This window comes from Lepisma saccharinum, chromosome 7 (assembly GCF_977018435.1).
Source record: "Lepisma saccharinum chromosome 7, izLepSacc3.1, whole genome shotgun sequence".
NCBI lineage: Eukaryota > Metazoa > Arthropoda > Insecta > Zygentoma > Lepismatidae > Lepisma > Lepisma saccharinum.
The window spans coordinates 96,549,073-96,654,534 of record NC_139235.1 but is presented as its reverse complement, the minus strand read 5'-3'; the positions used below and the strand labels follow the sequence as shown (position 1 = coordinate 96,654,534).

The following is a 105,462-nucleotide window of genomic DNA, read 5'->3' as shown; positions in this document are numbered from 1 at the left end:
GTAGGTATGCAAGTTCCTTTAGGGGATGAAAATCTAGGAATTGGGTTTAATATATGGCTACTGTCGCTGGTTGTGCAATTTATAAGCTGTACTTTTACCACCGCTTGTTCTCTAGGGTTTAGTTTTACTTCCTCCTGTGTTGTGTAGGTGGGTTGGATACACTGTTCTAAATGTTCCGTGGCGATTTTTGATAATTTGTGTACTTGTTCCTGAGCATTCTTTTCTCTTTGCAATTTCCAGGAGCCAAAACGAGTAATTTGCAAGGTTCGTCTACTTGTGTCTATGACGGCTCTATGTGCCGTTAGAAAATCATTTCCCAAAATGTTGAGGTTTCCTGACCCTTCATACAGAAGTGCCGTGTGCAGAAAAGGTTGATCGGCCAATTTGAAGTGTAAGTCGGTTTCGTTTGTTAGTGAAAATTTTGAATTGTTAAAAGCACTTAAGACATGAAATTTCTGTTTTACCTTGATATTTCGAGGTAAGTCTTGCCTGTTCATGACAGTTGTGGTACTACCTGAATCTAAAAGCATTGGTATTTGCTTGTTTCCTACAGTTATGTCAACGAAGAAAAGGTTGTTGATTTTTGTTAGAGGAAGTGTGATTTTCTGAAATTTTTCTGAAATTCCAGAGTTACCTTCCTCTGCACTGGCAAGTGAAGTAACAAGATTACGATTTTGCTTCTGTTTAGGTTTCTCCTTTCTCGCATGTCGTCCTTTCATTTCATCTGTACATTCGGAAAACGAAAACAGCTGTTTGAATTCGCCTTCAAATATCTCTTTGTCAGAATTTGCATGAGTACAAAACGTAATACAGTCTATTTCATCAGGATGTTCTTCTAAAAATTGCTTCGCACATGAAAGGGCTATATTGGCTGCGGCTGCTGAGTCGAACCCGAAAGCACCTGTGGCTAGGTGTGGGAAAGCAATGGATCTTTGGCCTAAAGCTAATAGTAAATTTAGGCAATTAACATAGCATTTTCGCAAAATTTCAGGGTCCTTGTTGTTTGGAGTGACGGAATAAAAAATATAATTAGCAGACAGATTGTACGCTGGGGTAACTCTGACGTCGCCAGGCTGTGTTTTGTTGAAGATTTTAAGTTCATCGTCCAGTTGCTGTCCGCATGCTCTAGAAAAAGCTAAAGCTACTCCGCCGATAGGTAGAAAATCAGGGTTGCAAGCTGAAACCAAAACATTTGCATCTGCTTTTGTGATATCAGCTGTTATGATGTTAATCTTGTTCGTGTGCGACGACAACCTGTGTTGTACTTTGCTCTCGGTTTCAGCGGGAGCCGTATCGCTCGAACTCTGTTCGGTCGTCTGTGAGGACTGAGGTTCGTGCTGACGAGAGAAAAATTTCTCGACTTCTTTAAGTAATTGAGAGCGCTGAGCGGCATATCCGATGAATTGAACGCCCTTTGCTTGCGAGCTGGAAAGTGCTGACTGCCGCCTAGAGTTCAATTCCCTACGTACCTGATTTCTAAGATCGTCGTGATCTTTACGGAGAGCAAGAGTCATGGAGACTAAATTCTGTAAGACACATACGTTACCCTGTAATGCATCAAAAATGCCTTGTTGATTTTTAGAGAGCTGGTTGTGAACAATTTGTGATTCGGATATATGTGACGTCAAAGCAGGGTCTCTTAGCACTGTGTTAGGCATAGCTCTAACTTGCAAGAACGGATTGTTTGCACTAAATGTATCGAGGCCGGTGAAATTGTTTCTCGCCTGCGAATCCCTGAGAACTTCTTCCGCGGCTTTAATGAACTCCTCGTTGGGAAATTTTGTGACTTCAGAAAACATAGTCATTGTTCCAATTGACGTGATTATTTTAATTTACTTATTGAAGGGGGGGACCGGTAGCTATTTTGCCTATACTACGACAAAACCGGCGCACTAACCACCATGTTACATTTAGGCCGTTCGCCGGCGTAAACTGCTTGGCTGCAAGAGGTTGTGTGTATGAAGAATGGAATAAATTACTCTCATTGCTCTTTACCAATATTTAATAGAATCGCACAAGTGAGAGGGGGGGGAGATCACGCACGAGCCAGCAAGATATCTAAACACTGACAATAATAAACCCAAAGTGTCACCACTGTACCTGATTTCCTTCGAGGTTCCTCGGTTGAGTCACGACGTGGCGCTCTATCGGTCCATTGAAGGTGTCCTCAGTGGGTTCGCCCAAACCTTTTAAATGGACCGACTTAACACTGTCACTCGCAACACACTTCGCGCTTCGCTCCCTCGACCAAGACTCCCTCGGCGACCTCTCGTCACCCGGGGACTGCTGGCGTTTTTGATTACACAGCATTTTATTTCCGGCTCGTGACAAATATGAAATGCTCGCGATGACTGCAGTGCAGATATCATTGCTTTGAGGTCGTCCAGATCTCTTGACTTTTCCGCGTACACTTCCGCCTTGACATATCCCCACGGCCAAAAGTCACACGGAGCCAGGTGCAGCAACTTTTCTCCACAGATGACCGACATAGAGTATAAGTCCATTTCAAAAGCAACGTTCCGAAGACTTATTGTCACTTCATTTGATTTACTAATGTTGAATAGCATGATGTGTAAAAAAAATATATAATTGATATTCTTGTGATATATTCCCAGCTCCAATATTTTGCATCGCAGGTGAACACCAGAAGGACAGAACTCACAGCCTGTGGACTGTTCCCGTTGGATTTATCGCTTTTGTATTCTGTAAGTAAGTGACCATCAGGGTGTTGAGACAAAGGACTGTTCCAAACATATGTTTGTGTCAGTGGCGTATACTGGTTTAAGAACCTGGGCTATCTCACCATATCATAGTGTTCGAAAGGACAAACATTTGCTGATGGGGGTGTTTTTTTTTTAACTCATTTGGGGTGGTTGGTTGAAGTGATGTGACTCTGTGATTAAAAATATATATAACTCATAAATAAAACATGGAAATGCACACTGTCAGTAAGGAAAGGATTTCAAGAATTTCATTCTTATTTGCATAAATCAGAGGCCCATATTGTGAAATATTATGTAGGCCTACGTACGAGAATAAAAATAAAATTTCAACCTACCTATTTTCACGATTTTAAGTTCGGGTACTCCTTGTTGGCGCAGTGGTAACGTCGTTGCCTTGAAACTAAGGGGTCCCGGGTTCGATACATGGTGGTTTAGATACCACTTTAACTGTAGGTCCGATCCCCATTAGCTTATCTGTTCATAAAGTGGACATACAAGAAAATTCCACAACGATTTGGAGCTTATCGTAATTCGTAAGCCGAAAAGACAGCTTGTTAATTATGTCACTCATTTCAGTTCACTACACAACACAGCACATATCATTCACAAAAATACAATCCACTCAATACTGTATTCACACGCTGCCTCTAAATAAATTCCACGCACCAAGACCACTCCATGCGATCTAGACTAGAACTGCTCCTTGTCATTTCAGTAATTTTTAGATGCACTCATAAAGCATTCCCGCTCGGCCAACAATTTTCTACTCCCCAGTGTATCTCTAGTTGCTTGAAGATCAACGACATCTTTTTCAACTCCTCTGCAGGCGTTGCAATGATGTTCTTGTCCCTGCCATGTGACACACTTTCCGCTTACCTGCGATATTTTGGCTTCAAAATTCCCCATTCCTTGGAAAATTGCATGCTGGGAAAAATTGGTTTGCAACATTGGCCCAGATTGTTGAGGAAGTTCAGAGGGTTTTTCCCCTGCCATATGCAACTCTGGTCTCTCTCTCCTGTAACAGTTTGGCTCCACAATTTCCCGATCCTGGGGAAATAACATGCTGGGAAAAATTGGTTTGCAACATTGATCGGATGATCTTTGTGGTAGCCCTGTCACGCTTGCCCATTAGCCCCGTAGAGTTGCCCGCCGACGGGTCAGCCGTCTCGCGAATTAAAAAAAAAGCGAGCAATGTTTCCAACTCCTCTAAGAAATCAGGTTAATCTTCTTATTGAAATGAACAATTTTATGCACATTTTCTGACAGATATTTTTTTCTGTATTTTATACACTGAGTCTGGGCTTCACCGATAGCCTAGGTAGCCCCGGATATACGCCTCTGGAACTTTGTGTGGTGTTTCTGTTCCAAAGAGAACATTATCCGCACAAAAACACAAGATTTTAACTCGGCAAGCCATAACATCAGGGTTCAAAATCCTGGGGGAACAGGGGGATTTCCCCCCACCAACAATCTTGGCCTCAAAAATCCCCCCACCAGAAATTTCCGGGGGGAGAGTTTTTGTTACAACAAACAAAGGATAAGCAATTACCGGTACTTTTAATTTCAAACTAAGAATAATATCGGAAACATACACAAATTAGTGTAGTTGTGAGTATTCAATGCTTTTTCTCTCTTTCAAGAGATCATTAACCAATCTACATCAATACGCACAATAAAAGTAAATCAAGAATGCAAGACAATAATAACTATGAAATCTAATTCATTTAGCCTATATTATCATAAAACAAAAACTAAATAAAAACTTACACAAAACCACTTCAACTATTTCATAATTTATTTACGTCTTTAACCAGTTAGTAAAGGAAGTAGTTTGCTACTTTATAATATCTGATATACATAAAAGTAACAACATTATTTCTTTGTGTGTAATTAATAATAATACTATTTTTAATTACTAATTTAGTAATTTATTTTTACTTTTAATAACATTATAAATATGTATATCGTATAATGTATATGTATGTTTGTGGGGAGGGGGGGGGGTTGTAGATTAAGATCTTTCTCTCTCCACGCAGTGGCGAAGCGTGCTGTCTCTGGAAGGGTAGGCACAGGACGGAGCAGGGATTGGGGGGGATATGAAGATGTGATTTTTTTAAACAGTAGTATGTTAAAATATAGCCCGTAGAAAATAAAATATAACATATTGCCTGAATCTCGTCTACTACTGTTCGAAAAAGTCGGGATAGTGATTGTAAAGGATAATGTAGTGATTAACGCTCTCGGCTTATAATCAAGAAGTAGAAGGTTCGATTCCCCTTGGAGGCATTGGTTCAGATTCTACTTTAATCTAGTCTCGATTAGATATCTGAGAATAAAGGCGCTTCTGTCTCGAAGTTCAGAAAACAATGACAATGGGACTCGATGTTCTGACCACGCGTCACCCAATGAAAAAGCCGTTCTGTCAGGCCCTAGCCATCTTACATTTGTTAGATTAAAATTGCTCGTAAAAATTATTTGCTACTTCAATAACAGTATTGTAAATGTTTCTCATTACAGAAATGGTTGGTTCACTTGATTGTCACTTAGCGTTTATTTCTTTTTAATGCTGACCTCCGCGGCGGATTGGTTATAACAGAATGCTACGACAAGGGCCTCAGGTTCGAATTCCCACCTGGGCATAGGTGTTCTTCGTGAGTCTCCCTTCGTCAATGTCATCATATTATCGCTTATTCTCATCTTCCCAATTAGCCAAATATGGCAGAAAGCCAAGAAAAATAAACTAAATCAATCAATCAATTAATTATTTCTTTTTAACTCTTTTATGCATATAATTCTTCTTCAACACGCGACTTTTTTTTAAAAAAATTTAATATGATTTAGAAAATGATGAAATGCTAAATGAGAACACGGACACCTTTCTGTGTAACACACCGACCAGAAAATTTCAGTAACATGGATTTTCTCTATACGTTTGCATTGTACATACTTTGCCCCATTTTAAAAATACCGCGTTTTCAGTTATGTCACTAATCATGAAAGGAAATTTCGCCTCAATATCCCTTTCCTCAAGAAATAAAATACTTTCCCTCTCTGAATCGAGATTGGTGTGGGACACATCCAGCAGCTAACACTTCGCAAAAAGCGGTTCCTCAAAAGAGCTGAAAGCACCAAAGTTAACACTGGTAACCAACTTGATGCAGTATTTGCAGTTAGAATTCTAATAATGCCTACTTTGATAGGTTAGGAGGCCAGGCTTAGAGGTGTTAGCAACACATTTTCGCTACATGTTAGCTGCTGGATGTGCTCCGTTCCCGGCACAGCTCTGAATCTTCCATGGAAACGCTGCTTCTCAACAAGCTCTGTACGTCCACTACCTGCTTCGTCACGCGCTCGTACACGATCGGCACTCTTCGGAAGTCAGGGAGAGAGGGTGAGAGAGAGAAAAAGAGGCCGGCCTCTCAGGTTACATTACAGGCGAACGCACCCCTGAAATTATGCTTTCCCGCACGATTCACTTTGGTTGTTATGGGACCAGCTGAGGCACTCTCAGGCGGGCCTCGCTGAATGCGCAGATACGGTTCCAGGCAGGGTTGCAAACTTGCGGTAATTATCGGAAGACCTAGAATTTCAGTTTTCTTTTATTAAGCGTCGTTTAATGAAATTTATAAGTAATAAAATAATCCGTTATAGATAAATATATTAGGGTAGGCCCGGCCTCCGGGCCTCATAGGACGCTTCGCCTACATTGACGCCATCTTGGAATCACGTGATCGCGTGATCACCTGCACACGCGTCATTCAGCAGTGTGGGCAGAACAAAATTTTAAATGTTCCTGTGTGTAAATGAACTATGTTTCGTTGTAATACACCTATTACTTCAAAGTTATACCTTTCTAGACACTGAACACTGAAGTAGTAGGAATTACAGCGAAATAAAGATCAAGTACTTTGCGTTATGTTTCTCAACCGCAGGGCAGCGGCATCAATTATACCGCGGTAAGTTCCCCTGAAATTTGTCATTTGTTTCGCAGCAATTTTCATTAATAAATATTTATATTTGTTAACAAGTATGCACAGAAGTAGTAGGGTTCAACTTACGCCAGACCGGGCAGTATAACTTTAAGAGCTATAATGTGTTATTATACATTTATTGTTATTAATAATTCAATTTAAATTATACAACAATCTTTTATCTAAAAAAATTCGATGTAAATGTACGTTAATTGTATTAACCTTAATAATATTATTTTTAGTACAGTACACTTTCTTGAAAACACCTACTTGAAATGAACATGTAGCTATAGATCAAAACATTTTCATATGTTTATTTGATTACACAATTAGTGCAGAATTATTACTAAACCAATGGTAAGGGTTTGGATCCATAAAACTCCCCCCATGTATTCAGTCGTCATGTTAACAAGACATAGTCTATGATTATGTCATAATTTATTTATGAATACCTATTACCCCAAAGGGTCCCGGGTTGGTTCACTTTTGAGGCATGTTGCACAGAGGTTGTGATGCAAACTGTACGTCCAGTTCCGATTAGATTATCATGAGCAAAAAGTGGGCTTAAATCAAACTTTAAAAAATATTAATATGTATTAGGCATAAAAATATATTAAAGAAACTAGCAGTTCGGAGGGGCGATCACCCCCATCGCCCCCCCATGGGTAAGCGCCTGTGTGTTACTGTGTTATCTAAATGGTAGTAGATTTGTTACAGCTGCAATACTAAGGATTTGTTAATATTTTTTTGTGTTAGGTGTTGAAGTTCTTGGAGCTCCAAATAAGGTGCGTTGCAAAATGATAAGAACGAATCAAAAAGTAAGTGTGACACGTTTACTAAGTTACAGATACAGGCACACAGCACATTACAATGCTCACCTAATGTACAGAAAGAGAAAACGTGTTGACCAGAAGTCATGAGCAAGCAAGGAGAAGGTACAAAGCAACGAACCTTAAAAGTGACCATGTTTACTGTTGCAAAATGATAAGAACGGCATCCCAGACCTGCTTTAATAGCCAATACACGAACCATGGCAGTACACCATTTTGAAGACCCGATCACACATGCTGTCCACCAGCGTTTTCAATAGATTAGCATTAAGGGCATCCCACACAGCAACGATAGCATTCCTCAGGCCATGAACGTTGTTGTACTGCGTTCCATTGACGTACACTGAACGGCACAGAAGACCCCACAGGTTTTCCATGGGGTTAATGTCAGGGGAAATCGCAGACCAATCAATGACATGCACATTCCTGTCCACAAACCAGAAGATAGTGGACTCAGCAGTGTGTATAGTGACGTTGTCTTGCTGAAAACGCCACTGATCGCCACCAATGCCATTGGTAAATGGCAATGGATGGTCCGTTAGTACGTTTTGATATCCGAGCTCATTCATACAGCCTATGGGAAAGGCGAGATTCGTTTTCCCATGAAAACCAAACCCACCCCACAACATTACAGACTGTCCTTGTTGTCTTTCGGAGATGATCTTTTCCTCTTTGCCGAGATCATGCCAATAGTATCTCCAGCCATCGGGACCATACAAATTGAATTTCTTTTCATCACTGAAAATTTCCCGCCGCCATTCCTCCTTCCACGCCATGTGCATCTTGGTGACACGCGACGCTCCTTGTGTTGTGCTGCGAGTCGTGGCTGTCGTTTGGCCTTGCGATATCGGAGACGATTGCTGCGTTTCACAGCCCGTGATAGCGTTGATTGATGCGCATGAATATGAGGATCACGAGCCAACTGTCTGAGGGATGTTTCACCAGCAGCCAGCTTCCTCAGGACGTCAATTTCCGCGGCCTTCCCGGTGCTTTCTTCATCCCATACATGTCTTCAAGTTTTAGGAAATTGTTCACCACGCAGGCGCTGCGACAAATTCGGCGTGCAATCGCATTCGAAGACACTCCCTCTTCCTTATATGCCAATGTCGTGCCCCTTTTCACGTTCCGACAATCCTGCTCGACGGTCTATTCTGCACCTTCATCAATGCTGTCGTACTCCTCAACAGTGCATGAATACCTCGCGATCTGCACGCTAGCTGCAACAGCACCCTCTGAAGCCACTGGCAACGACATCTACTGGGGTAACCGCACTCCGATCTTATCATTTTGCAACGCTCTTTTGACTTCGACCTTGTCTGCTGTTACACATACACGCCTCCGTGAACAGTACCACGTTTCTCATAACATGCTTTCCTCTCTCTGTCAGTTTGCATCACTTTCGTTTCCTGTTTCCTTTTCGATCCCACGATATGTTCAAATTCCATACCGTTCTTATCATTTTGCAACGCACCTTAAGATGTAAAACATCTCTACAGAAGTAAGATCTAAGGTCCACAGAAATAGTCATTAAAGTGAAGCACAAAACATTAGCACTTCCGAAAGTAAATATTTAGTACGCTACTGTTCCACATATACGTAAATGCACATACTCTTAATACGTAAATTATCTCGATTCCGAATATCACTCAGCAGACTAAAATTAATGTATCTTCCCATTTCAGATTGCAAGTGCAACTGCCACGTATATAGTCATTATAATTCAGTTCCAGACGTACAATCCTGGCGAGGGAGACAATGGGGACAATTGGCTTGGAAACTCCACAACAGCCAATGTCCACACAGCTTCAGAAGAACGAAAATTTTTAAGTTAACTTTTATGAACCAACTGAATTTGTGTGATCATGATGGATATGAATGGAATCATTTACTTTAGAAACCCCTATCGACCACTTCTGGCGAAAGCGATACCAGTACACTTTCTTATAATCCTTGCCAAGACCTACGGTCGATTTCTGCATCCAACGATGTGTCTTGGCCAGGGCCACATGAAACTGTTCAAATATTTTTTTGGCAGAAGTGGTCAATAGGGAGTTTCTAAAATAAACGATTCAATTCGTAATGTTTGACTTAACAGATACAAGTTGCATAAACATTTACAACTGGCATCAAGTTTATTGTAGGATATGGTTACATATATGTTTTAAGAACGTTCAAAGAAGCAAATATAAGAAACAAATCAGCTTTTTGTGTGTCTTAATAAATGCCAAGCAGGGTTTCACATTTTGGTAGTTCATGTATGTTGATATTTTCATGTGTTACATGCAACTATATGTACTAAAATATCGCCACATTTGCCAGTAATTCAATTGTAAATCAATGTTAATAACCTGTTTCTATAACTATTTCTCTTAAAAGTGGTTTGGTAAATTTCTCATATCGGACAAACAGCTGAAATTTCATACTTCTTTTCATTTCAATATTCGTACTTACGTATTCTGCATTGACAAACATTGCTGAAGGTGACATTTCGCTAATTTCACCGAAAATAGCTATATTTGCGACATATCGAGTAAGTTTTCTTGGTTGCTTCTTCCCTTCCGTAACACGGGAAATGGCCGTCACAGTTTCACCACCGTAGTCCATATGCAATGTTTCAACCCCACCACGCGTAGAAAGTGCAAGATAAGCGAAATTGAGTGATCCGCGATTGGCACAATTGCTCATTATTTACCGGTGAGGAGGAATGTCGGAAATGTGTTCGGGAATGTAGTTTTGATCCATTTTAATGCGAATGCATGTGGTTTTCTACGAAAATCTATTTCCGACGAGCTATTGCTGCTGCCGCTATTTGCTTTCTGCACGAGAGCACAATACACGCTATTGCTGCTGCTAGAAGCCGATGTTGTCCGAATGTGGGAAACGTGTTCGGGAATGAAGTTTTGATCCATTTTAATGGGAATGCATGTGGTTTTCTACGAAAATCTATTTCCGACGAGCTATTGCTGCTGCCGCCATTTGCTTTCTGCACAAGAGCACAATACACGCTATTGCTGCTGCTAGAAGCCGACGTTGTCCGTATATGCTAAATTGGACGAAAGGAGTGCTAATGGAACCTAACCTAACAGGCCTAACCTAACCTAGTAGGCATACCTCGTCCCCGTGATGGTCCTTGGGGCTATCGTGAGTTTTTAGGCTAACGTCAATGGTTTTTGGGGCTACCCGTGGATGGTTTGTGGGAAATAAGGAACAACAGTAAGTACTCGTTAATGTAAGAAATATACATTATTTTCGTTACAAATTCATTATTTCACCTAAAGAAATGTTCCGCAATGCAGAATGTTACGTTAACTACATTAACGAGTACTTACTGTTGTTCCTTATTTCCCACAAACCATCCACGGGTAGCCCCAAAAACCATTGACGTTAGCCCAAAAATTCACGATAGCCCCAAGGACCATCACGGGGACGAGGTATGCCTACTAGGTTAGGTTAGGCCTGTTAGGTTCGGTTCCATTAGCACTCCTTTCGTTCAATTTAGCATCAGCGCATCCTGCACACGTCATTTTCAAAACGTTGATCACGTTCAACCGATCATTCGTATTTAAACGTGTGACCAGTTACATAAACGTATGTTTGGAAACACTGGCCCGGATTACGTCATCACGCACAGGCTACATCCACCTGGAAGTAAATGGATGCAAGAGCTCTCGTGCAACGGTCACACATTTATATCGAAAAAAAGATGATTAACCGGCAAAATTGAATGAACGATGCGAGAAAACACTTCCCCGAAATTCCACAACTATAAAGAAACTGCATTCGGTAAGTAATTTCTCCTGTAAATTTGACGAAATCCGTTTGTCCGATACGAGAAATTTACCAGTGGTTTTTCTAAGTAAGTCAAAATAAGGATAGTAGTTTCTGTCATACTGGCCTGGAAAGAAGTGCCTCGAAACAGTGTCCTATTAATTAGATCGAGACTAGTTCATGTGGAAATACCAGGGCCTGATGAGAGGTGGTGGTGAAGGTTGAAACCCCTCTGAAATAGTAATGAGATAGTTTGAGAAAATGGTTCTTTTCTTTAAGTAACAAAACTGTAGTTTTCTCAACAGCCTACACAGTTAAAGGTAGATGTATAAAATTTCGTTAACTAGCCGAACCTATCGACTATCCATAGTCCTTGAACTATTGCTGTCGTAAAAATAGAGGCGAGATCAATACTTGTCTCGTAACAGTATATTTACATTCTCTTCATCCTTTGAGTAACAATTTTGCAGAGATTAAAAGAAAAAAAGGGCTCAAAGTTAAGTAAAAGTTGAACTATTGTATTCTAAAAAAAATACAGCTATGACGCCACAACACCTAATTGAAGGTGGCCTCTGTAACATGACGTGGTTCAAACAATGTTCTAAGTAGACACCAATGATGGTGTTGCACGTGCAACGCCAAGGGATGATATTCAATTTGACGTCAACACGGTGTGTACTTTGGAATGAAACAGCATGAATTCCAGCAAACACCTTTGCATGTGTTAAGAAAGGAGTACGAGCAGCCTTCTTACAGTAAGAAGTTTGCGATATTTTCATACGTACACATTCCTCATATGATCATGATAATCATACCTTGAATCACTTCGTCACAATTCTTACACTGCATGTTTTCATCGCAGGAACTGATCTGTTTTCCCGAAATATGGCGGCGGAGCGTAATTTCGCGCAATGAATTATGGGAGAAGTTATTCGCTGAATGTCATCCGTTCCACACCACGCTTTATTAACAAAATTTGTTGTTATTTTACACCAACTTTATAGTATGTAAAATGCATCCCATACTTGAAGTGTTTGACTCTCAAATTACGAACCGGTCCAGCAGTAATTTTTCTCCTCCAATACCTCCTCCAAGTTTTTCACCAAGGCCAAATTTATGGTCATTTCGGCTCTAAATTTACCATTACAACCCCGCTTAAAACGACCTAACACCACCAAGATGGAAAATACTGGGTAAGTTAAATCAACGTTGTGAGTAACAGGTAGGCTAACTAACCACATCCGACCGTGACGTGTTCTCCGGATGTGCTGGAACCTAATGCAAAATAACTCATTCTGAAAACCCATTCATAGTTTTCACCCGAGAAGCAGGAAACGTGAATATACAGAAACATTTTACTGTCTCTGTGGTTGGGGAAAGAAGCTAAGTATTTAGGCATTAATCACTGCAGCTTCACAATATACTGGATACAACAATTGTGATGGGCCTACGAACATGGGCGTCCGGAAGGAGGGGCAGAGGGGGAAGGCAGCCCCTGGAAAATTGAACTCAATAAAAATATTATATACGTATTTCACACATATGATTTCATTTCAGCCACAATAATATATGTTATTTATTGCATGAACATGATAACATCAAATTGAAGCAATGCTTTTTTTGAGGGAACAACACTATTGTGGAGGAAAATGTGACTTTTTTGCCCCCAACCCGGAGAAAATAACTTGCTTGCTCCTCCCTGGAAAAAAATCCTACGGACGTTCATGCCTACGAGCCGTGTAGAGGTAAAAGAGGTTCCACATCACCTTAAAATTTATTGCTATCGTTTTGCCCTTGAATAGTATGGCACAAACATTTCCACTTATTTCGGCCGCCAAATGAATACTCTGCATTTGCTACAATATACACGTAAGAACGTAGTAATAAAATGCATACGCTTTAAAAAAATGTGTATTATTTTAATTCTGCACATCTTTAGAACTATAATTTCTTACTTATGTCACTTTTCTGCCTCTTTAAACTAATCGCGACTATGAGGACGAATGATAAGGAGATGAAATTGGAGGGACATAAAAGAAAAATGTGGCCCAGGCCGAGACTCGAACCTGGAACCCTGGATAGCAAGATCGTGAGCAGTGGCGGTGATTGGGTTCCAAATCTGGGGGGGCAAGGTGTCAAAACTGAGGGCGCAAGGACAGTTACTTTGGCTTTATACATAAGGTTTAGCATAGTGCGGGGGAAAAAGTAGCAAAAAGTGGGGGCAACTGCCTCTCTCGCTCCTCTAATCGCCGCCAAAGTCTACCACTTAACGAGCTTTTTCATATTTATTTTTAAAATTATGAGTAGTAACACTCGTCGACAAGGCCACGGAGGAGATTATTTTTTTCCCATGAGATGCAACTGCATATTTACATTTATTGCGTATTTGTAAAAAATAGTGGATAAAATTTTTATGTAACATTCTCAAAATGGAGTAGATTACAATTTTCGAAAGTAGAGTGGAATTGAAATTCAAAAATATTGAGTAAAATCGCTAGCGCCATGTTCTTTCAGTTTGCCATTTTCACAATATGCCAATGTTGGAGCATATCTGGGCTCCAAATGTTTACTACAGTGGACAGTAGCGGCGATTGGGTGCCAAAAGTGGGGCTGCAAGGAGAGTTTACTTTTTCTTGGTAGGCAAGGCTTAGGATTGAGAGGCCATAGTGCAGAGGCAAAAAGTGGCAAAATGTCGGGGGGCATTTGCAACCCACGCCCCCCTAATCGTCGACACTGATGGAGGAAATTAATCGTTGACTTATTGTAGTTGAGGAGCGGACTTTACCTCTTTAGAATATACTTAAACAAAAATTTTCTTTCGGAATAAACACTCAAATCCATCTTGCATCACGAAATTTTATCGTAGTCAGTTCAGGAAATAATTGTGTAAGTAAAAGATGCAGTCTCATCAATCATCATGTAAAACTGGTGGCGTTCATTTCACGTCGACTATTGACTAATATCTGCCGCATTTCTCTCATATTAGGAAAAGGTTGCAAGAAAGGAAACTAACGTAAAACAAAGGGGGAATAAAATAAACGGATTTCCTAAGATAGGATCCGCCGGAAGGCTCTACCCAGCTGACGCACATTGTGCATAAGTTTAACTTCAGAACGGAATTTTATCACTTCTTGTGTCGGTTTGTTTCAGAATCCTTAACAATATTTGGTACAAAGGCAGGAAGCAGAAACGTAATATTCACTAATATCATTCAGAAGTTTCGAAAGAACTAGCCGTGCAATATGGAACTTATAAGGAATGCCTATATTATTCATCCAGTAGCCAGTCTCTTTCTTCAGTGAAACTTCGAATTGGGAATACCACAGTTTACTCTTTCTTCACTTTCTTTTTTTTTAACGTAGAATATATTTAATGAATTAATCTTTGCCCTTGCACAACAGTCGTAAGTGAAACCTTACCACGTGCAGTTAATCTGGTATCTAGACGTGTATTCTTTAATTTTTTAAGCTAGACACTTATGTCGAAGAAAGTAATTTACAGATTGAACTACAGCGCCAGTTAGAAGTGAGTACTGGCAACACTGAGAAGCTGCAGCAGACGATATTCGGTCATACTTGAACTTGAGGGTAAAAACGAAAAAAACATTCTGTTCTAACGCATGGTGCAAAACAGATCGTAAAAATTTCTGAGCAAGTTTAGCACAGGAGTAGTTATTATAGATTTGTGCACGGGGATTAACCAGGTGCCTTCTAGGTATTAGTAATAGTGGTGGCAATAAAATCAAGACACATATTGCGGTGCAAGAACTGACAGTTAAAATATACATTGCGGACAGTTAAGGTGAATTTGTGACGGGATAATGCAGGATTTTTTTGTCATTGTGATATTCGTATTAGATGTTATTCTTCAGTCAACATGTGTTCCCATTCGTTCATCGACGTCGGCCTCTATACTTCCAGTGGACAGCAGCACTCCGGCATCGGCTCCTGTGAAAGCGGTAAGTGCTAAGTGGTTGCATGCTTCAGATGTCTGTTTCCGTCATTACGCCTTGTCAAGCTCGTTAGCCGACACCATTTGCAAGACCTAACGCATTGCTACAAAACATCTTGACCTCGATATCACAGAAAAAGAACACAGATGAGCATTTGATGTATGCAAATTTTGGGTCAAGGAGCGCAATGCAGTGTTTCTTCCGGTGCGTATACCCGAGTATGTTGTATGTGGGAAATTACTAAGATGGGAAGCCAGGGTGCGAAATCACTGCAGATTTGTGGGGGGAAAGGAGCAGACAGACAGACAGGGACCACCCCCCCCACACAAACACTATAAATATACATACATCATACATATATAATGTAAATTATTGAATAATTAAATGGTATTATAAAATATATAATATACGGACTGTCCTTCATTCTCGATTGCACATGGAATATTTAATATACCTACTAATGAATGCTATGAACAGTGATTCGCGTGACTAGAGAGAGGGGCAAAAGTTAAGACATTTAGAAGATAATAGTTTCCTATATAAAATTCACATCTAAATGGTATTACGTGTTTTATTTATATATTTATATACTTCACGGTAGCTGACGAAAGGCGATGAGGAATGGAGAAGAAATAACAAGTCGAACCAATTTCTGTGTTCTGGGGATTGCTGGGTCAGAGGCTCTTTGTTGTTCGTTCTTTGTGTGTGTTTTCAATCTTGTTCCAGTAAAGTATATTCGACGTCAAAACTGTTTAGCTATGGTGTTAGAACAAAAACTCCACCCCCCAAGAAAAGTTTGGTAGGCGGAAATTTTAGGACAAGATCGTTGGTGGGGGGATTCTCCCCTGCCCACGGGATTTCGGACCCTGATTGGACCACTAGGTTAAGGTACGTAAGTTTTCTTTTTCGGAGGGAGCTGCAATTTGAAAGGTGGATATTGCATATACAGTGCGCTCTCTTTAATTCGAACTTGGATAATTCGAACAAAAGCACATTCCCCTTGAAACCCCTATCTAAAACAATGCTAAAAATGACTACTTAATTCGAATTTTGAAGGTTAAATTTGGATAAGTCAGGTTTCCAATAATTTAACATAAATCTTTACAAGAAAGACCAAAGTGGTTTCTACATAAGAGATTCCAACAGATAACTCGTCCCCTTTTTGTTCTTGAAAAGGTTGTTTTTATGGTTAACATTTGTGCCGACGCATGGACGTCCGCAGGATTTTTTGCAGGGAGGGGCAGGGAAGGTATTTTTTTCTAGGGGGGCAAACAAGGCACATTTTCCACAAAAAATAGTGTTGTTCCCTAAAGAAAACATTGGTTAAATTTAAATTTATGATGTTCATGCAATAATTAACACATATTATTGTGGCTAAAATAAAATTATATGTGTGAAATACATAATTTTTGGTTGACTTTCATTTTCCTTGGATAAGCCACGGCCCCCCCTTTCCCCCCTTCCGGACGCCCATGTGCCGACGGCAGATAAGAGAGGGCAGCGGGAATCGCCAGAGCTTTTGTTTGTATGAATGTGACCTTCACCCTCTCAGAAACAAGTTGAGAGGGTAGTGGATAGCCGGACAGAAGGGGTCATTTGTCTGTGTGTTTTAGTGGAGTCACAATGTCGAAATGTGGTGCGTACAGTAGCTTAACATTAGATAAGAAAGTTGAAGTGCTTAGAGAGGTAGAAAGAGCAATGGAAAAGAATGAAAAACAATCACGTGATGTGAATATTCCAATAAGTGTACTGTTCCTGGATGGAGATATGGATAAAACATAGCAGTTGTAAGGGAAGGTGTACTGTTTGCGTATTAATGCAGTTTTATGTTTAATACAGTGTGTTATTTCATTGGTGTTATTTTATTATATTCTGGTTAATTCGAATTTTTTTCGTAGCCCCTTGGAGTTAGAATTAAAAAGAGTCTACTGTATCTGCATTCTATGGGGAGGCAGATACACAATGAAATGTTTTGTAATTACAATTTTTAACTTTCGTTTTAGAAGTTGTTTAAGGACAAAAAATAATCGGGGATTATTTTAAGGAGTTTGCATTTACCAGTTCAGTTTTACCTGAGTTATTGTTGCTTTCATTTGAAAATTTTGATTCCCTCAAAATTTCGGCCTCATCAACCATTGGTTCGTATCTCGGTTGGATATAATGCCCTTTCTTATGTATCGGGCATATTATTCCTACTGTCCAGTCTCTGGGCATTTCTTCTTTTATCCAAACGTCTTCTATCACTTCATGGCATAGAAGATGGCATAGAATCGGAGCTGTTGAAATATGGTGGAGAAGGAGTGAAGAAGGCCATAATAATCATTAGACCTCGGATTTTTAGGTTCTAAAAAGTGTGCTTTTAGGTTCCTAAAATAGGTTCTAAAAATCCTAAAAATCTTAAGTTAGGCTCGAAAATTGAAGTAGTTCAAAAAAATTTAAAATAGTTCAAAATTCCTGAAAAATGCTGATTAGTATAGTCACCGACAATGAAAATGTGACACCTATATCCTGAAATACGCACTATCTTGCATAACGTTATGTGTGTTGCCTAACCCTACGGTGATGGCAGAACTTACCATTGGAAATTTGCTATTAAAATCCACTCTTCGCCGTATAGTTAGGTAATAGCCTAATCTTTTTTCATGTTATCCACAGTCAATCTCCTCAATTTTGTCTGTGAGGATCATCTTACATGCTGAAAATAATCTTTCAACAAAACCATAGTCAGTGGTTCAAACTTCAATGCTGAAATGTTAGTTTGCAAGGCGTGAATGCCACAAAACACCAAAGTGACGCGAAAGTGCGCAAGACCACACAGATTAGACCACTTTGAATTGTACAGGTAACAGCAAATGCCTCTGTGTGACATAAAAATTCTGTAAAACCTTTAAAAATATATAAAAACCTAAAAGTAGGCTTCATTTAGGCACATCAACCTAAAATAGGTTCTACCAAGCAAAATAGTTTTTTTAGGCACTATAAAATGTCATCAGTTGTTGCCTTTTTTAAGCAAACGCTGACATAACATATTATTTCTTATTTACCTTTAAAGGTAAAATAGGTTAAAAACCTAAAATCCGAGGTCTAGTTACCAGGTAGGCACCGGAATATAAGCGCATACCCTCGAATGCATGTGGGTGGAGCCGACCCACGTGGCTGAGTGGTTAGCACATCGCGCTACGACGCCAGGAGTCTCGGCTTCGATTCCCCGCCTGGGCATGGATGTTTGTGAGTGACCATTCATCAATTTCATCATATCATCACTCATCCCCATCTTCGCAAATTAGCCAAAAGTGGCAGAAAAAGCGAAGTAAAATAATACCGGAAGTTCCCTCCTTTTCTTTTTTTATATCAGGTAATCTTGACTTAAACTTGTGGCAGTTAGCATCCTTCCCCCTGGCGGCAATGGCATATGATATCTTGTCATATGCCTTCTCGGTATTTTGATGGAAAATAATACAGTAGAATAGACTGTTTAACACGATACTTGAAATCTTGAAAGACGCGATATTCAGAACTAGAGGGTAAGAATATAAAACATTATATCAAATTACGCCAACTTCAAAACTTGTGAAGAAAGAAAACGCGCGCACAAGATATATTGGTGACTTGAAGGAATTATAATTATGCCATCTGACTCATGCTCTATCCGGTGGGAGAAGTCTTTCATTCCACGTGTTCTTGGAATTCCCCAGTCGGAATGTTTCTTTGCTTAGCGTGGGTCAACATTAAACCTTTGGAGAATCGTTTCACAGCTGTAGTTGGAAGAATTGCGTACATAGATAAGGTAAAGGTAAAGTTCCCCGTGCCATGAAGGCACATTTAGGGGATGTGGGGGCAGGGCCCCACAGATTCTTGATCTAGGCCATTTTCGAGGGGATGTGAGCAGCACCACGCTCCTATCGCCTTTACCCTCCCACCACAGGGTTACCCCCACGTACCCATTGATTTGAGGCTGGGTGAGCCCCAGAGCCGCTTTATGCGGGGCCAAGAGCGGAAAAATTCCGACCTTAGATCAGCCACCCAGGGCATCGAACCCGGGTCTCCTGCTTAAAGGTAAAGATACACACTGCACATTGAAACATGCCGTGAAAGCATATGAGTGGTGTGGAAGCAGGGTGCGAAATCCTGGGGGGAACGGGGGGATTTCCCTCAACCAAAAAATTCAGGAGGGGGAGAGTTTTTGTTACAACGAACAAAAGATAAGCAATTACTTTTAATTTCAAATATACTGTTCTAAGAATAATATCAAAAACATACACAAATTAGTGTAGTTGTGAGTTTTCAATGCCTTTTCTCTCTCAAGAGATTGTTAACAAATCTACATCAATACGCACAATAAAAGTAAAACAATAATAACTATGAAATATTATTGATTTATATTAACATAAAGCAAAATCTAAATAAAAACTTACACATAATAAAACCACATCAACTATTTCATAATTTGTTAACATCTCCCTTAGTACGCCGCGCGGTCTGACGAAAGTAAGCCTAGTGTCGCCGAGGCCTTGAGCGGGAAATTTGAATTCGTATACATAATGGAGAAAAATCGTAATAACTCTGGCACTATGGGACCAATCTACTTCAAATAACTTTTGTTTTGCAGGTAATACATCGGTGCATGCAACCATGTAAAATTTGGATGCCCCAACCGCGGGGGGCTTACGGGCAGGGGCTACATCCCCCGAATTTCAATGAAAGAAACATAAAAATGTGGAGTTTACCCCCTCTTCTCCAGCTACTTTGGGGAGAAAACCGGAACTTTTGCTTCTTGTTCAAAGAATGGACCTTCCGCAACAGAATGAAACTTGATTCATGTTCGTGGGTGCAATACAATTTGAATAATAAGGCAAAACGTAAAACTCTAGCGAATTTTAGCCAATTTGCATATTATTCATAAAATTGTTATATAACTGACACTATGGGAACAATCTACTTCGGATAACTTTTGTTTGCAGGTAGAACATCAGTGCATGCAACCATGTAAAATTTGGATGCCCCAACCGTGGGGGGGGGGGTTACGGGCGGGGGCTGCATCCCCCGAATTTCAATGAAAAAAAAACATAAAAATGTGGAGTTTGCCCCCTCTTCTCCAGCTACTTTGGGGAGAATACCCGAACTTTTGCTTTTTTCGTTCGCACTTGCATCTTGTGTAGCTACTGTGAATCTATTTCTTCCCTGTTGATTCGGCTCTTCGTGGAAATATGTCCGGAAGGAAACGATTGTGCCTTAGGGAAATCGATGAGCTGTTATATGATACGAACTGTTTATGGTGAGGCCTTTCCTAACAGAGGAGGGAAGGGAGCCTTTGCAATAGTTTGTTTTGTCTCTACTTCTGGATAGACTCACGCATCTGGCGCCTCTGGCTATCGTCAAGCTTCATTGCATTTATAACATAGAGGCGACAGAAAGCTGACACCGCCAAACCTCATCCAATCCCCTCTCTCCTTGCCTCCTCCCCCCGCCATTACTTCAGCTGGATCACCAGGTCTAAACACAAAGAAAAATGTGTGCCTTATCAGTACTAAATCACAGCGTTGGAAGCTTGGAGGAAAACGGCATCGTAAATACCAAGCATTTATTGTGTCTGTCAACTGACGAGAGCCAACACGTGAGCCCAAGCCCAAACACGTGACATATTCCGAGAAAGGAGGGAGGGGGAGAGTTGGAATTTTTGTAAACACGATTGCAAAACATGTTCCCGAACGAACTGTCAGTGTTTCAACCTCAATATACAAATATAAGTGTGGCAAACCCTCGATAATTGTATCTAAAGCTGTTTGTAACATATGTGTTACAGCGGCTACAAGGGACATACTTTTTTGTAACATATGTGTTACGGCGGCAGTTGGTAAAAAGGAAGTAGTTTGTTACTTTATAATATCTGATCTATATAAAAGTAACAAATGTATTTATTGTTTTGTAATTAATAATAATAATAATATATTTTTAATTTAGTAATTTATTTTTACTTTTAATAACATTATAAATATGTACAAGGTGGTTATAATTAAAGTGACGGTGTTCAGAGTGGTACAGCACGGGCTGTAATGAGAGTAGCAGTCTGAAACTTCGTAGATATGCTAATGAAACAATGCGCTCGCGAATTATGCAAAAAAATAAAATAGTTCCAATTCTCGCCACCAGGGTAAAAAATGGCGCTGTAAGCAGTCAAAACGTGGTATAGTTACAGGAAAAACACTATAAATCGCAGAAAACAATGCTCTTTGTAATAAAATATCGCTACAATTTCACTATTCGAATTACATGAACATTACTAAAGGAAAAAGCAACAAGCGTCACCAATGACAACCAGGGAGCTCACACAATGGTTAGGCAATGTCACCGACTTTGACGTCAGAGTTACGGAAAATTCCACGTTTCGACTGCTTACAGCGCCATTTTTTACCCTGGTGGCGAGAATTGGAACTTTTTTTTTTTTTTTTTCATAATTCGCGAGCGCATTGCTTCATTAGCATATCTACGAAGTTTCAGACTGCTACTCTCATTACAGCCCGTGCTGTACCACTCTGAACACCGTCACTTTAATTATAACCACCTGGTATATCGTATAATTAATATGTATGTTTGTTGGGGAGGGAGTTTGTAGATTAAGATCTTTCTCCCCCCACCAGTCTTAAATGATTTCGAACTCTGTGTGGAAATAGGGCCCCACACATCCACAACTTCGGTCATTTGTGGAAGTGATATGATAAGCACCACTCTCCGGATGCTTCCTCCAGGCAGGCATGTATCCAGGGGGAGGGTGCTACAAATATCGAATACAAGTAGTGTATACTGGTAAACAGTAGCGGCGATTAGGTGTCAAAACTGTGGGGGTGGGGGGCAACGACAGTTTAAACGAAGCTTAGCACTAAGAGGCCATAGTACGGGTGCAAAAGTGGAGGCGCATCCCGAACAAATCAATCGTTTACAGTTTATTTGATTTCTGTAAATGATCATCGTTCTATCACCAGTTTCCACGAGGCCAGAGGATCATAAATTAAGAGCATTTGAAAATAAAACCCTTAGAAAAATATTTGTACCTAAAAGGGATGAAAGAGTGCACGAAAGAGCCAGGTCTGGCTCCAAAAGCGCTAAGTTGCAGTTGGCAACAGTGCTGCCCAGCTGCCGCAGAGAGAAGGGCCTCGGGCAAGTTGTCCTTAAGGACCTATGAAAGTTTGTGCACTGACGCGATGCATATATCCTATAAATTTACGGACTAGAGATGTGGGTGTTTATAAATCGAGACGAGACAGACAGATCACGTGGCAAACGGACCGTATTTTTGTCTCCAGGTCCGTAATTTCTTAGAGAAATATTAGGGATAAAACAGCAAGTGCAAATTTTGATAAGCCGTGCATTTATCGTACGTCCGAACATACCATGAAATGTCCGTACATGTACAGTCAGGACCGTATGGTTGGCAACGTTGCGCTTTCACCACTCGATTTCCCTCCTCCTCTGCCACTATGCGCGGCCCTGCTCTACAGTTAGCTGGGACAGGGTATAGATGACCAGGAGCGTATATTCTGGGCTAGCTAGACTATCTGCGAAGCCTGAAGTCTAGAGAATAAAATACAGGAGAAAAATTGATCAGAAATTGTAAATAATATTATTCATATCAGTGAGATGATGATGCTGATTCTGGAGTTGGCAACCTGTTTTCTTATGAGTTGGCAACCTGATTTCTTATGAGTTGGCAACCTGATTTCCTATGAGTTGGCAACCTGATTTCCTATGAGTTGGCAACCTGATTTCCTATGAGTTGGCAACCTGATTTCTTATGAGTTGGCAACCTGATTTCTTATGAGTTGGCAACCTGATTTCCTATGTGTTGGCAACCTGATTTCCTATGTGTTGGCAACCTGATTTCTTATGACTTGGCAACCTGATTTCTTATGAGTTGGTAAATGTATTTCTATTCATAGCCTAGGATCACGTGACATAGTGAGATAGCCCAGATGTTGGACTCAGTGTACGCCACTGTAGATGACGTTTCGTGTGAGGAAACAATGTTCACAGAGAGCAAATTTTGGGCCACCTAACAAAATTCACAATCCTCGCAATTGAGTCATTTTGAAATATCAGTATCTAGCGTGTTAACGCGTATCCAAAAGGTAAAAAAGGTAAAGTGCTCCCCTGTGCTTAGCACCACGCCATGAAGGCGTATAGGGGTGTGGGGGTAACGCCCCACACTTTCTTCATCCGGTCGTGAGTGGGGGTGATGTGATCAGCATCAAGCCCCTGACCGCCTTCACCCCCCCCCCCAGGGTTTTCTCCAGGTACCCTTGTCATTCGACGCTGGGTGGGCGCCGGGGCCGCTTCCAACGTTCCCGGATTTGAACCAGCCGGGGATCGAACCCAGGACCTTGTGCATGGTAGCCAGGTAATGTTAATTATAATACGTGTAGACGACGACGACACGTAGCTGATTTAGACGCAGCCCAGAGGAACAAAGAACCTTGACTTGGAAAAGACTACGACAAAGTATACCCTGTCCAAGTCATCTCTGAAGCGAGGCAGCGCATAGCGGCACAGAAGGAAGAAAATCGAGTGGGCACAGCGAAGCAGTACACGCTGCTCGAATGCTGGTAACTGCAGTTACTTTCCCCTTCTCCACGCAATCTCATTCCCTCTCACGTGTTCATTGGTGGAACCGTTTCGCGTCACTTGTTTTCGTTCGCTTGCTCCAGAGACTGGGACAGAGTATAATTGACGCTTATGTTCTTAGAGTTTTTTTTAAAACGATTTTACTTGTTAAATATGTTCTTAGTTACCTTCTGAGAATTGCACATCTCAACCTTCAACCACTTTTGTTGTCGCCTTTTAGCTTTGAGGCAGGTCCCAGCCCGCCTACAAGCCATAATGAATCGGAACGAAACCTTCTCTCTTAAGAGGAAACTGCCGGAGGCCTTTCCCGAATGATTCTTTAAAGATGATTCAAGGGTAATGGCATCAGGGGAAAACCCGAACGTGAACAAAGAGTCTCTCAGTCAAATAGAATAGATGGTCGATGCCCCACTGCAAAGAGCGCACATAAGGATTTTTTCTCAGGGGGCAAAGTAAGATTTCACATCTTACCCCTCATACGTATATAGAACTTGTATTTTACTATTATTATTACATATTATTATTTTACAAATCATAAAATTGGAACCGAGTGAAAATACCTTGGCACCCCAAGTAACCAAAAGTTGTTCTGAAAATGGTTGGCCAACGGTTGGCCCAACGCAAAAACACACCGTTGGCCAACGGTAATTTTGGCCGTGGTGCCAACGTTGGGCCAACGTGTGGTTTTTACATTGGCCCAACGTACTGAAAACTAAAGAATGGATAGGTTTGTGCCTATACGTAATTTATTGTGAGGCAAATTCCGACTTGAGTCCACTTTTTAAATAGATACTGGATTCGCCTTGCTTCATTTCCATAAACTTCTAACACTTTGGTGATGAACACTTTTTTTTATATTTTTCTACCTTGACACGATGCATGGATATCAAACGAAGACAACTTAATCACCATCGTGGCCAATGATCCATGTTTTTACGTGTCAAAGGCTACTGTATAGCCTATATATATAAAGTAAATAATTCAAAACAACGGCACGTGAAATCGAACTCGGCAGATGCTGGGTTTGAGAAATAATTTCAGACTTTTCGAAATCCCGAACAGACGAGAAATACCAAAGGAGCGAATTGGGAAGTGGATAATTATAGTTTTTCTTTTCTTTTTGCGCGCGCTAAGGGTAAAAATGTCTTGAAATTAACTGTTTTTATTCCAGAAGTGCAAAAAATTCAAGATTTTCTCCATGTCCATAAATTTCGAAAGTTTCAGTCCCGAAATTGGTCCGGAAATGGCGAATTTTTTCAGTCACGAACGACGGAATTATAAAAACTTCCCTTCCCAATTCCGTCTGGATCAAAAATTTTCGTCCTGCGTAGTCATCGCAAGACTTGCCAAACGTCAGGGTCAATCTTTCAACCGTGGAGGGGGAGGGGATTTCTACATTGATAATGATAACAGTGTTCGTACAGACGTGTGAAGTAGAGATGACCAAATTCATTTTCTTCTACGTTGTATATGATCGTAAAATAAGGAAGACTAAACTGTCTTAAATTCTACCCGAAAAATGGAAAAATTGTTAAACGTCTCTCTCCGAAATCCGGGTAGTAAAATTTCCGAATAGAGATTTTAAATATTCCGGAATCCTGAGGTTGTTGACCATCCCTGGTGTGAAAGTAAGATATGTTAGGGAAAAGGTCCTCTCTAAGTATGTCTGGCACCTCGAGAACAAAAATCTTGATCAGTCTTGTCATTCGTAAGCATAGTAAACACAAAACAACATTGCAGTACTTCGTGTTTTGTAAAGTAAGAACATTATTTCCAGAAAACGATACTTGAACCGCAGGATCAAAAGAAAGAAAAAAATTGAAAAGGAGAAATACTGTGAAGGAAATACAATTGATCCAGAACTGCTTCCCCCCCCCCCCCCCCAGCTCTTTCTAGCACTAACCGTGGGGAAATTTATTATGCTTTTGCTTAACGTATGGTGAAAAAATATTGCACAAAGTTTGCAACCCTGCGGAACTGGCAATATTGAACACTGACACACCATTTGAGCTGTGTTGGATTGTACGTCTACCAGTTATGTAGTGTGAAGAGCAAGAGAAGGTAGGTGTAAAAACAAGTCAGTATGGAGCTGAAAGAAGACGACCGTCGGAAAATGATCGTGCAATATTGGACAGAGAATCGTGATGTTCGAAAGTCCGAGCTTGTGATACATTTTCAACGTGTAGGATTTTCCCGTCGTACGGTTTATAATATTGTGTCACAATTGGAGAATGGAATCAATGTGGAAAGAAAGCCGGGCAGTGGACGGAAGTCGAAGTTAAATGAACCCAGAGTGTTGCAACATCTGCGACGTGTTACTGCAGGTAAGGTGGCAAAATCCTACCGTGAGCTTGGTAGAAGGTTTCAGGGTGATAAAAACACAGTGAAGAAAGCATTACAGAAGATGGGGATACGGAGATATAAACGAAAAGCTATGCCAAAAGTGACGGAGCAACAAGTTGTTGTCCAGAAACAACGTTTACGAACCCTTGCGACAAAAACGTTCACTGCAACAAATGACGTGATTTGTATCATGGACGATGAGACTTATTTCACCCTAGATGGCAACGAGTGGCAGCCGAAAACCTACTATGATCCTGGAACTGCTGCCGTGCCCGATCCAGTGCGTTTTGCTGCCAAAACCAAATTCCCACAGAAGGTGTTGCTATGGCTTGCCATGAGTGAGAAAGGACTGTCGAAACCTCAGTTTTTCAAGGCTGGCCTTGCACTCAACGCCGACCGGTATGTAAAGTTCTGTTTGCCTAAAGTGAAGCAGTTTATCAATGAATACCATCGTGGGGACAATGATGTTTTTTGGCCAGATTTAGCCAGCTGTCATTACGCTGCACAAAGTCTTGCGGCCATGGAGCACTTAGGTATCCCTTACATATCCAAAGAACAGAATCCCCCTAATGTTCCCCAACTGCGGCCCATTGAGATTTCTGGGCAAATTTAAAGCGGATGGTGTATGCCAATAATTTCAACCACGAACCGTTGCAACCCTCATCCAACGGATCCGCAGATGCTTGCGCGATGTTGATCCATCAACATTTGCTCCATGTATGCAGAAAGTACCCCAAAATTGTCGCAAGACCAGCAGACTCGGTGTGAATGTGTTTGTTCATTGATGTTCAGATACCACCCTTGTATACCAACCAGCACACGAAATACATCTGTGCGTTTTTGCCCTTGACCACAGCATTTTCTTTTTGTGCAAATTTTTTTCACCATACGTTACTTATGACGTCACTGAAAGCCTGCCGTGTTTGTATACAAGTGGGCTGAAAAAAGGCCTCCTATGACCAAACCTTCAAGAGCGGAGGAAAAGTGGTCGAAGAACCTTGCATTCGCAGACCTGCTGCGAGGAGTTGGCCCGCCTGACACCATTGCACTCAACAGGAAACGTAGCGGGACGGCTGGGCACGGGGGGGGGGGGGGTAGAACTGGGCTCTCCTTTCGATTCGCTAAACTTAGCGAATCTCTTGCATATTTCTAGCCTTTTCATGGCGTCGAGTGACTAATTTCGCTCAAATATGCGAGTATTCTGACTTATTTTTTACTTCTTCTCAAAAATATTTAAAAAGCATTTTTTTGTATTATTTTGCTTTGTCATCGCCGCATCTCCCGATGACCTGATGCTTCGCCTTTGCTGCACACCTCTAGTTACGGCAGTCAAAATTGATTCTATGCCTCTTGTGAGCTATATTTCACCTAAAATTGAGTTAGAACTGACTTTCAAGGAACTAGATTTAGGAAAGCTGGATAAAGTGCCTCCTAGGGTAACGTTATTTGTCAAAGGGGTGGGGCCGCTGCTATGACCGTTAACTCTAAATTGATGACAATTTATTCTTAGTTTTTAACATCTAGATCCGGCGTCATCACCCATCTCAATAATCCACCGATGGTCGTATGAAATCGAAAATAAAGGATTCCCTGACAACAATATTATGTCAATTTCACGTCAAACAGGGCGCTATAAAGAAGTAGCTGGGGAGATAAGAGGGAGTGAGGCGATTCAACCAATACAACACGTCACGTGCAAAATGTACAATTATGGCAAAAGTTTGTCTATTTGGGCCGGAACCAGTGATGGCATCATAGTGGGGCACGGGAGCTGGCACCCCAGTTCACAGCCAAAAGAGTGGACGAAAAAACCAGATGTGGCTCCAAGAGAGCTAAGTTGGCAAACTGCCACGGAGGGAAGAGCCCCGTGAAAACTGTTCCATATGGCCCTTAAGCGTCAAAGTTGCTACAGTCCAAACACCACTTGAACCTTCGAAGGTTATTGGTCTTATATGCAGCTGCTCTGCCTGAATATGCGAGGTGGTGGGCCTCTGTTCGCAATGCTCCAATGGAAACGGACCCCCCCCCCCCCCGTTGCTGCCTCAACTTCTTGCCTGGTTGTAGACATCAGCTGTGTCCGGTGAGGAGATGTTGGGAATAACTATGGGAAATGGTCCTCTGAGGTAACAAAGAGGCAATGAGACAGGTGGAGGCAATGATTTGAATAAATTTTCCTAACTGTGAGCTGTGCATGACCAGGATTTTCAAAAGGGGGAGAGGAGTTGTCTTTTTTTTTTTTAGTACGTTGCCCTATATTTTGCATATTTCCCAGAACTTAGTTATTTCTTTTAGACATGCTAGGACAAGGGGGGAGGGGGTGTTATAACACTCACCAATCTCCATTGAGCACAACACTGACTGTGAGATATCATTCATTCCTGCCCTCTTCGATCACTATGCAGACATGCAAAAAATGAGCAAAGGATGTCATAATTACACCAACAGAACTAATGATCACACATATAAGCACATTGAAATTTCAAATGCTTCCTTCTTTTATACTTTTGAAACCATTTTGTGCACAATTGTAGCTCAAATATCCACGCTAATTAGACAATCTTCTTACTTGTAGTTTCCTCACACTGGGTAACATACATGTTTGGTTCTTCATAGCAACAGGCCCGTAGATCTGGGGGGGGGCTCATGGGTTATCAGGGAGGCTTTGTAAACCAATTCCATTTTTAAAAAAATTAACAGTATTAAATGAAGGTAAATTAAGTGTGTAGGAGGGGTCATTACGTTACATAAAATTTATAAATATCACACAAATACTACATTTTTCTACATATCTTTTAAAACATTTCTTGAAGTGTTAATTGACTGATACTCAAATCATCCCTTACACACTCCATGCTACTTTAGATGACACAGATATTTATATCACAAAAATGCACAATATTTAATCACAGTGCTTACAGTATATTCCACCCCAGGCATGAAACTCCCCTTCGTTCCCAAAACTTGGGAGCTGTTGACCTTTGATGGAGATGCGAAGGAAATTTGCATGATGACATCAAAGCCACAGATTTCTGTGTAAACGAGAGTTCACAACAGGTACAGTGAAGGTACAGATAGAGAAGCTCCCCTGTGAAAGAACTTACAAAGTCTAGATAATCTTCTAAATACTTAAGACTTCAGCTCCTAAACAAGATGAGCGAATGTAATAGCTGCTGTTCATGTTCTGTGGATTTATCCTTAAAGTTGCTCAGCCCCCTGGCCCCTGCCTGGCTACGGGCCTGCAGAGCAACTAACTCCATGCGAGTTCTTGTTTCGTGAGTTTGAGCAGCTCTTGCTCATATCCTGTATGTTAACATTCCTATAAAATGTGTGTGTGATAGAGAAAATGCACTAGGTTAATTCGAAGAAATTTCAACATGAGAAAAGTGTTGTAAATGTTATTCCATTTTGTTTCCAGTTGAAGTTCATGCAGACTTTTGGCTATTTGGAAAAGGGGACCTCAGATTCAGAAGCACTTTTCAGCGAGGATGCAGTTAGGGAGGCTGTGAAGACAATGCAACACTTTGGAGCAATACCACAAACTGGAGTTATTGATAATGCTACTCTTAAGGTATATATCAACACTTTTCTTTAATGTATAAATTTTTATACAATGTAGAAGCGTGCATCAAAATATTCTTAAATGAAACTACTAACTAACTAACTACCTCCCTAGCCTTCTTAAACACGAAGGTTCATGGCTGCAGCAACACAGTCCTTCCATCTTTCCCTATCTTGAGCAACTTCTATATACTCTTTTCCATCCCTACCGATTTCCCTTAGGTCCATCTCAACGTTGTCCCTCCATCTTCGTCTTGGCCTTCCTACAGGTCTCTTACCATCAGGTTTATTCTTAAATGAAAATAAAATATAATTTTTCAAATATATACTTTTTATATTCAAATCATGAAAAAAAAGGAAAAAGAAAGAAAGAAACAAATTTCCATTTTATAAGTAATTTTTTAGCTTCAAATTTAATTGATTTCCAAATTTCCAATTTCCAAAATGAAATTGAAACAATTTTAACGTGCTTTCCTTAAACATTGTTAATTGAAACAATAATGAATTAAGAAATTGTAACTTGTAGTAAGTTGTAAGTAAGTCTGTAAGTATTCTTTCTAATAGTCTGGAGGGAGTAATGTTTGTGTATATATAATGCCTTTTTGTGTATCTTGTTACTTTTGTACTTGATACAGAGTCTGATGAAGGCCTTGCTAGAAGGTTGAAACATTACATTTAGTTTGTTTTTAATAAAATAAATTACTGCCTTGGTCAACATAGTTAGTTTTTCTTAAGCAGAGTGTTACAGCACAGTTGTTTATTTTTGAACCGCTGTAGAAAGTTTCTTTTAAGTGGCTTGGAGGCATTTTTTTTTAATGGTATTCAGAAACTTTCAAACACACTATTTTATTTTCTAGATAAATATTGTTTATAACATTTGAAGTTATTCAGTAAGGTCAATGAAGTATCAAATTTTTCACTCTTAATCAGATTATTAATTTTCCTCATTTCTTAGCTAATGGAAAGTCCACGTTGTGGTGTTCCTGATGTGCTACGTCACACAGAGAAACAACGAGTGAAGAGATTTGTGATTGGAGGAGGTGGTTGGAAGAAACGTCATATTTCATATTTGTAAGTTTTATTTCTTCAACAGGAATAACAATTATTTGAAATATACTTGAGCACAGTAGAAGTTCATCGGAACAAAAATGGATTAATTCCTTCTTTCCAATACATGCTAGCTCATGTTGAGTCATTAATAATCTGTATGAATTTTATAAAAATAAAAGTCATGGGAAATTTAGTGTTATTTTGTTATAACGTGAGAGGACAATTGAAGTTTACTATGGAGCAACAGACACATTGCCAGAATTATAATTTATCCAAAATTTGCCTCAAATTTTAGATTGCATGACAATGGGAATCATATTTTTCTAATCATTTGGATAAATAAATGTTTTGAAACCTTGCTAATACAGAGTGGTTACAAAGTTTTGAGTACATTTCAATGAAAAAAGAACCAAGGAATGCATTAAACCTTACACGAATATGTTTTATGCCACAATGCAGCTTAGACTTCTTTTCACATATCCATGAATTTTTAAAACAATTGACAACAAAATCACACACTGAAGCACAGACATCTTAAACATTACAGACTAGTATATTTCTTTCTCTGTTTCAGTGTTGCCAACTGGTCCCCTAAGGTAGGGCAGGAAACAGTAGGACGAGAGATGCAGAGAGCATTGGATGCATGGGGCCGCTATTCCAGACTGACATTCCATCCTATTCACGACCCAAATGCAGATATTATTGTAGCTTTTGGCAGAGGTCCTCATGGAGATGGGTAAGGTTTTCACTAGCAGTAAATCTTGGTAAGGATAATTACATTATACATGTGAAACGTTATTAGGCCGATATACTTCATATTTTTCTATTAATAAGTTGTTTCAGTTTAAAATTCAGAAATAACCATGAATAATAGCATATTATTCAATGGTAATTGAATACAATTATAACATAAGCACAGACAGCTGTCTATTTTCATTACATTTTATTAAATGTAGTGATTTGCCCAGAGGTTTATTTTTACAACTCGAAGCAATTTAGGATCCGAGTACAGTGGAACTTTGATAACTCGAACCTCAACAACTCGAATAAAACCTTGATAAGACGAATTTTTGTAGTTTATGGGATGCCGTTCGAACTCAATAACTCAAAGGTAGACTATGGAAAACCTCTATGAGTCGAAGTTAAATTCTAATCACCTCTATACCTCGAAGTTTTAGTCCCATGGACCTCAATAAGTCGAAGTGTATTAACCTTTAGACCTTTATAACTTGAAATCGGCGATTTTGTCCCTCCATAACTCAAATCTTGGTAAGTCGAAATCCTTGATAACTTGAATGTTTTTTCCCCCTCAAGGATTTATCAAGGTTCCACTGTATTAACAAATTGAGCAAGACATTTCCATCTCACTTTAATGCTCGTATATGCAGTATAAACTATACCATAGTAACAAATATTAATTGATACCATCTTTAGAACATGGCAAATACAGTAACATGAAATTATAATTGAAGAGATCGTAATCATTTTCAGATATCCATTTGATGGTCCAGGAAACATTCTGGCTCATGCATACTTTCCTTATGAAATGGGAAGCTACGGAGGGGATATCCACTTTGACGATGACGAAGACTGGAAAGTTCGCCCAGGAGAATATGAAGATGGTAATACTCGTGAGAATGAATAGGTGCTTAATTAATTGATTTTGTGTTTTAAGTCCACTTTATGAACAGTAAGGCTAATTAGGATGGACCTACAGTTTAAAGTGGGAACCGAAGCACCGTGCAATGTACCTCCACCTGGCCGAATCCAGAATCCCTTTATTAAAAAGCGATGACATTACCAATAAGGCGAGACCCGAATACGTGCTTAAGTTCTCTTTAGTCTTTATAAATGTATTAGTACAGTAAAACCTCGTTACTCCGGACTAATAAAGGGGGATAAGTTGACCGGTTTAACGAAAGTCCGGATTTACTGAAATAACCTAAAGGAACAGTAGAAAGTGCATTAAAACTCCGTTTATAGCAACAAAACACGTTTATTATGGTGTATTTAAAGGGCATAGGCCCAAATACACTATACAGTACAGTACAAAGTCTGCGGGAAACAGAATTTCATCAGTGGTTGACTGCCTTTTCTTTGGGAAGTTCTCTTGTTGACGTCTAGCCACATTTAAAACCTTGCATTCTTTTTTTTTTCCTTTAGCCTGTCCAGATTAAGCAAGGTCCGGCTTATCGGGGTCTGGATTAACGAGGTTTTACTGTACTCTGGAACTTCTATAGTCCACCCATGGCGGAGTGTTGAGCATATCACACTATGACGCCAGAGGACCTGGGTTTGAATTCCAGCCTGGGCATGGATATTTGTGAGTGTCCATTCATCATATCATCCATCACTCATCCCCTTCTTCGCAAATTAGCCAAAAGTGGCACAAAAAGGTAAGTAAAATAAATCAAATCAATCAATAGTACACCCAATGAAAGCAATGTGCTACAAGAGACTACTGTGAAGGTAGCACATTTTGGTCGTGTGATTTAAGAAATTTCCACAGGGCATGTCATGCTACACTTTACAAAAGCAAAGCTGTCGTTCTTCATTTGTAGGAAATCAGATTTTGACCTGCAGAATAAAGTTTCAATTTCTGAATTTAGCAACCAAATACAAGTAAAGGAATGAAAAGTGACGAAAGTTATCTTTAAAAAGTTATGTGCTACTGTTACAATTTCTTAAATAATTTTCTGCCAAAGTGCATTGATTGGTCAACTCACAATCTATCAGGAGTTCCAGGTTTGACTCCTGATCTGGTTACTGGCATTCACCTGTGAGTGTCTCTACATAAATTTCATGTATAACCATTAGCCAAAAGTGGGAGAAAAGTAATACACTATAACGTAAGAAACATACAATCATTACACAATTATATAATACACAAACATCAATATTAATTTAATTTATATGATTCCAAAATATATGACACAGGAAGATGTGATGAAATTCCAGGGTAATAATTTTTCAAATACAAAATCTCTATATTTCAGGTGGAAACAATTCTTGAAAAGGCTTTTGTTACTGAAACAATTAACATTGCAGTTTGCTGATGGATTAATCTTCTTTCTTTCATAAAACAACATTACAAATACCATTGTTCATTCACGTAGTCAGGGGGGAGGGAGGGCTCAGGGGGCTGAAGACCCTTCCGAAATCATACAAATATCTAATTTAAATAGTTTATAGAGGTAATTAATTTTACTTCTGTAGCGGGATTAAACATCTTTCATAATAAGTCGTAGTATACTGAAAACTTCATCTTCAGGGCTTCGACCCCTCATTTTTCACCTTTAAATGGTGGCTACTGATAAGGGATGAGCTACTCACGAAATGAAATTATGGTTACGGGACTGCCTTTCTTATAAATGTATATTATTTCCTTTGCAGGAGTGGATTTCTTTACAGTAGCAGTCCATGAACTTGGCCATAGCCTTGGGCTGGCTCACTCGCCTGTCTCGGAATCCATCATGTTTCCATACTACAAGGGCCACCAACCAAACTTCCAACTTGGCTATGATGATATCCTTGCCATGTATGACCTTTACAGTATGTATCTGTCCAGATTTCTATCATTACTCCAGTAGACTGTATGTATAGAAAATATAAACAACAAATAAAAGTGACATAGATGTCCACAGTATTTTTTCGGGGGGGGAGGTATTTTTTCCAGGGGAGGGGGCAAAGAAGGCACATTTCCCCCATAGTAGTGTTGTCCCCTCAAAAAAACATTGCTTCAATTTGAAGTTATCATGTTCATGCAATAATTAACACATATTGTTCTGGCAGAGATGAAATTACGTGGGTTGTAAATAAAGTAGTGGCAACACTGTCAGGAAAAGGTGATAACACCGTGCATGTACTATCAGGCAGTGAACAATGTCAGTTTGGGGCCATGTCGATGTGTGGAGTGCCAAAAGTGGACGGTACAGCGAGTGCTGTGGTGTATGTAGGAGGTTGAAATGAACACCATTTTCTGTACTGCTCTAAAACATGTTTACAAAGGTAGAACATTGATTGTGGATCAAAATCCAGGTTGCCTGTGGGAAAAAATGCACGACAATATCAGCAAGACTTGAATGAAGCCTGTGGCATCAATACCTAGCCGTATCTGATGGCCGCATAATGGGTAAATTCATTTCTTTAGGAGGTTGTGATGCATCTGTGAGAATAACCTCAACATGAGGAAAATTGCATCATGCTGGGTTCCCGATATTGTCACCATTGTGCAAGCATCAGGTAAGGCTAGTTATTGTTGCTTCAGGCTTCATGTAGGGCCTCCGCGATGGCGCAGTGGTAGCATCGCCGCCTTGAAATAAAGGGGTCCCGGGTTCAATACCCGGTGTAGGCACATAGTGGTTCGGATCCCACTTTCAACTGTAGGTTCAGTCCCGATTAGCCTCACTGTGCATAAAGTGGACTTAAAAAACCAATTCAATCAAGCAATCATATAAACATTCTTGTGCATTTTTGCCATGATCAAACCTGGATTTTGATCCACAATCACTGTTCTACCTTTGTAAACATGTTTTAGAGCAGTACAGAAAATGGTGTTCATTTCAACCTCCTACGTACACAACAGCACTCGCTCCACCAACCACTTTTGGCACTCCACACATCAGCATGGCTTCAAACTGACATTGTTCACTGCCTGATAGCACATGCACGGTGTCATTACCTTTTTCTGACAGTATTGCCACTACTTTATTTACAACCCACATATATGTGTGAAATATATAATTTTTGATTCCCCCCACCCCTAACTTCCAGATGTCCATGAAAAGTGATACTACAAATATCTCCTAAGCATGAGTGTTGTGAGCAGAAGAGGGCAAAAGGCTGGCAAACTTCCTCTGGAAATTGACACTGTTTATTTGATTGCTGAAAGAAGCTTATTGAGTCAGTCTAATCGGTCCGCTACTGGCATTGTCCAATATATTGGTGTACTGGTGTATCAGTACAATTGTGCATAATTTTTCATATCCAGTATATCTACCACTATAATTTAGTGCAAATTCTGTCATTTTTTATTATTTTGATGGACATACGCATATCATTCATAGACTCTAGTTTTGTAATGTAAATGTCTAAATATGCAGTTTCTTCTACAAAGTAAAATGTAGTGCAGTGACCAGGATAAGGATACTAATAAACTTGTATTCTTTCATGTATTCTTCAAAGAACAATTTTATATCCAAATCAGTTATTGGTGTTGGTAAATTTTATGTTGGTACTTTATTGGTATGCACCAAAAATCCATATCTGTTCATCAGTGGCGTGCCCAGGGGGGGGGGGTTGGTGGGGGTTAAAACCCCCCCCATTGGTTTCGTCATTTAAAAAAATTCAAAGCAGAAATACATTTTATTTCATAAATCGCCAATATTGTAAAATGTTTACATTTGGCAATGAGAAATGTATTTGCTTCTTCAATTACTTTTGATAATATTGGAGTTGAGTTACAGCAATGCACAAGCATTCATTCATTCCTTAGTCACTGAAAAGGAAGTAGAATTTCCTTCTCAGTATGGTCAAGAAAAGAGCCGCAACCCTTGGAATGCGAACTGAAGGAATCCCTCCTCCCCTTTCTTTCACCCACGATGACCCTCTTAGGAGAATGACCCTCCCTTTCCTGTTACGACAGTGCTGCTAACTTCCCTTTTCTTTCTTTCCCCTTCTTATACTATTTATGCCAGCAGAGCAAAGTTCTGTGAGATTTGAATCACTACAATTAGTAGGCAAAGTAAGTCAAAATCTTATTTCGCACCTGGATGCATATTTATTTCAAAATATCAATAATTATAATAATAATAATAATTGTTGCAGGCAGTAGCGAGGCATGGTTTTACGAAGGAGGCAAGCGATGTTTTGTACAATAGCATGCCGGGAGGGAGGGAGGGATGCGTTATATAGCGCAACTGGCCCAGTCAGTTTCATAAACAAAATAAAAGCAATTAATATGCCAAAATATTATACGTTTTACTCTTGTGCTCTTTACAAATTAGATATTTTTTTCTCAACCAATTTCCAGCCTTCAGTTTATTGAATTTTCTTGTAACATGTGTGAAAGATCTCACTTGAATTTGTGCGTAAATAATTTAGCAGTTGCCAACACTACTGACACTGACACTACTGGTTGCTGTCAACACTGGTGACGTAATTTGAGCTGGACCAAGTTGGATGCATGTTTCAGACATTCGACCGCCCGGTATCTTTGTCCCAAGTCTTGGTGTTCTCTGGGGTTGTAGCGAGTTGCAGTCTGCAAGGTAGCAAGTTGAAGTGGTTGTGTTGTGTGTTACGTTTCTGCGTGTGTAATAGATTTTTGACGTGGAACTAAAGATGGATAGAGAAAAGAGGAGAAATACGTATTAGATTATTTCCAAAAGAAACAAAAAATGGAAGTTGAAGCTTCACCTTCCACAAATAGAACGTCAGAAAAGGTCGATTTAAGTTCAGAGGAATTCCATCCGAATTGCGAGAGTGAAACGTGCGAACTTTCAGACTCTTGATATTCAACAAGAAGGCATTGCAAACCTTGTTGCAACATTATGTCAAGGAACTGTCGAGGTAAGTGACGTTCATTATTTGATAGCAGATATATCCATAGACGGATTTAGAATTGTTTTTCTGGGAGGGCACAGCATGTGCTCTAAGCATACAATCGTGTGTGTGCAGGGGAGGGGGGTGCCCGCGTGTGTATGTCTGGAAGACGTGTGTAGGATGTCACCCTATATCACCAATTAACTTTCGCAGGGCGAGAGAACATGAAGATGAACAAGTTCCCTCAATGATTTCAGGGGCCTCACCGATGGTGGTGTAATCAAAGAGGTCCTGGGTTTGATCCCCTGTGAAGGTGCATTGCACAGTGGTACGTATCCCGATTTAAGTATCTGAATATAAAATGGACTTTACAATCATTTACTTTTTGTTTTGTTCACGAACCCTCGAAAAACGATATTACCTATCTTATAGATCCACCAAGGTATTTGAAACCCTGGCGTCGGGGCAGTGGCACTAATGTCGCTAGTGTATATGTATGCAACCACATTATAAAATCACGGTTGGCATGGACAGTTTTATTATTTTGTAGGAAAGGGATAAAGTTTGTATTACGACACGGGATAGACTAGATAGGCATCCTATTAACTGTAAATATTCCTTACAAATCTTCTGAATATTTCTCTTATACAAACGCAACAAATACAATAAGTAATATGTGTGTGCAGTAATAAATTCATTTTCTGAAAGCATCTTTTCTGGCATCAGTGGTCGAAGTAGGTGATGCTGCCTCCAGTTAAGAAAGTTTCACAAATCATACCCCCAATTAGAATAATTTTCATATTGAGCATCCTCCACCTACTGTATTGTCTCCATGTTGATCCATACAAGGATGTACCCCATCGTATTTCCAAAATCGATCAAATATTCCCTCCCTTTTCGGCTACGAATTTCTATTTCGAGCACTGTCTGGCAAGATTTTGTCGGGCTCAGTGACAGATCCTGTGGTGCGGTACTGGGCTTCGGAGGGGAAGGGGGGAGTGGCCCCTTCAACAGTTGGTTTCGCAGTTCCATAACGTTAACATTATACACAATTCCTCTCCATAGACCTAATATGAAAATGAATATGACACATTAATGACACTGTAGTAGAAAATGTTAATTACTGAAGGGGTTCGTATTTGTTTATCGACTGTCAAACAAATGTTTTGACCAATAATATAATAATACAATGCCAAAAATGTACACAATATTTAGCAAATCCATCTCCACAACAAGTACAATGTTGATTGAATTGATGTTTTAAATCCACTTTATGCACAGTAAGGCTAATAGGGACTGGGCCTAAAGTTTAAAGTGAGATCCGAACCACTATTAGCCTCCACCGGGTGGGTATTGAACCTGGAACACCTTGATTACAAGGCGACGACGCTCACACTGAAATGAAACTGTGGTATCGTCATCTTGCAGCAATGCAAAGACGTCCAGTAAATGCTCTTGAAGCAATTGATATATGCATTGAAGTAATATTTCCCTGGGTAAACACACGTTTGCGCATATTATGTACAATCCCGGTAACAACAACATCAAATGATAAATCATTCTCAACTTTGAGACGTTGAAGACCTATCTTCGAAATACCATTTGCGAAGAAAGATTAAATGGGTTAGCTGCTCTGAACATTCACTGGGATATAAAAGTTACTTGTGACGACATATTGTCAGAACTCGCACAGAAACCTCGATGCCTAAATTTCAGAATTTAAATTGTTGAACTGTGGTACCTTATTTATTACTGTCTTTAAGACATCAAGTAGTCTTAATCTCTTTAATGTTGTTACAATGTTGAGTGTACATTTTTTGTTTAAAAATTATATTTGAGCAATTAAATATAAAATATTAATAATTTGGAAATATTCAAGCAGGTGCTTTTATATGATGCAATAAAAACATGAAGCATCCATAGCAAATACATTGATTGCGTTCATTGGGGTAAAATCCAAGTATATTAATTATCTAATTTATTACAAGAAATTTGACCTGTGAACTGGAAAATGTATTGGATTCATAACCCCCCCCTTACGAAAATCCTGGGCACGCGCCTGCTGTTCATTACTTGATAAAGGACATGAGTTTCAGTTAAGTCCAATTCCTGCAGAATAACTTATGGTAAAAAATTAGATATTCCAGAAAAAAATAAATATTTCCATAAACTTTGAGGATAAAATTTCCTCCTAACTGTCAAATGAATACAGAGGTTGATTCATTTATATTGAGCCGAATTCGAATGTGCCACCTACCTAGGAAATGCAGTGTTTCCACCACCGGTTGTGTTCGATCTGCAGGTCACCACTATTGACTATTGTCCGGTATCAGAGTTTCCATTGCATTAGACTGCGTTGCAGCTGGACCATGGGTATTGCATTCCACTCCTCGTTACAGGCTTTCCACAGGCCGGAGATGGTGCGGACTCGACGATGGGACAGGCGCCGCTTGAGGAGTCCGAAAGCACAATAGTCCATTGGACTGGCATCTGGACTCTTGACAGGGATGTCAGAGAAGGGAATTGCAGACATTCCAGTTTCCTGTTCCACTTGCACCGATCACCCGCTAGATGACGTCCATACAGCCTCCTGCAGTTCCTTTTTCGCTCAGCCACATGACACGGTTTCAGGGCGTGCACACTGCTCTTGTGGATGACCTTGAGGCGTAAATACCTGTGAATGGCGCGGTTGATTGTCGCCTGCGATGTGCGGCATTTGCTGGCCATTGCACGCTGTGTGGGGGGATTTTTGGAGGTCGCCATACGCCGAACAACATGCAATAGCGGCAGGGTCCTCTTCACGGGAGGCCGGTTTCTAGCTGCTCGCGTAGGTGTGGCGGCCCAGGACTCTGTGTCGCATATTTCCATATAATACGAATCACAGTGGCATGACCTACACGGAAATTATGCACTTTACACATTTCTACGATGCGAGATGCCGTGAACTTAACGTCAGAAAGGGCAACGATGTACCCCTCCCAGAATCTGTTCAGTTTCGGTGGCATCAGACTACGCTCGACCACACTGCTCTACTGAGGGACTAACGAGATACTGTTGCTTGCCTCAGGGCAATCTCACGGCCATGTGTTGCGCATGCATGGTACAGTGGCACATTGAATTCGGCTCAATATAAATGAATCAGCCTCTGTATTCTGAACTAACTTTTTTGTTTGATAATGATATTAAAGAGTGTGGAAATTGTGTATTGCATTTGTATTTTTGGCATCATATTTTGCCACTTTCTGCTAATCACGACAATAAGGATGAATGATGATTAGCTGAAGTATATGAAAAGACACTCACAGAGAATACCCATGTCTCGGCTAGGAGTTGAACCCTGGAACTCCGGTGGTGGGATCGAAATACGACCATTTAATGCAGTCAGCCTCCAAGTGTTGATATTGGTAGCATAGAAATTGATCAGACGTGTTTCACGGATGATACAATGTTCATAAAGTTTCCCACTAAATGTCAAAGATTATTTTTAATTAATCTGGGATAAAATTATAACAAAATAAGAGAATAATTCTTCTTTGTAGCTAATCAGTGCTGATTTATTCATTCTAGTTTCTGGACTTTTAACCACTGTTATTTTTTAAAGAGATTTATTTACCTATGTTTCAGAGGCTGAATCTGCCTCCGAAACGTAGGTAAATCTCTTTAAAAAATAACAGTGTTTAAAAGTCCAAAAACTAGAATGAAGAGAATAATTATATATTCCAATGCATTATTGATTTGAAAAAATAGTAGCAGATTTCAGTCTAGAAAGTCAGAGATAACAGGAGCGATGGGCGAAATGTATTGATGCTATGCTTGGCCTCAAAGGGCATTTGTGTCACAGAGTTTAACTAGTTTAACTAACAAGAAGCATTTCCATTCTGTAGCATCCTCTTAATAATTTCATTTCACAGTTTCCAGACAGCTGGAAGAAGATTACGGTCAGTATAACAGTACAGCTGGAAGCTGGGATGATCAACCAGATACTAGAACTGACGAACATGAAGTAGATGAAAGACATGAAGACGATGACAGACACAATCCTGATGATGAAAATGACAGAGAAGACGATGATGAAGAGAGCAATGATATACCTCCACATCATGATGATGAAATAGAAGTGAACGATGACACAACCCACGTCCCGAGTTATGAAGGTGATTATGAAACAGTGGACGAGCATTTAGACCACGAAAGGAAACATGGCATTCCTCGAACAACTCCCTACGGCCCCACAAGGACAACCGTTCCACCTGCTGCAGATATATGTGAAGGAAATTATGATGCAATATCCATGATAAGAGGAGAACTTTTTGTTTTCAAGAGAGAGGTAAAGTTTTTAATAATCTTTATTTTTAAATGTGTGTTTGGAGTGGCACCACGAATTTCATTCTAAAAGTAAAGTAAAAAGAAAAAGTAAAGTGCTCCCCTGTGCTTTGCACCATGCCATGAAGGCATATAGGGGGTGTGGAGTTAGGGCCCCACACTTTCTTCATCTCGGCCGAAGGTGGGGATGACGTGATCAGCACCATGCCCCTGGCCACTTTACCCCCCAGAGATTCCTCCAGGGTGCCGAAGCCACTTGAACAGGTGGAAAAAATCACGGTTCTCCCTTCCGGGGATCGAACCTGGGTCTCTCGCATGGTAGTCAGACACCCTAATGACTGAGCTACCGTGGCTCATTAAATTAAAGTATAATCGCGAAATATACAAATAATATTTTAAAAAATCCAAGATGATTTGAATAACTTCTGCTAAAGATAAAGAATAAATTGCCATGGGAGAACTTTCAGGTATCAAATATTTAATTGCATATCTTGTGCACAAATTTTTGTTTGCATTTAGATGTACCATTTTAAAGTAATCTTATAAAACAGTAGCAGTTATAAATGCTATTCTAGTTTTATTATTCATTATTGAGGAAAATAAAAATTGAAATCTTCCAATGTCATAAACACGTAAACCAATTTCATTCTAGTGGGTACAAATATGGACAATGGATGTGAATTTTGGTTCGGTGGACGTGGCCTTCTAAGTGTGTTTCGAACCACTCATTCTTGTCACAAATGTTGCATTTTCTATTAGGATATCTTTCACATGACTCATGATTGGCTTAAATCAGTTACTGAAATTAAAACCTTAACATGTTGTCTTGAAATGTAAATTTTGCATGCTAATGATATTGAAGAATTTGGATTTGAATTTTTGTTATTTTCTGCCACTACTGGCTAATTGTGATGACAAGGATGAGTGACGATTAGATGAAATTGATGAAGAGATACTCGCAATGGACACCCATGTCTAGGCAGAGACACGAACCAGTGTTCTTTGATGCCAAGATCAAAAGACGGATCATTTAATGCGGTTGTTCACCCAACTGGCGATATGTAGAAAATGATCAAATGTGTTTCACAGATATTACTTGTACAATGTACCATGTAACATCCATGAGCAGAGAACGGATTTATATGTAGTAAAAATGTGCTAAACATGTAAATACATATTTAGTTGTTTTCACCAAAATATGGAGCTAAATATGGACTTAAAATTGTAAAAAATACCTTTCTAATACATGGGCCACAAAGTCATTGCTTCTGCCACTGCTGTCGGGCAAGGGTGGGGTTAGAATGGGCTGCTCAACTTGTTGACTCTGTTCCAACATTACCAAAATAACGTTTGTAACAACCAGGAGTCGATGCTTGAGTTCTCATTCTCTATTGCTGACAATTAATTGTATATGAACAGAAATTTCAAGTTATTTACAATTGCAAAAACAAACTGTTTTTTAGGTGTAAAATTGAAAAGATATATATATTGTTCGGATGACAGAAAACTTGTAATTAATGCAATTGGAGGGTATAAAAAAGGTTGTAAACTTTTGTTTGTTTAACATCGCCTCGGATTTTGTCATTATTCGCAATAAATTCACCCAATTCTTTTGTTGCATGGAGACATGTAGTTATTGTGCAAATATGGAGTGTATGTTGAGAAATGTTCTGAAATATGGAAATAACTAACTATCTAAATAACTCTCTAGCCTTCTTAAACCTGAAGGTTCATGGTTGCAGCATATCAGGCCTTCCATCTGTCCCTATCCTGAAAAGATGTCTCTTTTCCATCCTTACCGGTTTCCTTTAGGTCCATCTCCAACATTATCCCTCCATCTTCGTCTTGGCCTTCCTACAGGTCTCTTACCATCAGGTTTCCCAACAAGAATCCTGTAAACTCTTCTTCCCTCTCCCATTTGTGCCACATGACCTGCCTACCTAAGTCTTCTTGATTTAATCATTCTAATAATATCTGCACATGAATACAAATTATGTAACATTTTCCTAAGGATCTTATTTTCAAATACTCTCAATTTATGTTCTTCTTTCAATGTAAGGGACCAAGTTTCACATCCATATAATATTACAGGCAAAATTACTGTTTTGTATATTTTAACTTTTAGTTTCTTAGATATTAAACGAGAAGACAAAAGTTTATGAAGACAAAAGTAACATGCATTTCCTGAATTAAGCCTACTTTTTATTTCCTCTTTAATATAATTTTCATTTGTTAGTATTATATGGAAATAATATGTATAAATAACTAGAATATGTAAAATATGAACCAAAACCTAATATACAAATGTATAATGTACAAATAAAAACAGAATTTTTTGTTTCAACATGCCATGATGTGCAAAGATAATACGAAATATAACTGATTTCAGCTTCACACATAAATATGCATTTACATATAAATCCGTTCCCTGTCCATGAGCCATGACAAACAAAAATTGTATCATGAAATGGGGAACTAGATCAAAGGAAGACATGATGAGGTTATAATTACAGTAATTGGTTCAAGAAAAACATGTCCTTGAAAAGAGTGAAATGAAGCATCGATGACAAGCTGGAATGACTACAACCTTTCTAAAGTTGTTAAAATTAGGTCTGTATCAATATCAATTTTCACTGACAGCAGTACACATTCTTGAATATTGTGACACTCTGTTCAGAAAGTTTATAAATATTAATACATAAATATTCCATTATAATCAAATCAATCTACCAAAGTTTAAATTGTCACTTATCTACCACAGGGGCATTTGAAAATTTCTCAAACTGGTTTATATCTGTCGAAGTGGCAACCTGATTTTTTACCTGTGAATATTAGAAAGTTTGTTTTGTGTCTCTCCACCTATAATACTCAGTGATGGTTTATTTTTTTTTTTAAAAAAAGCAACTCCCCCCACAAAAAAATAAATGGTGCTTATGCCTGTATGTCAAATAAGTTATGCTATAATCACAATTTAAAATGTCTTGTCGTTGAAGAACAAAAAATGACTTGTTTCACTCAGTACTATCACAGAATATTTAAGCTTGATTGATTTGGAGTTTTAAGTCCGCTTTATGCACAGTAAGGTGAATTGGGACTGGACCTACAGTTTAAAGTGGGATCCGAACCACTGTGTGCCTCCACCGGGTATCAAACCCGGGACCCCTTGATTACAAGGTGATGACGCTACCACTGTGCCATCAGGGAGGCCCTTGAGGATATTGTTGAAGGGCATTTCATTGGCCGTATGCAATAGCTACATTGCAGAAAATTATATACGCATATTGATTATTAAAATGAAACTAATACATACACCGGTAACGTTCAGTGTGAACCTTTCTTAATTTTATCAAATTTTTAGAACATTTTTTTTTCTATTTATTTTATTAGGAAGATAACAATTACTGATTAAAATGGGAAGAATGTTTTATTTGAAGAATGATAAACTATTATGCATATCATTAAGAATTTTCTTAAAAATGATCTTGAACCTTAAAGAAGTTTCAAAATGCAATATTTTTTTCTTTCAGTACCTTTGGAGGCTTTCCAAACGTGGACAAATTGGACAAGGCTATCCTGTTCGATTTACACGATTGTTCACACTTCTGCCTGAATCAATTCACAAGATAGATGCTGTCTATGAAAGAGGCACAGATTCCAGCATTGTCTTTTTAACAGGTATAGTACTACTTATTCTTATTTACCTGTCTTATGTGAATCTCTCTCTCTCGCATACGTACATACATACATAGCCTGTTACTCAGTTTCTTTTAATTACACATTTTACAGAATTTGATGAGAAATAATGATGATTAAATGGGAGTAGTTTCAGTGATCATTTCTCAGAACTATTATTTATATCCAAAGCAGATGCAGTTTCGAAAAGTATCGCTCCAAAAAATAAAAATCATTACGGTGATTAAACCATCAAGTGAACACTTTTCTAATACTGTATTTCATAATCGTTCCACCCTGTTTTTTCATTTCCATAATTGGTTTATCACCTTTCATCACATAGTTGTCATGTTAGATAACTAGACGTCGGATTTTAGGTTTTTAACATATTTTTTCCTTTATAGGTATGTAAGAAATAATAACTTATGTCAGCGTTCCGTTAAAGAATGCAACAACTGATGGAAGTTTTATAGTGCCTATAAAAACCTATTTTGCTTGTTAGAACCTATTTTAGGTTTGTGCACGTAAATCAAGCCTTTTCTAGGTTTTTATATGTTTTTAAAGGTTTTTACAGGATTTTTATGTCACACGGAGGCATTTGCTTTGTTTGGTCAGGAAAAAGTTCAGTGACGAACGTGTTTGAAACATACTCTCTGTCGATTTCCCTTCCTCCAAGTACATGGTGGTTTTTAAAGCTCTGAACAAAGAAAAATGTCTGGTGCCAATGTTACCTGTACAATCCAAAGTGGTCTGATCTGTGTGGTCTTGCTCACTTTCGCGTCACTTCGGTGCTTTGTGGCATTCACGCCTTGCAAACTAACATTTCAGCATTGAAGTTTGCTCCACTGACTTTGTTTTGGTTGAAAGATTATTTTCAGCATGTAAGATGATCCTCACAGAGAAAATTGCGGAGTTTGACTGTGGAGAACATGAAAAAAGATTGTTGCCTAATTATACGGCGAAGAGTGGATTTTAATAGCAAATTTAAAATGTTAAGTTCTGCCATTGCCTTAGGGTTAGGAAACACACATGACGTTATGCAAGTTAGTGCATATTATTTTAAGTTTTTTTGAACCTACTTCAGGATTTTTCGAGACTATTTAGGATCTATTTTAGGATTTTTAGAACGTATTTTGTTTTTTTTTAACCTATTTTAGAAACCTAAAAGCACACTTTTTAGAACTTAAAAATCCGAGGTCTATAGAAAACCAAACCAATGATGGTGGCGCAAGATCTTTGAACATAGGAGATTAAACTTTGTAAGTCAGTAATTCACAACACTACAAAAATCTATTAAGTATAATATTTCAACTATAACGCACAAATCAATAAGAATAAATGTTTGCTAAACTGTCACTAAGGAATGATGTGCATCGATTTAGACTATTCAATTTTAATGTATATTGACAAGTATTCAGTGCATCCTTATCTTGCGCCGAAGATAGTTTACTAATATTAATTATTTTTAAGTGTTGGTAATACCGAAACAATTTCTTTATTCTTTAAAAAAAGCTTCACATTTTCGCAAAAAAGTTTGGCATAAAATCTGTGATGGTAATTCTCAAGCATTAACACTTTAACTGCCATGTGTATCAAACTCATACACAGGATGTATCCTATTACAAGCCGTGTGTATCTAATTGATACACAGCCTGCAGGCATTGTGTATAATTCTTATACACAACTCCATTAAAATCCAATGTGTAGGAATTTCCTTAGCCTCGTGGAGAGGTGGTGCAGTCTTGGTTTCCTCATAGACGGGTGTGGAAGTTAAGTTTTGAAAGAAACTAAAGAATGTATCATACAGGATGTATCCTTTTTGTTTTTATATTTTGTGTTTGTCCTTTTATAAATAAACCAAACTGGAGAACCTAGGTCATGACAAGATTTGCGATTTAAATTTTAAATTTTCAAAATAGATTTTTTTTTCCACGGCGGTAGAACGTATTAATCCATAAAATTGTATATTATTTAAACCTTCTCTGGAAGCTTCATATTGACCAGGGCATTCACTTGTTTACACCAGTCGTCTACCCTCTGTGGTATTTCAATATTGCACAGTTAAGCGTTAAGCAAACTTCCTGATGTGTTGAGGCCACAGGAGTTTCATCAGGAAAATAGGTGGTGAGCTGTTTGCAATAAACAGGTGGAAAACTCACGATTCAGCATGGAGGAAGAGCTCCATGGCCTGGTTTTTTAGAGGGTAGACAGGCTGGGAGAGGACTGATTTTTGATTTGGATAGGACAGAGAGAGGAGGTCGAGAGAGAGGACTTGAGAGGAGAGGTCAGAGTGTCGCTGGTCAACAAGCAACGAAGTCCAACGAGAGTTTAGATAAATTGTATTCTACGACATTTTAAATTCGTCATTATCATTCTTCAGATAGACAGGTATTTATCCAACCAACATGCATGATTCAGGTTTGAAGGTTCAAAAAAAAAATCACGTAATGCACTCTGAGTACGTGGGATCGAACCAAGAACCTTAACCTTTCAGGTGGGTGACGTAGCTCACTTAATCATTCATCCTCTTCATTTGAGCAGTCGCTCTTCATGATAACCCTAATGGAAATGAGCAAGAGGTACTAACTACACACTTGGAAATGGCAAAACACAAGCTTCTGGATTTATACCTTCAAGTCTAGATCAACATGATTGGAAACAACAATACTTGTCTGTCTCTGATGATACAATTCCCCGCTGATAGCTGTTCATATCGAAACATGTTTGATCGCTCAATCTCCTCAGTTCCTCACACCACACGTTGCTCTCTGTTTTGTTCTCTTTCCTCCTTCCCTGGTCGTTGCCCTGAAATACCAGCTGATCAGCACCTTAACTCCAATAGACCAGGAAGGATTTGTAAATTACTGATGCGACATTCTTTGAATGCCTGAGAGAGCAACGGCTGGCGACAGGGGTTATGAATTCAGGCTAGCTATAAATCTCAATTTAGAGAAGATTGATACGGTATGCATAATAATTACACACACAATCAAAATAGCTCCGGTCTTCCACAAGAAAATGCAAAATTCAGTCTGGCAGTTTAAGTGTTAAAACACTGTATATTCTACTTTTAAAGCAAAACTTCTAACTGTACATTTCAGCTGACAATATGTATTTACTTCCACTTAGGTAAGGAGTACTGGGCATTTGATGGGCACAAATTGACTGACAACAGCCCTCGGCCACTCACAGAACTGGGACTTCCGTCCAGCCTTCAGAACGTAGATGCTGCTTTTGTATGGGCAAAGAACGGAAAGACATATTTCTTAAGGTAAGTTCAATTTATTTTTCTAGCTCTTGGGTTAATTGCAATAATGAACAGATGATAGGACAGACACAATGACACATTGATGCCTCACCCAGGATGATTGGCTTAGTAGCATTGAATTGAATTGTTGTTTTATGTCCATTTTATGCACAGATAGGCTAATCGGGACTGGACCTACAATTTAAAGTGTGATATGAACCATTGCAATGTGCTTCCACTGGGTATTGAGCCCAAGACCCCTTGATTACACGGTGATGACTAGGGAACGGAACTTTGTGCTAAAAAACTCAGAAATATTTATTTTTTATGTCATAAATGTTGAAAATATGTGATAAAAACAGGAAAATATGTGACAAAAATAAAAAACATTTGGTAACAAAAACAAAATATGACATGCATTTTAAACACCTGAAATCACTTTCTAAGTTCTTACCTCTTAGTGAGCTATTGTTGGAAGAGTTGCAGTGGATTACCATAGTTTTTCCAAATTCTCCATTGTAAATCTGTGACAATTATCTCTAAAAAGCATCTTATATTGCGAGAAAGATTGCTCCACATCACAAGAAATAATTCTTGCATATTTGAAGCACGAATGCCACTAACGCTGAAGTTTTCCAAAGTTCCTCTTCCTCTAGTTCACCTTCCAAAACACGTGCAATTTGTCACAAAGTTTGAAAATATTTGTTTTCCCCAAAAATTTCTGTACATTTAGACATTAGCATTTGTGCGTTAGATCCAGTGGGGGTAATATTTTCCCCCAATAGGATCGTAGGCGGAGGCACCAGAAGTCTGCCAGCGAGCGTGTTCAAAGACAAAACAAACCTAACACTCTCGACATGAAAGAGGTGCGGAGAATAAACATGTTTCCTTCGAGGATTTGGATGCAGCTGAAGTAAATGAGCGATTTTACGTATTTAAAATGAAAATTCGAAAAATATGTATTTACATACGGAAAACTGGACAATATGTGTTTTTATGTAAAATAAAATTTGCTGTGTTGACATATAAGGCTATGATCAGAATTTTGGCAAAACGAGGGTCTCTATCTTATCGCAGAAAAAACATTTCTTTACCTAAACTTCAGTTCCCTAGTGATGACATTGCCACTACGCCATCAGGGAGGGCTTCGGCTTAGTAGGATGTTGCGCTAAACACTGGTGTAGAGGCTGGTTTTGTCTTAAACTGAGAATGGTCACATTACCTGGCATCACACGAGTGGTCATGTGTATAGATTTAATCATACGTGACACTTTCTAATGCATTGTTTTGGGTCCTTTTTTCATATTTTAATTGCTTGAGGAATGTTTTTTCTTCCCCTTCACAGCTTTTTAACACTTTCAGTGTGTATGCACAGAAATTGTATTATTGCAAGTAACGTACCATTCTTGTCACTTTTCTGAAAAATTAATTACCTTTTTACTATGTACTCTACATACTTTTAAATTATACATCCAAAGCTGTACGTAATTTTCTTCAACCATTACTTTCATTCATTGATTTGGGTTATTTTACACAATTAGATATTTGCAGCACTTGAAGCAGGTGGAGAAGGGGGCTGTTTCAGCTGGGGGAAGAGGGGGGTGCTATTTAACAGTGTGACAATGAGGCAACTGGGTGGATGCTTTGTGAAAATTTTGGTAGCTCGGGTGATACTGCCCCCTCACTTTTGAACACTATACCCTGTCCCAGCTAACTGTAGAGCAAGGCCACGCATAGCGTCAGAGAAGCGAGGGATATCTATTGGCCAGAGCGAAGCAGTAGATGCTGATGTGCAGGCTGGTAACTTCAGTCGCTTTCCCCCACTCCACGCAATTCCGTTCCTCTCACGTGTTCATTGGTGGAGCCATCTCACATCACTACTTGCGCAGAGACTTGCTTTCGTTTGCCTGAACCCCCTTACCCAGAAAAAGTCTTCACTCGGTGCACAGTGTACTGACTGATTTTAATTTGCTTTTCTGCCACTTTTGAATACACTAAAGTCGCTGACCAAGGTCCAAGGCAGTTTATTAAAAATTAAAAGCACTTTACACATTACATTTCTACCCTATATCAGGTTCTTCCTCAGACGGATGGCTAAACTAAAATGATAGAAGGTGCAGGGTGTTTACACACACAAAAATGCACCATGTTGACAGTCCTTATCGTGGACGATTTCTCTGAAGGAATTTACAAGCATGTTGTCACTTGACTTTTCTCTCTAGACACCCTGCTATAGTCATCCGTATGAGGAAGACCCTGATACAGGGTGAAAACATAACGTGTAAAGTGCTTTTAATGTTTGATAAACTGCCTTGGTCAGCAACTTTAGTGTATTTCATATGGAAACAAGGCTTAACCCTTAGACGACGGAGCGTGTTTTGTTGGTAAACTCGCCAACGACGGTGGAGTTTGCAGCGTGAATTTTAAACTTCCGCATGTTTTTAAATAAAATGTTATATTTCTGCAACTAAGAATGTTAGAGTTACAATATACCTCGTTTTGTTCAGTATACATATGGCTATCAGGCTTTTCTATAAAAACCAAATTTTCAGTTATCAGGTACAAGGAGAAGAAAGAAGAAAAACTTGTTTTTTTACGAAATTTTAAATTCGTCAGATGCCCACCCTAGCAACACTGGGACGAAAAGATACAAAACGGTACCTACATATTGTCTGATATGTTTTTCATTATCGTGGAAAAAATTGCACACGTATTGCAGATACTTTCCGAAAAATATTTTCAAATGTAAAGCAAGAAAAAATCGAATGTGATTTTCAGAGGGCTGCCCCCCCCCCCTCCAAAATATAACAAAAATGAAATTAATTAAACCTTACTAATTGCTAGTTACATACCTCTAAACTCATCCAGAACTCAAAACATGTATATTCGAACATTAGGCGAGACAGAGTATGTCCAAAAAGTCACATACTACGAGAAAAAGCTCCTTGTGACGTATGTCACAACCTGGCATTTAAGGGTTAATTGTGTTTTTGCTAATCATATGACAAAATTGATAGACAGTCAGAAAGAAGACCCACATCCATGATGGGATTTCGTGGAATCATGGTGCACTGCACTAACCAATCTGTCCTGGAGGTTATCTCAGTGTCCAAAGTTGAATAAGCATTGGCTTTCCTATAGCTTCACATCTGACAGGCAACATGTCTTACTAACTGCAAGAATTGAAGTAAAAATTCACACTTTCATAGATACCCATGTTGCCAGAATAACAACACTAGAACAGGTTCTAGATTCATGCAGCATCATTGCATCTTTCAGTGGCAGTCAATACTGGAGATACAACGAAACTACAAGAAGAATGGATGAAGGCTATCCTCAAGATCTGTCTCGCTGGAGAGGAGTTCCACATGATCCAGATGCTGCAATGACCTGGGAAGATGGTACGTATTGATATCTCTCTCATTTATGGCACTTATCACTAAAAATAAAGCACCCATAGGCTATTGTCACATCTCCCCACGTCAATTATCAATAATGTGAAATCAATTATCCCTGGAGGTACATATTCTTACCATATGAAAAAAAAAACACCATTGAAATCCCAGAAATTAGTGTGCCTAAAAATATAGAAGTTTGCTAAATAATAAGATCAGAGGTAGACAAAAATAAATTCAGGCACCAGTTCCTATTTGTAAGGACTAAGAAAGCCATGGATCCAACTACACTGCTCCACAAAACTTAAGGAACACCAAAGGAACAGAAGGAAACAAACACAAAAACCGGGTTCACCCTGTATACCATTCTGCAATGTTGCTGGTCATTTTCATTGCATATTGTATCTGTACCTTATTGGTGTTCATAAGCCCTGATCAAGAGCATCCCAAACATGCTTGATAGGATTGAGGTCCGGTGAGCATTCAGGCCACTCAATACGGGTGATCATGTCTTCTGTTTCCAGGAATTCCGACACAATACGTGTGCGGTGCGGGCGAGCATTGTCATCCATAAACAGGAAATCTGGACCAAATGCTCCACTGAAATTGGGAACTTACAAATGCAAAATGCTGATTCTCCCAATTTTGGATTGGGCCAAAGCCTCATCAACCCATCTCTGCATACGCCAGTGTAGCGTGACAAAGCTTAAATAAACTTGGGATGATGATGCGCAAAAGAGATATTTTATTAAAAGGTTATTGTCAAGATTTACAATATTTCCTAGTACTCAACTTGCTCTCATAATCCCTTGGTGTTCCTTAAGTTTTGTGGAGCAGTGTAAGATAAAGCTACACATTTTGAAATGTCACCTTAAAACATTTAATTTATTAATTAATACAAGATGGATTTAAAGTATTTAATTCTTGCTCTGGAGTGGCCTTCCTGAGGAGGGCTCCATTGGTAACACCACAAATAACTATATACACAACTAACTCTACTTTGATGGGTGCAAAATGGCCACACATCCTGATGCACCCAAAAATTTTAACTTGTTCATTCATTCACATTCTGAGTTCAAATCATGCAAAAATATAAATACATTGTGAAGGTACAGCATTTTGTAGGTTTGGTGCGTATTACTCACTATTCCAGAATATAAAGGACATTAAAAACTGTACTTACGTATGCGAGTATGTTGTTCCTATTTTCCTTTCTTTAGAACTATGTTTCAGAGACTAACTATCCCCTTCTTCAGGTTCATATGAAAAAACTAGGTACTCAACATAGTACCACGTAGAAATGTAATAAAAGGATTGTGGACAAGGGTTGGTGGATACATTTAAGATATTATATCCCCGCCCCAGACGTATTTAAAAAACTTGTCATACACTAAAAACTTGCACAATCTCATGTTAAAAACTAAAAAAAAACTGCGTGTATCACTATATACAACTTGCAGGTATGGCCTTTCCTGCTCAACTGTGCTTCCTTACCTATATGAAGGTCACTCCTCCACGAACGCTTTCCTCCCATTTCTTTTCTTATTTCCCCCTATTGATTCACAAATCCAATGTAAATTCTCGTTCTTCTCGAGCAGCTTGAATAACATACAAAACATGAAGTAGGTGCCATGCCATTCAGTTATCATGGAGCAGTGGAGTGGCGCACAGCTTGCATACGCTGTGAAAGCATATTATAAGAATAACGACCTATAAGGGCCCATGATGCCAGACGATGACACTGCACTCCATACAATCACTTCGTTGCTGTGTAACGGCACTTCATTCAGTATACGCAGGTTTTCGGAAATTTTGCTTATTGACGAAGCCATTGAGATGGAAATGGGCCTCGTCTGACATACACAAACAATCAATTGCAGCATTAAGACAGTTGTTTGGCCAAACGGTAGCCATCTTCCTGTTGTCATCTTCAAAACATGAATGCCATCTTGTGAATAAATAACATGTTTACAATTAATTGCATACCCTGTACTATTCATCTCCATGAATACACTTGCTTCGAAGTTCATCTTCTTCTTTTATTTTCCATTTCAAAATGTCCCATTTTTTAAGACACCCTTTACTCCAGTTACAACTCAACAAGTTCATTACAACTACAGTTGAACCTGAGTTATACGTATGCCAAGGTGAAGAGAATATAATATGTATAACTGAGAATTACTTACAAAACAACCATGTCACACCTACCATTATTAAAATACTGTATTATATCTAGAGTACCTATGCGCTCAACTCGCAATACAAGATTATTTTATACAGAAAAACCTAGACTCGAAATTGAAAAAACATCTATCTTTTACAGACTTGCCACACAATACAATGATCTATCATCAGGAATAGATATATTTTCCTCAGAGTTTGCCTTTCGGTCATCTATTAGAAGAAATGTTTGTAAATAATATCAAATAGTGCCATCTTTTACTTATTTTTTGTTAATTTGCTACTCACTTTTGTGTTATTGTGTTACTTGTATTATTTTTAAAATATGTTTTGCTTATAATTATTATTATTATCATCTTTACATTTTCATTGTAAAATGGCCAACTGTGCTGTCTGAATTTTCTCAATAAATAAAAAAAAAAAAAAAATATTGAGGAACAAGATATACTTAATACAGGATATTTGTTATAAAGTGGTAAATTAACGAATATAAAGTTTGATTCTTAAGTTTTATGTGGATTAGGATCCACTTCTCATATAAATTTTACTTTCTGGTCAAGCATGTGACTTTTCCTCTTTGTGTTCTCCATGGCCTAACAGTAGCAACGGAAAACGTTCCCTGAAGGAACTGCTGTTCTGCTTTTATTATGGACCATGGCAAACGTCAGCTATCAGCGATCTTTTTAACAAGTGTACTTTCGTATCACGATTACGTACCAAAGAAAATGCATCTCATGTTCTGAATAACTGTGGCAAATTTTTCTCCTCTGATTTCATGCCACCTATCCTTGCCACCGCTGCGCCGCATTAGTCTTTCTCGCAACTCGAGTCTGACCGCCGCGATGCCCGCCTATCCTGTTTCGTATTTGAAACTCGCCTTGTGTTTTTGTAACGACAAGAAATGTATACTCCACATTGTTGTAGCTTGGTTACGTACAAATCAACCGTATTTCATGAAAATTAGTATGTATAACACCAAATTACGTACAAATAAGGTTTAATTAACATCTTTTTAAATTATATTTTGCCAGGACGTACAGTAATTTACATATAAAAGAGAATTACGCAGAGCTGAGTTACGTATAAGGCAGTCTCAACTATACTACTTTATTATTTTTATTTTTACAGGGATGACTTACTTCTTTAAAGGGTCCTTGTTTTGGAGATTTGATAACACGTACATTAAAACTGAGGACAAATATCCACTTCCTGCTCCTGACCACTGGTTTGGCTGTTCACAGAGTTCAACGACAGTTCGGGGCTAAAGGATAACAGGAAATTCTAGCAAAATTCCAGACAGTTTCATCATGCATGAAAACAAAGCACACTGTGTATATAGATTGAGAATATATATTAATCTACTCTTTTTAGCATACTTTTTATTTATGTAAGTTTCTTAAAATAAAATTTTGAAAAAAATATATTTGTTTCTCCAAGGCATATGATTTACTTTGTTATATTTATTAACGATGGGCTAATATGAAATGTTTACCGATATCAACATAAAATTTACAACTGATATTGTTGTATTTATATACAGCAGTGTCCCGCTTTGGCTTTGGGCTATGGGAAGCATGCTGGTTCAAGTCTCCTGGGGAAAAGTAAGGTTTTGACCAGTGAATGGGACCGGTGGTCACCCACAATTGTGAGGACATTGGGAAGCTAAGAATGAGTACCGTAACCCGGTCATGAAAACCTATGACTGGGATTTGTCGGGCTGACCATATGCCACCCCGTAACTGGTTGGATGAGGCAGGTGGGAGTGAAGCCAGCAATATGTAGGTAGGCCATGGGTTATTATTTTATACAGCAGAACCTCGATTTTATGTTCCTGCATTATACATTTAATCATCATAGGTTCAATATAATAGCAGAATGTTTGAAAATTACATTAACTTTACATTCTTTCCACATCCTACGTTTTCCCATCTAGGCCCTCTGAAAAATGTACAATCCACACAGGTCCGATGGGTGTTCCTTGCAAGTGTCCCTTCATTCATTAAATCACACCACTCATCCTTATCTTCATGATTAGTCGAAAGTGGCAGAAAAGCAAAGTAAAATAAATCAAATAAAAAATAAAAATTTCTTTCAAATTTTCAGATCAGCTTAGCCTGTAGATCTATGTGACATTGTTGCTATCTGGTGAGGAATGTGTGAAGTAAAACTTGTTTGCTGTCGCTTGACGATTATGCTCAAAACACCGTTGATGCTACAACAAAAATAACATAATTGTGTTTAACGCATAATTCCCAGAGCCAATAATTCCCGGTGAGTCGCCACCCTGTAATGCAACTATCATAATATGTGTATTATTTATGCCTTCACAGCATTAACCAAATACCACATGGTATTCTGGCAACACTGCAATTCAAAGGGTCATGAACAGAGGACAAGCAAGCAGTTTTATTTACAAATATTTATTTACAACAAAAAAACATATTTTTAATTTCTTCCTACCCAACAGTAAGAGTATACTTTTTAAACATTAATAGTATCACAGATGCATCAGAAGAATTCTTCCTTTTCATACATGCACTGTGCAAAAATAAATTTTATCGATACACAAGGATCATTAGAGAATTTATTGACATCAGCTAGGAAAAAAATATTTGTCATTATTGGATAAGTAGCAATATATTCCCTATGTAGAAGTTATAAATGAATTTTCGAAGTGTATTTGATATGAGTTGAGCTGTTCATAGGATTCGAAGAGAGTCTTCCGGAATATATTTAAGAAAACAAAAGACACAAGTCTTCAATTATCACAGTTCCAATATTTTCAATGGCAAACATATTTGCACAACCCTTCGTAACAATTATGTGCATTATCTTGCAAACGTCATGTAACAATAATACATCCAACAATTTATTTTAACTAACAGGAAATGATGCAACCATGTCCGCACATTTATTTGGAAGACGATAAAAATGTTTAAAAATATTATAATAAACACTGGTAATGTTGTACTTTTCAAAACAACTTATATTAGCATGGTGATTTCCAGTACTCATCTTGCAGAATACAGAGTGTTCATAAATTATAAACACCATATTAAACTTTCATAAAATTGAGTTTTTGCAGGAGTTCTGATAAAACACTTTACGGTTGTGAATAACACAAATAAGGACATTATTTGGAATGCATTTACATTTTAAAAAAAAATTCCATGTATGCAAAGGTGGGTACTGCTCTACTGAGGCCAGCCGCACATCGGATCCAACACAGCATGATGCAGTGCAACACGACGGGACATAAAACAATACGACATTTTGCTTGTTAGCTAAAATCTGATAGCAGATTTCATCCATGAATGCAATAGGTTTAGGTCTGCATTTTATAATTTGAGAAGTGGGTAACGATGCATCACAATCAATGTGTATTCCCTTGCACTCTGTTGATGTTTATTGTGGTAGCCTCAGGCCCTAATCAAATTGAATTTTTTTTGTCCCCATTTCCAGTCTGTGGCTGAAGTGAATGGACTCGTACATGCAGAGATTGTTTTGTTTGCAAGTCACTCCACGTGATACCAAATTGCACTGACCTTTGTTGTTTTGTCGTAAAAGAAAGAGGAAGCCAACAACTGCTGCTGCGGGTGCAGCCTCCAAGGCTAGGATGCTGGCTGCTGCAGATCCAGATTCCAAGGCCGGGAAGGCAGCAACTCTCACCAGAAGAGTTCTAATGTATAAGAACTCTCCTTCAACCACCACAGAAAGAGTTCCTGCATTTAGTTTCACGGGATCCTCTGCTGAAGAGGTATCCACTTCAAGGTTCTCTAAACCATCATCCACCGTTACTTCAGCAGCCACGCAGAGTGCTCCACTGATGCAACATCTGACCACAGTTCAACACGGTGTCCAAGATGATGACAGCAAGGATCTTGCAAAATCTAAAGCTAATAAAGTGTTTTCATATGGTATCGAATGTTTTATATGTTTGGATTCTCTGGCAGACATGAAGAGAAACAAGTCAGAAATTATGTCTACTACATGTGGTCATATTTATTGCAAACCTTGCATCAATTCTGTGTTGCTAAGCCTCCTTCCTGTGTGTCCGCAATGCGGAGATGATATAATACAAAATTCTGTCCATAGGATATTCATTTAGTGAACTAGGAATTATATTTTTATTCCTTTAACAAATATTTCAATTATTACAGTAGAGAAAGTATTTTGAATATATTATAAGAATTTCCTTTCCTCCTAAAATATATTACGATTTTTTTTCCCAATGGTAATTCTTCATTACAAATTTCTGTTCTGAATATTAAAATATGTGTGTGTTTGTATCTATATACGTACAATCTGCAAGTAGAAGAGAATAAAGTTTTAGCATAACATGTCGTAAACCGTCACAACATGACTCGAATCAAATGTTTCATCCGGTGTGCGGCTGCCCATAAGAGACTAATGTCAAGCCTTCCCTGAGACGGTTTGCAATAAAAATGACTCGTCTCGTCATGTCGGATCCAGTGTGCGACTGGCTAAGCCTTCTGGTGATGTCGTCAAATTTTCAATGTTACACAAGCAAAGGGAGCATGAGCAATACAATCAGCTGCTTGCCATGTTATATTGTCCCTGCGTTGCCAAAATATCATCATCTTTATTTGATGCCAAGTGTTCGTCTCATTGTGATGGGGAGGGAAAGCACAGCAGAAGCAAAGACATAATATTTAACATTGTTGAATTTTTGACAATGAACAAGGGAGGAAAGTTATACATATGGAAACACAAGGGCACTCAAGAACAAACTAAGGGGAACCTTCTTGTCTGCGGTGACTACAAGGAGTCGTAAACAAATGACTCTCCACTGTAGTTTGTGAGCTGGGGAATTTCTCTTCTTGCTACAACTGTAAGTAATAGGGCTGGGTCGATATTATGTATTGCTATCAACACATTTTAGAAATATCCGATTCCAGATATTCAGATGAATTAATCCTTAGGGATGACCTGATAGTATTTTCAATCAATTCTTAACAAAGTCTGCCAATATCAATACTGGAAACTCAAAATTTAAAATTTTTCGTAAGAGTAATACAAATGTTAAAATCTTAAGTATTACACTGCTACAATATCATACTATTTTTGCTTACAAATACAATCAGAATATTAAATAGTCAGTTAATATAATCAACTCTTGTCATAGAATTCTTGGCACAAAATCAACAGTAATTGTGCATGTTGCATACTTAGCAGGATACTCAAACCCAGAAAAGAGTATCGGCCAGTTCTGATAACATTTCATCACATGATATCAACCAACAACATTACACAAATATTGGCATCAGCTTAGTCCTATATTAAATTAAAATGGTGCGGTAAAAGTTTGCTATTTGTTATATTATTAACTTTAATGTCTTGCCTTAACTGAATGCCTATGAATTCCTGCTACGTAAGAGATGAAATAAGAATCAGTATCTGAGTCAGAAAAAGAGGCAGCACTAATCGACTGCATTATCCTAGAATTCAAATAGTAATAGTTTCCATTGCACAGATCTGCTCTTAATTCTGCAAATGAAATCACAAACTGCTCTATGTGAAATCTGTCGAATCTGATCGAACTTTTGAATGAAAAGGTCTTTTGTGCTTCACTTCAAACACAACAGAGCTTGAAATTATTAAAGCTTATAATGGGGTGAATAATTTATGGACACTCTATAATGAGCAAAATTTCAGTTGCGATACTTTAAGGAATAATCATGTTTTGTGACTCTCATATGGGTGATACAAAAAAATAATCTAGGTTAACTCGAAACTCAAGCAGAATCTAGTAATAAACTAGGTTCACTTAGCAGCTAATTCAGTGCTCCATATCTGACCACATTTCTAGCAGTTTCTAGCTATGGTACAAGAATACCGAGATTCAGTCCTCATCAATTTTCTTGTCCCTAATTCCATGTCAACTAGCACAAAAAAATCTACACAAAGATTGCTAATATCTTCACACAAAACATGATCTACTGAACAAATTTAACTATCCTTTCTCATAATTTACAAACTATCTGTGTACAATGCAGTCATCTATTTTCTCTTTAACGTGTGTATTCTTTGGTGGAGAGGAACAGAAATATACAAATGATGTGCAATTCACATCCTATAACATCTTTCTACACCTGACAAGAACTGCACTTATACTATTACATCTGGTATGTACTACATGGAAGAAAACCACTTGTGGCTACTTCAGAACCCTTACATCAGCTACATTCCTCCCCAATTTGGAGTTTTAGAATGCAGCGTCATTGTGGGGTTCATAAACCACTGGATTTGGTACGAAATATCCTGAGAACCAACCATTTCTCCCTTCTATATCAACTTCCACATCTTCATTCTATGAAAACATGCCCAAATCAAGGTTCACAATTTGTGAAACTGGTCAATAAAGTCATACAAATATGTTTATCAGCCTGCAAAAAAATTCAAAAAGTCTCCTTACGTCAGGAAAAAATGTCAATCCAATAAATTCTAAAAAAAAATTGCACAGAAAATCAATATTTAGCAAATAATGTACGAACAACAGCAACCAGATTATTACATAAATATATGTTGTGCGTTATGTGTAAACTTATTTGGCTAACAATTCTGGCAACTCTATTCATAAAAGGCTGTTCCTTTTGGACCTATTCTACTTACTAACAATCTGTCAACACAATATCACAGATATTACGCAAGTACGATAGATCAAATATATTACAAGGGACACAAGAATCTGATGACACTGCGTACAACAATCCAACTCTCAACGGAGACCAAGAAGAAGCTCGCCAACTTTGGCAACACACTTTATTTAAAGATACAAAAGATAAAAGAATTGGAACAACAACAAAAGTGACATCCAGTACACTGACCTGAAATTAAGTGCATTAACTATGGTCTAAATTTGCCATGTCTATTTTTAACATTATCCATAGAGCGTTAGTGAATAGAATAGGTGAATAAAATATACTTTTGTAAGTAAAAAATGCTCCCAAGGGAAGTAACAGATACAGTGGAACCTCGATTTTACGTTTCTCAGGGGACCAAGTCAGAAAAACTTAAAAAGCAGGAAAATGTAAAATCGGGGAAAATTTTTATAGCATTTTGCTCTATTGGGACCATTAATGTTGAATGTATAATGCGGGAAAATGTACAACCGAGGAACGTAAAATCGGGGTTCCACTGTATTCAAGTGGATTTTAATCATGGTTGTGCTATGAATTTATCCTATCATTTATTTTATAATTATTTGTTTCTAGTGAGCTTCTTAGGTGTTTACGAGAGTGGATCATGAAGGACTTCAGATTAACATTGTGTTACTACAGGATGTTCAAAAAGTCATGCACCATAGATCAAATGGTAAAATTGACTGTACGAGACTGGCTGGATTGGTCGCAGAGTATCAGTTGAATCACCAGATTTGAAGTTGTTAGGACTTTGCATTCTGAGGTATCTTTAATCCCATGCATACAGCATTCATCATCTGGCCCACCCCTGCACCAGGACTTGAAACAATGCCCCTTGAATATATGCTCAACAACCTGTGTGAAACTCAACGGCGGACATATTGAACACATATTTGGCCTACGGTGCGGGACTTTTCCAACACCTTGTAGATCTCAAGATCTACATCTGATTGTAATGAATCCGTGGAAGTTGCATAAAAAAGTTGGGAAAAAACTGTCCTCAGTAAGGACACGTGGCTAGTTCTCAGGACACTTCTAAAGATGCACTTCCTGCTAAGACAGAACCTTAGATTATACAGATACGAATGACCTGTATGAACATGATTTCTAAGGCACGGCCATATTTAGCAAGAAGGTACACTAAGCTCAGCAGTCTGTTATTGTAGGTTCAATGCCTGACCTTTTTGTTATGTTCACCTTTAGAATCTCCTCTGCACACGTAGGATGTATACCAACTGCAGATTCCAGTTGCCTTTTCGTAAATCCACATCTGTAATAGCACAAGTAAAATGTATTAGAGTGCTTCACCGAGGGCTTTTTGCTCGAGCGTCGAATAGTTCTCATGGATGACGCTAGATAGCATATGGAATTAACAGCATCTTTGTTTAAGTGAATTTATTGTGTGGTGCTAAGTGAATAACGCTCGAATGGCAAAACAATCCGTATACGCTTGAAGACCAACAGTTCATATAAAACTGTAATTTGTCTCTGATAGTGGGCCGTCAAACATGGATCATGAAGTGAAAGATGCAGTGCAGATAAAAAAGTGTCTTGATTCGTGGTAGTAAAAAAATTACAGCTGGCGTGTGTCACAAGCCCAAAGATTATAGAATTTAATCATCTGTAATCTTTGGCCGGAACCTAGACCGAACACTCACACCTGCATGGTTTTTATGTATATGTCTTTAAGGTTTTTATCATAATAGAACATCCATGCCACACAAATTTAAAGATTCGAACACACTATCTTTATCATGAGTAGTCTTAGAGTGATGTATGTAGTAGATTTTGGATATAAACATTTACCTCCATGTAGCATTCATAATGTTCACATTGCTAAATATTTTGATATTTTTTTCATATTTATTTTTCTTTGTTTGTTCAACTGAAGAACTGATTTCATATACCAATCTACGTGTAATAATTTGTCAATTTTCTGTACAAGATGAAGCAACTGCTATTGTAACAACTAAAAAATATATATCATTAAAAAATTACCTCATGCATGCTTTAAATACAATTGCTGTAGTTCTTGTTGAAAAAGAGCTTATTTTAGAATGTTATTTGTCAAGCTCGAGTGATGAACATTACAAATAAATGCATTATCGAACACATCTAGTAAAAATCACACTCACTCATAACCAGGGTGTCTCACATGGTAGTCAGATGCTCTAACAACTGAGCTACCGTGGCATAATATTAGGCACCGTTTAAAATGACTGAAATTGGCATAACCTGTGCAACGCCTCAATAGGAAACTAATGTGAGGGCTTACCTGATTGCTGAAGAAAATCCTTGAGTGACTTCCCCTGCATTGGGTCCTATAAAGTGCAACCCGAGCACCTTCTGCGGGGGATCATTCTGGCACACTATTTTGATGTAACATGAGCGAGCACTTTCCTCTGAGATTATGAACTCCAAAGGCCTGTAGTACGCATGGTAAATCTACAAATAAATAAATTAAACTACATAACTTGATTTTGCTTTGAAAGACTTAAATTATGAACATTGCAAACAGGTTCATTCATATTCATAACCCCAAAAACAATTCAAGCATACTATGGACTCGAAATTTCAGCGTCAGTAACAAACTACACATTGAGGACATGAAATTAGGCAGGTGGCAGAAGTTCGCGCCACCATGTGATACAAACTGACAGCATTTGCTCGAAAGGTTAGGGATGACACAAAATTACCTTGGAGAGAGGTCGGTCTGACGATCGAACTAGGCAACACAGCTTGGTTGACAGTGTGCGGGAACCAGCAACTTTTGTCCCACTCTCGCTTTGCTTTCCCAGCCACCTATTTTCATGGCCGTGCGATTAGTGTGCTACGAAGCTGGAGGTTATAGGTTCCAATTCTGGGTAACGCAAGGATGTTTCAATATGCTTGTTCCTTTGCCCATTTCATCAATTCATCATCACAATTAACCCAGGGATAGAAAAGTGATGTAAAATAAAGGAAATTAAATATTTACACATTCACTCTGTAACCACTATTTACTCACATCAACAAAATAGAAATATAAAATTTCAATAATGTAGTCCTACTTCTTTTATTAACTGTATACTATAGTTGGATGCAGCTGAAAATACAGTTTTCCCAGTAGACTGAGGATGTTTGCTGTTTTTAAAAAAATCATAGAAAATATGTTGATGTGCTATTATTTACCATTTTTTCTTAAATCTACAAGACTTTCTCTTTCCACAGATATATAATATGTTACATTTTATGAACATTTCCTGAAAATTTTCCTGTAACAATGTTTTTGAAGAAAAAATATGCATTGTAATGAAAGTGATGGAAAAATATTTTCAATTCATAATATATAAGTAATTAATGAAAAATAACGTAAAATATTTTCCTTGGGATTGAAATAACCACTAACTGCTAAATCCGAAGTGGAATTCTCGAAAAGAATTTCCACATTATACATGTAAATTGTTCAATGCTAATTACAAGAGTATAAACAAAAGCACAACTTAATACAGGGTGTTTCAGCTGATTTGCCCTGATTTCAATTCTTATTTATAAAAGTACTGCAACAGATACAAACTTACACAAGGTACCATTGGAGAGGAAGGTTCAAAGTTTATTTCAGTATGTTTTCAATATGGCCACCATGCAGTTCAGCGACACGACAAAGACGAACACACATGTTGTTGATAGGATATTTCAGCATTTTCTTCCAAATAGTTGCAGTTACCCTCCTGACTTCATATTGCAGTTCATGTATAGTCCTTGGGGCAGATTTTGAAACTTCTTCTTGCAGGTATCCCCACAAGTAAAAATCGCATGGATTTAAGTCTGGATTTGTGGGAGGCCACCACATGCGACAGTTGAACAAAAAAGGGGCAAATGACACCATGTCTCGAAATTGCACACCAGACCAATAATTTTGTCGGGTGGTGCGACGACTCTTGAAACTCATGTGAGCTCTCAGTAGTCCCAAAATCAAATGTTTTGTTTATTCACTTCCCCTGTGAGATGAAAATAAGCTTCATCACTTACCCATAAACTTTCCAGCACAGTTGTTCCATTGTTAATCGATGTGAATCCATTGTTTGTGTTCTTCAACGAATAGCTGCCACATCGTAGTGCAGTGTGGGAAATATCGACAAACTGGTGGCGCCAACTATTAGTAAAACTTTGAGCCTTTCTCTTTCCAATGGTACCTTGTGTAAGTTTGTATTTCTTGTAGTAATTTTTTTAATGAAGACTGAAATCAGGGCAAATCAGCTGAAACACCCTGTATGACATGAGTACAAGTAACAAGTAGAAAACATGACATCCAGCAGTTGGAATTGAAAGAGGTGGTTACATACAACACATGTGTACAAATGATACACAACAGATTATAGCCTGCTGTTGATTTACAATACAATTGTATAGCCCGTCCTTCATCCAGAATGGGTTAATTTGAACATACTGTATTAATTACATGAAATTACCTCCACACCAAGTTATTCAAAATCAAAATTTATTGTGTTCGTATTTTACATCAGCAGTCTAAGTAGTGTCAAATTCATCCTTGCTGAGTAACAGTGGAGTGGGTACTGTAAATTGTTAACTGGTTGACAACTTAACACATGATACCAATGGCGTGCCCAAGGGGGTTGGTGGAGGTCATAACCCCCCCCCCCCCACCTCGTTCAGAATTCCTAAAAAAAATAATGTCGAAGGTAGGAAAAGATGGTAAAATGAAGGGGTGACTACCAGAAAAATCCTGGGCACGTCACTGCACTACTCTAACCACTTTATCACTGATACTTATGTCAATACATAACACACAGAGGAAGACCAAAATTTTTGCAAAATAAAAAAGCAAAATATTGGACAACTAACTTGCAATAACAAAACTGTGTGGCCAAATTAACACATACAGAGATCAACACCTATAAAAAAAAAATAAAACCAAAATGCATATCCAATGATTAGTCTATGTAAAAGCAGAGTTATATAGGGGACTGGGCACAAATAAGGTCCTAAGAGACTCAGATAATGAAGATTTGGTTATTGGATTAAGAATCTGAGATGTTGATATCAAATCCAGGAAGAAAGAATCAGATATTAAATTCAGGATCCAGGGTTTAGATATCAAATCCATGGTCTGAAATTTGTATATCAAATCCAGGATCTGAAGTTTCGAGACCAAATCCAAGATTCCTTTCTTTTTCTCTTGTAGTCCACGGTTATTACAAGCATAAAAACACAGTTTCTCGTTGTGACGTTTCAGGAGAACACATGTTCCCTTCATCAGACATTTATTTTTCTACTTATAATAACCGTAGACAACATGAGAAATAATCCAAGATTTGAGGTTTGTATATTGAATTCAAGATCTGAGGTTTGGATATCAAATTCAGAATATCAAGTTCAGACATCCAAATCCACGATCTGAGGTTTCACCATTGAATTAAGCATCTGAGGTTTGTAATGATCTAGGATTTTAGGTGCATATGCTAAATCCTGGATTCAAAGTTTCAGTATGAAACCCAGGATTAGGATATCAGATTTGAATGCCCATACCGAGACAAAAAATAGGCCAGCATACAAAGTGGAAGTCTCATTAATTTGGAACAATTCAGTTTCAAGGATGCACTACATGAAAAGCTTCCCAAAACATCATCCTTACACACCAAACACAAATAGCCTGTACTTGGTATTATCCGGGAATTAGTTAAGCAATACAAGTACTGAATTACCTCAATATTGTCATCACCATGACGATGTATAGCTTCCTCTTCACTCAACCCAACACATCCATATTCTAATGGGGTGAAAACAGTAGTTGGCACTTTGTCATAATCCATTTCTATGGTGGACTTCCCGAACAGTCTTCTCGCCAGCAACCGTCCAGCTTTAGCCGCAACTGGGGTCAGCTCTGGCCTGTCCTACAAGTAATGAAACTTAAGGAATAATTGATGCAACATGCAAAAAGTTTAGCACATTAAATATTAGGTTTTGTTTATATTAGCAAGCTTCACATCCATATCCACAAATATTTACTGCTACAGAAGGGGGGTTGTTGTATGAAAGATCAGTTTTATGAAGTATATAACATACCCGAGCTTTTCAAAATTATGTACATATTTCTGATCATTGTCAGAAAATTGTCTATTTCTAGATACTTCAAAGTTCTGATTTATTTCATGTTAAAATCAGCTTTAAAATTTCCAGGTTTTTTTCATGAAATTAGTTTCACTTTAAACAGATTAACATATGATTTGTTACATAATATGTAAAAATATAGAACACATCACCAAGTTTATTACTGAAAAAGGGAAACAGTAAAGATTAAAATATGCAAAATAGTAAATTTCCATGTACTCATATATGGAGTTAAGGCCCTTTACACTAAAAGAGAAACACAAATTAAGTTTCTGAAAACTAAATCTCGAGAAAGATAGATGGACTTAAAAGATAAAGTGGCAGGAGAATGGAGAAGATTACATAATACTGAACTGCCTAATCAATATTCTCTTGATATCATTAGAATAATTAAATCCAAGGGCAGGCCGGAGACATGCATGGGAGAGGAAAGTAAATTTTACGGGATCTTTGTTGGGAAATCTGATGGTAAGACACCTGTAAAAAGGCCAACACGAAGACGAAATGACAATATGAAGGTGGATCTCACAGAAATTGGTACAGATAGTCAGGAGTGGACTATCTTGCACAGGATAGGGACAGATGGAAGACTTCTGTTGCCACACCAATCACTAAACCAGGTTCAGTAATGCCAGAGTTAGTTCAGGGCCTCATTAGCCTGTAATTAGTGGAGTCTCAATGTGCACCACGAAGAAAAGAAGTATTACAGTGCACTTTGGAAAACATCTTCACAGCATCTCAAGGCTCGGCTGGACCTTTGGTCGATGCCAGGGCAGTTTCTTTTTAATTTTCCTCTTTTTTTGAAAAATCACTATGAAATCGCAAAATCTGAAAAATAACATATGCTTACAATTCTTTCTGGTGCGATTCTTAGTAAAGTCTGCTTTTGTCTAGATATTAACAGTGTCCTGCACTGTGGCCATGCGGTCTAAACAATTATGCTTTGAGCTCCAGCTACGGGACGTGCACAGTTTCGAGTCTCCTGGGGGAAGTGTAAGTAATTTTCTCCTGAGATTTCAGCCTGTGTATTAGACCGTTGGCCACCCACCATTGGAAATTGGGGAGCTATGAATGAGTAGCGTAACCCACTCATGGAAACCTACAACGGCGACTGGGAGTTTGTTGTGCTGAGCACACATTGCCCCGTAAATGGTTGGATGATCTCCCAGCTCGGCAGGTGGGAGAGGTTGGCAGTTGGTACGAGGGTCACTATTTATATTTTGAGCCTTGGCCACACTGATTGAAGTTAGGTGCGATTTGACATTTGCACGGAATCGTCTGGCATTATTGACCATAACGTACTTCAAATGTTTTGTCAATAGCTTCATTTGTGTTGTTTATGTTGCCTTGGAGATTGCGCGACAACAATAAAATGGAATTAACTCGTGAACATTTTCGTGCGATGATTTTTTACAATTTTCGACGTGGATTATCGAGACAAGAGTGCATCGATCAACTTACTTCCACATTTGGCGATGAAGCCCCATCCTTTGCCACTTTGAAACGCTGGTATAACGAATTTAATCGTGGCCGCCATTCGCTCACCGACGATATTTGCGAAGGTCGTCCAAAATCAGTTGTTGTTCAAGGAAACATTGATGCTGTGCAAAACCTAATACTGCAAGATCGTCACGTGACATACTGTGAGATTGAGGCAACCATAGGCATTAGTTCCACCAGCATATATAAAATATTACATGGCCGCGGTGGCTCAGTCGGTAACGCGTCTGACTACCATGCTCAAGGTCCCGGGTTCGATCCCCGGCCGGTTCAAATCCGGGAACTTTTCTAACGGTGAAAGCGGCCCCGGCGCCCACCCAGCGTCGAATAACATGGGTACCTGGGGGAAACCCTGGGGGGTAAAGGCAGTCAGGGGCGTGATGCTGATCACATCACCCCCACTTACGACCGGATCAAGAAAGTGTGGGGCGTTACCCCCACACCCCCTATACGCCTTCATGGCGTGGTGCTATGCACAGGGGAGCACTTTACCTTTTTTTTTTTTTTTTGATCATTTAGCTGTGAGAAAGGTATGTTCTCGTTGGATCCCACACAATTTGACAAAAACTCAAAAAGACGCTCGCGTCAATTGGTGCAAACAAATGCTCAATAAATACAATCTTGGTGCTTCAAAAGACGTATATAAGATTGTAACAGGTGACGAATCATGGATATATGCATATGAGTCGGAACGTAAACAGCAGTCGACTGTATGGGTGTTTCAAGATGAACCCAATCCAACAAAAGTTGTATGCGCTCGAAGCACATCGAAACAAATGGTCGCCTGTTTTTTTTCGGGAAAACTGGTCATGTGGCAACTGTGCCTTTAGAGGAACGTAGAACGGTCAACTCTGAATGGTACACAACAATTTGTTTGCCAGAGGTCTTCGGTCAAATACGGAAAACAAACAAACGCCGTCGGATCATTCTTCATCAAGACAATGCCAGCTGTCACACATCTCGTCTAACAACCGACTTTGTGAACAGTCAAAAAATCGAATTGATGGGTCATCCGCCGTACAGTCCTGATTTGGCACCCAACATTCTTGTTCCTGAATGTCAAGAATAAATTGCGTGAACAACGATTTTCGTCGGCGGAAGACGCCGTTGATGCTTTCAAAAACCATATTATGGAGGTGTCTCAAGAAGATTGGAAAAACTGCTTTGACAAATGGTTCGAACGAATGCAAAAGTGTATTGAACATAAAGGAGAATACTTCGAAAAACAATAAAGCAGTTTTCAATGCCAAATTCCTGTTTTTTCATTGTTAGGCTCTAAATATAAATAGTGACCCTCGTAAGTAGACCCGGACCCTCAATAGGCTGTTGTGCCACAGGTTATAGATATTATCAGTAGTTTAAAACACTTACATCTAGGAAACAGCGAAAGCAAACCACAATAATATTAACGTGAATGCTCTACAAGGAATCAGATTGGTATCGTAGCATTTTGTAGAAAGGAGAGAATAATTCAAGAACAGCTACAAGTCCCTGGCTTCAGCCAAAAGTCCAGACGAGCCTTAAGCAAAAACAATTGCACCACTTACCAAATTACAAGGGTCATTCAAAGTTGACAGAGATATTTGTAAATTTAAAAAAAAAGTGGTAAATAACTGGAGAATGATACAACTGCCAGAGGATGTACCTTCATCCTTCGTAAGTATTACGCTTTCGTCCCAATGTAGTTGGTAGTTGCGCAGTACTGTTAGCAAAAATGGCAGCAAGTAGTGTGTCTGCAGCTGTGGAGCAGTGGTGTATGATCAAGTTCCTTGTGAAGGAGAAGCTGAAGCCAGCTGAAACTTTGAGAAGATTGCAAGCACAGTATGGAGAGCACATGCTGCCACGGGTAAGAGTGTATGGATGATGTCAACACAACTCTAGTTGCTGATTGAAGAATGAACCGCATGGATCCATTTGTCCAACTGGACATGCAAGGTGTTCTTTATGTGGATTTTTTAAGGAAAGGGTCATGATTAATGCCCAGTATTCTGGTACAGTGATGAAGAGTGCTGTATGTAATGCCATTTGCAAGACGGGAATGTTGCCTGAAAATGCCATTTCTCACCATGACAATGCATAGCCCCACATGGTCAATTTGACAGCAACAACTCTCCGAAAGTGTTTCGCTCCATGTTGTTACATTCTGGACTTAGCCCTCAGTGATTATCAGATTTGTTCGAGCCACTTAAAGAGAATATGAGAGGGAGGGAATTGAAGACAGATGGAGCACTAACAAAAGTTGTCCTGCAGTGGCTACGGCAGCAGTCAACTTCCTTCTATGCGAAAGGACTCAGGGAACCGACACAATGATGACAGTGGTGCTTGGATGCTTGAGGATTCCTTTGAAAAACTTTAATAGTTTGGTGCTTGTAGAACTTTCCAATTTTTTCCTATAAATAGATGTCTCGGTTAACCTTGAACAACTCTTGCATTGTTAATACCACTGGGGAAAAAAGGAACTGAAGCAAACTTCACAAAATTTGCACCCACTTCATTCCACACTAAACTTTCAGCAGACACACACCCATTTCACCACACTCAAATAGATAAATCAAATATGCAATTGATAATTACATGTACAATGTCTCCAATAGCGTAAATATGAGGAACACTAGTCTGTTCTTGAGCAGCAATCACTTTTTTGGTCTTCTTATCAAGATTAACTCCTATTTCTTCTAGACGCAGTGAGTCAGTTTTCGCCTGTCGACCGATCGCAAACAAAACCGTATCAAACACATCAGAGTTTTCCTTCTCGTCTTTTTTGCTTTTCCAAGTGACCCGCAACTTCCCATCTTCCAACTTGTCCACTTGCGTGGGACAACTTTTGTGGATGAAATGCGTGCCTCTGTCTTCCATTGCTTGCACCACCAACTTTGCCATCTGGTTGTCGAATCCTCTCAGCGGAATGGAGCGAATCATCACTGTAGCATTCAAACCAAGTCCTGTTAAAAAACCTGCACATTCCAATGCCACATCTGGTTGAATAGTTAAGGATTTCACCATGGTTATTCCACGCTACAAGTGTACATGTATTCGAGATGAAACATACCGGGTGGCCAGAATTAATGTTACCCAACTCAGAGCCCTCTGTAGCCTGTTTGAGGCACCGTAGAACTCTGAAATTTAGTGAATCCACTATGCAGACCATGGGGAAGAGGATGGCAATAAAATAATACTTCAATTTTGTGCCACCAGGTTGAAATGTGGTGCTGTATTTCCATGATGGGTTGTACAAATAATCATGTACTGAAGTACGCCGCAGGTTGCGTGCTTGCATACGTAACCGGGGGAGGCAATTTTAACAGGATTTGTAGTTTTCGTAACAGTTAATTCTGACAACCTGGAATCATGAGAATGGTAAATAACATTATTATTTCACTCATTTTCGTTCCTTTATTTCTCACAACTGACAACTTCTTTTCACTTTACAAAGAGGTCTACAACGTGCTTTCTCCGTTTTTTATTCAGATTCTTCCCCCAACCCGTGTGCCAGTTGACAACATTTGTATATTTTTGGAGAGGTTATGAAACGAGCAAGTTCGAACCTGGGACCCCTTGATCACGACGTGACGATTCTACCACTGTGCCATCAGGGAGGCCTTAGAAATACAAAATTCCAATGGAAAACTCGCATCATACGAATTGATGGGAATCAGTAGAAGAACCAACAGTGGAATCTGTATTGGGTCAGAGTTTGAGTTGCTGTTTTAAGTCCACTTTATGCACAGTAAGGCTAATCGGGACTGGACCTACAGTTTAAAGTGGGATCCAAACCACTTGTGCCTCCACCGGGTATCGAACCTGGGATCCCTTGATTACAAGGCAATGACGCTACCACTGCGCCATCGGGGAGGCTATATTGGGTCAGAGTCAACTGAAAAGTGTCCCTGCAGTCAAAATAAAAACACAAGCCTCATAAAAAGTACTTATATGTGATTATGACTCTTAGTGTGTTATTTGATTTCTCATTGGCAGCTTCGTTGCCTTGTAATCAAGGGGTCCTGGGTTTGATTCCTCATGGAGGCACATAGTAGTTCCGATCCCACTTTAAACTGGAAGTCCAACCCGATTAGCTTATGAGTGCATAAAGTGCACTTAAAACACTAACTCAACACTAAGTAATTCAGCTTGATTGTTTGAGTTGGTGTTTTAAGTCTAGTTTACACACAGTAAGGCTAATCGGGCTGGACTTCCAGTTTAAAGTGGGATTCGAACCACTATGTGCCTCCACCAGGAATCGAACCCAGAACCCCTTGATTACAAGGCTACAACGCTACCACTGCGCCATAGGGGAGGCCCTAAGTAATGCAGCTCATGTATCATGTTTCTAAGAAAGTCACTGCATTTTTAGCTAATATTAGACTTAAAGAGTCCCACTTAAAGTTTTTAGAATACTCACTTCACATCTTAAAGTAATATCAGGAAGGAAAACTGAACAACAATTGACTGTTGGATACGGTCATTAGGGGTGACCTTTTACGTAACTAATTGCCGTGTATTGTAATGGTAAATAAAGAATCCCTTTTTACAACATATCACAATAACATAAATAATACATAATTGTAGTAAAATTTAGTAGCATATGAATTAATCCTAATATCAACCAAACACAACCCAAAAAATGCAACAATAAGACATAAACGAGTTACTAAAGATATATAACTGCGAAACTTACTTGTAAATGTTCTATTAATTTCGGTGGCCTCTGCCACCATCCACTTGGGAACTCGATTGGAAGTCAACCTAAGAGTAAATCATCGAGTAAGTAAGTTTCGCGGATATATCTTTAGTAACTCGTTTACGTCTTATATTATCAACCACGTTGTTTATTCCCCTCAACATGAAAGAAAGTGTAATTCAGGTACTCATGTTTTCCGCGAAGCTATTTTAAGTAATTTTTTATTAATTTCGGTAGCCAATGACACCATCCTCGTTGGAATTCATTGTGTCGTTGCTTGGCGTGTTTCTGCTGTTTCTTCCTAAATTTCCGCTAGCTGTGGTGTTGTCGCCTGTATGTCTGCGTATGTGTCGTCTGCTGTTCACTGGTGTTAATTGCTGCAGTAAGGGAAGCCAGGCGTAGTGTGCCTGACCACTATCTATATTGAGTTCATGGTTGTAGTGCATGATGGCATGTGTTTCTTTGATTTTTGTGTTTATGAGAGTGTGTGCTTTGTATTTGACATGTACTTTTTCGATGTACCTAGCAGTCACTTAGGAAGAAACAGCACAAACTCGCTAAGCAACAACACAACAAATTCCAACGAGGATGATGGCAGTGGCTACTGAAATGAATAGAAAATTACTTAAAATTGCTTCGCAGAAAACGTTAGTACCTGAATTATCTATTACTGTGTCTCATTCCAATAGTATGGAGAAAGTGTAGTACTGTACTGTGGTAGATAGATATCTACATGAAAATACTGTAGTTCAAAACCAGACTCTTTTTCCTAGAGTATATAATGTGCAATTTCTACTGTAACTATTGGTAATACTAAGTATACCAAGCTGAAGTATACTTTATCCACAATAAATTTAAAATTTCTAGCTTCACCCTTTTTCTTTATTACTGCACTACTACAAAAATGATTCCCCCCCCCCAAACAATAAATTTCCCTGACTTTTCCAGAAAAAGTAAATTCCCTCACTTTTCTAGGATTTCCAGGTTATCCAGACTTGTAGACACCCTATACAATCCATAACAATTATCCACTACTTACCAACAATGCACACCTGCATACTGAGGCAGTAGCTTGATTAAACGTGATAAACACTACACCGGACAGGTCAATCACTTCATAAATCTGAATAAGCAGGTAATCTAGTTATTTACAATACTTGTCTAAAACTGGATAAAAAAAAGGATACAGCTAGCTCCCACAACTAGTGTCTTTCCTGGGGACTTCTTAAGGCTGAAAATATCATCACTAGTTATTCCATATTCTACACCAGGTATGTCTGGAAGATTTGGTCTTGTCCCGACTGCAACAACAATATTTTCTGCTGTAAATAACTTTTTCGATCCGTCTTTCATCAGAGCACCAACCTCATGACAATCACTCAAGTAGCCTTTACCATTGACATAATCCACTTCCCTGAAAAGTAAACAAAAATACAAATGTGTACTTCACTAAATCACCATCCCATCTTTCACATCACTAGTACAGGTATAGTAGAAAGATTTCACACTCAAGCGGCATATGAAATGTCACTTAGGAACCATAAGAAATAAATGCAATTTCTCACACCCAAGTGGCACGGCATACTGCATAAGGAACCTATCACGTCGACGAGCTATTTCTTTTTCTAATAGCATGCCCCACATCACCTAAAAGTCTGTCTGTTACACATGCTTGTTTTCCAGGTTGAAACTGTGACAAAAATATCACATGCCACTTGTCACTCCAGTGTAAAATTTCTCAAAGGGAGAGTTCCCTACCAAATTTTGCAAAAACTATATTATTTACTACAAAAGTTAGTATTTACAAGGGCAATTTATTTATTTATTTATTGAAATTTCCAGTACAGCAGAAGCCATTTTAAACCGGAAAGAAACAACAGTAAAACAGTACACTAGTGTTAAAATGAACACACGAAACAAGATAAAATAAAATAAAATAAACAAAATATAAACATAAACAAGTCGAAACAGTTCCAAGGTAAACATATGTTTCACAAAAGCATTACTTATATACATTTTTTTCTATGTTGGTGATAAAAGCTGGATGTGAACTGAATATATCGGTTTGGTTTGATATGACATTGAACTGATTTGGTAGCCTATGAAACAGTGAACATTGAATGAGTGAGAGTCTTGGAGTTGCAGTGTGGAAAGTTTCCTTGCTCCGTGTTTTGTGTCTGGGCACTCTGAGGGAGAGTTCGTGGAGTGGGATGCTGCATCTTTGGTTTCCATTAATTATCTTATGTAGTACTTTCATATCTGCAACATATCTACGTGATTCTGGAGTATTTATGTTTAAGTTTACAAGCAGATCTCTCTTAGGTAGGTGTCTCAGGGCCGGCACTCTATATCGAACGATAGAGAGGAAAACGCTGAGAACATGCTTGATCTTGGATGTATGAGAAGGGGCAGCCATGTTCCAGATGGGCGAACAGTATTCTAGAATGGGGGACACAAAAGTTTTGAAGTAAATGGAAAGTGCTTTCGGGTTATGGATTTCAGTGAATCTGTAAAGTAAGCCTAGCATACGCACTGCCTTTTTTGTGATGGTTGATATGTGATTATCGAAAGTTAGTTTCGAATCTATGAGCATACCTAGATCTCGGTGTTGTGCTTATTTTGCTAGTGATGTCGGTGAGTGTATAATTAATTACCTTCAAGAATGTTTTGCTTCAATGAAATTGTTATGTAAGAGCATTTCGAAGGGTTTGTGGACAGTTTCCATCGCTTACACCATTCAGAGAATCTATTTATCTCATTTTGGAGAAGCTGCATGTCTGATGGCTGTTTTATTTCTCTCATATTTCGGAAAAAAACCTCAGTTTGCGCATGTGCGAGAAATAGCCAGGGAAAGCGACGTCAGTCCTGTGGTGCTGTGCGCAGTAGTTCAGTAGGCAGTGAGGAGTGGACCTCGTCCGTTATAACAATTGAAAATGAACGCTCCAATAAAAAATCCCGCCAAATGTGAAGTGTGTGCAGTAATATGATTTCTGTGTGCGAAAAATCTGGACTTTCTCTTGCGTTATGCCGAGGAAGGAGAACTATTTCAATTGTTCATCAATTCAGAAGTCTACTGTGAATTCATCAATTCAGAAGTTTACTGTGAAACATTATGACAACTCAGACGAGCCATCCAGAACAAGCGTCGGGGCATGCTCTTCCGGTGTGGTGTTGGTTCACGATAATGCTTGCCCACACACCACTGGACGCACTCAAGAACTACTGTTGGAGCAGTTACGTTGGGATGTTTTTGATCATCCTCCCTATAGCCCAGATTTGGCACCCAGCGACTACCACTTCTTCAGGCTCATGAAACAGTGGCTTCCATCGCACTGCTTCGACAATGACAATGCGCTTCACGATGCTGTTAGAGGGTGGCTTCATTCCCAGGCGGGAGATTTTTTTGCAGAAGGAATTTCAAACATTGTAAAATGCTATGACAAATGCCTCAATTTGAATGGTGATTATGTCAAAAGGAATGTAATGTTGTACTTTTCTAATATGTATATAGTGCAGGAGGCCTTAGAAAGAGCGTTTCACGGTCTAACAGCAGACGTCCCTTGCACACTATTGCCGATACTCTCGTGTCGTCTGCTCCTCAGCCGAACAAACAGGCCGAGGTAGCAAGAGGCAGAGGCAAGAGGCAAGAGGCAAGTAGCAGAAGGGTGCAGCGAGCTAGGTGTGGCAACCGGGCTCGCTCATTTGCGGACCTGATTGGTTCTCGCAGACATATTGTCGTCTGCTGCAAGCCCGTGAAGTGATCTTTCTAGGCCTCCTGCACTATAATAAAAGTTCTGTATCTACGAGTGTCTGTCATTGATAACCAAATGGCGTTTTTTTCCTGAATTGCCTTCTTACTTCCAAAATACATGAATAGCATGGCAGGAATTCAAAATTACATCTTATAAGTCTTGTGTGCACTCAAAACAACACATTGACTGGTGTTCACCTCACATGGCTTTGGAGCAACGGCAGCAGAAACATATGCTCATCTTCCTCTTGCTTGAGGGTCAGAATGCACAAACTTTTCTTCCTTGTTGTTGTTAAGAATCTGCATTAGTTTTTTGCATTTCCACATTCAGGATGATAGCAAAATCTTACGAAGTTGCTGCGAAAAGTTTTGGTGTACGCGGAAACTAACGTTTTGTCTGTCAGAAAATGCAAAATTAAAAACACACTGAAGAAATGCTTCTAAAAGGACTCTTGATACTTCTCTGTCAGTGTCTCCAATCCAAATGAAGGTAGACGGGATGGGGAGCGGAAGATTTCAGAGGAAGGGGGTGAAACAAGAAAATGGCCCCACATGCATAGTCTGCCAGACGACGCATTAGCTTTCTAGGGTTAAATGAGCTGTGGTGGTCTAGTGAGCTTTCAAAAATGTGAAGTGATACATTGTTTACATCTCACTCAGCTGCCATTAAATCTGCAATTGGTTATGTTATGAAAAATGCTATGGAAAAAGGGCAAACTCTATCCTCGAGAAGTGCCGTAACATTTTTCACGTTACACAGTAGCATTGTGGTCATGGCATAAATGATAAGGAAAATAAGTGAGTCTGAAGCAGATGGACTACATACTGTATGCATAAAACTGCCACATACTAAGTGACAAGAAATATTAAAAACTTATTAATAGCTGCTGTGATTGCATGAATCAAGAATTTTGTACTAGGCCTAGTGTGTCTACATACAAATACTTTAATACCATCAATTAAATTATTATTAACTTTACAACAAAAACAGTACAAAAGCAACTTACTTCTCCTTCAATTGTACCCTATGGCCCCAATTCAGCGACTTGATGTAGTTCTGAATACTTTGAACCAGATCCTCCCAGGAGATCTTGATCTCACTCTGTGCCGGTATCTGCCACCCAAACCGTCTGGCATCCTATAAAAATTGTATCATTACAAACAGATAATCCAACGCATAAATTTAACTTTATGCCTACCAGCAAGATAGCTAAAACATTTTAAATTAAGTCTACAAGGGACAGTTTCACACCAGGTGGCCATCTATCCCAATAACATCGAAATGTGGACTGATATTTGAAAAATAAAAACCACAAGAGGCAGAAGAAAGCATGAATTTCTCCCCATGTTGGAAGTGGAAGCAGTTTTTCAAGTTGATTATTAAGCCAGGTACAATCTGTGAAAAATATGATGAATAAGTATTTACAGGATCCCATACATTTCTTATGGACGCAACTTCCACTTTAAGTTACATCTAATCAAATAGTTATTTCGACTTTCCAACCACAAATAAAATACTCAGCATGTTCATTTTCCATTCATATGTTGTTCTACGCCATCGGAAATTTGATATTCTAAAGAGAACAAGTAAAAAAATACTAAATGCTAAGTTTTCTCTTCCTTTTCCTAAATGTTGAATGCATGTACTTATACTAGTGATGGCTCAACAGTTTTGGTGCCAATGAGAAACGAGGAAAAAAGTCTTATGCTGGGCAGTGAGGAGCAAATGGAAGGCAGAAGATAAGCGCTTATGTAGACGCTGTTGCCACGTTGCGGTCTAACTCTGAGAAGCTTGTTTTGTAAGCGTGGTGCTGATTAGTGTGCATTTTAAAGTATCCAGGATGGAATTTATTCTCGTGATAAACGTTTGTGTTTTTTTTTGTGTTTAGTGTCATCTTAGCTGGAAGGGGAATTGTGTATATTTGTGCATTTCCGCATATTTTTTTCACAGCCTGGCTTAGGCTTTCTCTAGCACGGAGTTCACATGGTCTGCAGCAGCAATGCCGTGTGGTTTCTGCTAGAAAATCCAGCAATCTGCAAGCGCAGGAACTGGGACAGGTTGTAACAAACGTGGTATAGTATATTTTCTCTTAATGGTCATCTAAAAATTATCATTATTTTTCATTACATAATAATAATACTCATATGTTTACATATGAAAATACAGATACAAGAAAATTCTAAGTAAATTCTTCTACTTGAAAAAGTTACATAACACAAAATATTTGTTCTTTACAAATGTATATGCATGAATATCTATTTCTTAGCGAACCATAAATTTACTCTTGGACAAAAGAGCTACCTGCAAGGAAAAAGAAGAAACTGCTTTACAAGTAACTCATCATCAGAGCTAGGAATTTTAGGTGCAAAAATTTGCCAATAAAGGTGTCAATTTTTGTACAAAAAAGGTGCTAAAATAGGTGTTAATTTTCAGATGTAAAATTTATTGTGAGCAGTGCATACATATATGATTCAACTTGACTGGATAAACACATAGGGTATTCTCTGGTTTTAAATCGTTTAATATAACTAAGCAAAGAAAATTATCTTGATACATTAGAAAGCGACATAAAGGAAAACATGCTTCTTCTTACTTGCTTAGAATTAGTCATCTAGAAAACTGATGGTCTTCTGAGTGAGGCTACATCTGCGGTCACTAAGCAGATACTTGTAAGTTGAAAAAGAACGTTCAACGTCAACAGACACAAGTGGTTCGTATTTTTTTTTTTCAATCGGTAATCCACATCCTTGTTGGTTGCGACTTCTTCAACATCAGGGTTTTTTGCTAAACTTTGTTCTAACTTCTCTTTCCCGACCCCTTGCAACTCTCGATGCACATCCATGAAAACAGCCCACTGTGTTTCCTTTTCAGGACACTGCTCCTCCAGTTTTGTGATTGCAGTAGTAAGGAAAGAGAAGCCATGTACAATATAGAGTTCATCTTGCAATTCCTGTTTAAGTGCAAGCTTTTTGGCTTTTTCTACAGCTGAGGAATCACTAGGCAAAGCATCTAAAAATTTCGATATTGTATGGAAATGATTGCAAATAAACACTGCAGCTTTTAAGCATGTACCCCATCAAGTGAGGATGGGAGAGGGTGGTAGTGGAAGTTTCGTAATTTCTACGCACTTCTGTATTCTAGAAGGAGCCTTTTTCAGTATTTTCTTAATGCTAGAAACAAATTCGTTCACATATGTATATTCATCTTTAAGAGCTTCACAAACTCGATGCAAAGCATGAACAAAGCAGGTCACATGTTAAGTTAGGATACATATTCTTCAGATTAGAAAATGCAGCTAACATGTAAGATGCTTGGTCTGTAAGAACTAACCACACTCTATCATATTTTACGTCCTCCGGCCACAATACAAAACATGGATCATTGAAACTTTGCATTATCTGTTTTGCCGAGAAAATAAGTTTTTAAAAGCATGGGTTTCACTTGATGTCCATTGAGAGGTGCTACTAAAATGTTCAAAACGTACCTGTTTTGCCTATGTGTGGTTCACCTAGTATGAAATAGACTGGATGGTCAGCTACTACTTGCCTGATCTGCGAGATTTTAGCTTCATAAAGAGGTTGAAGGTAAGATTTCCTTAAGGTGCTCTCATCTGGATCTGACTTCCCAGTATATTTTTGCAAATATGATTTCATGACAAGATTGTTAAGTTTCGAAAGAGGAATTCCACACGCTATAAAAGTCCTTGCTGTCTCACTGAAAAATTCATTTGTATTTCTGGAACTCGAAGATGCAAGCGCGTCACCAATGAATTCCTGCCGCTTCCCACCTTTATCATCTCGTAGTTCTTTATTCCTGACGTGCTTCCCACTTTGTAGATGCTGCACAACCAGAGTGCGTTGGTGTTTGTCATCAACAGCAGTAGCAATATCACACACATCACACCTCAGAACAGATCCCATCACTCTGAATGCCGTCACCGCTAAACTGTTTAACAATGTCCTGCAGTTTCCCAACATTTACTGTATGTTTCGGCATGGTAAACAAGCAAATCCGATGCATCGATCAGTCAATCACAGACTGCAGTTACCTTGCTCGCTGAGATGGGAGAAGGAAACGAAAACAAAACAGCTTTCCTACAACAATTTGTAAACAATACAGCATAGGACAAAAAGAACACAACTTCTAGCAATTGTAACGTGTCATTGTTGGCACTGTTTAAAGTCCGCGCGCTTACTACATTAACGTCCAAGAACTGAAGAAAGCCGATTCATTGTTGTGCTGTAAACAAGAATCGCGTGCCAAGAAGCCTTGCCTCGAATGTGGGTAGGGTTAAAAAGGGCGTGAATTGTATTTAAAAAATGATAAAGATGCAAAAAGGGCAAAAAGGTGCAAAAGGTTCTGAGATTGTGAAAAAGGTGCAACCGAAACACCATGAGTAGAGTTCAATACGTGCTTATTTTGGGGATGAGTCACTTTTTTACCCATTTTCACACAAAAAAATTTAAGGTGCAGCACCTAAAATTCCTAGCTCTGCTCATCATTTTCAAACACCATTCCTTATCTTCATTCGTTAAAATATGTGGGCACGATTGTTGATCTAATAGAAAATAATACATTCAGAAATTTGGGTAATGGTTCCAATTGTTTTATGATCTTTCAAATTCTCCTAGCAGAAAGACTAATTATCGTAGAATTTTTGGCAATCATTGTCACACGAAATTTGAACCTTCCTTAAAGTAATGAGCAGAGTTTGAATTTGAAAACAGTTATATATGTTGAAAAAAACAAGTTAAAAATTACCTTACACAAGCATGCATGCTTCCCATGGACAAGGTATTCTCTGTTGACAAGAGACTGTAAGTATCGTAGACGAGTGGGAATTAATGTAGAAGTAAATCGGAACCTTTGTAGAATGCATTTAGGGACTTTATTTTAATGCTAAGAGAACCAAACCTGACCTGCCTAACCCAATCACGAAAGCATATATTGAACAAAATCTAAAGTAATCACTAAAACTCTGCAGTATGTGTTAACAGACGTAAATCGAAATCGAACCATGTAAAAATTGCATTCGTAGCATGATGAAATCGCAATAAAACAGAAGGAACTTAGGCCGAAATTTGTACAAGAATCATATTTACCTCAAGTTGTTCCCCTAAAAGAGCAGCTCGGTGGAAGAGCTTCTTTGGGATGCATCCCACATTGACACACGTTCCCCCGAGTCCCCATTTTGTGCCAATGTGAGATGGGTCAACATAATCCAACACAAGAACTTTGGCACCCAATTGCGATGCCTCCTTTGCACAGGTGAGCCCACCTGACCCTCCTCCGATGACAATCAAGTCATACTGGTATTTACCAGAACCTGAAAAATAAATTAGTGTAGTCACTGGCCAGGGCAAAAATGGTTTTCACTTGGTGCTAAGTTTTAAACAGAACTCGCAAATACACGGACTTGTCACCACCTTCATGCAAAATGATGGTAGTGAAAAAGGTTTAGAAGAAGAACAAAAAAAAAGGCTGTGAACATGGTAGATTGATTAAAATCAGGTGATTTTTTAAAAAAATGTACACAAGCATTTTGTAGATATCAGAATAACTTTTCCTGAAAGTATATTAATCTCGTAATCATTCAATGCTGTTTATTAGGGTCTAAGAAAGGAAATAAAATAAATGTACTGATGGGGTGAAGCTCATACGAAAGGAAATGTAACATGTAAAACTTTAGCAGTAGACTCTTGTGGGTTTGGTATACCGAATAGGGTGCTCAGCATCCAAGAATCATGCAAACACCTTAGGCTTAGGAGGTATGTTTGCTGGAATACGATGATAATCATAATCTTTATTTATCCGTTGACCCATTTTTCCATGGGTATGGATATTGTCAGATACATGTAAAATATAGATAAGATATAGTATAAGAAATATTACAGTATAAAAAACATCAAAGATGTTACATAACACACATCTACATTAATTGAACATTCACAATATTAAAAACAATGATAAACATGTATCGCCATAATAATATATAGTGTACGCACGATTTTTTTTTTGTAAAGTTAGAGATACACTATTCCTTAAATTTATGTGTGCTATTTATAAGCAATAAGATCCATAAGATTAGTATATTATTTTACATATTTGGCAGTTGTGCCCAATCTTTTTTTATAATTCATCTATGTCATACAGAGCTCTTTCTGAGATATTGCTTGATTATAATGCAGGAGGTCTTAGAAAGAGCGTTTCGCGGGCTAACAGCAGACGTCGCTCGCACACTATTGCCGATACTCTCGTGTCGTCTGCTCCTCAGCCAAACAAACAGACCAGGTAGCAAGAGGCAGAGGTCATTCACCCTTCCAGAAGGGTGCAACCGGGCTCGCTCATTCGCGGACCTCATTGGTTCTCGCACACACCCCAATATTGTCGTCTGCTGCAAGCCCGCGAAGCGATCTTTCTAAGGCCTCCTGCACTATAACTGTAATTGTTTTTTGATAAAGGAGTGATATTTACTAGCCAAGAAGGAAGTTTATTGTAAAATTTTACACCTGCAGAATGTGGTGATCTGTCAGTCAACAGTTAATCTGTTAGTCTGGATACGGAAGTTTTGTTTTTGTCTTGTGTTATGTCCATGATTTTTTTTCATTTCTAACTTCTGTCTCGTCATCTAGTATGTAAATAATACATTTATAAACACACAGTGAATATAAAGTCAAAGTTTTGTGTTCGCGAAAGGTGTATTGTTCATAAGTCTAACAGCCTTTTTCTGTAGTGTGAACACTCTTTTTGTATGTACGTGAGCTGCTCCACCCCAAGCTGTAATACAATACTCTAATGAGGATAGATAAGACCATAATATATGTTATATGTTGATTTCCTGGATATGATACTGCGAAAGTATTTTCAATAGGTATAGGATTTTGGTGAGTTTATCATAGATATGGTCAGTATGACATGCCCAATTTAGTTTATCATCGATAATCAATCCTAGAAATTTTACCTGGTTAACATACTCTATTTCATTTTCATCTAAGTAGACCATCAAGTTATCAAAGTTCTTCTTGCCAGGGTTAAAAATCATGAAGTTTGTCTTTTGATGGTTCACATTTAGGCTACTATTGTTCAAGTATTATTTGATTAATCGAGATCTAAGTTTGGATTTGTATTTTTTATTTTATTTTGCCATACATATTATGCTGGTGTCATCTGCGTAGGTGATAGTTTGAGTCAAGTTGTTCTTTGGTATATCATTGATGTAAAGGATGAATAATAATGGACCAAGTATAGATCCTTGAGGGACACCTACCTTTAACGATATAAAACTGGAGTAAAAGGTTTTGATAAATGTATTGGTAAATGTCTGTTATATCGGAGACACATTTCTTCATTTTTACAGAAGAAACTACTTACGGAAATGAGTTTCTGTAGAATTTGGAAAGTTCATGGAGGTATTTTCTCACCGTAGAATGCTGCACAACAAGAAATAAGCACTTTTGATATAATAAACTTGCATTTTGTGCAAAGCGACAAGTTTATGATGCTGTTTCCATTATGTACCTGCAGATGGCGCGAGCGTCGAAAGTCACGCGGTCTCGCCAGTGTTTCCAAATGTGCCTTTTTTAAACAGAATGTTATTTTTTTAACTATGCTTACCTAACCTAACCTTGCTTTGCCGGAAATGGTTCGTTGGGCTATCGTGAATGGTTTTTGGGGCTATCATGAATGGTTTTTGGGGCTATCGTGAATGGTTTTTTGGGGCTATCAGGAATGTTTTTTTAGGGCTATCCATCAATGGTTTGTGATGACATAATGAACACGCAAGTAGGTATTTTTCGGTTAAGAAGGTTGAAACACTGCATACCCACTACAAATCGACAAAACACAAGCACGACGTGCGATGATCCACAGCTGTAAGCGCCATATTGTATGTTCCGCAACGGAAGAAAGGACCCAAAAGAATTACTCATAATGTGAAAAATCTAAGTTATTTTCATGTAAAATGCATAATGGCAACTTCAACTATGTTCCGCAATACACAATTGGCAAGTATGAACCATTTAAAACTGAAAATATCTGATAGAAATGTGTCTCCGATATAACAGACATTTACTGATGTATTATCTATGTGCTCAAGTTGAGTGCATTGTATTCGATCAAAAAGAAATGACAATTAGGTTAAATGTGCTACCTCGAATGCCTAGACTACTCAGTTTATGTATAAGTGTGTTGTGGTTGAGAGAGTCAAATGCTTTAGACAGATCTAGAAATACCGTGCTTGGTATTTCATTGTACTCCAAGGCTTTAGTAATTATTTTTATAAATTGTATAGTTGCTGAATTTGTTGAATTGTCTTTTTGAAAACCATGTTGACATTGATTTATAATATTAAATTTGGAGCAAAAATCATATATTTTATTGCAGATTATTTTTTATAGAATTTTGGAGAATGGTGATGTAATTGCTATTGGTCTGTTTTTCATGATGATTTTCATTTGTATTCCTTCAATGGAAACCACATCAGGTGAGAGCCTTGAACATGATGGCAAGATACAAAAGGCAATCAATGTCCATTGAAAGCTTTTTCATTCATACAATGTGTTCATTCTTATCACCATGGGACAACCGGCTAATTTCTGCAATTCATCTTTAGGGAGGGGAGTGCACAACGATGTATGGCAAGAAAAATTTTGCAACTTACGCGGTCTTCTAGAGTCTGAGGTAGTGCTAAAAAATAACGTGTTTCTTAAAGTTATTGATTTCCACACGATATTCCTAGGTAAGACATTAGTACACAAGATGTCTCTCTTCACTCCACTGAATGTCCGAATATTCCTAAATATTCCACAAGTAGCCATTCTCTCAATTATCATCAATTACATTGCGAAAACACTTGTCATAAAACGACCAATCATTATTTTCATACTGGATAGTCTATTCAATATTGTTCATCCCTCCACCACCTTAATATCACATTTATTTTAAGTCTAATTTGTTACCGATGCACTTAACATTCAAGCACTAGTGGGGAAATCAACTGCTGCTTCTTGTTACACTGTATACAGGACAAATTTTACAGACAATCACGAAGGTATATACAATTTGTCCAGCTCGCTATAAGACTGGTATAGGAAATTTTTGGTCGGTTTGGGATATTTTAAAAATTTCGATATTTTGTACTCACATCAACTAGTACTGTACGTACGAGAAATGTCCGAAATGTCTTCACCCCACCAGAGGCGTCGCCACCGGGTGGGCGACTGTGGGCTCTAGCCCACCCTAAAATAATCTCAGGTCACCCGTCTGCCCACCCAAATAGAATAAATGCATAATATACGTATATTGTTTAGACAAAGAAAAGTAACAATTTGTTAAAAAATTACAGTATAAAGCACACAAAGCGGACTTCAAAATTGCCTAACATAACTAAAGCCCCTATCACACGGAACTGGATTTCTAGTTGGAATGCCCTAGTTGGCGATGAACTGACTTTCTGGGTAGTAATCATGGCCGCCTGGCTGACTGCTTGACTGGTTTTGAGGAATAGGACATGTTCTAATTGCTACTAACTTCTTCGACTAGATTCTGTGGAACAGCCAATCAGAGCAAAGTTTGGGCATGTGAAGATATTCTGTGAGTTTGTGAAGTAGCCTTTTTTTGTCTGTGGTTTCCGAGAGCATACAACACGAAAGGCATGTTTACAATTGAAAAAGCTAAAATATTCTTCCATACGTGTATAGTAAACGTTGTAAAGTACGTATTTTATCAGCGCCGTTCTTCTCTACCTAAAACCATTTAATGCGATGCGATATTCCTCTCGGTTGGATAGTTATCGTATTTTAAAAGTGTGAAGTGATACGTTGTTTACATCTCGCGCGGCCGCCATTATGGGAACGAAAGACTATCGACAAGTACGGTGTAACAAGTACCGTGTGAGGCGAAAACTAGCAAATGGGTAGCCAGTCCAGCGTCAACTAGAGCATTCCAAATAGAAATCCAGTTCCGTGTGATAGGGGCTTAAGTTTCACTTCAAAAATGACGAACGTTTCTAGATTCTCCATCTCAGTTGGTGTCCTTCCATTAACATGCGAAATATAAACATGTAAATAAAACGCCATTGTTCCGCGGTTAGGAGATGTCGCAGTGCTTTCATCAATAGGTTTCCATTTTTGACGATTGTTGCTTTGCTCTCTTGTGTTTCTTGGAGCAGCGCTCCCCTGCCCCATCTGTTCTTTAAATTTGAAATCTCAATGTTAATCTTCAGGGATACGTCAGCAGATTATCATATTTAAAAAATAATAATAAATTACTAACGAAAATGATATGTGACGGAGAAATTTACACTTGGCAGAGGTATATTCTTGTAACACTCTCCTGGAATTTTCTATAAGCAAAGTAGTTGTAGTAGAAGTACGTTTTTTAAAGATGTTTTTCAGGCACTAAGACATGACTGAAATATCCTTAAATATGCTAAACTTTTTTTTTTAAAATCAGAAATGCAAACTACGATTCTTTAAATATAACCTAGGCCTATATTATTTTTAATGGGTTTTTCATTGCTTACTCATTTCAAAATTTATGTGATGTAAATATCACAAACCATGGAATAAGAAGAAAATATCGAAGGGGGCGCACAATGTCGGTGTATGGTAGAGCGGGCAGGGGGGGGGGTAAACCATAATTCTGAAAAGGGCGCCAAAATATCTACCTACGAGGTTGTCTCTTCCACACATACGATTTCAATATCAACAAATCTTAAAACGATAGTCATTTGCTCCATACGTATGGAATCTTTGGTATAGTCAATTGGTACAGTTAATTTGATTTTTTTTTAATATAGCCATTTTCACTTTGTCGCACATTAACTGTACCAGTTAATTTTTGAATTTCGGGATGTAGATGATAATTGTGAATCTCGTTTTTCTTGTATGCGACTGAAATGTTCTTAATTACAATATTTGACGCAGTGCCACAACAAAATCGTCAGGTATACGTGTGACAGTCAGATTTACCGTCATTATTATTCATGTATGTAGCGGTAAAAAGACGCGTTGATTCAAAGTGTTGAGTGTTTTAATTTGTAAGATTACATATTTGATTTTTGCCAAGCCGACGGGAGGAACGAGAGGTTCGCGTGTGTTAAGGGCGAGCACCTGAAGGGTCACGCTATGCGTCTAAAGCTTAGGAAATTCGACCGTAATGACAAACATTTAAATATCTCCCAGGTTTGCTCCCGGTGCGATGTCCCGTTAAGTCCGCGTGAAGAAACCAGTCTACCGAACAGCGGGAGGCAAGCCAATGAGACCAGCGCGCAACAGGTATCTCCGGGAAGAGCAGAACGGGTCGGCGAAACAGCTAGCCTCAGTGGTACCAACTCCCAACAGATCATCGAGATGCTACTGCGGATGGGAGCCTCGCTCGAAGCCAAGATGGAGGCTACGCGAAGCGGAATCCAAGCCTCGCTAGAATCAAAGATGGAAGCCACCCAAAGCAAGATAGAGGCCATCAGCACCCAGATGCGAGTGACGGAAGACCGCCTCCAGGAGACCATCCGTACTTCCGGTGAGGTAATAACGCAAGAACTCGTCACTCGGGTACAGGAATGCGAATCCCGTGTCGAAGCCAAAATCGCCGAAACCAACGCGCGGATCGACCGGTAAGAGAACCAGATGGCAACACTGTCTCAGAGCGTGCGCGACCAAGAGGAAGGTATGCAGCAGATGGCCCGACAATGCGTGCAGCTGGAAGCGACATGTGACCGTGGCATAGACACCCTGGGGCGACAAGTGAGAGAAATTTCAGTTCGAGCCGAAGGGAATTCCGAACGGATTGAGGACCTCGAGATGAAAGTGCGTCAACTGAGCATAACTAGCAGCGGCACTTCACAATCGTCGCGGGAACCCAGATTGACGTCACCACCGGCAGCCGACGTCGCCACTTGTTCGAACGGGGAAAGCGACCAGCGAGCTCCAGAAACGCCCCGCCCCCTTCGAAGAGAAGACACTGCGTCACCACGGTTGAGTCCGCGCCGCGAGCAGAGGGACGAGGATGTACAGTTAGGACAGCCGGCCGCCAGGAGAGCTCTGTTTCCGCCCGAATACCGGAAGCACTTCAAAAAATTTTCGGGTGCTGACAGAATTCTTCCTTCCACGTAGCTCGAGGAATTTAATTCTACCGCCCGTGAGTTAGGTCTGACAGACGAGGATAGGCTTCTGATTCTGAAAGGTTTAATGCAGGACCGGGCCAAGAACTGGATGGACAGGAACGAGGGGAACTTCAATTCATATGAGGAGTTCAAAGAAGCGTTTCTCACTTATTTTCAACGTCCCCTGCAGGTCGAGAGGATGCTGATGCAGGTGCGAAACGAACGATACGACAGGGGCGGAGGACTCACGTATGCCCAGTACTTTTGGAAACGGTACAATGAGTTCAAGTCTCTGCAACCCCAAATGACTACGGCGGAGATAATAGCCGCTCTGGTGTACCATTTTCCACACGAAATTCGTCGTCACCTCAATGGAGCATGCGTGTTTGACGCCGACGCGATGTCCCTCACACTGGAAAACCTGTTTCAGTGCGAGGAGGAGAGGCAGAAAACCAGGGGTGAGAAGTTTAGCAAGCGGCGCCGACCGGAAGATGATTCGTCGCACCGGAATAAACACCCGCGCGTTCATCTAGTCCAGCAGGGATGGAGAGGACAGCACCACGCTCCAGGGGCTGAAAGGAACCGCCAGCTGCAAGATCCACCTTCACCGCAACGAAGACGCCCGTTCCGAGGCAGGAGACGGCGTGGAGGTCCGACTGGTGCGTCGCCAAGGAGAAACGACGGCTTCTTTCAGAACGGCCAAGTCCGAGATGGATTTTATCAGCGCCACGCGGATAGCAGGTCGGTCAGCCCGGAGTCAGATCGAGGAGATGCAGGACGCTGTGGAGCAAGAATACCATGGAGCCCAGCGAGAGACCTGAACAGGCCAAATTCGAGACACGGTTCGCCCAGGTACGAGAGAGAGAGCGACGTAAGAATGCAAGCTGACACGTAAATGCTCACATCTTGTTCTGGTTTTGTATATATACTCTCCATATTATGTTTATATTCAGGATGTTGTTATATGTGTTATGTAACTGAAAGGTCACAGTGTCAGTGCAGTGCAGAGAGTAAATTTTTTATATACAGGGTGTTAATGTATTTGTTTGTCAATTTATATACAGGGTGTTCATGTATTTGTTGGACAATTTTATATACAGTGTGTTCAAGGATTTGTAACAAACAAAAAATTTCTGTCCCTGTGTAGAGCGAATTTTTCACGCTTACGAAATCCTTGGAAGAAGGAGAGGGGCGAGGTTGTGACAGTCAGATTTACCGTCATTATTATTCATGTATGTAGCGGTAAAAAGACGTGTTGATTCAAAGTGTTGAGTGTTTTAATTTGTAAGATTACATATTTGATTTTTGCCAAGCCGACGGGAGGAACGAGAGGTTCGCGTGTGTTAAGGGCGAGCACCTGAAGGGTCACGCTATGCGTCTAAAGCTTAGGAAATTCGACCGTAATGACAAACATTTAAATATCTCGGTTTCCAACGGTCAGATTCATGTGAAACTTATACCAACGCAGCGGCATGTGTGCAAGGACGGATGTGTGGAGTTTCGTCACGATCAAGCGACAATTACGGACGCCAGATCAAATCGGTTCTAATTGATCAGTTTGTGGACAGCGATTGCAATTGAGCTATGGGCGACAGCCAGGCGGAAGCTTAATCCGCGCAAGTAAACTTCGGACACGGTCCGTCCTAGTTTGGAGACAATAGAGCGTGGTGGAATAACCTCTCCGGAAGCGTCACTCCAACGTGCGCCTAGCGTCCTTTTTCAAAATCCAAATAAAACGAAGGACATGGTTTTTCCATACACAGTCTTACCGCGATCCTTGTAACGAGAGCAGCTCCGTGCTACCTCTCCATACACAGTCTTACCGCGATCCTTGTAACGAGAGCAGCTCCGTGCTACCTCTCCATATACAGTCTTACCGCGATCCTTGTAACGAGAGCAGCTCCGTGCTACCTCTCCATATACAGTTTTGCCGCGATTCTTGGAACGGGAGCACCTTCGTGCTACCTTTCGTGTACAGTAGACTTTGTTGTGTTGTGCGAACACCAGTGTGTGTGATAGGCAGTAAGTCTACACGAGTGCGCCTACCTCAACCGCTGGGGGAAGTTGAAGCGAAACCGTGTTTCCGTGATTACCTTACGCCATTTATAATTTTTGAGAAACGAGGAACACCGGAAACTATGGCGGGCTAGAGGGAGAAGAGAGATGAGGGCGTTACGTCGATTCGCCCGACGTCAGAAGAAACTACGCCGATGATGCCTATCCGCCGCCATGGAGAGAGAAAACGTCGAACGCCGCCCCATTGATACGTCGATGATGCCTACCATCCGCCACGTTGACGCCTCGACGACGCCTACCAGCCGCGACAGAGAGACGTAGAGAGAGATGTTGACGCCCCGACGACGCCGACGACGCCTACCATCCGCCACGTTGACGCCCCGACGACGCCTACCAGCCGCGACAGAGAGACGTAGAGAGAGATGTTGACGCCCCGACGACGCCGACGACGCCTACAACGACCGCTCAGATGCGACGTCCGAACCGCGCCATACCACGGAGATCCACCGATCCCGAGAGGAAGAGGAGCCGGGGAACTAGGTGTTTGAACCCTTTTTGCATCCCCATCGTCGCGACCAAGGAAACCTTCCGTGTGAATACTATGTGTTTTTCAATCGCCCATAACGACGCCAGGATGCACCTCGGAAGCTGAGAGTTGGTAATGTATTCACCTGTGTGATTGTCAGCACGTGACGGCCCGATTGATTTAGAGAACGCCCTTGAAATTCGTCGACATTTTGAAAACGCCCACTCAACTCGAAATTTTATATCGAACTCCCGTCGCGCTTGTCATTTGTAATTTATTCGTCTCAGGTCAATTTTTCTTATTCCTTGTGATATTTTTCTTAATGGTCTTAAATTTATTGTTGTTTGTGCTCCTTTGTATTTGTTTAAAGTGCGTACTATTAGAGTAAAGCGCCGCCCGCTTAATTGCACATTCTACTTGAGGTTTGTTCATTTTTATGTGTCAGCGCTGTGTCGCTGCTAGCTATGTCCGGTCGCATATGTGATTATTTGTTAGAGTATTTGCCTGGTAATGTGAATTGCTCGTCGCGGCGAAGTGTTTAAGTCCCGCCTGCTAGAGAGTATATGTTTGCGCCACTCAACGGAGGTTATTTGTTATGTTTGGAACCACGTGAGGTCTTGTAAAAGGAAAACGTCCGCCCACGTGAATGTAATTGCCGTTGAGACGCCTTTGTTTATACTGGTCAAGTAATGTATGGTCACCACGCCGACTAGTTTCTTTTTTAAAAACAAAAGGTGAACTTAAGTAAGGGCTGGCTAGGATTTAAGTAGCACTGGAGCAAAATCACAAATGACCTGGTTAGACAAAAAGTAAGATAAAATTAATTGAGAATGCAATAATTAGGGCTTGTCGTCATAAAACCTGTACATGTCATGTATAATTTCTTGTGTCGATGACCCCATGAGGATTGAATCTGAGAGAGAATGTGAGAGTGCAAGTGTGGGGACCTGTAATAATTCCATTTTTTGTTGGTTATGAATAGAATATACTTTTTATTTTCATGTTAATTTTGGGCTATATCATTTTCGTATGCATGTCGCTACCCGTGATTTTCAGGTATGCAGCTAGCCGCTTCCCGGCTACAGGTAAAGGGGTGGTAATTTGAAAGTACATATGTCTTTGTTTTTATTCGATATGGCTTATTACCATGCACTGTTGGTCACCGGTTCCTACACACGAACTTAGCCTGGACCGTAACGCTATTTCGCTTGTCCGAGGGAGATTTTGCCGCCTCTATCTAGGTAATGGTAGCATTTGTTTTCCCGGGCAAGGGAGGGCGTAGCATACATACGCGCCAGTAAGAAACAAATTTGAGCCACCTATGTACAGTCAGATTCTTTCAATAAAGTTAAGTAATTGTTTTGAATGCCTGGTGGGACTATAGCAATACACTTACATTAATAATTATACAAATCGAAACTCTGCCTGGGAATTTTCATAAATTACAACTTATCTTTCTTTGACATTTGTGTATTCAAAAGAAGGAAGGACAAAGACCTGCCCCGCTTAACTGAAAGCTGATTTCTGTACTGTTAATGACATTTACGAGTACTTCACAACATCATTAGACCTTGCCCTTTCACGTACGAAAGTGAGAATACTAAGTCCGCTAAATTTGGCCTGAATCACACTACTCTACAGTTCTACACTAACTTCCAGGAGTTCTTCGTAAGTTTCAACTTTGATGAAAAAGATAGTTCTTATGTTGTGACTGTTACTGGAAGAGTAAAAAACAAACAAAAGGCCGTACAGGGTACAGAGAACACTGGAAGAAAGTGTAGAGTTATCAATGAGAAGAAAATTTAGGGGGAACCAGTAAGTAGATTTCTAAATTTTCTTGGCATCGAGATATAATGAACACTTCCCGATTTAGTCGGCAAATGGCAAACTCGAAAATTTCATGACCCGATACCGTCCTGCAGGCACGTATCCAGAGGGGGGCTTAGGGGCTCGAGCCCCCTGAACGTTTTAGGTTTACACTAGATAAAATGAGGTTTTTTGTTTCTTGTGGTGTGAAATAAAATAATGTGACAATAATTTAAGGAGAGAAATAATTATCGAGGCAAGACGGAGAATGTTCCGTAACCCTGTTATTGATAATAGCACGTATCCAAGATGGGGCACAGGGGGCTCGACCCTCTCTCCAGGAAATTTTTCAGTTTACATTAGATAAAATTAGGTTTTTGGCTTCTTGAATAATGTGAAAATAATGTAAGGAGAGAAATAATTATCGAGGCAAGATGGAGCATGTTTTATACCCCTGTTATTGTTAATAGCACGTATCCAAGGTGGGGATGAGGTGGCTCGAGCCCTCCCCCCTCAGGAAATTTTTCAATTTACACTAGATAAAATTAGATTTTTGGCGTCTTGAATAATGTGAAGATAATAAATTTATAAATCTGAGAGAAATAATTATCGAAACAAGACGTAGAGTGTTCTATAACCTTATTATTGTCAATAGCACGTATCCAAGGTGGGAATCAGGAGGCTCGGGCCCCCCTTCAGGAATGTTTTCTGTTTACACTAGATAAAATTAGGATTTGGCTTGTTGAATAATGTGATGATAATTTGGGAGAAATAATTATCGAGACAAGACGGAGAATGTTCTATAACCCTGTTATTGTTAATAGCACGTATCCAAGGTGGGGTCGAGGTGGCTCGAGCCCCCCCCCCCGTCAGTTATTTTTTATTTTACACTAGATAAAATTAGTTTTTTGGTTCTTTGAATAATGTGACGATGATTTAAGGAGATAGACAATTATCAAGGCAAGACGGAGAATGTTCTATAACCCTGTTGTTGATAATATTGCACGTAAACTTTTCTTGCGCTTTCGGTGTTGTCGCAGCGCACTTGAGCACTATGTAGAGACTTGTCAGCATTTGGAAGCTGCACAACAAAGGTAGCGCCACACGTAGGGCGATTCGTTGTAATTTCTAATCTCTGGAAGGCGGAGAGGGTACGTTCTTGAATGAGAGAATGAGTCAACTACTGGCAATATTAAGGAATCGTTTTATCTGCGGAACGTTTTAGAATATAATGAGGATATAAATACGCGGATTCAATTTTTCGGTTGATCTGTACAAAGAATCGGTTAATGAGATTTCAGAGGTAAGTGTGACAATTCATACAGTCGATTGGTGATCAGATCAGTCAGCGTCCTCTGGTTGATTTATAAGATATAGTGATTCGAAAATGAAGACATTGGCGACAGGACAGCAGAACTTTCGGGGCCTCAGTGTAGTGCTGGTTCGGTTCGAGGGCCGAAGAGATCAAGGCCTGCCTGCCCCTCTCCCCTCCTCTCTCTCGTGAATATTTCAGCAGTACCGGATATTGGAGTGATTTATTAAAACAGAAATAAGCTGCATAGATCAACTGAAAATCAAAGTTTTGAGTGATGATTTAGTTTTGCCAGAACTAAATTTCGTATATGCAGTCCGAGAATTTCATGGTATAAAAAAATACTTTTGTTTAAGCCTACTGGGTTCGAAACACATTCAAACACTTAACTACCCTAAAAAGACAGCCGAAAATTTTATGAATGTCGAGAAGAGAAAGCAAGAAGATGTTGCATATGTAGACTTTTAGGCGGAAATTGCAGGCTTTACCAGAACCTGAATCAGGGCTCTACCAACTGAGCCACCTAGCCATCCTTGACTTCAACCGATTTTTCGTTAAAATGTCTACGTAGTACATGTCCTGTGTATGTACATCAAATCGTAAGGTGTTGCCTGTATAGTGAACAAGCACAGAAAATATAGGAGAGAGGAGCATTCCCGCCGGTTGAGGATAATTTTTTTCTGTGGTCGACAAGAGCTACTACTTTGAGGTGACAATGACAGTGGCCTAATAAGGGAGATTTCACACCGTGTCGCCTGAAGATTAGGTTAGTGCGGCCTTTTGTGTCGCTACGGTGTGAAACGTTGCTGTTGATTGGCCCATTCCAATCGACATGTATCGCGTGTCCCTTCGGTCTGAAACCTTCCTAAGTCTTGAAAATCCAAGTCACAAGGATGGAAAATTAGGGCCTTGTTAAGGTTGGGTGTGAAAGCAGGCAGACGACAGCACCCTAAATGATCATATCCAAACCTGCAGGAAGAACGCATCTTACTTCAATCTCCAATACGGAATGATAAAAACTTCTGGTGAGTTGATTTTGAAAAATGTGTCCGAGATAAAGAGAGGCGTGTCCAGGATTTTCGGAAGGAAGAGGGGTTACGCATACTATTTTTGGTGGTCGGTCCTGATTTTGCCATTTTTTTCCTGTCTTTGACGTTCCTCTCTTTTTTTTTAAAAAAAAAGGAATACTGGGTCAAATGGGGTTATGACCTCACCAACCCTCCCTTGGGCACGTCACTGGAGATAAATGAGTAAGCATTTGATCATACTGGGAGACGAAATATTAGATGTGTTGGGAACGGAAGGGTTTTCACTGTGCATTAATTGTTTCGTGATCCACCTGTATTCGAGAAGACTTTCTTTGTTTCGTGCCAATATATGACACGACAGCGGAAGCTGTGACAGGCATTTTTGAACACTTGTGAGTGCTAAGACCTGAATCTGAACAATTTGGTGGGTTTCGGCTTTTTATAAGAGCTGCAAACATGGGAGGACAAGACACGTTAGTGGTGTTCAGGCTCGAATCAGAGAAAAATATTCGAGAGCTGCCTGCGTCCAGTTCGCAGCCCACAATTTGAATCTCGCGTTGTCGAGTGGGTTGTCCATCCCGTGCATCTGTAACAGCTTCGTAAAAACACTCAAAGACACCATAGATGTTTTTATGCCTGATGAGAAGAAATGGACAAACAACACACATACTGAGGTGGTTCCGGCACACAATGTTAATGCATGGAAACAGAGGAGTCGAGTGGTAAAAAATGTTCCGATTTCACGTTCTGATTAAAATGACAGCCTTACAGTGGCGACGATTTAAGGGATAGTTGCTCCCCATTTTTTATTTTCTTGCCTCAACATTATGGCCTCTTAATGTTAAGGTTTGTCTACCAAAAGAAAGTAAACTTTCCTTGCAACGCCCTCTGCAAACCCCCCTCCCGTTTGGAACCCAATTACCACCACTGGTCTTGAACATACAATTGTGAGTTCTTACTATACCCCTTAAAAATGGTGTTGAGCCCCCCCCGAAAGGAATTCCTGGATACGTGCCTGCCGTCCTGCAAACCCTTCTTAGTTTGTACAGATATTGCCACCGACTTCCGGGTTCGAGTCCCGGTCAGGGCATGGATTTTATTTGTATCTTTTCATCAGTTTCATCTAGGGGTGTACTGGATAGAAAACGAAAACAAAAACAACCAGGAAAAGAAAACAATACAATCATTGTATTTTATTTGACATTAAGGATTCGTGCCCAAAAATACTTTTCTATGATAGAACAGAATGCAACATCTTACATAGTAATTTACCTTTGGGTCTGACTGTAAAATATGTGATTCGTAAAATTATATCGTAGTAAAGTATTAAGAATATACCTTTTAAACGATATTAGTTAGGCCATCGAGAATTTGAAAGTGAAATCTGTAGCCCCTCCTCCCCAATTATTTCAGTTTGACGCCGTCACTGGTACAAGGTAAAGAAAGAAGAAGACAGGAAGAAGTGATTTTTATTCAGACAACATTAAGCAAGTAAAAATGGTTGATTGAGCATTTTTGACTAATTTGCGAAGATGGGGACGAGTGATGACATAATGCAATTGATGAATGGACCCTCACAATGATCCAAGCCGGGATTCGAACCCGGGACCCTTGGCTGTGCAGCGAAATGTGCTAACCAGTCAGCCACGGGGGCCGGCAAGTAAAAATGGATCTGAATTTTGCGTAAATATAGCACACGATAGTAATAATAATTTCTAATGCTTTTCGGGTCGCTTTGCATTACAGGTCTGTATGCTACGCCCCTGGACTTATTTGAGGTGAATGGATGATTCTCTGTTTATAATGAATGATAAATAGCAAAACAAAACAACTAAAAAAAAAAAAGTTTGGAGGAGTCTTGAACCTACGTCGTTCAATTCGATAGAGAAACATACACCGGCCTACGTTGTCTTTATTGTTAATATCATATACATGCTTTTACAGGGAAATATAATATGAAGCATGGGTAGAGAAAACAAAACGGCGGTTTGCGCCTGTGGGGCTATTTCCTGCTGGACGAAGCTCCCTCCGACACAGCTGGAAACAAACGGTTCTGCTGACACTAGGTTCGAAGTACCCACATGGCACGGCCGCCGATCATTTGCTGGATATTCCCTGGGGTAATTTCGCTAGCAACAGAGCCCAGCGCGATTGCTGATCGATTTTACCGATCCTTGCCAAACTTTACGTAGAGTAAAGGTGTGTGTCTGTGTGTAGCCTATCCCCTCTATGTGTCTCTCTTCTCCACATCTCTCTCTCTCTTCTATACGTATATATCTCTCTCCTCTACGCGTATATATATCTCTTCTCTACATCTCTATCTCCTTTATACGTATATATCTCTCTCCTTTACAATCTCTCTCTCTCTCTCCTCTATATATCTGTCTCTCATATATATATATATATATACACCAGGCGCGGATCCACGGGGAGGGCGATTGCCCCTCCCAACTGCCAGGAATTTGGATATACGTATTATTATGCTTAATACTTTTGAAGACTCAAATGTTCCTTCTTTTATCACCAAGTTTAACATACTAGACAATATTTTTTTTTTAAGTTTGATGTAAATCCACTTTCGACTCATGATAGGCTAATCGGAACTGGACCTACAGTTTAAATTTGGATCCGAACAACTCTGCAATATGCCTCAAAGCGGATTGACTCTGACACCCCTAGAGAGAATAGGGTTTTGTTTTCTTTGTTTATTCACTTTATTCCTTGTATTGTATCTGTTCATTCAGTTTACTGTGACAATGGGAAGAATTGTGATACATTAACAACATACAATAATTACCATTTATTCCAGCCAGAGGTCCAGGGTTCGAATCCCGGACAGGGATTCATTCTTTGTGAGTATCCTCTCATCAGTTTCATATATCATCACTCATCCGTATCGTTGCGATTCAGGGGCGGCGCCAGAAATTTTCGACCGGGTGGGCAGAAGCTCCATATTGATAGATTAGGGTGGGCACTATAAATGTAAGACCATGTGTAGTATATATGTGTATGTAAGACGTATGTATCCCCCTCTCTCTTACACTTTCCTCGTACTTCTTTTCCCTTTCCTTTTCTTGTTTCCTCTTTATTCTATTCTTTTCTAATCTATTGTCTCATCTTGTTCCATTTCCTTTCGCTTTGTCTCTGATGGACACAATTATTTCATACATTCTGATCACATTCTTTCATGCATGTTAATACAGTGAAATAAATGTGAATTAGGTTTAAGCTTCTGTTGCAAATACAAGGCACATACTTGATTTTGTATTAGGTGACAATGATAGAAAGTGTGATGGTAGACAATCGTGAAGTTTCTCGTAATTTAAATGCATGTTCCTGAGCATAGTATTTTCATCGTAGGAGTTTTTGACTGAAAGAGTTTTCTTACTCCTTGGGGGTCACTTCTCCTAGCATACAAGGTTTGTACAACTGACAAATCTATCTGAATACTTATAGTAGCGGCGATTGGATGCCAACATTTGAAGGGCAGGGACAATATATTTTTTCTTGGTAGAAAAGGCTTAGCATAAAAAAGCCATAGTGTGGGGGCAAAAAGTGGCAAAATGTGGCGAGTTGAACTGCATCCCCCACTTCCCGCTTCTCCGCGACAAAACGTACCAGCGTAAAAAACGTACCAACCACCTGGGTGGCTACCTGCGAAGCGTCTTCTAATGAGTCTTAAAATATTTCCGATGCCACAAAACGTACCACTTGATGGGACGGCATCAAAAATCATTTATCGAAATTACGATTTTCTCTAGTTTTGCTGATTTCAATCACACTTTATCCAGACTTTGGACAGTTCCACACTGTTATTAGAATTTCCGCGTTTTGCAACGAACTATTCACAAAGTAATCAAAGAAAAGAGTTAGCTTCGCTGATTCTGGACCTTGAGAGTGTATTTCCAGCCATCCATCATAAACTTCCTCCGTTTTTAAGAAGGCCAGAGCGCCACATATGCGTATATGCAAACGGATTTCCTCAGTCTCCCGATACTCGACCTAACCTAACCGAACCCGACCTAACCTAAGAGATCAAAGTCGTAATGACTAATGAGGTAAAACGTATAACCTAGCTGGGTGCTGGATAGCGCACAGTGTTGTAATTACTAACATGTCGAGGGCAAGTTCAAGCGTCTTCCTTGAAGTGGTACGTTTTGTCGCGTAGTGAATACGTATTTTGAAGTTATTATTGGATCCTTCACAGGTAGCTGTTTATCTGAGTGGTACGTTTCGTCCCGTAAACCCAAGTGGTACGTTTTGTCGCTGGTACGTTTTGTCGCCGCCACTGAATGTTTTTTTTTAAAATGAACGTCTTATTAGGAATGATTTAAAACCAATTCTTTGTTCATTGCCCATGAAGTATTCCTAGGCTAATGAAAGGCTATTTTGACAAAATATCACTCATAATTAATAAACAAGTAAGATTGAAAAATCTGTTCAGAATTGAAGAGATTATTAGATAAGTTAATATTCGTTTTCTGAACAGTCATGTTACATGAAAATATTTTTTGAGGTAACAAAATTATTTAGGACACAAGGAATTCATTAAAGTTGATCACCATGCCAGTAATAATTCATCTATTTTTCATAGATGTCTTGGGTTGTATGGCATGACCATTTCGAACACACTAGAATGTCCTGTGCAGCATACCCCGGAAACTTTATTCTTTCAGAGCAACGAGTCCCTGGCGCCTGGAACCACTGCCAAAGTAATGATTTATGAGGGTTTGTATTTTGAGTGTGAGCATGTGTTTGTTTTCGCCCCTTCGTTACTTTCATCTAATCACCATTGAACCTTATCGTCGTCATTATCAACAGAAAAATGACTTAAAATAAAACAAATCAACCCAAACTTACTCTTCCAAAAATGGAGTTTCATTAGTCCATAGTTCTTAGAAAGTTGAGATGGTAGTTTCAATTGCACAGCGTTTCATTAGTGGATCAAGGCAGCTTATTACGTGAACAATGACATTGTTTTCCGAAAGTCTCAAATGCAGGGTGTACCAAAAGTCTTTGAATTGTAGACAAACCTGCAAAATGTTATTTTAACAGCATGGGTATGATGAGAGGATGGTATACCATTAAATCAGACCAATGACCACCATTTACTCCAGGTGCGATGTGAAATCCTCCGTAACTTGACTGGCGTGAGGGAAGCAAACGCACTGCGAACAGCTTCTTGAAGTGCCTCAGTTGTCTAATAACGATTATGGGCGACTTTCTGTTTAATGCGCCCCCTTAGCGCATTATCACAAGATGCCGGATTTGGACTTCGGGGTGGCCATTTCAGAGGCGCTGGTAAATTTGGCGATCCTCGTCCAATCCAGTTGTCTCTGAACACATCATTGAGGAATTCTCTTAAAATGGCCACCCCGAAATCCAGATCTGACATCTTTTGTTACGGAGGATTTCACATCGCACCTGAAGGCGAATAATACTGTGCCATGAAAATGGCGGTGTGCACACAGATCCTCTGGAGTAAATGGTGGTCATTGGCCTGATTTAATGGCATACCATCCTCTCATCATACCCATGCTGTTAAAATAACATTTTGCAGGTTTGTCTACAATTGGTGCGAGTTTTTGTATATTTATTCCCTAATGGCATAACGCTGTCACATTAAAAATGAAGAGGTCCTGTGTTCGACTCCTCCCTCCTTTGGTAGAAGCATAATGCACACTGGTTCGGACTACACGTTAAACTGTAGGTTTAGCCTATCTGGGCATAAAAGTGGGCTTAAGGGGATGAGGGACAATTTCGCACCAGTTGTGCATTTATTTCAATATCGTCCAAATGGGCAACGCCACTGAGGAAAAAAGCTGGTGTTCAATAGAGTATGAATTTCTCCACATGTTGCAAGTAAAAGCGTTTTTTAAAGTTGATTATTAAGCTGGATACGAGTTTGAAAAAACTGATGAATAAGAATTTTCAGAAACCAATGTATTCCTTATGGGAAATCAACTTCGACTTAAAGTTACGGCTAATCAAATGGAAGTTTCGACTTTTCCGCCTGTCAAGTACTACCTCAGTCTGTCCTTTTTCCGTTGATATATTTTTCTATGCCATCGGCAGTTTGATATTCCCAAGAGAATAAATAAAATAATACGTCCATAAGAGCAATGGATTCCTCCTTGCCTCCTACGGACATCCTGGCAGTGTTGCCAAAACTGATGCACATAAAAGAGCTAAATTTCACCGAAACGGAGTAAAAACTTTCAAGGAGTTAGATTTACACGAAGGCGCTATACAGAGAAGTAGCTGGGAATGTAAGAGGGGGTGGGGCGACGCAGCCAATACAACAATATCACGTCAGAACAAGATGTATACTTATGACAGAAGTTATCTATTTAAGCCGGAGCCAGTGATGCCATCATACTGTGGCAGGAAGCGGGTGTCATATTTCACAGCCAAACGAGTGCACGAAAAAACCAGATCTGGCTCCAAAAGAGCAAAGCTGGCAACAGTGATCGCCAGCTGCCGAAGAGAGAAGGGCCTATGGGAAATTGTCCCTCTCCACCTTAAAAACAAACTTAACAAAATCATCTTCTGGATACTTCGTGACATAAATCTTTGTTCTTTACTTCAGCTGCATCTACAGATTCTGTTGACATTTTCGGCTGATTCATATGGCAAAATTTATGTGTGGAACGAGGATTTCTAAATAGGATAAGCCACTCGTTAGCAATTGAATAATTCTGTAGCTTTTTCCATACATAACTTGTTTATTAAAATTTATTTACTTAGGTATTGTAGTGATTATTGTGATTCCTACTTATTAGTAGAATATAAAGTTGATATTTCGCATACCATATTGATATTTGAAGATGACAGGTATATAAAGATTGTAATGAAATAAAAAAGTGACACTTCAATGCAGAGCTAATTAAAACTATATTATACTCTGATCACATCACCTCCAGCTTCGGCCGAGATTAAGAAAGTATGGGGCCCTAACTCCACACCCCCTATACGCCTTCATGACGTGTTGCAAAGCACAGGGGGGCACTTTACATTACTTTTTTTATTATACTCTCTAGCATACTTAAACCCGAAGCTTTATGGCTGCAGCAACACAAGCCTTCCACCTGTTTCTATCCGGGGCAAGATCAATCTAATCTTTCCCATCCTTACCGATTTCTTTTAGGTCCATCTCAACGTTATCCCTCCATCCTCGTCTTGGCCTTCCTACTGGTCTCTTACCATCAGGTTTCCCAACAAGAATCCTGTAAACTATTCCTTCCTCTGCCATTCACGTCACATGGCCTGCCCATCGAAGTCTTCTTGATTAAATTATTCTAATAATAATTAAAAAGTCGAAATAATTTATTGTGTTGTTGGAGGAAGTAACGCCAAGATGATGATTTTATTTGTTTATTTGGAGATTTATTACCCAGGTCGGGATTTATATACGTATGTGGAGGCCCGGAGCTGCAGTCCTCAAGTTCAACCTAAATTCTGATCTAATCTTGATCATATCCTGCATAATTTTGAGCCTCCTAAGCCTACTAGCTGCTTTTAATCATGGAAGTATTAATTTGATCACAGTTTTTGTTTCAATAGCTTTAGTAATTACTTTCACTTGGTAATGACAAAATTAGCTTTTTATGGTTTGATAATATGTGAACATTTCAGAATAGATAATATTCACAAGTAAAATATACATGTTATGAACACCAGAATACACTTTTATTGTATATGTATTTATTGAATTTGATTGGGTGGCCAATCGGGTGGGCACAGGAATTTTTGGGTGGGCTCTTGCCCACTCGTGCCCACCCCTGTCGCCGTCCCTGGTTTAAAGTAGGAACAGGAGAGCGAAAAGGAGTCATTTGAACCAGACCCCGTTTGACAAGAAACTTCAGCTTTTTTCCAAAGACTGTATGAAAAGAGAGAGGAACGTATGAAATATAAAATATGTGTGAAATTAAAACAATGGAAACCTTGAAAGATAGTACTAACGAACTTCAAACTATGAAAATCATATTCTCGTGCTGGAAAACTGCAAGTCATTTTCGAAATATGAACTTGATGTTTTTCTTTATTATGAAGTGGAGATATGGGATGATACGATCCCTCAGCAAGAAAATTTTAAGTAAGCTATCTCCAACTTTTTCAATGGTCACAATTACTAATTAGGGTCCGGAAGTTGATGAAAAATCAACTTTTTTTCTGACCCTTAAAAACAATGCTAAACCTGATATCATGTCCGTTTCCCTTCAGTTAGAGCCGGAAAAAACTTTCTATTTTACATTTTTATTTTGCATTTTTCGGCCTTTTTTGGCTTTTAGTTTATTTGTCAGTATTTTTAACAGTTTTTGTTGCATTTTTACTTATTTTTTAGGTTTATTTTTCTCATCCCCTGTTGTTTCGTGCATTTTAAATGCATTTACTAGTAAAACTTACATATTTAGTTTTCTTGACATGGTCCTTGTAGCAAATTCACCATGAATCGAAAATACGGTCAATGGAAAAGCATAATATTATTCTTAACTGAAATGTTTGGCAATGCATTAAAATACTTTGTGTGAAGATCTACTTTGAGGTTCTTTTTCTGGACACTATTATCGCTTTAATCTGTAGTTTTAAAGTAAAATTAGTCACAATATTAAATGCAATTACACTCTGGTATACGCGAAGCAGAACTATATTTTCGGATGCTGGCCGACTACAGTATCATAGAAGGCCCACTCTGAAAGGAGATGAATTGGTTGATTTGGTGTTTTAAGTCAACTTTATGCATAGTAAGGCTAATCGGGACTGGACCTACAGTTTAAAGTGGGATCCGAACCGAGTCATAAAATAACGTGAACCGTATGGTGTAGGGGGATCGTTTGCTTATGGAATGGAAGGTCATGGGTTCAAACCTACTTCTTTGCAAAATCTTTTCGTTTGGACGAGAATGCTTATCTACGTTTTTTGGATTTTTCCGTTGATATTTATGCGATTTACGTCCAGCATTTCCGGATGCAGAAAGTTGACATGTAAGTTCTTAATATGTGTTAACTTATAACTGAATGAAAGAAAAGTATTTCCTAAAATCCTGCCAATCACTGAAAGATTAAAAACATTAGTAGAAGCATTACTTGAGGCATGCACAGTGGCGACGATTATGGAGTGTGGAGGGGCAGATGACCCAGCACTATGCTAAACATTATCTACCAAGGGAAAGAAACTGTCCTTGCCCTCCCCCCACCTTGCCCCATCAGTTTTGAAACCCAATCGCCGCCACTGAGCATGCATAGCATAAATATTTACAGTAATATCATATAATATTATATTACGTTATTAGAACACTTCGTACTCGGTAAATAAAAAGGAAAAAAATAATAAGGAAAGGGTAGGATTTGAACCTATGATGTTTCGATCTTGACGAAAACAGTAAAAAAAACCGAAAGTACTGTTATCTAACCAATTACTCCAGGAGATTGCTAACAGAAAGCTCAGTAAAACACGTTAATCTCAGTTGAAGCAACATTGTGCCGGAGTTTCGAACCACTTTTCGCCAAGAACCAAGGAAATGACACACTTTGAAGAATCGTTTGGTGTTGTGCAAGGTATCTTTACTAAACATTTCGCAAAAAATCATCATAAATTTGCCTTCTTGCATTCAAATGTGACCGCAATTCTTTCCAGGTGGATGAGAACCTGTTCAGTGTTTCACAATGCACATACATTTTCCTATTTTCAAATTCAGAACGAAGAATCTTGAAATATTTTCAACATTCATATTTCTACTTAACATTTTTTTGTCTACTCATATATTTTTATTACTGCTTTAGGGTATCTTTACTTTATG

At 39.2% G+C, this 105,462-nt stretch overlaps 2 protein-coding genes across 3 annotated transcripts; one reads left to right on the top strand and one right to left on the bottom strand.

Annotated features, from left to right (window-relative positions):
• Window positions 1-27,546: 27,546 nt before the first annotated feature.
• Window positions 27,547-52,005, top strand: LOC145990563 (matrix metalloproteinase-2-like). Its single transcript, XM_083126255.1, has 10 exons — window positions 27,547-27,639; window positions 29,619-29,771; window positions 30,717-30,832; window positions 31,386-31,547; window positions 32,303-32,433; window positions 34,205-34,363; window positions 41,263-41,678; window positions 45,202-45,349; window positions 48,476-48,617; window positions 51,873-52,005. Exons 1-10 carry the CDS (start codon window positions 27,547-27,549, stop codon window positions 52,003-52,005), a joined length of 1,653 nt encoding a protein of 550 aa, XP_082982381.1.
• A 3,260-nt stretch (window positions 52,006-55,265) lies between these two features.
• Trxr1 (Thioredoxin reductase 1) lies at window positions 55,266-85,874 on the bottom strand. Of its 2 annotated transcripts, none has more exons than XM_083125695.1 (9): window positions 85,532-85,874; window positions 81,975-82,198; window positions 77,879-78,009; window positions 74,308-74,534; window positions 71,017-71,417; window positions 66,537-66,725; window positions 63,107-63,276; window positions 62,029-62,101; window positions 55,266-55,430 (listed from the first exon to the last, which is right to left on the bottom strand). In XM_083125695.1, the coding sequence occupies exons 1-9, from the start codon at window positions 85,701-85,703 to the stop codon at window positions 55,305-55,307; spliced, it is 1,713 nt and encodes a 570-aa protein (XP_082981821.1). In that variant the 5' UTR covers window positions 85,704-85,874; the 3' UTR covers window positions 55,266-55,304. The 2 variants fall into 2 exon arrangements, with proteins under 2 accessions (XP_082981821.1, XP_082981822.1); XM_083125696.1 differs by having other exon boundaries at window positions 55,292-55,430; window positions 62,012-62,101.
• Window positions 85,875-105,462: the final 19,588 nt, after the last annotated feature.

Bases quoted from the DNA above. Each gene is read 5' to 3' on its own strand.
- LOC145990563 (XM_083126255.1), top strand. From the start codon at position 27,547: ATGCCTCTTGTGAGCTATATTTCACCTAAAATTGAGTTAGAACTGACT. The intron at 27,640-29,618 runs GTAACGTTATTT...TTTTGTTTCCAG, and splicing joins TGGATAAAGTGCCTCCTAGG to TTGAAGTTCATGCAGACTTT. The intron at 31,548-32,302 runs GTAAGGTTTTCA...AATCATTTTCAG, and splicing joins AGAGGTCCTCATGGAGATGG to ATATCCATTTGATGGTCCAG.
- Trxr1 (XM_083125695.1), bottom strand. From the start codon at position 85,703: ATGATAATTGAGAGAATGGCTACTTGTGGAATATTTAGGAATATTCGG. The intron at 71,418-74,307 runs GTATCCTTTTTT...CTATTCAACCAG, and splicing joins ACTAGTTGTGGGAGCTAGCT to ATGTGGCATTGGAATGTGCA. The intron at 55,431-62,028 runs GTGAACATAACA...GTTATCCTTTAG, and splicing joins GTGCAGAGGAGATTCTAAAG to CCCCGAACTGTCGTTGAACT.